The following is a 115,956-nucleotide window of genomic DNA, read 5'->3' as shown; positions in this document are numbered from 1 at the left end:
GGTGTTTCTGGTGTGGGTGGCCTGGAGCAGGGAGGGGAAGGGGGATGTGGGGTGGGTGTGCGGGAGCCTTAGCCCTGCCAGATTCTCTGGGTCCTTCCTCTGTGAAATGGGAATCGCTCACCCACGCTGGGCAAGTCCCACCTCGGCGCTGTGGGTGAGCTCTCTGGCTCTTCCAAGGGGACACCCAAGTATGAAAAATTGCATGTGAACCGGTGTGGGTTGAAAATGGCCAAGGAGCTGTTATTTGTCTAGTCTTTTTTTTTTTACTGGGTGATGATGGTTAGGTTTTCAACTAAATCTAAACAGTGCTTTTTTTAAAAAAATCATCAGTACAGAGTGTTTTTTCTGCTTGTTGCTTTGTTTGAAACAGAATGCTTCAATCTTTCTGTTTATTTTCCAACAAATTGGGATTGGAAAGGCTGTTTTGGAAAGCACAGAAAACCTGCTATAATCACTTCAAGAAAAGACATTCTGAACTGCTCTAATGGTCCAGACAAATTGGCTTTGGTGTGACTAAGTCTTGGGGAGTAAGATCCTAGGCTTGAATTAAGCCTTAGATAAATACACCCCAAAGTGAAGCATTAACTGGTATTTATTTGTTATTTGCTGGCTAGAGGGATGAATGTGTAATGAAGTCTGCTAGGACTTATCTTGTGTCCCCTGTCATGGGAGCAGCATGGGCTGCTACTTCTTGTGTTGTGAAAACCTGATTTCTATCCTTATGCTGCTAAAAAGTGTTTGGGAGGCCCGGGAGAAGGGGTGCTGTCAGCTGGCGAGTCTCAGGTGGCCCAGCTCTGTGGCCAGGACACAGCTTACCCCAGGGAAAAGCTGCCTTTACGCAGGTGAGGTGCAGGCTTGCAGGGGATGGAGAGAAGGTTAGCTGGGCTGCAGCAGAGAGTTCAGCTTTATGGAGTGTGACCAGCACAACCTGGCTGTCATTAACCCTCGTGGGCACAGGTGGCTGCAGCTGTGGGTGTTTGCCCAGGTGGGAGCCTGTCCGCATTCAGCTTGGGAGTCCTCAGCACGAGAAGGATGTGGACCTGTTGGAGTGGGGCCAGAGGAGGGCTGGAGCCCCTCTATTGTGAGGACAGGCTGGGAGAGCTGGGGGGATTCAGCCTGGAGAAGAGAAGGCTCCAGGGAGACCTTGGAGCCCCTTCCAGTCCCTAAAAGGGCTCCAGGAAAGCTGGGGAGGGACTCTGGAGCAGGGAGGGGAGCCATGGGACGAGGGGGAGCAGGTTTAAGCTGGAAGAGGGGAGATTTACGTTAGATATTAGGAAGAAACTCTCTCCTGTGAGGGTGGTGAGCCCCTGGCCCAGGTTGCCCAGAGCGGCTGTGGCTGCCCCATCCCTGGAGGGGTTCAAGCCAGGTTGGACGGGGCTTGGAGCAAGCTGGGCTGGTGGGAGGTGTCCCTGCCCAGGGCAGGGGAGTGGAACGAGGTGGTCTTTAAGGTCCCTTCCCACCCAAACCGTTCCGTGATTCGATGACCTCGGCGCGGTGGTCGGTGCCCCGCGGGCTGGGGGGAGAGGGTGTTGCCGAGCATCCCCCCTGCTCGCACCGGGGCTGGCTGCCGCCCTCCCGGGGAGGAGGTGGAGGGGAGCCGGGCGCTGCCCCTCGGCAGGGCGGCCCTGCTCGGCGGGGGCTGCCGACCCCCCCACCCCTCGGCGGGCCCGGCGGGGAGCGGGGCGCGGGGCGGGGAGTGTGCGGGAGCCCGGCCCACTCGCCGGGAGAGGGGAGGAGGAGGAGGAGCGGCGGCGAGCTGGGCTCTGGGCACCTCAGCCGGGCTGGCAGCGCGGCGGCAGGGACGCGGCACGCCGGGGCACCGCACCGCCCGCAATTGCGCCGCAGCCCGGGGCCATAGCTGCTCTTTATGGCATGTGGCTGGTAACTTTTTTCCTGCTGTACTCTTTGCGGAAAGGTACGTCGCCCCTGGGGCGGAACGGGGGGGTGTGGGGCCGGCGGGCACCGGCCGGGTGGGATCGGGCTCTCCCCGGGAGCGGTGTCGCTCCGGGGCTCTCGGTGCGCTCCTCCCGGGGAGCCGGCTCCGGGGCTCCCGGACTCTCGGTTTGCCCCTCCGGGGGAGCCGGGTCTCGGTGTCCCCCTCGTGGGGAGCCGGCCCCGGGGCTCTCGGTTTGCCCCTCCGGGGGGAGCCGGGGCTCTCGGTGCGCCCTCCCGGGCCGTCGGTGCGCCTGCCCCGGGTTGCCCGCAGCTGGCCGGGGCTCCGGGAGCGCTCGCCGCGGACGGAGCTCGGGATTCGGTGCGTGGAGCGGGGCCGGGCCGGTGGCGGAGCGGTCCCGGAGCCGCTCCTCGGCGGGGGTTGCGCGGGGCCGGAGACCCGCACCGACGGGCGCAGCATCCCCGCGGCGGCGCCGGGCTGGCGGCGGCGCTTCGGGAGCCGCGCTCCGCGTCCCCACTTTCCGCGGGCACCCAGAGTAATAGCCTAATCCCGTGAAACGGGCTCAATCCAGCCATGCTCTAAAAAAAATCGCACCTTTCCCTCTAGGAATGCTGTGTTACGTGTAACCCAGCGGCTTGATATAAATCATATTTGGAGGGGTGGGGGTAAATCATAGAACAAGTGTGTCAAGGAGACGCACGCTTAAAGATTAGAGATTAATTTAAAGTTGGAGATTAAGTGAATGCTACCCAAATCTATAGAGGTAATACTCTGAACCGAGCCTCTGCTATAGATGCAATTAAAAAAAAAAGCTGAGGAGCTGCATGTAATGTGGGATGTTAAATCACAGCGCGTTTGTTATGACAATCAATCGATGTTACATAAAGGAATTGCCCATTTCCGAATCTGCGGGAATTTTTAATTATGTTTCTGTAAAAAATTGCCTCTTTGCACATGACCCAAGCTGCAGATGCGGTGATGGAAGCGCCCACCTTTCGGGAAATTGTCTGCTTGGAGGATGTAAAATGACATTTGCCCTAATTATCTTTTTTGACATTTGAGAACAGCAAGGGGGAAATTTTAGGAAATGAGGAAAGTGAAAGAAAGAGGACGGAGCTGCCTCCCTGTGTGAGACCTTTCTTGCTGCCTATTACATTACCCGTTTATCTGAACGTTGATCCAATGAAAAATGTTTACCAAGGTTTAATAGGGCATCCTGTCCGGTTGTGTGGTGATGATCAATTTTTCCATCAATTATTAATTATGGAATAGCTGCTTTATTTGAGCTGGGGTAAAGCTGCTTTTGGGAGCTTTACCCAAAATCGCTATTGTGTTTCGGATCCTCTGAGCTGAACGTGCCAGCGTCTGCTTTGCTTACATTTGCATTTTTTACTCTGCTAAAAGGAAAAAACAAAACCAACAACAAATAACTGTCAAGGATGCTACCGTTTCTTCCCCCCAACAGTCGAAATAATAGGGAGTTGCAGTGGGTTTATCGCTTTTGCGTGTTTTGAGCCCCAGCTTCTTGGAAAAGAGATCTCTTCCCACAGAGCTATCTCTTCTGAGAAGAGCAAATTAAAAGCCTCCATTAGCACAACTCCTCGTGGCCTCATTTTCTCTTTTTTTAAGAAATAAAACGTATCTTCAGTGTTGAACAGTCCTGGTGATGGAAAGCGTTAAAGTGAAACGGTTCCAAAGAGAGGACAGCAATACAATGGAAGTTTCATTATTATAATAGGATAAAAAAATGAATTGCTTAATGCATGATGAACCTTTCAGATACTTAATATTTCTGGGCATCGAGGCACATCCTTTTAACGTGTTCCTGCTGTAGAACAAGAGCTCAAGTAGAAACTGAAACCAAATAAACATTTGATCCGGGGGACCACTGAAGTTTAGAAATTCCTTGATGGGCTGTAGCTGCTTATTTCTCCCCCCTTATAAAATAAACAAAAACCGGTGTTTGGCGAGCAAGCGAACAGGGAGTTGAGCAGAAAGATGGTCTGGCAGTGTGAGCGAGAGCAGCCAGGCAGAGGAGGAGGGGAGGTGAGTGGCGAGTGGTGTGATGAAGAGCGTACTGGTCAAAATTGAGAGGCTTGGAGCTGGGAAAGCATCTCCCTGCGTGTTCTTGCTGGATTCCTCTGCCGCCTGATTTATATTGGCATTATATTTACATTATGTTCCTGTATTGGGTGCAGTGAACTATGCAGCTTGCGTTTTTTAATCTCTCCCCATCTCGGCCCCCCAGTGTGGCACAGCGCTCGTTTGTCTCTGAAATGAAACATGGAAACCTCATTAAATGCACGGAGGAGAAGCCCGCAGTGCTGAACTCCTCGCCGTGCCCAGTGTTTGTTTATCCTGCGGATTGCCATCGTTTCCTGGCGCAAGGAGCCACGATGGTGACTTGCCCAGAGCCCCTACCTGCACCTGGCGTGGGCTTAGGGCTGCTCCTGCCTCTGGATGAGAAAAGCGATCTGGGCAACCCCCATCTTTCCTGGTGCATTTGTTCTCTGGAGGAAGAGGCTGTGCCTCGCGCAGGTGCCAGGGATGAGCTGTGGGCAGCCGTGGCATGGGGCACCCTTCTGCTACAGTGCTCTGCTCTCTGCCCAGATGGTCCCGAGGTGGAGGGAGGGAGGGATGGATGGATGGATGGGGAGCGCTCTGTCCTTCTTCGAGGCAGCTGACGAGCCGAGTGTGAGAATAAAACCGGGAGCCTTTCTTTGTGGCAGGAATTCTTCTGACATGGCAGTGCGCGCGTTCTGGGCTGTGCCTTTGGGTAATATGAAGTCATCTCACACCCAAATAAGCAGACTGTTAATAAGTGTGACTTCCTAGGAGGGCATGGAGGAAGGTGTTTGGTTGTTGCAGTCGTTATGGTGTGTGCTTTACTGGGAGGCTTTTGCAGTGGTGGGTTTGGGTGCAGAGTGTTTCTTGTCTTTGAAATCTAGACTATAGCCAGCTATGTGTCTTTACATAACCATGATTTTGAGTGTTACCCTTTCCCTGCTCATAGATCCTTAAGGAAGAATCCCCACCACATACAATCTGCATATTGCCGCCATCATCTGCCAGCAGAGCTGTACCAAATATTTAGGAAATCCATTTCCCGACTCTTGCTAACGCTTGCTGCCTGCCCCAGCTGCTGCCTCTTGGAAAGGGCTGTGTCGATGAGGGAAGGGAGCAGGCATGACTTAGAGGGCAGGAGGAGAAGGTGAGCCAGGCTTCAGAGCCTGCCCTATTTGTCTCTGCCCCTCATTCTTCATACCTGTCGGCCGCAGGGTGGAAATCCTCCTCTCTGCCTCATAGAGCCGGCGCGCAGGCTGCGGTGTGCCGGATGGCACAGACTGGTGGCTCTGGAGAAAGCCACACTCCAGTGGCTCTGGCAGCAGGAGTGCGTGGCCTCTGGCATGTCCCTCGTACCTGCTTGGCTCGACTCCAGCCTCTCCAGGGGGGACCTCTCTGTCACCCTGGCTCGGTAATGTCACCAGATGTCCCTTTGGGACTTGGCTGCAGCTCCTCAGACTTGGTGTGGAAGGGGAGGGAGAGGCTGTTGCTGGTGGTCCCTGGGCTCGTTCCTCATCCCCGGGGCAAATTTGGGCAGGTTGGGGAGGGGCTCGGGAGGTGGTGCAGAGCTGGAAGATGTCCAGCTCTGGGTCAGCCCCTGTGCGCATGGGGTGGTGAGGTTGGTACCTCCCGCAAGCTGATGTGGGAGGTTCAGGGGCCAGGCAAATCAGTGGGGAGAGCTTTTTTTTTTCCAGGCAAGGGTTACAGCCTCAGCCCGGGTGCTGTCGTAATTGCTGGAGGTGGTTCAGGCCTTAATTTCCATGCAGATGCATTAAGGAGCAGGCAGCTCGCTTTTGAGCGGTGCCCTCACCAGGGAGGACCAGAGGCAGTGTTCTCCTTCGCTCCCTCTTCAGTTTGCGGTGACGGCGGCTGTGTGTTGGGAATGATGATGGTGCTCAGGCCACGGGGGCTCTGGTGCAAGGGTGGGACGCTGTTGGTGTCCAAAACTGCAGCACCGGGGCAGGGAAGGTGCTGTGGCAGGTACTTGCCACTGCTGCAGCACTGGGCACCAGCTGAATGCCCCAGGCCATGCTTGGCATTTCATGGCACTGATCCGAGGGGCGCAGGGTGGGGGAGAGCGGAGTCACGGCTTTAACCCTTTGGGCTGGAAAGCCATTGCAGTGGGGTGGCATCCTGTTCCTGGCAGGGTGCGTGCATCTCGTGCTCCTCTTGAAAGGGTACCAGCCTGGTGCTTCTCACCTTGTCTGAGCCACTCCTCTCCCCATCCCTTCCCTGATGCTTGGAGAGGCCACTTCTTGCTTTGTCACCTGCAAGGTCACTCCCTTCATTAGAAGAAATGCTATTAAAAGTGCCCTGAAGATGAGGGCTTGAAGGAAGCTCATTCCAGGGAAGGCCAAGGATGGCTCCAGTATTACAAACGTGCAGGCAGTATGTGATGGAATTACTGTTGTATCTTAAGGCAGTAGAGAGAAAAGATTAGGACTTGCCACCTACCTGTAATTCCCACCCTGCAATGCGTGCCAAGCTTTGGTTCACTTTCTCCTTGAACAGGGCAGGTGTCAAATACCCTTAATGAGGATAATAAATGAGCAGCGAGGTGGTGATTAGCCTGCTGTTCTTCACAGCATCCCTGCAGCCTGTTACAGCTGGTGGCTGGAGAAGCCCTGGTGGCTCCTATGGTCCCTTTGCTGGCTTGTGGGTGGGCTTTCTGCTGTGGCGCTGCCTCGGCAGCATCTCGCCTGGCCCTGAGGAAGGATGGGGTGGGTGCCTGGGTGGTTAGACCACTGAGCCCAAGAGGTGGGTGCTGCCAGTGGGGTAATGTGAACCCGGGTCTAGCTCCTGTCCTTTCTGAGGTGCTGCAAAATCTCCTTTTGGATGCCAGCAACACCCTTAATCATGGCAAGCGGTCAAGCCTCCAGTGGCCACTCTATTGTAAGAAGTTCTTGGGCAGTACCTTTTCCACCCCTCGAGGAAGGGTATCAGCCCAGGCTGGGTTGCCCATGCCCAGAGGATTGCATGAACACCCTTGAAACACAGCTTATTTAGCCTTTTCCCCTCTCTGTCGTGTTGCCACCTGGTTACTGATGTGCAGAAGACCTTGCTCAGCCTTGCGAGACTCGCTGGGTTTGGGTGGGCACGGGACTGGAGGTGGGGTCCTGAGTGAGCTCGCTGACACAGGTGATGCATGTGCATTGTGGGCAGAAAAAGCCTCTTAGCTCAGGAGAAACAGCTCTCTAATCGTGCGGGCGTGAAGCTGGTCATTGTCTGAGACCAGTCCTAAATCCGCTTCGTAGAAAAGGACGGGCTCTTCCCCGGAGGGGAGGAGGGGTTTGCGTTGCTGGGCACTGGCCTGGGAGGTGATGGCATTTCTGTGCTTACGCAGGCTGAGGTTTCGCTGCTGCTCCTCATGCAGGACTCACACCTACATCTCAGCTGCCTCTGCCAGAAATATGTGGCTCGGTGATGGATCCCGGGGTCAGCTTATGGCTGCTCTGCCTTGGCTGCTCGTTAGAGCAAACGAGCGCTCTCTGTGTGGCACAGGGCTCTGCAGTGCCCAGGTCGGCTGTGCTGCTGAAGCCATGGGAGTTTGGAAAGTCCAGCCATCAAGACTAGTAAATATTCCAAAGGGATGACGGCAAAATGACTTGCTTCTCCGGGCTCAGATAGAGATATTAATATTTCAATACCTCTAGGTTGTAATTTACTACAATTTAAGAAGATTGCAGTCTGATAACTTAAAGTACCTGCCTTTCGGAGCAGGCTAGATGGTGTCCGGCTGTGCGCTGGGCTTTATGCAGCTTCCAGCTCCCGGCGGGCTGCTCTCCGGGCTTGGTGCTGCGCGCCTGCCTCGCTGCAGCTTCCCCGGCAGAAACTGTTCCGTTTTGGCTCCTCTAGCCTCCTCTTTTCAGGTTCATGCGATTTGATGCCCTCCGTATTTAGGTTAGGGTCAGCACAGCTGACCAGATGTGAGCAGTGATTTCTGGTTTAAAAATATTGCAGAGCTATTTCTAAATTTTTAATCTCTCTTGGTGATTTGGAGACAGTTTTATGAAACATGGAATTAGGATGGTGCTCAATGCTAAATGGTAAAGGAGATTATACGGATTTAACTCTATGCGTCTGTCACATAACTATTGCCAATCCCATAACTTCCATTTTCTATTAAAAATCCATCTCCCCCTTTGACCTGAAAAAGCTTTACGGGTAATCTGAATTTCTCTGTTTATGAGGTATTTTTCCACTCTTCACCCCGGCCCCTCACCCGTCCGTCTCTAAACCTTGCTGGGTGCTGCCTGGGAAGAAGCTGTTTCCCCGTCGGGCTGCGGATGCTCTTGGAGCTTTGTTGTGGCAGGAGCCTCCTCAAGCCGCAGTCTGGGATCTGGGGGGGATGTTGGACGGAGCCCGGGGCAGAGCCAGCTGGTTGACGGGGCGCTGAGCCCAGCGGGATGCTCCTGCTCCAAAGCTGGGCAAATAGTGGCTTTTGCAGTGTGCCTTGCATGCCGCCTGCCCCGGCTCCAGCCATCTTCTGCTTTGCTCGGGCGACAGGCGTTGCCACAAATAGCACACTGCTGCTCGCGCGTGCTTTGTTTTCCTTCCTCCGCCTGCAAATGTGCATTTTTTTTTTTTCACCCCCCTCTTTCTTCTATTTGGGAGAAGCACCGCGCTGTTCTGATGAAGGGAAATGCTGATTCATGACAACAAACCAGGCTGGAGATGTCACAAAATGACATCTGCGGGCCGTGCGGTGGCCCCGTAGCTCTGCAAAGCCTGGCTGCTGCGCGGGAGGCTGGGCTGGAGCGCTTCACTCCTCTGGTCCATCCTTATTCTGGCGCTTGTCAGTGAGGGAGGGAAAAATAAATGGTGTTGTCTACTTCTACCTGTGCACGGACACAGGGAACTGGTGTGTGGCAACATACGGAGATGCTTTCTTGACCTATAAATCTGTTGTCTCATGTGGTGGTGGCGGCGCTGGACCTTACTAGTCAGCTAATCCCTTACACGGATGGCTTTGCTGGGTGGCTCTGGCTGTGCCATGGCTCTGATGTGGAACAGTGGGGCTCTGAGTAGGCGAAGGAGGAAACTTTGTTGGTTTTAGGTGATGATTCAGTGCAGAGTACACAGAGCAAGAACCAGATGCTCTCACCTCTGATTTCATGGGTGCCGAAAGAGGCATGAGGTTGTGCCTCCAGCTGGGAGAAGGAGGGAGAGGACTCTGCTCTGGGGCGGGTGAGGTGCTTTGGGGTTTCCCATTGTGACCTGGTTGAGGACAGCGCAGAGCGGGCTGGTGGCACGGCACCGTGCCAGGAGAGGCATGTGCTCACGGCCGGAGGAAGCTTGGTGAGGAGATGCGAGTGGCTGTGGCCATTGACACCCAACCAGCCTTTCCCTGTGCGAGCAGCCACAGCACAAGGCGGTCCGTACAGATGAGGCTTTCCTTCTCCCCCCTCCTCCTCCCCAAGTTAAGAAATCGAGGTCACAGAGGGTCCCCTGTGAGTCGTTTTGAACCGGCGGCACGGTAGTGATCTGCTTATTGGCTTCGCGGCACCATGAGCGGTGTTCTCAGCCAGAGCTATTAATACACCCGCCGAGGGCCGCTTTCTATATCCCTGTCCTTCCGCCCACTTGGAAAGAGTGCGACTAAAAAAAGAAAGCGGATCTCAGTGACTGGGGGCCTCCTCAGCCTTATTTATAGCCAATCTTGCTTGCTTTGGTTGAGAAGGGGGAGCTCGTGGTCCTGGAGAGTGGGAAGGAGAGACTGGAGGAGTTGGGTGAAGAGGTCTCTTCCCTCATTTTGAGGAAGGCAAGTGCCTTTCTGCAACATTGGAGGGTGGCTCTGGGTACCTGGGGGGCTGCAAGCCCTTCCCCGGACTGTGCCCTTGAGCCCTGTGTGTCTCAGCTGTCGCTCGGGTGCTGCAGGGATGCCTGGGGCCAGGCTCAGGCTTAAGGCAGGGTGGGACTGGGCTTCCCCTCCCTCTGGGAGAGGGGAGCAGCACTGAACCCCGTTTTCCTGCCCCTCTCCCGGGGGCAGCTGTTGCCGCAGCAGTGCTAGCGTGGCAGGGAAGGCCTCTGCCCTGCTCAGGGGAGGCGTGCACCGGAGGTGTCGGCATCGCCCATGGGCACCTGTGGGCTCGATGGGGCTGTGCTGAGGCACGGGGGTGCTGGCTGTCTGCGGCTCCGGGCTGGGCGGTGTTGGGGTGTGCAGGAGAAATGGTGTTGGGTGGTGGTTGTTACACATGGGTGACCTCAGGCCTGGGGCTGTTGAGGCACAGTTGGACCACACACTCAAAGCCATCAGGGTGCGTATGTTCAGCCGGGGAGGATGCCCTGGGTACCCTTCCTTGCTTGCACAGCCCCTGGTTGTCCTGGTTAGGCGCCTGTGATCCCTGATATGTGCTGCCAGCGAGAGCGCTGGCCTGTGGAGGTGGCCTTTATGCTTCCACCCATGCGCTGATGCTCCTCTGCTCCCTTGCTCTGCTGCATGAGGGGGCCGGGGGCTGGGCTGGGGATGCTCTCTGTGCCGGTGGGGATTGGCGATTTCCACAGTAACCCCCCGCCGCTGTGGCCTCTGCTTTCTCCACAGCACACGCAGAAGATGTTGGAACCAGCCTCTACTTTGTGAACGACTCTATCCAGCAGGTCACCTTCTCCAGCACAGTGGGGGTGGTGATCCCCTGCCCGGCAGCAGGGTCACCCAGTGCCGTCCTTCGGTGGTACCTGGCCACAGGCGACGACATCTACGATGTGCCCCACATCCGGCATGTCCATGCCAATGGGACTTTGCAGCTCTACCCCTTCTCGCCATCAGCCTTCAATAGCTTTATCCACGACAACGACTACTTCTGCACCGCGGAGAACTCAGCTGGCAAAATCAGGAGCCCAAATATCCGTGTTAAAGCAGGTAGGAGCTCTCCGTGGGCGCTGGGCTTTGGATGAGGTGCTGGTTTTTCTCTGGTCTTCTCCATGGCCTGCTGGTTGGCGCATCGAGCATGCCCCTGGCATGGGCAGTACCATGTGTCATGATGGTGGGATCTGAGGAGCTGGGCTGTTCTGAGTGGGGATGGAAGCAGGCGGCCCTGCTGCCAAGAGGTGTCATCACTGTCCTGTGCAGAGCAGTGGGACTGAGCCCCTCTGCTGGGAGGACAGGCTGAGAGAGCTGGGGGGGCTCAGCCTGGAGAAGAGAAGACTCTGGGGAGACCTTCCAGTCCCTAAAGGGGCTCCAGGAAAGCTGGGGAGGGACTTTTTACAAGGGCACGTAGTGGTAGGATGGCAGGTAATGGCTCCAAACTGGAAGAGGGGTGATCTAGATGAGATCTCAGGAAGAAACTTTTCATTATGAGGGTGCTGAGCCCCTGGCCCAGGTTGCCCAGAGAAGCTGTGGCTGCCCCATCCCTGGAGGGGTTCAAGGCCAGGTTGGATGGGGCTTGGAGCAACCTGGTCTGGTGGGAGGTGTCCCTGCCCAGGGCAAGGGGGTGGAACGAGATGAGCTTTAAGGTCCTTTCCAACCCAAACCTGTCTGTGGCCCTACCTGCGCTGGCGTGCTGCGAGGGGATTGACCGATGCTGCTTGGACGGAGAGCAGGGCAGAGTGCTGGGTAGGCAGCCCTGCCAATACGCGTTTGCAAAACGGCATCCTGCCCTGGCCAAGGGCCAGCTCTGTACCTCAGGCCCACTGCTGGCTGGGAGAGGGCTGGGCTGACCAGCAGGGCAGGGGGCGCACAGCTTGGGGGTCTCCAGCGAGTGCCTGGAGGCCATGGTGTGGCTGCAGCCTCGTGGCAGGAAAGGTCCTCTCCCTTTTGAACTGGTATTATCACATCCAGCCACTCATGGGGGCTTTTCACAGCTGTGTGAGGAGCTGGACCATGTCTGTCCGTGGTGGGCAGACCCTCGCTGTGTCCCGCTGCCCTCCTCAGGCCTCTCTGTTGCCACTGTAGCACCCAGCCCCAGCATGCCAAGGCTTATTAAGCAAAGAAAAAAGGAGGAATATGGTAAAGAGCTGATTCCAAAAGCCATTATAGTAAATTATTGACCAGGCTGAGGAGGGCTAATAGCCCAGGAATGGCTTCATTATGTAACCTATTAAAAGTGGGGCTAGCAGAGGGAACGCGACAGAAGTGACTACAGGGTTTTTTATTTTAATACCTTGTACTGCAGAGTAAATTGGTATTAACCCCCTTCCGCAGAGTGAATTATTTACCAGCACTATCAGGTTACCTATAAACCACAGCTCGGTGGAGGAGGGACGGCAACAGATGGGGTGTAGTGAATGCGGGTGTGCGGCACGGAGCTGCTGCCCTCCTGGTGCCGGGGACCACAGTCCCTGGGGACAGCGGAGAGAGCAGTGGCCAGCTGGGGTCTGCCACCAGGCCAGGGTGCAGCGGTGGCCCCGTGGCCTGTGGTGATGTGGCTGTGTCCTGTGTGGCCACAAGGGCTGTGGCACCCCAGCTGGCTCAGTGCTGTGCTGCAAACCATTGTCTCATGGGGATGGCTTGTGCTTCTGAGGGGACAATCACCGTGCTGGGTGACCCTGGCTCGATGTGGCTTGAAGCTGGAGTTCTGCAGCCTTCCCGGGCAGGGGATGCGGATGCCCCAGGCTCGAGCAGCGAGGATGGCAGCTCTGGACGTGCTGCCAGGGAGAAAGCTTGTCTTGGTCCTTGTCTTCCTGCTGGGCTGGCAGCCTTTGCTTCGCTCTCCTCCCACGTGCGGAGGAGTTCCTTGGGATGGCAGCAAGTCAGTAGCAGCGCTGAGCCCTGGCTTTCATCCCGCTCTCCCGATACCGGGTTGAAGGCACCCCTCCTGTCAGTGCGATTTCGGCCGGGAGCCAGCCTCCCCTGGCCCCTGAGCAGGTGCAGTTAGCAGGAGGCGTGAATACGTAGTGAGGCCACACGCAGGGCTGCGAGGGCCACCAGGATGGCTCCAGCTGTGGCAGCGTGAAGTGCTTCGCCTTTATGGCATTTGGAAACGCTTGTGAAACATTCCGCCGCTTCTGCTTCCTCCCGGTCATCTTGCATCCCAGTCACTCTCCGGTGCTTTGTAATGGCAATCCACCAAGTAAAGGCAATTAAAGCTGTACAAAGAAAGCAGATAAATAAAACACAGTTGGAAATACAAGGAACTGGAAAAACTTCTGGAAGCTTTGGGAAAGCTGTTAGTGAGCACATGGAGTGAATCTCTCTAGCCAACAGAAAGATTGAAGTGCGCTGGTTGTGGCTGTATGTTACCCTTGTGGGAATTATTCCCGGGACAGTGAAAAGCCAGAAGCCCTGGCTGCGGAGGCTGGCGTGGGTGATGGCTGCTGGGGTAGCCACGGGGACCAGCATAGGTGCCTGGGCACGAGGTCTGCTCCGGGCTGGGGCATGGCAGTGGCGGTGAGCGTGCGGGAGCCTGGGCTGGATGCTCCTCCTGGTCCCTGCTGGCCTTTAAAGCCCGCAAATAAACCTCCTGCTCCATGTGATTAAGGAGGCTTTTGCTGGCTAATCTGCTTTGGCTCCGGAGTCCCTTTCCGTGGTAGGCTTCTCCCCGTGTCCTCGCGGTGCCAGCCCTTGTCCTCCCCACCGGGGCAGTGGGTAAATAGCAGAAGTGAGCTGGAGGCCACTCCAAACCCTCTTCCCTGCTTTCCCTGGGGCCGGGGGGGCTCTGCCCGCCAGGAGGGCAGCTGAGCTGCAGGCAGGAGAAGGTGGGCCAGCGCTCTGTCTTCGCAATAGCAATGCCCAGGTGCCCGCATCCTATAGGGCACAATTATTGTCACAACAAGGAGGCACCTGCCCTCACTGCGTTTCATACTGGAACTGTAGGAGTTCATGGCGTCTGCATGTGGTACTGGGCACGGTGACATCTTTGTGTCTTTCTGAAGAGGCTGGGGCAGATCCGGCTTACCTAGCCAGCGCTGCTGGAGGCTTGTGGCACTGGGAAGCTCCTTGTCACTGGTCCAGGGAGCAGCGTGGAGCTGTCAAAGGGATGTGCATCTCCCTGAGGAACAAGGCACGTGGTGGGGACAGCTCATGGCTCCCACTGTGGCATGGCTTGGAAAATTATCATCTGCTTCCCTAAATGTTCTTCTTTAGGAGGCTGCCAGGCCCTGTCACAGGCTGTCTCCCCTGGGTGCCTCACGGATGCAGTTTCAGCAGGCATCCAGGAGAGAAGTGAGTGCTCCAAGGTGGGAGGTTGAACCTTACAGCTACGAAACGCCCTTGGTCCCTGTACTGAAATGCAGGGGCTGCAAACCTCTGCTTTAGCAGCTTTAGCGACTACTGAGCCAGCAGCTCGCCTTGGTGGCAAGCCTGGGTGATGCTGGGGACCGGTGCAGGGTCTCAGCGGCTGGAGCCTGGCTGGGCATCCCCTCTGCGTGCCAGGGTGCCGTCTCCGAAGGAGAGCTGCTTCCTCCCCCCGGGAAGGCAGGCCAAGTGTTTTGGATGGAAGCAGTTTGCTGGGTGGGTTGGTTTGTTTGGGAAACGTGGGATTAAAGCAAAAGAAAGTGTGTTTTCCTCCAGCACTGTCATGCTACCAACCATCTGCTTTCCTCTACAGTTTTCAGGGAACCGTACACCGTTCGGGTGGAGGACCAAAGGTCGATGCGTGGAAACGTGGCTGTTTTCAAGTGCCTCATCCCCTCTTCAGTGCAGGAATACGTTAGTGTTGTGTCCTGGGAGAAAGACACCGTTTCTATCGTCCCAGGTAAGAGAGGAGCTGCTGTTCTCTTGGAAAATCTGACCTGCTTTGCCAGGTGTGAAACTCAGTCGTGGAGGATCTTTTTTTGGCTTATTGTCCATGCCAATGCTGGCCGAAGAAAGGCTTTTATTGGGCATTTTGCAGCTTCGTGCTGGAAAACGCTGGTGGTGGGAGCAGACGTGCTGTGTTCAGGGTCTCCTTGGTGCGATGGCTGGTACTTTGTGTATCTCGGGGCTTGCGGATGTTTGGCGTAAGCGTGGCAGCACGCGTACCCTGGCCAGGCTTCTCAGCTGGCTTTGGTACCCAGCAGGTGGGCTTGGACAGGAGAAGAGTCTGCCCGCACTGTCCGTGCCCCGACTCCTGCAGTCAGAGCTGGTTGGCATGTTGTCAGGATGATGCGCAAGTAAATATTCCGGATTCTCTTGGAAGTTTTCACAACTGTTTCAGCCACGGGGGAAGGAATTTGGCAAAAATGGCATCGTGTGCCTCTTCCCTGGAAGCCGCTTGGCCTCCCTGTGCCCTGTGTGCCTGCCCTGTAGCCCAGATGTGTCCCGCTCAGCACCGACCGTGCTGGACTTGGATCGGTGGGGAAGGGGCCAGCGGGAGGGACAGCCAGGACTCTGCAGCTCTGGGTGCGTTTCCCCTGGGTAGTTCCCTGTGATTTTTTGGCAGGCGTAAGCACAGCCTGGCTTCCTGTGGGAGCAGACAGCCTGGAGACCAGGGTCTTCCCCCAGCCAGTCCCCTGGGGTGCGGGAGGAGCGGTGGCCGGCGCCCTGATGGGACCTGCCAGGCACCTCTGTGTGGCTCAGTGGGACGGAAGAGGAACGGGGCAAACTGCTCGCTGAGCCATGCCGGCACTGCCGGCTGTCTCCTGGGCTCCTGCCTGGCTCGTCGCAGGCTTTGAAGCGGCTGCGGGGACTGTGGGCAGGTGCTGGGCGCAGCGTGGGGCCAGCCCCATGTCCTTGTGTACCGGGGTGACCTTTTGGCTCCCTCCTCAGAGCTGGTATTGATGGCAGCGCTGGCTGCCCCGCACAGCATGTGTAAGCTAGTAGTAAAGCAATCAATACTGCTTTCCCCAGGGGGATCCAGAGAGAATTAAAGGATTTTGCCAAAAGCGAATGCTCCGTGCTTGATATTTGCTCACAGGTCAGTAAGTCCCGATGCTCCTCCAGGGCTCAGCGTTGCCGCGCTGGCAGCGCTGTGGGGAGCAGATGCAGGAGGGCAGATGCCACCGGGAGCGGGGCACGAGCCCCGTGTCTGCTGGGGCAGCCGCTGACCAAGCATGAGAGGTGATTTGCTCTAATCCCTCTTGCAGGGACGGTTCTCACTTAAGGAGCTTAAACAGCAAAGTGCCTTCACCTGGAGGGGGGTGACAGGTTCCCCTGAGGGCGGTGGTGGCTCTCGGTGGTGGTGGATGGCTCCTGAGGGCAGCGGCTCTGCTGACTCAGCACTGCCCGGGCACTCGCAGGTGGGCAAAGGCGAGCGATGCTCCGGGGCTCGTGTCAGCCTGCGATGCATCAGCAGCTCGTGGCACCCATCTCCCGGGGCAGTGAGGTGCTCGGGTGGGGATGTTCGGTCCTACCCCAGGATTGTGCCATTTGAGCAGGGCACGGTGGTGTCCATCATCACGAGAGCCTGTGGTGTTCATTCCTGGGCGGCTGGCAGTGCTGTGACACCTCTGGCAGCGTTTCCTGGGATTCCGTAGGATTCTTCAGGATGGAGCAGTGCAGTGCCTGTGCTCCTCTTCTGCAGAGAGTGGCTGGTTTCCTCGGCAGCAAGTTTGTTAACCGAGCATCCGTGCACTTGCGTGATCTTAACCAGACTTGTTCTCAAGTTTGCTGTGGCAGTGGATTTTTTAATATGATGATTTAATTAGAGTGGAAAGATTTTAACATTCTAAAGCAATAATTACCCTAAAGACAGAACATATAAATTGTGTTACAGTGCGGAGTCAACACAAGCAAACATGTTTTGCCGTTGGATTACAAATATAGTATCTGCCTGAAGCTTACTTTTTTTTATTGCTTTTGTGTTAGAGCTAAAACTGGCTTTGCTGTTACCAAAACCATGCTCTCTTCTTGACCTCTGGTGAACCTCTGCTTCTGCCCTAATTGCTAGCAAGGAAGATGAGGAGAGGAGGGGGGTCCCCACAGCTCAGAGTGAGCGGTGTGAAGGCTGAGGAAAGCTGAAATATGGTGCTGAGGCCTCATAGAATCATAGAATGGTTTAGGTTGGAAGGTACCCTAAGGGTCATCTAGTTCCACCCCCCTTCTGAATTGCGAGCTCCAGCCGTCGCGCAGAGCCGGCACTGCACAGCTCTCCTCCGGACAGCCTGCAAACAGAAACGGTGTGTGGCAGTAATTACAGCTCTTCCAGAAGCACATCCAAGCCCTGTTTACAGCAGGCTGTGTAACGTGGCCTGCTTCCCTCACTTCAGTCTGCCAAAGCCGCTGCTTTTCCTGAAGCTTCCCTCCAGCGCTTCCCGTGGGGGACCGTGCGTCTCCCCAGCGAGCCTTGGTACAGGGCGGGTGAAGGGTCCCAATGCGCAGGAGCAGGAGCGATCTCCATCCAGACCTCTCTGTGGCAGAAAACACTTTTAAAGGGACTATTTGCACAGTAAATGTCTGCTTTCCTTGGCGTCCCTGGTCTTCCCCCCACCAAACCAAAATAGTTTGTAGCCCAGAAGGAGGGGGAGCGAGCCATTCCCTGGGCTGCTGCGGCACGGGGAGCAGCGGGGACGTGGGACCTGTTGGTGGGGCTGCTGATGCTCTTACCGGCCCAGGACGCTCTTACCTCCCCTGGCAGAGCCTGGCTTTTTCCCCACTGAATTCCTGGCTATTATGTCTTCCTGGGAGCACCGAGTGGGTCTGCGTCGGAAGAGATCTCAAAGCAGTTGCAGGGGAGCGCTCCGTGCCTGCGCTGCCTGGCTGCGGTAGGGGGTTTTGGTGGGGAGTTGCATTATTTGGTTAACTTGGCAACGCTGTAACTTACCCTGAAATCAAAGATAAATTCTTTATGGAAGGTTGTCCCGCGCATAAATCATCATTAGTGCAGCTCATTTTTGTTTAATGCCTACCTAACTGTGCTGTAGTCTAAAAATGTGTGTTTAGTGAAGTCAAGGGTTGCGGAGAAATTATAGGGTTTTCAAAAACCCATTTGCTTTGCTGGTGCTCACATCAAAATCAATCTTGCCTTTCGTTCTCAGCCTTGTCGCAAACATGCAGCACCGCTCGCAGGACTCTGGCGTTTAATGTAGGCTGGTGCTTACCGGGAGCAGAGCAGCGGCGCTCGCCGCATCGGGGGCTGGCTATGAGATTGCACTTCACACCCAGGCTGTGATTTCAAACTCTGCTGCTATTGATGAATCCTGATATGTATTTGGGGGGGAGTAATGGGAGGAGGATGAGAGGACTGGAGCTGAGCAGAATGGGTTACAGACCCCTCTTCCTTTTCTGTAAGGAAAGAGGGAGAAACTTCTGCTACAAACCGGTATGAGAAGGGTAAACAGCTTTTTTAAAAATTGTATTTATTTTTAAAGCACTATCACCAGGCTGGGTAACGTGAAGAGCCTTGCAGGCACATGCATGGCTTTGATTTGTCTTGGAGGAACTATATTGTATGTGCGGCTGGAGCAGCTCTAGTCACCGTGGTCTGGCTGTTGTGGCACAGAAATGGGAACTGGTGGCACCGACCTGTCTCTCTTCAGGCATCGCATGGCTGGAGCCTGACGGCTGTAGTCTCGGGCCCTGCAGAACGGGGTGTGCAGCAGTCCTGACTGCGTGGGCACTCCCGGAGTGTGTCCAGCTGCTGTTTGTAAAAGTGGTGGTGTGGGGAGCTAATCGAGACACTAGGAAGAGTGGATTTTTTGAGCAATCGTCAGCCCCCCCCTGTTGTCGCAATGCGTTCATGTGAGCACTGCTTGGCTTTTGTCACCCTGTGGGCATGTGGGTGCCTGGACCTTTGCACCCAAGCTGTTCCTTGGCTGGCTAAGTGATGGAAATGCACCCAGATTTGTCTTTCCTGGCACAAAAATGTCACCTGCCCAGGCTGTGCCCGCTGTGCCGGGTGGGAAGGACGGCTCTGAGGAGCGTCGCCTTCTGTCAGTGGGCTCTGGTCCCTTTGGCCACCAGAGCATGTCTGCGCTGGCGCACCCCGAGATCATGGTGGGATTTGCCTTGGGAGGTGGCGTGCTCGGCAGGGACGTGGCCGTCGCTTGAGTGCGCAGGCATAACCGTGGTGTCCTTGGGGAACGAAAGCGATATCCTCACGGGTGGTGTGATGGCATCGGGTCAGCTGCAAGGGAAAGCTGATGGCATTTGTCGTCCTGTCTCGCCTACCCCCTCGATAGCCTGTGACTCGCGAGGGCAGCACAGAAGAGCGACCACTTGGAGTCAGGAAGCATTACGGGACTGGCAAGCCCCGAGCTGAGCTGCTATTTGATGCTTTGGTGTCATGTACTTGATGAATTGTGTTGGGGAAAAAAATCTAAATCCAGCACTTCTCAAGGTACAGACGCTTCTAAGGGTGCTGCTTTTCTCAGCAACCCTGACGTGTCTCCTTTGAGGGCTGCAGGTAATTGGATGTACTTACTTAGTCGTTGGATATCCACAAAGTCCTTTCTCTGGAAAGTAAAGCGTAAAGCTTGCCAGAAGGGTGGAACTGAAAAAAAAATGGAGTTCTGTGAAGTTTTAGATACGTTTTTGTATGTTCTTGATTGAACAGTAGCCTTTTAGGAGTTTGAAAAATATCTAAGCTAATCTCTTTGTGGTGGTTCAGATACACCTTAGTTTGACCTGAGTAGCCCTTTCTGTCCCATCCCCTGCAGCGCCCAAGGCTGTTTATGGGATTCTTAAACTCATCTCAGCAACTGCTTAGTGATGTGGGAAATAAAACTGCAGCAGCGTTCTCGTGGTTAAATGCGGCCCTTCCCCTGAAGATGTATGCTCTCCTCTGCTCTACCTCGCAACGTCTGCCACGTGCTATGTTTTTCTCTAAAATACTAGAAGCGTAAGCATGCACAAATTCCCCTGCAATCCATCTCAAGATGTGGTGGGTCTGGGGACGCAGCGGGAGGCTGCCGGCAATGAAACACCCGGTGAGGATTTATGGGTGCAGCGCTCCCTCCCGCCGGGGTGCTGCGTGCCGGGGGGCACGGAGGGATGATCCAGGGGGGCAGGAGAGCCAGGACCTGGATAATTCAGCATTGTCCTCGTATCAATAGGCTTGTTCTGGGGGGACATCAGTCTCCTGTTACTGGAGAAAAGCTGGAAGCTGGGACAGAATAAACACGGCGAGGTGAAAGGCGGCCCTTGTTTATGTGTTTGTCTTCACTGAGATGATTTGGGGACAGGAGATAAGTTACTGAGGATCATTACGGGCTGTTAGCATTTTTATTTGCTTTTGCCCGAATGCGGAATAACCCCGGCTGGTTTGAAGCGAGGTGCCTGCGAGCAAGCCGCCCGCGGGCCTGCACGTGTTGGGCACGAGGTCCCTGGTGTCACCCGCAGCGCAGCGGTGATGTCCCCCGGGTGAGGAGGGAGCCCAGGCTGCTCAGTCTCCTGCCCTGCTCCCTCCCGGTGTGCGCACGGAGCAATCTGCGCCGACAGCTCCGATGGGAACGCCGTGACCATTGGGCAAAAGGCTGGTGAAGAATTGGCCTTTTCAACTAAATTTCGTAGCTTCTGCCCGGGATGGGTTGACTCGCAGCCTGGAGCAGCCTGTTGTGATTTAAAGGAGCCTTGTCCTGCCCATCCCTATCCGGGGGGGCTGCAGAACCTTTTCCCCTGTCGAGCCTGAGATCTCTAAAGGTGTCCTGCCTTCTCCCCCACCCCTCGCCACCCTCTCTGCCTGCGACATGTGCCCAGACCTGTTACAGAGGGAAGTAGCTCCAGGCGTTATTCTCACCAAGTGGGGTGAGATTCTGTCTGAAATCATTTCATCCTTCCCCAGAGACTTGGCGTGAATTTTATCTAATCGCCATGGCAACAGATAAAAAAAGGTGTGAGCACATCTCCTTTTGCTGTGATAATTCAGATTTATATATTCAGATCAGATTGGAGTTAGAGATTTTAAAAGGAGCAGATGCAGCAGAAGGTGTGACTGCAAATAATGTGGTGAGAACGTTTGATGATCCTGCCCTTTAAGAGGGGAGAGCGCTTTCCCGCAGGTTTTTTTGGAATATAATTATTCCATCAAATCCACTTTAACAAGGACTCATTATAGCCCTGATAATGCAGAGTCACGTTGGAGACAATCTCGCACACGCATGCACACACACACCCCCCCGAAAAAAGGGACTACAACAAGTAAATAAAAGGGCTGTGAACAGCGAGGTGCGAGCGCCCTGTCGCTGCCGCTGGGAAGCGGCACGGGCCAGGCTGGGCTCTGGCTGCCCCGGTCCATGCTGCCAGGCGCTTCCTGGCTGCCATGGGCTACTGGTTGCCCGGCTACACCGTGGTGGCCCTTGTGCAGCTGGGGAGATGCTTGCAGAGAGCCCTTTGGGTGGATGAGTCCCTTGGATCCGAGCGCTTGCGATGGAAGGGCAGGGAGCTGTGGGTTTCCAGAGGCCCCTTTCCCGGGTGCAGCTTTGGCCACTCTCCCCAAGTGCGAGAAGCCTGATTTCGCGGGCTCCCAACCTTGTCGCCCACGCGGCACATCTCAAAGGAAGAATTGCCTGAAACTGAGCTTGGGCCGCCCTGAACCGAAGCTGTTTGCTGTGCAGTCGCAGCTTCTGCGGGATTGGAATGCGTTGTCTGCCATGAGAGCAAGGAAAGCCTTTGACTGTGTTCTCTGCAGGGTGGAGAAGGGATGTGGAGGGCTCTGGAGAAGGAAAGGTGCTGTTGGTCTAGCGCTTGGCATCCCACTCCCATGTGGTGTCCTGGCCCCCGCTCCAAGCCCTGCAGGATGATAGAGCATGAGCCAAACACAGCACAACAAGCTCCAAGGCACGAAGTACAGAGGAGCAGCCGTTCTTGGAGCTGCCATCTCTGCGTACCTGCTTGTGTCAGTCTTTGGCCACCCCGAGGTGTTACACCAGAGCGCAGAGATCAGGAGGAGGAAGAGATGCATGGAGGAGCGCTCTGCGAGTGGCAGCCGGCAGCATGTGTGTTGTGTGGACTCCCCCGAGTCCCAGGGTGACTCTGTGCTGGGTTGGATTTTGCTCTAGTTTTGCTCTGATTTGCAAATTGCAATTTTGCAGGAAATGGCAAGGAAGTTGGGAAGAAGAGGAAAGTTCTCTGGGAGCACCCCACTGGGGGCATGCAGGGAAGGGAGCGAGCTGGGCAGGAGGGGTTCGGAGGTGCCAACTAACCTCCCGAGGCGACACGTGTTTTCTGCCTGACCAGTCGTTGGGGCTTGCCTGGAGGAGCCTCAGGTGCTGCATATCCTTGTGATAGGCTTCTCTGCAGAAAATCAGCCCTCTGAAAAGGTTACAGGCCCCAGCTAGCAGCCAAACTGAGCTGTATAATGAAATCTGGTGCTACGCCTGCCTTCTGCACCTCGCTGAGCCTGCTGCCGCTCCTTCCTGCCCACGGAACTGAGCTCGGAGGGTACAGGTCCTTGCTGAATTATGAAGGCGATGGTCTCGTCTCCCTGGTCAGAAGGCATTTGCTAAATTGTAGTGCTCTTGTGCATTTTAAAGACCTTCCTCCTGAAGGAGAGCTGAAATCCTCTGGGGTATGAGCTTCTGTCAGGTAGTGGAGCAGCTCAAGCTAGCACCGTGATCGCTGCTCGCTGTGGCACATGTGCCAGTGGGCAGGCCGGGCATGGGGGCTGCAGCCCATGCTCAGCCTTGGGCCACCTTGCCTAAGGGGTCCTCATGAGCCACCCCTCTGCAAGGCTGCTACCAGCTTGATGGGCTTGGAAAGCACCAAAAGCCCTTTGAAAATGTCCAAGCCAGCTCTGAGAAGTGTTGTTTGGAGCGAGAGGGTTCGCTGGAGTTGTTCAAGGTCAGGCTGGATAGGGCTTTGAGCAGCCTGCTCTAGTGGGAGGTGTCCCTGCCCAGGGCAGGGGGTGGGACTGGGTGGCCTTTAAGGTCCCTTCCAACCCAAACTGTTCTGTGATTCACCAGCTGTTTGCTGGCATGTTCAGGTTCTCCACCATGCCTGAATCTTTTTGCTTTTACACCTTCCTTTTAATTGTTGTGTAATGGAGTAAAGATGGTGCTGGCTCCGGCCCTGCTACCCCAAGGTCTCTGCAGGGAGCTACACCTACCCAGGCAGCACGGCAGTAACTCCTACAGCAAAGCCAAGTGCTGTGAAAACTGTACAGGTCAGAACTTCTCCTCAAACCACACGTTTTTATGGGCTGGAGCTGCCTGTCCTGGGGGCCTTGTGCTGGGCTGCGGAGGGAGAGGAACCAGCGCTGCGTGTAGCAGAGCTGAAGCCATGGCCACTTCGTGCCGTTGTTGCCCATGTGTCCCCCGGGAAGGCTCGCACATGTGTGGCCAGGGGCCGGGCTGGGGCGCTTGCCCATGGGGAGGGTGATGGTGGCGGTGCGGGTGTGCGTCTTTCTCCTCCCTCCTCCCAGCGCATACACAGATGCGGAAACAATCACGGTCATTATTCCTACCATGGTGACAGTGACAGTGGCAGAGATGCCAGCTTCCTCACACAGGCGGCTTTATTTCATCTCCTCTGTTTTTCAAAGCCTCTTTCATTTTGTATGAGGAGACAGATGTGAAGGGCTGCAGGCTGATAAATTCTGCTGTCTTATGAAAAGAGAGGGTGGGTTTTTGTTGTGGTTGCTGCTTCTCTTCCTCCCTCCCCAGCCCCCTCCTGCCAGCGCAGCGGCAGCCTTTTTCTGTCGAGGATGGTCCTGGTCTGGGTCACTGTCCCATGGTCACCTCCCTGGGGCAGGGAGGGCTCTGGCTGAACTGCCCGGGGACAGGCAGGGCTGGGGTTTGGGTGCAGGCCGTGGGCTGTGGTGGCGGGCAGCTGGTTAGGAGAAAACGAGCCGGGTGGTGCAGATACCTCCCTGAAACGCATCCGCAGTGCCTGGCCCTGGCACGCTCGGGGATGCGACAGAGACGGCACGTTTGCCGGGGAGGAGCCGATCTCAGCTGGCGGAGCAAAGGCTGAGCCTTCGCCTGGGCTTACAACCAAAACCCTCTTCCTTCTTGCAACTCCGCTGAGGCATCGGGCTCACTGCGGTTGTCGTCTGTGCCAGGGAGGAGCATCCACTGGGATGGGGCACGGCTAACAACGCAGCCTGTGTCCCATGGAGGGGGCTCATGGAAGCTCTGCGCCCGCAGCGTGCCGAGCAGCCTGCCCTGGTGTGGAGAACCTGGCCCCGTGGACCTGCTCGGCGTGGCCCCCGCACAGCTCCCCTTCCTCCACTTCTGCTCTGCTGACGATAGTTCTGGTTTAAAAATAAATTGCTCCATCTTTAATTGCGGTTTAAATAACTGCTTCATTTTTATTTAAATGTGGCTCTGCGAGGCTTGGAGAACAATTAGGAGAAAATACAGGGCATTGCTCTGGTGCATGTGTTCAAGCATATAATTAATTTTTTTATTATACTGATGTTTGCCGAATCTGGAAAAAGATCTTATTGTTCCTCTTTATTTAGTCACGCACAAGATCTACAAATACACCCGCCATTTCAGGACTCCATTTCCCAAGCCGTGGTGCTGACAGGCTGAAGGAGGGCTCCCCGCAGCGCTCGCCTTCGCCCCTTGGGCCGGGACACAGACACGCGTTAAGCCATGGCCTGTGCACGCAGCAGGTCGCAGCCCCAAAGAGGGGTGGGCTGCTTTCTCCTGCCGCGGGACCCGCTGCAGGGGCTCTGCACCTCCTGAGCACCAGGCTGGGGGTGCTGGATGTGTCCTCAGCCCCTTCCCAAGGCTTGTGGTAGCCCCTGGTGCCAGGGGTGGCTACTGCGGACCTGAGAGCCTGCGCTCGGTGCTCGGCTGGGGGCTCACTGGGGCAAGAGTTGGCGCTTTTTGTTGATGAACGGTATTAAAAGGCTAATAAATGACTCGGGGACGTGGGGTGAAATCTCTGAAAGGCTCTAAATGACCCAGGGAGCTCTTTCACAAGTGAGCTAGCCATTCAGGAGCATAAATCTCATTCAGAGTCGATAGGGATTAGGTTCCTAAGTGCCCGACATAGCTAAAGTGCTTCTGAAAACGTTGCTTGTTAGAGGGTTGCGGAGGAAGCTGCATGTGGTCTGGCGGGCTATAAGCTTATCAGTCAAAGGTGCTTTACGTGGTGACAGAAGCCACTTGTGGTAAACAAGCTGCTGGCCCTTTGGACTCCTGACAATCTTTTAACCATTTATTAAAGCGGCTACGAACTCTTCTTGGAAATGAAATCTTAATAGCAAGCGTGGCAGAGATTTTTCACAGATGGCAGCACTGCCAAAAGCAGGCATTCAAGAAAACATTCATCAAAAACATTCATTTCTTTCAAAAAGAAATTGACGTTTATAGCGTAGACAAATTTGGGACTCATTTGCTTTGCCTTTCAGTTTCTGAATTTTTAGAGGTCACATTTTTCTGCACCTTCGAGGGCTAGAAACTGGTGTTATTTTTAACTGGAAACTGAGATTCCCGTATAACCGCACAAGAAATGGGACGCGCGAAAAGGCTGGGTACAGCAGGACCCCGTGCACGGCTCGCAGCGGGGAGAGAGCTCCCGGGGGCTCCAGCTTTGCCCAGGCTCCTGTCCTCCTGCTTTACACCCTTCTGACCCGCTCGGGCTCTATCACGCTGCCCTCGGCACTGAGCGTGGTCTGCCTAAAAATGGCTCTGCCAAAAGCCATTTCTGCCCCGGGGACTGCAGTGGTGGCGTGGGGACCAGCCCCGGGGTGGGGATGGGTGCCGAGCTGGGCTTTCCTGGTGGGGTACAGGGTGTTGTGGGTCACTGCGGCTCTCCTGGTGATGGCAGGGTCCGTGAGGATGCTGTAGCCCGTGGCTGCTCCAGAGAGCAGCCCTGGACCACATCCCACCCTCCCCGGCTGTTCGGTGAGGCCAGGAAGGACAAGTGTGCCCTCCCGCCTTAAAAAAGGCAGAAATTCCCTTCAGAGGGAGCAATTCATTCGCAGCTCATCTCCATTTCATCTGAAGGCTGCACCACGCTGGGTTTCAGCCTTGTTATGTTTTCTCTTGAGCAATACCTTTTATTTCTGCAGTGTTTAATATTCCTTTCCAGAGCCTCCCTTGCCTGTTCTGGGTCTTTCCACCAAAAGCAGCTTGAAACTATAAATTGTCGTGGCCGAGCTCTACCTGTTGTTTGTGTGCCCCTGCCTGCTTGGGTGCTGTCTCCACTCCCCATCCCCTCCCTGCCTGGCATCCCCGGGGTACCCATCACAGGCAGAACTCAGCTCGGCGGGCAGCTTGGGCTGGCAGAGAAGGTGTTTCTCTTGCCCAAAGCACCCCCAGATGGCCACAGGCTCCCCAAGCACACAGTTGTGGCTCTGCAGGCTCGCGGCTGCCTGGAAGAATGGTCAAATCCTCTCATTTCTGCTTGAAGTCAGGGACTGGCATCAACCCCCCACCACCCCTTGGGTCCCAGGGAAGGTGGCAAATTGAACTGGCCCGACCTGGGCTGGCAGCACTGAGACCTTTTGTTGTGTTGTTCGAGGGAAAACTGGGGTCTTTGTTTCCCCATCGCTGGGGAATTTTGATTGCAGCCGAAATGAGAAGCTTCGTGCTAGTTATGGCTCTGCCTTCGCTCGAGCCCGCTTCAGCCCCTGACTGATTGCTGGTAGCTGCGTCTCGCTGCAAACCCCATCTCATTTGCATCTCGGAGGAGCACTGTGTTGCAGGCAACGAGCCGGTGCCACGGCTGGCAATTGCTTGTTGTGTGTCATTTAACATCCATTTGACTCGTACCTCTTGCCTTCCGTTTGCAGTGCTGTACTATGAACTTAATGGTGTTGTGTGCTCGATGGCCGCTCGCGATAGTAGCCCGTGGTTTAATGCTGCAGTTTCATAGGTGCTTCCCGAGCACGCAGAAGCGTTAACATTTCTACACCTCGTTTTCCACACTTGTACGTACCCCAGTACAAAAGCTGTGCGAAGATGTTCACCAGGAGCTGGGCCGGTGGCTGGGGGGGCTGGAAGGGGGCAGCTGTCACCCCCGAGGCAGGTGGGCATGGTCCCTGCTCGCCGTCCCCGCGCCCTGGAGCGAGGGCCAGTGATAGCCCAGGAGGTGGTGGCCCAGCCTGGCGCTCCCCCTGCCGCCGGTCGGGGTGCGAGACGCGCGGCTCCTTCCGGGGAGATTATCGCCGGCTGCTCCAGGTGAAGTCTCTCTGCCTCTTGGCCTGCTTCCACCTACTTAGCGCTGCTCCCCGAGCGCGGCTGTTGTATAATCTATCAGACATCCTGGCACGTCCCGTTGTTTAAACAAGAGCTATGGCTATTGCATACAATATATGTACAACACGCGCCTGACGGTGTCAAGAATTAACTTCATAATCATCTCCGTGATCTTTCTTGGCAGAGCTCTGGCATAACCTGTCGTGTCTTATCTAGCGGTTGCGTATGAGTTATAGTTACCTCTGTCCTGACGCTCCGGATAAGATCGATGGCTGGCAGGGTTTTACAGTGCCGGCATCAGGATTCCTCCCTGCCACCCGGCAAAGCCTGGAGCAGCCGCTCGGCTCCTCTGGATGCCGAGGGCACCGGCTCCGGTTTCCGGCTGCAATAACCTCCGCCTGAAATTCGGTGGGGGATCTCCTGCCTGAAGGCTGGGGAAGGGAAGGAGCCAAAGCGTGTGGCCCAGAGGTGGGTTTGCCTCTCTGTGTTGGCTCTCCGGCCACCCCGGGGCAGGATGAAGTCAGATCTCCATGTGCAAAGGGGGATGCTCACACGGCACAGGCCTGGGAGCCTTCAGCAGCTCCTCTGGGTGTCGTTCCTGCGTGGCAGCGAGGGGTTGGGGGTCCCTCTGGAATGGCTCCTCCGTCCTGCTTCGGGTGTTTCAGCACGGGCTTGGGCAGCCCTTTCGGTGTCCATGTGCTCTCTCGTTGAGCATCGCTTCCGTACGGCGGGCACTGCGGATCTGATAGTCTCATTTCCAGAAGCTGTTAGAAAGGCACGTGCGTTTCTCTTTCCTGCAGGGAAGAGTCCTTTGGAGATTATATTTTTCTTCTAGTTGAGACCAGATTTAGCCAAAAGCCCGTCTCCGCTGTGTTGGCAAGAGCATCTTGCAATGCCAGCGCCCGGTGAAATGTGAATGGCTGAATTTCTTCTTTATTTATACATATGTACACAATGCGTGAAACAAAGAAGCTAAAAATGATGAATTGCAGCTAATGCTGCTGCGTGATGGAGATAAGACCGTAATTATTTGTTTGGGCAGCTTAAATCAACACCGAAAGCCTGATGGAAGACAAAGCGATAATTTAAATCTCTTTGTGCGGGTCTCCTGGGCTGTGTGACCAAGCGTGAACTTCTATCGTAGGCTTGTATGACTTTTGCGTTCGTGCATGGTTAAAGCAGGTCGTTTGGTGTCCCGCTTCACGTTCTGCCCCCGGAGCAGGCCTGGGCTTGGGGAGAGCCGCGCTTTTTAACTTGTTTCGGGCAGGGTTTGGCACCTCTGCACTGCCTCAATCAACCTTGGCAATTTGCTATGACTGTTATTCGTGTTTTTGCTGCAGCCCCTGCACGTCCTGCCTGCCCCGCTGGGCTGCATCTCCCCCCCAAGCCCGTCCTGCCCTGGCTTGTTAGGAGAGGAGTGTGTTGAGCTGGAGCTGCCTCAGCTCCGGAGGCACCTGAACCCGTGGCCGAGGCTGTAAATTTACGTTTGTTTCACTTCAGTTTAATTAACTGATCAATGGAAGCCTATTGAGCTCTGGCCTCTCTTGCAGCCGGCATAAATCAGCTGCCGCCGCCGGTGGAGCGGGGCTTGGGCACGGTCCTGGCTCTCGGGGCTGGAAGGGCCCGGGGCGAGCGGCAGAGCCCCCGAAGGGGCGGCACGGTCCCGGCCCTGGGGTGGATTTCCCTCTGTCTCTTGTACTTGCTCTCTGCATCGCTGCCTGCGAGCGTTTAAAGCCTCTTTGCCTGTGCTGTGGGGTAGGAGAGGCTTCCATGTTTGGCAGGGAATCCTTTGGTCCCACCTTCTCACCTCTCCCTGTTCTTGACCTCTGCCCTGGGGGTCTCTGCCCCTTCTGCCCCTCGGCAATTGCGTCTGGAAGCTGTTGTTTTCCTGTCGGCCCTGGAAACACATAATTTCCTTCGAAGGGAGATTTGGAACCCCCATCCCGCTTCCCAAATTTTGTATCTCTAGATTCCCCACGCTTGTATCGAGCCTGTTCTTCCCCCCCCCCCTCTTCTTTTCTTTTTCAAAACATCCCCCAGATAGCATCTCTGCTCAGCTCGGCTCAGCGATCGGCACTCTGAAGGTTATCTCTCTTGGTTGCCAGTTGAAAAGCGAGAGGCGTGTGGACCAGCAGACCCGTCCTCTGCAATTAGACCTCCTGAACTGGGATGGAGGGATGCATCCATACAGATACCGGCGCCCTCCTGGGTCGCTCCGCTGCTGGGTGCCGGGGTGCAATGCTGCCGTCTCTTCCTGGAAACCTGCTGTGCCTCCAGCGAGGTCTTCTGGAGAGCGTGCTGTGAACAGGCTACCAGGTCGTGCGAGCCGTTGTATCAGCCGCTCTACTTGCGGGCGTTGAGATGCCCTGGGGGATGCTGAGCTCGCCCCCGAGGAGCAGCAGGGAGGGGGCTCGTGCCCTGCGCTCCTGCCGCCAGCGTGCTTGGGGTTGACTGTCCCCGCTGTCCCCAGGAGCCGTGCAAGGGGGGACGAGGGCGGACGGGCATGGGGGGGGTGTGTGTGCTGTGTTGGGGCTCCCCGTGGGAACAGACTTTTGCTGTCTGGTTCCTCTGGCTTCAGACAGGGCCGCCAGAAAGCCAGCGTGTCACACGTGGAGAGCGGGATGCGTCCCCAAGGTGGTAGCTAGAGCTCCGAGTTGCGTTTAATTATACTGAACGTTTCAGTTCTGTAATCTGTGTTTAAAATCGAGCAAAACCTCTCTGGTTCCAGCGCTGATCCCTCCTGTCTGGAGCACTGACACTCCAAGCGCTTCCCTGGCGGGGCACCCGTGGCACCCTGGGCTGCATCGCCACCCTCCCTGGCAGCCGCAGCACCTCGTGGCGCCCGCGGCCGGGAGCTGAGCCCCTTCTCACCACCCTCCCTCTGCCAGAGCCATTTCGCCATTAGCCATCTCTCTCCTTTTTCAGGCAAAACCTATTTTGCCAAAACCTGGAAAAAACTGAAGCATGCCTTATTTGGGAGGTGTTCTTTTTAATCCCGGCTTGCGTTGCGATACTTTTTCCCAAAGAAGAGTGTCTTAGGGAAGGGAGAAGCTGCCGAGGAGAGAGACTGGTGAATCGAAGGGTCAAATCGGAGGATCCCTGGTGGATGTAGTGGAGGAAAAGCTTTTGCGTCCTGCGTTACCACCATGTATTTATATTTCAGTGTAAAGGGGAAAAATGCACATATTATCAAATGATGCACTTTTTTATCTTCTTTACGGCTTCTAATGCTATAGCTGGTTTTTTAAAACCACTAAAAGCATAAGCATTAAAGCAATTTTCCAGAGTAATATAGCAAGAGGTCTACAAAAGCGCTGCAACATTTGATAATAGTTGCCATCTTCAGCTGAAGATAATGATGTTAACAAATGTAATGGGAGTAATGAGTGGAGATTCAAAAAGCAGCTTTTGTTTAATTTTTTTGTAATGCAAATGAGTTTGGGAATAAAGAAGGAGAGCAGAAAATAATGAAAACTTCATCTGAAATGAGTCTTAATCCTTGCAGCCAACCGCCCGGGGGGGTAAGAGGGAAGGCGGAAGGGTGGGAGGCTGGGCTGAGTGTCTGAGCGGAGCGAGGCAGGGCTGTGGTGACATTGGGCAGGGCTGTGGTGACATTGGGCAGGGCTGTGACATTGGGCAGGGCCGGCGCAGGTGGGCAGGAGGAGAGGCACTGGCACACGAGGCCCCTCTCCCTTCTCACCTCTGGCTGCGGATGGGCTGGAAAAGGCTGGGACGCAGGAGGCAGCAGTGCGAGGCTGTAGTCGCCTCTGGTCCTCCGCGCCGAAGGAGAAATCCCCGTGCAGAGTTTCTGGGATCTCTCCCGTCCCTGAAGAGCAGGGACTCGGCAGCCCGGCTCCTCACAGCCATGGGGCTGGGGCCGGCTGCTGTCTCCGGGCTCCGTTGGCTTTGAAGCAATGCAAAATGCCCTTCCTCTTGCTCCTGGGAGGCTGGGAATACTTTACGCTTTGTGTTTCCGCAGCACCTTCCGCTTTAAAACGATGCCAGCTGAGTTCAACCTTATGACAGCCCAGCGACTCCCTCTCCCCATCAGAAGGAGTGAGTTTGCTTTATTTAGATTGACTCCCGGCCAAAGTGATAGGTACGAGGCTGGCAAATAAGCATCCTTGTGATGAGGACTGGCACTTATGCATGTGCAGAAGATTCAGGTCTGTCAGCTTGTGTCAGCTCGCCTTCTATGGAGTGTTTAATCTCCTAACCCTTGGCCAAGAAATGCATTAAGAGATCTGCGGCAAGTAGGAGCTCAAGAACTGAGGGATGCTGCTGCCTGCCCCTCTCCTCTTCGTCTGCCCGTGAAGTGATGGGAAGAGGGCAACGGGAGGGAGTGCGAGTCAAACCGGGTATTGTGCCTGGAGGAGAGCTGTAGGCAGTGGAGCTGGGAACTGGGAGGAGCGGGAGGAACCGAATAATGCCTCTTCTTCCTCAACAGCGTCTTCTGAAGGGGCGTAAGCGGAGTGCCCGGCAGATCTCCTTCGGGCTGGGCCTGTGGAAGCGCGGGGAGCGGTGGGCGCCCCTCGTGCCTGCGTTAACTCAAAGCCGTGCAGTTGCACCAGAGCCCGAGCTGGCTCGCGCTCTGCCAGCAAGCAGATGGTGGTCACGGCTGCCTGAATGTCCTTGGGCACAAAAAGCAGTGTCCCCAGCTTTGGGGGGATCACGTCTGTCCCCTTTCAGTGCCCGGACTGCCACAGCTGCACGGGTGGGATATGATCCCGCCGGCATCGCCCCGGCTCCCGAAGAAGGCAGAGCTTTGTCGGACAGATTTGGGTGGCTGCAGGGCTCCTCTCCTCCCCGGGGACAGGGCCACCTTTGCCAAGGTGGCCTCCACAGCATTGTCTCTCCCTGTGTGTTGGACGTGGAGCTGGAGGGCAGGAGCGAGAGCAGGCAGGCGTGCTCTGGGCGGCAGCATCCTCCTGGGGCAGCAAAGCAGCGGTGCGGGGAAAGGAGAGCAACGCTCCTCGCTTTTTGGCTCTCAGAGGCAGCGATGCTCCGCTCGTGAGCGCTGGCTGGGTTGCAGCAAGGATGGAGCGATGTGGCTCCAGGCCGAATGCGACATCTTGAGGGGACAGGCCATGCTATAAAATGAAAGGACTTCGTGTTCTCCTCGTCTTCCTTTTTTTTTTGGAAGGTCGAAGATGTGAGTTATCGCATCTGGCTTTGTAATTTACAGCTTTTAATTAATCTGAAGTTTCAACATAGATTTTTATGATAAGCAGAGGCATCTCTGCAAGCTGGGGAGGAACCTTAACGATGATCCAAGATGAATGTGCAGGATGAAATATCAGTGCAATAAACAAGGCTGTATAAAACAGCAATGCAAAATAAAAAAATGCCCAAGATATCAAAGCAATGATCTACAAATGAGACGCCTTTTGGAGCCCTTCCCTGTTGCAACACGAGCGGTCCCTACTTGTGGGCACGTGTCAGCTGCCCATCAGTGCGATATCTGGGCTAACACAATAGCCGTCTTTCTAACAATTTGTTGGGTTTGCCGCGGTCGCAGCAGCACTGTTCTTTGTTCCAGCTTCTAGCGATGAAGGAAAGGGAGTCAGTGGCACCTTAGCCGTTCACGTGTGATGGATACTCGATGCATCACCAGAGGACAGCTAGGCCAAGGGAAGGTGAGCTCTGTTGGGTAAGGACTGCTGGTCTGGGATCCAGGTTTGGACGCGGTGCGCTGGGTGAGCTCTCCTTCCCCCCTATCTCCGTTGCTGGCCGCAGGCAGGGGCAAGTGGGGCTGGGGGGTGCGAGGTGAGCCCCAGCCCAGCGATGCAGGTGTGAGAGCATCCCTTGCCTTTCAGGCCAGTCGTCTCTCCGTTGGGGTGTATGTGGCTGCGGTACTTTGCTGTTCGCTCTTGGCATGCAGGGTCAGAATTGCGCTCTTTCTCTGGATTCCGACACGATAATTTGTCTTTACTGTATAACAGGGCTGGTTTAGTCCCTCCAGAGGGTTGTTTGTGGTTAGTGCATAAACCGGCACTACCGAGCTCCTCATTATCTGGTCTACCCTTCCTCGCTGACCTCTGTCTCGGTGCCGTGCGGATGCGCCGGTGGGAGCGGGGAGCTGGGCACCGCTCTGCCTGCTGCTGGGGTCTCGTCCTGGGTGCCCCAGCCCCCGGGGACGGCTGCGTCTGCCTTGTGGGGCTCCCCGTGCTGCTGAGAAGGTTGACCGAGCTGGAAATGGCTTAATTTGCCCAGTGGCGGTTGTGAGCACATTAGAAATGTGCTGACGTCTACCTTGTTTGTTTATGAGCGCAGACCTTAATTACCGGGCTCGGTGGCCCGGGCGCCGTGCAGCTCTCGTGCTGGTGGGCATGTCCTGCTGGTGGCACCTGGCTGTCCCCCGGGGATGGTGCCTGTGGCTGGGGATCGTGTCTCTGCCCTCCCACCAGCCCTCTCAAGGGCGGTCGTAGCACAAGGAGCCACCCCACTGCGGGTGCCCTTCTCTGTGGGTCCGTCGAGCCGTGGGCGCCCGCCGGGGTGCTGAGAGGTGGAAACGAAGTGGTGAGGTTATGGAAGTGCTTTGGCCAGAAGGCTGGAAGTCGGGCTTGTGTCTCTCCCTGTTTTTCTTTCTGCAGCTTTCAGAGTGGTGCATTATCCTCTGTTTTCTTCCTTCAGCCACCTAAACTCTGGGAAACTGCAATAATGCAGGGTAATGATACAGTGTGGGGAGCAGGCTTCCATTTCAAGTCTTTTAAAGTTGTATAAACAGAAGCAGGAAACATTTATTTACAAATATTTTCTTGTATAAAAGAGGGCGGGGGGAGCAAGCTCCTTTTATCTCCGTTAGACACATCCCTTCATTCCGTGAGCTTTCCTCCCTGCCGCCCCTGGGCCGGCGGGCGCGTGCCGGGCTGAATCCCTTGGGAGCTGGAAGGCAGCAGGGTGGGCAGGGGAAGGGTTGCCCCCAGCCCCGGCTGCCCTACGGGGTACGGGGTGGTTCTCCTGCTGGCCCTGAACTGCACAGCCCGGCCCCGGTGTCAGCGGACCCACCGGCGGCAGTGCAGGTCCGTCCTCGCCCCCGAGGGCTCTGCGGGAACGTGGGTCCTTGTGGCGTGAAAATCTCATTTGAAATGCCGGCGAGGGGCAAGCTGGGAATTTGCTTTTAACATCAATATTCAGAAATAGCGCGTGTGAATAATTGATGGTCCCGTGAGCTGGAGCTTGGCTGTCTGTCACAGCAAAGCAGAGGTGACAGAGTGACAGGTTGGGGTGGGGGGAGACTCCCGTCCCTGCCGGGGGCACCACCGGAGAGTGGCGTGTACAGGGTGGGCTCTTGCCCGAGTCTCAGCAGAGGCTGCTGGGCTGCCTTCGGCTGCTGCTGGCGTCCCGGGAGCCCGGCGGCGGGCAGAGCTTCTGGCTCTAGTTTTGGGCAGGGCTGCCCTTTTCTCCAGCGTGGACCGTGGGGCTGCCAGCAGCTCCTCCAGCTGCTTTCCGGGTCCTGCTGGGCTGCAGTGGCCGAGCCACCGATCGGGATGTTTTAGGTGAAAAATAATCTGTCAGCAGGATTTGCCTGACCTTAAATTAGCTCTCACAAGAAGAGCTTAACCCTCATTGCTCCCTCCCGGGGTCAGTCTCTCCTCCCTCCCCAAGGCAGCCCGGCCATGTGCTTAGTTCCCCTCTCTTTTTTAACGTCTATTTTATTTCTTCTTTTGGGCATCCTTTGTCTTTACAGTGATTCCATAGGGTCAGTTCTGTTCCGAGCAGGCAAAAGCTGCCATGTTTTCTGCGAAACACTGGCAATTAGAGCAGAATAGCTGCCTCTCTAATGATAATGCAAGGCGCAGTATCGCGGCAGTGCTTACCACGGCAGAAGTTGGGGTGTTGCAGGACTTGGGCTGGGGGGGGCTGGACCCCTGCGGGAGTTTTATTCCTCCCGCCCCTCGATGGCCCCAGGGCAGGCGGTGCGGCCCGGGACAGCCTGGCTCTGCCTTGCCCTTTGCGGCAGCTCTGGGGCCGCTGCGTGGCCGCAGGGGATCGGTTCTGCCTCGCTCGGGGGGGTTTGGATGTGGAGCGCGGTTCGGTTCCAGTCCTGTTTCTGGCCGAAGGTGCTCGGCGGTGCCTGCAGCCGCGCCGCCGGCAGGAGTCTCTGCCACTTGCAGAGGGTGAGCGGTCACGCTGGGACACACGGTGCCATCGTCCGTGGAGACGGTGGCAGCTGGGATGGACCGGCTCTCCCGCAGCTGGCATCGCTGGAGCCGATCCAGCCCGTGCCGTGCTGCGCCACTGGTGAGGGTGGTTTCCCCCACCAAGGCTGCTGTCACCCGCCGGTGGGACAGGCAGGTCGCTCCGTGGGGCTCAGCCGCCTGCCAGCCTTGGGGCGCAGCAAAGCCTCGCACTTACCCCTTCAAAGCCTCTGGCGCTTACTGCACGAAGCAGGGGGAGGAAAAAGAAAAGGCCTCCCCCAGCAAAAACTGCAAAGGAGAAGCGAGAGCTGGAGCCTTTATTGCAGGAAGCCTGAATGGGAGGGAGGAGCAGGGTTTGAGCTCCCTGCCGCTCGCTCTGAGCTGCTCTACAAAGCAGCCTCCCAGCTTGCGAGTGAGATACAGCGAGAGGTTTTAAAGTTGTGACCTTAGCAAATGTATTAGACGGGAGAAAAGAGCTTTTTTTCCTTTCCCCCGTTACGGTGTCAGCGTAGCCGTGGCTTTTAAACCACATTACACAGGCTTGTCATCCAAGATAAAATGTTATTAAGATAAAATGCTACACAGGGAACAGTAGGGGACTTCCCACCACTGTATTTCAGCACAGCCGTAGGATTGCGAGGCTGTGCTTTGCCGCTGGAGCCGTTGCCCGAAGCTGGGGCAGCCGGAGCCCGTGCTGCCGTGGGTCCCTGCGTGCTGCAGTGGGGCAGGAGCGGGGATGCTGTGTCCAGCAGGGCGATGGGCACGGGGAGGTGCTCTCCTGTGCGTGCCAGCACGCCCGAGCGTCGCCTTCCCCTGTCGCCCGTGGGCAGGCTGGCGAGGCGCGGGGGGAGGCGAAGGCATCAGGGCACGGGGCTGCGTGGAGCTGACAGCGAGCATGTGGGCGGCCGAGGGGGCTTCCTGCGGCCCCTCCTTCACGGGTCAGGGCACTCGACGGCTGCCTCCCTCTCCTCCGGTCTTTATTTGCCCCGCAGCCCCAGCTCCCAAGGCTGCCATCTTCCCTGCTCCCCTCCTGCCCGGCAGCCCGTGGTCCCACGCTGCGGTAGCCGGTGCCTTGTGTCCCCATGCTGCTGTCCTGCTGCGGCTCGGGGTGCCGGCCACCACCCTGCAAAGGTGACCGCAGACGGGCATGGTGTGCGCGCGGATGCTGAGCCAGCCCAGCATCGTGCCACGTGGCTTCAACCCGCCTGGAGCCCCGTCTCAGGGGTGGTGGAGCTTCTTTAGCTTAACTGACAGCCTGTCGATAATATTAATGCACTCCAGCCTCTGTTAATGTCGGTGCTAAGTCTCCTCCTGCCCTTTGCCGTCACTTTTCTGGTGCTGGATGTTTGTGCGGTGCCACTGTGACATTAATCTGCTGAGCTTTGCTCACAGCCTTCGGCACGAGAGGCCCCTCAAGCACAGGTGCAGGTGGGCAGTGTTTGAATTTGGGAGAGCTTTCCAGACCCCTTTGCCAACGACAGACTTTTAGGTGAATCCTTTAAAATGACTTGAAAAAAGTAGCGTTGCGTTGCCCCGCTCCTCAGCAGCAACAGAAGGAGAGGGCAGGAGGTGTCTTGCCTCAGCTGCGGTGAGTCTGGAGCGAAGGAGGGACCCCGAGGTATGCGTGTGATCTGCAAGCAAAGCGCAAATCACAACATGGAGAGGGAAGAGCGGCTTTGACCTGACACCAAGAAAGAACAGAAAAAGGGAAGAAAGGGGAAAAAAGGCGAGCTGTAGGTACAAGGCAGGGTAATCCCTCAGTTGAGCCCGGCGAGGGCTGTAGCTGGAACATTAACTTGTCCTGGGCATGTTCAGCTTGTACAGGGATGACTGTAAAAGCAACGCTGTTAGCTGCCTTATTAAAGGCTTGGGTCTAAGTCAATATGCACATGTCCCAGGTGGCTCAGTGCTGTAATTCGCAAAGCCTCACAGTTCTCTGCCAGCACTCTTTGCTTGGAGGTTCCTCCGTGTCATTTAAACCCTCCCACCCCTTGGCTGTCCTGGCATTTTGTCTCATGCGTGGGGAGGAGACCGAGCCGGGGCAGAGGCTGAGAAGGTGCCAGCACACCTGGCCCCTGCCATGGGTATCGCCCCAAACCCGCGTGCCAATGCTGCCTGGTCGCCGGGTCTTGGGCGGTGCTGGAGGTGGCAGTGCTGGTGTCACCGCTGGCGACAGCTTCCTTATGGTGCCAGCGTCGTTTCCAGCATCCCTCCCTCCTGCTCCACCCGGGTGTGGGAAACGGGGCCGGGACGTGTGGTCCTGACCCCTGGCGTGCGGTGCCTGTTGGTTTGCAGAGCCCGCCTGATGGAGCCATAACCAGATCCTACAACCTTTGGTCGCCGCACGATTTATGAAGCCGCCAGAGCGCGTGTGCTTGCATGTGTAAGGCTGAATGTCTGATTCGCATCTGCTGTCTCCGCTCTGGTGAGCAAATATTTGCAGGCAGGAGCAGATAATCCCTGCTGATACAGGTATTTACCCACCCTGTTCAGCTTCTTTCTGCCTCCCTGCCTGCCGGGCTGAGCGAGGCCCCGCGCATTACCTGTCCTCCCTGCCTGTCACGGAGGTCCCCTCTGCCGGCAGAGCAGGCTCAGCCCCAGCCTGGGAATCTCCACACAGCCTCACACCGGCTTTCACCCTCTGGGTGATTTCTGCGCTTTTCTTCCGCTCTCCTATCTTCTTCCATCCGCGGTGCCCTGCGATGCTGCTGCATGCTGCTGGAAACGGTCCCCTGGCAGGAGCCGTGCTTCATTCAGTGCTGTGGTCCAGTGTCTCCTCCCCGCTGGGTGGGAGGGCTGTGGAGTCACTGTCCCCTCGGAGGAAGGGCCCCCGACACGGTCCCATCCCGGCGATGGGTGCCGGGGCAATGCTAGCACCCGCGGGTGGTTTGGGGGCATTTTGCGTAGCACGGGATGTGATGCTGTGTTTGTTTCAGCGAGAGCAAAAGGCTTCATGGGGATTCAGAAAAAGCCCGTTGCCCGTTATCGCGGAGTGGCGAGGGTTTCCCTGGGCTTTGGCTTTTCTGAACACGTAGCCAGCCCGCCCGGGGCTGCCCAGAGGCGCGGGATGCCTCCTCCATCCCTCGCAGGCCCTGGGACCAAACGCTGGGGTCTGAAGGGGACAAATGAGGGTTGCGGTGGGAAAAGCTGCCCCATTAATACCGCTGGGCCCTAACGATGCAGTCAGCGCTAGGCATGCCCTTCTCCTGCGTAATGGGATTTGGGTTTAACCCAGAGACGTCCCTTAAAGCTAATGAAAACGTGCATTGGTGTAGACTGATTCCTTACTTGTGCGATCTGTCTGTTTGCCCCGGAGCTGATGTCCAAGCGGGTGTCAAAGCCCAGCGAGCGGAGAGCCCCGCGCCCCTGATGCCGGGGCGGCGGAAGAGCTTTGGGAAGGGAGGGCTGGTGGCGGGGCAGCTGGGGCGGATGCAGCCTAATGGCTATTAGGGGCTGATTGCACACACGCACAGCTGGTGCCAGGGAGCTGAACAATAAAGTAGCCACTCCGGACTGATTGGGCTAATCCGTGCTGCAGACCAGGGCCTGTTTTCATTAGTTTTCCCCGATCAAATTAGATTGCCAGACGACAGATCCTATTAAAGGAGGGGAGACCTCCAGTGCGGCGTGTCCTGCTGGTCCTGGGACGCCAGCCATCGCCGGCTCCTGGAAGGAGGAGGAGGAGGAGGATGGTGCTGGTGGTGCGGCTCATGGGCGTGAGGATGCCTTTGCCCTTGTCCCGGGAGAAGAGCAGGGACTGTCCCTCGGGGCAGATGGCTCTGACCCTGCCTGGCACCAGAGCAGAGCCCTGTGTCCTTGAGGGAGGGAGCTGCAGCCTCTTGCAGGTGCATCCTTCCACACGTCCCTCGCACCACATCCTCCCTGAGCCCGCACCAAGCTGGCTCCTGGCCTGTATTAATTTAATTTCATTTTTAACTCTCCCTCCTCACACGCAGGGCGGCCCCAGCTGCGAGCTTTGGCACGAGGCTTGCGTGTTGTGTGCTCCGAATAGCAGATTACGCTGTCCTTAATCCGGCTGCGTGTTCGGGGACCCAGCGCTGGGTCTTGACTAAAGATACGCGTAATGGGATTTGGGCCTCCTCGAAATATATTTACTAGCGGAGATGATTGATCGGTCTATTGATGAACTGCTATTGATTAGCCTTATGCGGCTTTGAGACGGTCGGGCTTCAGCCCGCCCGTAATCCATCAGTAATTACTGGGTCCTGCCGTGGGACGGGATGCTGTGGCGAGATGGTTGTGGGGCTGGGGGTGCAGCCAGCTCTCTCTGCAGACCCGACCGTGGCAGTGCAGCGGGACTTCGCCGAGGAGCCACCGGCTGCTCAGAATTTGTTTGTACACCTGGAAAAGTAGCTGGGAGAAGGGCTGGGGTAAAGCGGTGCCCCTTCGGCTGCAGCCCTTGGGCAGAGGGGTGCCCGCGCTGCAGGTGGAGGCGTAGCGTGGGGTTTGTGCCCGGCAGAGCAGAGCCGGGGTTTGCCCTCTGGTGGGGCTGTGGTCTTGCTTGTGGTCTGTGGTTGAACTGTCCAGGGGGAAAGGTCTTGGGTGCGAGGGACCCTCCTGTCCCTGAGAACTGAGTGCAAGTCGCGGCCGTACAAGTGTGGAGGGTCTGGGATCAGCTGGTTTTGGACATGAATTTCTGGAATCTGGTCCCTTCTGCTTTGAAACTGTCACTTCTTCCCAGTGCCAGGGATGAAACTTGTTTTATGCAGCTGACGTTTCTTCTGTTGATGGAAGAAAGAGGCAGTGCTGGGGCAGGACAGAGTTCCCGGCAAGCGTAATTAATAGTAATTTCACTGCCCTGCTTATTGATTCATGGCGGAGATACCTCATCCAGGCGGATTTCCACTGTTGCATTCACAGTGTTACTTTGTCATCTCTGTGCAACAAAGCCAGGTCTGGTTTGGCTGCGGGAATATTCCCGTCCGAGCCCCATAGGGCTCTGAGCTGATGCCGCGGGACAAGGTAAGGTGTGGTGGCCTGCGCCGGTGGCCCCCGGAGTTGGGCTTTGCCTGTGGGCTGGGTCGGTCCCACCTCGGGGCTGCCCACGGGGACACGCGTCCAGCCCGAGTGTCCGGGCTCCGGTCGTTGCAGGGGGTTGGCAGCAGCGCTCGCTCCGGCTCACCGGTGCTCTGGGTAGGTCCGTGTAGGAATAAATGTTTCAGTTGCGCTATAAATAATGGAGCGAGAAAAGATGTTGTGTAAGTGGTGCTCTGGGTTTTGCCAGAAGGTATATAGTTTGTTGTGGGGTTTTTTTGTTTTGTTGTGGGTTTTTTTTGTGCTTGTGTTTTACCTTCTCCCCCCCCCCCCTTTTTTTTTCCTGGAGTCCAACACAGAAAGCTTCACGCGGGGGATTTGAGGGAAGGCAGCGCTGCTGCAAGGGAAGAAGGTGATTAAACTGTTGAAACTAAGTCAATCAATTCTTGTCGGTGTACTTTGCAGTGCTGCGAAACCGGCAGCGATGCTTCCCCCTGAGCAGTAGTGGCCTTCCAGAGGCACGGGGGCCGTTTGGTTTGGCTTCTGCCAAGTGGTTTTTTGTATCGCCTGCATCCAGAGAGCAGAAAAGCCCAGTCGGGCCCTGGCCAGGGAAGCCCAGGTGCCAAGGTCAGCCATCACCTGCACTTCCTGGGCTCTCATCTCCTCCCGATGGGATGCACCTGGGGGAGGGAGCAGCAAAGGAGTCGAAAGCCGGGCTGCTGCCCCGCAGCCTGCCCTGCTATTCTGGAGCCTGCCCTGCTCCCTGCAGCTTGCTCTGCTCTCCTCTCCTGCTCCATTCCCTGCTCTCCTGCTCCCTGCCCTGCTTTCCGGCCCAGCGTTGGCAGCATCCCGGGGCAGTGAGTGCTGCGCTTGTGTCCATGCGTGCATGGGGAGAAGGGCTGGTGGAGCTGGTGTGAGGTGCCTCTGCCGATGGCCCTCGGCAGCACCGTGAACTGCTGCGCTTTGTGCCTTTGCAGGGAGAGCCGTGTTTGAGCGATGTGGGCTTTTGTGTTTTAGCTGATACCCCTCTCTCCATGCCCTGGGATTTGTGTGCTCTGCCTTGATGCTGCTGCATCCTCATTTTTGCTGGCCGTCGAGCCAAGGTCAGCCTTTACTAATGCTGCTAAACCCGGAGAGGCTGTAGGCGGTCTGAATCTGTGCTCCTTTGGAAAGGAGAGCTTTGTGGAGCTCCCCGGGAGGTGCCATCCAGCCTGTTTTGGCTGCACCCAGGGAGCGTGTGGGTGCCCTGAGCCCCTTTCTTGTGAGAGGTCCCCTCCTGCTCTGCAGAGCCTCCCGGTGCCTGTGGTGTCGGTGGCCATGGAGTGGTTTGGAGCACTGGAGAGGCTGCCGGGGTGGCGTGGGGGAGCACCCCAGCAGGGCTGGAGTGGCTGGGCTCAGGGAATGGCCAGGGACTGCAGGGGCTATCGCCTTTATTCTCTGGAAGTGTTAAAACCATGAAGCTGCTTTTTAATCGTGGGGTTTAAGGAAGCAGGGGAGGGAGCAGCGCCGGAGCTTGTGAGTCCAGGGGTTGTGTTGAAGTCGGGGCTTGGAGGCTGCCTCCGCAAGCTGGCATGTGTGAGACCCTGGCTATCGCAGTGCCCATGCGTGGGGCCGGCTGTGGACACTGCTGCTCCTGGCTGGCATGGGCAGGAGGCCATGCCTGACGCCATTTAAGTCCGGGGCTTTTTGTTCTGCTTTAACACAACCCAGAAGTGTTAACGAGGGAGAGGATCGGAGAGGACGGCCCGCAGGACAACTACCCTGTTGTCCATTTGGGGATGTGAAAGCGAAAGGCATGTGGGTGCCGTGAGCCTGGTGCTCTTCCATGGCAACGCTGGTGCGAAAGGCAGGTGGCAGAGCTGGCGCTTGCACACCTGCAGCTACAGCTCCCCAACCCCACTGAAAAGCGTGTGTACGTGAGGGTGTATGTTGTACCCCTGTGGGTCTGCTGACCGGTAGCTCCTGGTCTCACTCTCTGCCTGGGGCGGGAGGAACTCGGGGCAAGGCTGCGGCTGCACGCGGTGTTTCCATCCTGCCTGCACGGTTGGCTCTCCATCCCGCGATGGGCCTCTGAGCGTGAGTGGAATGTACGCACTTAAAAGTAATTACCCCCAAGAAGAAGATCCTGTGTAATTGTGACTGGTAATACTCTGCTGCTGGCGCCAGAAGCCCCAGCTGTGGGTACGCAGGGGCTGGCGTGTGCTGTGAATGCAGGATGACTGGGAGCGCGTGTGCGAGGGGGGGGCTGCTGGTAAGCGGGGCAGCCCACTGGCGGCCTGCAGACCTCCAAGGAAGCCTGGGAAGGGGAACTTTATTTGCTGTGCCTGAAGAGAGCTGACAAGTTCCACCTGGGGTTTTTATTTCTCGTCACCTGCCAGCGGTGACGAAGGGTCCCGGGTAGCGCAGGGCAGCCCCTGCCCCAAGCTTGCTGTGCCGCCTCGGCTTCCAGGGCTGAGCGGGGCTGGTTTTCCTGCCCCGTGACATCTGGGGCTGCCCAGGTTGGCACTTTGCGGTGTGCTGAGCAGCGTCCGGCCAGAGACAGCAGAGGTGCTGCCGAGCGGGAGGTGGCTGGACTCGGTTGCAAGGGGAAGGATGCTCGGAGCAGCTGGGAGGAACTGCGGGTTTCCAGGGTGCCTGGCTGGACAGGCACTCCCGCTCTCCTCCTCCTTTTCTCGGGAGCAGGCTGTCCTCCCCTCTCCGGGGGGCGAGTGGCTTTGCGGACTGCCCAGCAGCCCCATGTTCGGTGGGGGAGTGGATTAGGAAGGGGCTTTACTTCTTTCCTAGATGAGCGCTTTTAAGTGCTCGAGTGTTGTTGTGCGTCCTGCTGAGAATAAGCCAAATGTCCGGACAGCTGGCCAGACCCTGGCTTGGGTGGGATTTATCTGTAGGTGTTGCAAACAAGATCTTAATTGATTTATCTGGACACATGACTTTTAATTTTATGGTGGAGTTAAGAGCATTGCCCCAAATCAGGGGGAAAGAAATAGAAATGAGGTGGTGTGGTGTCTCCATATCCATAGATGCAGGGGATCTGGGATCTGATGGGGCTGTGTATGACAGGGACTGTTTGTCCGGCTCCATGAACCCGGGGTGGCTGCTGAGCCTCCCTGGTTCCTCCGTTGGTGGATGCTCGGGTCTGCGCACCAAGACGTGTGTGCCTGGCTGCTCGGTGGGGTGCGAAGGGCATGGAGATGGCAGCGTTCCCTCTCCAAATTCCGCTCCAAAGCGGTGGGAAGAGGAGGGGAAGCACCGAGGAGACCTTTTCCTGTGAGTGGCAGAAAGCATGGATATTTCACAGCTCTCCGCGGGCCTGGTGGGAGCAGATGGACGCGGTTGTAATTTTGCTCGACAGGTCCCACGCTCCTGGGGCCTCCCGCTGCCCCTTCCCAAAACGCAGACTCCCTCCGAGCCCCCGGGGAGGGATGAGCTGGGCATCCCCCAGTGCCGTGCCGGGCTTTTCCCGCTGGTGATGCTCGGGCTGTTTGAGGGCTCCTGTGTGGCGGTGGAAAGGAGTTCGGCTGTGCAGGATGGTCCTTCCTGGGACCCTGGGGAGCTCTGCGGGGCCTCCCCGGGCACTTTGCCCCCGGTCCCCGGGCGGGCGCAGGGCACGGGCCCCGTGGTGGGGTCGGATGCTCGGCGTGGCAGCGGGCGCGAGGCAGGCCGGGGGGCTCGTCAGCCGGAGACGGCCGCGGCCCCGGCTTCGCTCTGGCCTCCATCACTTCCTGTAGGAAATCACTTCACTTACCCAGATGCGAGTGTACAGACGCGCTGCCTGCGGGCTGCCCTCCTCTCCCCCACGAAGCCCGAGTCTCTTACGCAAATCGCTTTTCACGCTTCCTTAACTGAAACTGTCAGATGGGCTTTACCTTTTTTTTTTTTTTTTTTTTTTTTTTTTTTTTTGCGGCGATACAGACATATTAATTCCACTATGGATATCCCGGCAGCTAGGAGAGATCAATAAAATGAGGTTCCATCTGTGACATATATATTACAGGAGCGGCACCAGCAATATTTCATCGGGAAAGCCGAGCCAAATACACGCGTGCAGAGCCCCGTGGAGCACATTTGGCCACGTAAAAGACAGAGTTATTGACTGGCTTTAGTGGCACTGGTTTGTGTGTGCTGTAGTAGCTCAGGAAGGGGGTGAGGAGCAGCTCCCCCCGGCCCCTCTTTGCTCGTGTCCTCTGCATGTCCCCTCATGTCCTTCATCCACGAGACCCCAGTCTGGGGTCCGGCACGGGTTATTTTTTCGTGTGCTTGGTGTTCGTGGTGGTCTGGGCTTGACTGTGCTGGGCGTGTGGTGTGGCCAGTGCCGGTGGGCTGGGTGCTGGGGCCATGGTAGCCCAGGGCTGGGTGCCCCGGCTCCTGCCGCTTCCCGCCCCCCGCTCGCCTCCCTCCAGAAATCCCCGCAGTGGGGATTTGCGCTTTGATTATTTTCAAATACCGGTTTGTGTAAAATTTGATTTGAGGAAACATTTTTCTCCCACATGCTGTAGGATTGAGGGCGTGTAATCCCTCCTAAATCGCCTGGACGAGGTTTGTATTGCAATGCCAGTATCAGAGCTAACAAAAGGGGATTAGACGGGAAAATTCTGCGTGAAAACCTGCCGCTCTTTGAGGGCTTTTAGTACAAAGAAGATAAGATAGGTAGAGCAGAGCCATTTTTAACCCAGTTTTTAATGCACTCAGTGCCTCTCCTTTCCAAGGCAAAGGAGAGGGGAGATGGCGTTCCTTTTAACCCTTTCCCTTCCTTGGAGGTGCAGGCTGATGCTTTCCTGCAGGAGCAGCGGTGTGGGGCGAAGTGCTGGGCAGAAGACGGGGGGCTGCTGGGGGGATGCCCGTGACCGGTTTTTATTCCCTGGGGCCATTGCCAGCTGCAAGGCATGGCAGGCTCTGCAGCTGCGCTTTCCAAGGGGCTGGCAGGGAAGGGGGGAGCCCCGCGGGACCCCCCACTCCCTGGGCTGCGTCAGCAGCTGGGTGTTGAACTGCAGATGCTGACGCTGCGGCTCACAGCCCCTTTGTGCTGCCCAGCCCGGGGGCAAATCGCCTGCCCAAAGCCGGGCACTGTGGCTGCACGTCCTGGGGATGGATGGCGGTCCCGCTGGGGATGGATGGCTTTCCCGTCGTCACGCCGCCTGTCAGGTCGCCGTCAGTCGGGAGGCGGCATCGCAGCGGAGACAGCTGTCAACCTTTGCGGGCGGATCGCCGCCTGCAAATATATTACAGGAGCTCAGCAAGTGCCAAGGCGCATCAGGCCAGGGGAAAGAGATGCTCCAGGGGGAGATGAAAGGATCCCTTCAGTGGAATTCATGTGGAATAAGCTTTCCACAGGAGATATTTCCTCCTAATCCTCCTTAGCGCTCAGCTTATGCCTTGAAGCATCGGGGGTTTATGTGCCTTTTAAAAATTCATTCTCTCTGCTATAATGGCAGGTGCGTGAGTTATCAGCTGCTGTGCCCAGGCCTCTGATGCACGGCTGCACTCTGGGAGCCGGTGAGGGTCCTGTCGCAGTGAGTTCCATGGATCCCCTGTGCGCCAGGCAAAAGCAGCCTCCCTCTTCTGCCGGCTTTAAATGCGCTTCCCTGGTAGGGTGGTGACGTGAGGTGAGCTGGGTCACTACTCTGTTGGTTTTCAACGAGAGTCTATCAGGGGCAAGTGGAAAGATGGTTGTGGCCACCCAGCACCAAGTGCCGGCTGGTGGGCTGGGAGAACACCTTCAGTGCTGCCTTAGCCCCCATCCATCTGCCCCTGCTAATTGCAGCTGGACTTAAAGCATAATATTCCACTTATCTGGTCAAGGGATACATGTCCGTTATTACAATTGATTATCACTAAAACCCGTCTGATACCCAGATTTACAGCGTGGCTGGAGAGCCAGGCGGTCTCCAGCCCCGAGCAGCCAGGGTCTGGCACTCTCTTCCAGCCAGAGCCATCCCTCCAAAAACGTTTGGCCAAGGAGAAAAGGTAAACACCTTGCCCTGCAAGAAAGGCAAGAAGTGGCTCGGGAGCTGCCTGCTGCCTCTCAGCTGCGCCTTGGCCCTGCTGGTGCTGCAGTTTGGTGTTTCCGAGCTGCCTTGCCAAGCCACCGGTGCTGCTCTTCCCTTTGCATCTCTCACCCGTGTGCTGCTGGAGTGTCCGGCTGAGACGCAGGGCATGGCTCCCAGGGCGAGCAAAGCGAGCGCCGTTCTGTAGTTCTCGCCCTGCGCAGTGTTTTACTGCAGTGGTTTACGGTCCTGGGCAGGGCGAGGACAATGAAGGGACAATGAAGTTCGAGAGCTGCCGGGTGCCAGGTTGTCTGTATTCCACCATCTGCGCGTGAGAGGTGGGAGATGCCGGTGGGCTCAGCCCCGTGGCGGGATGAGATCCTGCAGATGTTGCTGCTCGCGGGCCGGCTTTGGTAACGAGCGTTGAGAGAACCGTTATCAATCTGCTGCATATTAATAGTCACCAGCAGGTCGGACTCTTGGAGGGGATGTTTTCTGAGTGAGCTTTCCTCCTGTTGATGGGGCCGTGCCCTTGTTGGCCGCAGGAAAATCCCACAGGGCTCTGAGAGACGTGTCGTAGCCCCAGAGGGTGCTCCCCGTGCTGTGGGTGCCCAGGAGGTCGTGATCCTGCTCGGCACATCTCTCTCCCACCCAGCAAGTGGCTGGAGCTGTAAGGAAGGCGTGCAGTCCTGCTAGAAACCAAGAGTGTCCGGAAGAGCCTGTGTGAGGCGGAGAGGTGGCTTCTGCAGCACGAGGCTCTCGTGGTCTGCGTAAATGGGGTGGGAGGAAGAGAGGAGCCCCTGCGCCTCCTCGTCTTCGCAACAGCTCGATGGCTGCATGATAAACAACTTGACAAAGTGTTAAAATCCTGAAGGCGGGGCTGGCAGGAGAAGGAGAAGGGAGGTCATAATTGCATGGGAAAATAATGAACTGCGCTCTTCTTGGAATATGCAGCGGTCTAACAAGAATCAGAAAATTAATTATCTTCTGTAATTAGTGTAATGACCTACACTATTAGAGGTTATTTACAGCAGGAATAAAACTTCCCCCTATAAATGTCAGGCTGCGCTGTTGGAATACAAAGGCTGGAGCAAACCCGGTGCCGGGTGCAGCGAGGGTCCGGAGGCAGGGCTGGGTGCTGGCCACCAGGCAGGGCAGGGCGCTAGCCACCTCCGCTCAGCCGGTGCCTGTCCCTCGCGGGTCCTGACTGTACCTGGCACAGGTCCCACCGTCAGTGCTCCTCCATCCCTGGCGCTGGGGAAGGCTGGCTTTGTTATTCCTCATTGCTTTTTGTCACCCGGGCTTGGTCGCTGGCTCTCTGGCTTCCTGGGGACTCGCCCCCTTTGGCTGTATCGGAGCCTGTCTCGGGCGGGCTTTCCCGTCCTGGGGCTGGTGGCTCCTGAGCCGCTCGTGCCCCTCCGGGGTCCTGGGGCTGCTCGGATCTTGCCATTACTCTGAACGAGCGCGGCCTGCTTTCCCCGCAGCTCCCCGGCTCCGGAGAGGCCCTTTCCCTGCCGGAGGCGCATGGCTCAAAATGGAGACATTAGCCTGCTATTGTTCCTCAGCCTGAAGCCTCCGTGGCTCTAAAACTGTCCTTTTTTCTGGCCGGGGCGTACAAAATGGGTCTGTAAGCAGTCTTTCCAGCGTGCTGCACGGGGAGCGAAGCGCAGTGCACAGCAGCACCCCTGCGGGCACCGGGGGCTTGCGGGAGGGTCTCTCTCTGCCGTGGAGACGTGCATCTGCAGCCTGGCTCGCGCGCTGCTGGCTCTTCAGCCGCACGTCTGTCCTGCGTGGCCTGGAGGGTGCTCGGGGCTGGGAGCAGGGCAGAGCGGTGGGTGCGCATCTGCGGGCATGGCAGCTCCTTGCGGCAGGGTGCGGGGGTGCAATGCTGGGTGACGTGCATCCCGTGCTCCTCGGCAGGTATTTGCCTTCTGAAATGGGGGTTCTGTGGTGAAAATGCCCAACTCAGGGGGCATGACGCTGTAAGTGTCACACAGACTTTCAGTGGCGATGGAAACACCCGCTTGTGTTTCCCCACGTGGCAGCAGAGAACAGCAGCTCACCACCTGAAGGAAATAATTTGGGCGCTCTGGTCCCATCGAGGATGCTCTGGCACGGCTGAAGCCTGAGACACACAGCGCACCAGCGTGGATGCACACGAGGGGGGCGTTTGCGTAAGCTCTCAGAGGTACCGGCAAGCTCTGGTTATCCCTTCTTTTCCCTCTGATCGTGCTGCTCTGTCACTTGCTGGCCAGGCTCCTGGCCTGGGTGCCACGTGGGGGCTGGAGGGGTCCCACGGGGATGGCAGCAGGACCGTGCTCTGGGGTGCTGCCCCATGGTGCTGCCTCCGCCATCGCCGTGGAGTAGATGGGCGCTGGTGGTGAGCCCTCGGCGCCAACCAGGAAGGGCAGGACGGGGAAAAAGTTCTCCGCCTGGCGAGGGTAACCTGAGAATTACTTGACATTTTAGCGTGAAGGATCATGACTCTTGCATTATTAACGATGCAGTGATAAAATGCCTTACCTGTCACTGAGAACCTACATCAATAATTTAGTTTGGCACCTGGTGATTAAAATGAAATAAGCACTAGCCCAACTCCCTTCCTGGGAATGGCACTGGTGCTTGGTGGCTGCATCCAGTCAAACCCGATGCGATGCCTTCCTGGGTTCCAAGGGAAGCCAAGCCCAGCATGGGATGCCCGAGCGCTGAACGGGGATGGAGCTGCTGCAACATCTTAACACCTGATGTAACCTCATTGTATAAACAGAACAGAGTGGGGCTCTTGAAACCGAGAGCATATTCCTTCCAACAGACCCTTAATGTAATTTGAATGTACAATCGAGGGTTTTTATAGCTTAATATTCCAGTGTTTGTGGTGCATCCTGGAATTTAAGTGTCTTAAACGTAATTATTGTTAATTGCTCACACGATTCTATAAACTCATCCAATTAAAAAAAAGTTATTAACTTTATAAAGTATCACAGGCATCCCACAGTGCAATATATTTGCAGGAAATAACAGCTCGAGCAGGCAGAGCTGAAACGCAACAAGGTAAATGGGTGACACCTTGTATGCCTCCCCCTCTTCTCCCCTCTCCTTACAGCGCTTTGGAAACGTGTTGTCTCTTTATCTCAGGAGTTGGTTCATGCCCAGGGCTCGGCTTTCCCGTGGGGGTGTGTGTGTAAGGCTGTGGCCAGCGGGACGCTGAGACGTGCTCTTCTCAGGTTTGGGAAGTGGCCTCCGGCGTTTCGCTATGGACGCAAGCAGGAACCTCGCCCCCTGTTTGTGCTGAAAGTGCCCCAGGGAGCACCCGATGGTGTTGGGGAGTTCCTGAAGTGCGGCACAAAATGAACGGAAATCTCCTGGGGAAATAAGTGGGACTGGGAGAACATCGGTGGAGGGAGAGGGCCTGAGCAGAGGTTCCTCCCTCCTGGCCTTGCCCCGCCACCTCCCGCTCCCTGGGCAGTTGCAGCCAGCCAGGATGATGATTATAATCTTACAGTCTAGTGCCAGAATTTATAACCAGGGATTTATTGTCCCCTGATTGCTCCGCGCTGCCATTTAACTCATGCCCTGGAAGAGTTATTTAATGCACAGCGAGCAGGGTTGTGCTAATGCTGCCTCATGCGCATACATCGTCTCCAACCTCCTCCTCTTGTTTTCCTTATGGGGTCAAAATCCTGGGTGCCAGTTAGTGTGGATGCAAAGTCAGTCGGGCGCAGGAGGATTTCGGTTGGAGCTGCCTGGTTGCGGAAGGATCGGCTGTTTTCCTTCCCAGGTGCCCGCTGCCTCTTGCGTTGGCTCTGCCTGAAATATTGCTCGGGCGAGAGCTAATTGAGCGCTCTCGGGGAAGAGGGGGAGGTGCAGGGGTGCCCTGGGCAGGATCTGCCCGCTCCCCGTGCCGTCTGGCCCGGATTAGAAGGCACCTCTTCCCCTTTCCATCTACGGCTTTTCTAGTAGAGAAACAAATGATCTGTAGGAAGGAGAAGAGATGGGCAGAAAGGAAACTTTCTCTCAAATGAAGACAAAATTGAATTCAGTTCGTGACTGAAATGAGAAATTTCCACAAAAGCTTCATTTTGGGGAAGAAGTATTTCCTATGGGATTGCTTCTATACGGAAGCCTTGGTAAGAAGCTATTACAGCTGGTCAAATGCTTTCTCTGAAAGCTATTTGTGATATTTGCCTTCTCTGTCTCTATTTGCATCCCTCACCGGAATCACTCTCCCCACGCAGCGGTCCCAGCCAGCCAGGGCAGGAGCGGTGGCTACCGGCCGGGTGGCTTGTGCAGCCAATACGAGAGTTGGTGGCAATTAATCCATCCTTTAAACAGCAGGATTTTGCAGGTAGATTTTTTTCCATCTGAAGTAGCTGGTGATATAGTGGCTTCTGGGACAGTGACGGGCTGACAGAGAGCACGCATGAAGCGGCATTTGTCAAATTAATGAGGCATTATAAATTATATCCACAATTTTCTCTTCCATTTCCCGCCGCCCCCTCCTGTCGCTGGCAGGGAGAGGGGACGGTGCGGGGCCGGGGCGCTCCAGCCGAGCACCCGCCAGGGTCCCGGACACAGGCACCGTCGGGTGGATCAGGAGGATAAAGATGCAGGCGGCTCCCCGTTTTCACTGGGAAACTTGATGTAACTAGTATTGATCTCTCTATTACCTCTGTGAAGGGCAGCTTCATTTTTCAAGCAAAACAACCTTTGTATCTGAAATATAGAAATTGATTTTGAAGCGGGGGCTGCTGGCGTTGGCGGGAAGGGAGCGGATAGTGACGGGCAGGATGAGGTTGAGCCGCAGAATGAGAAGAGAGTCCTTCCAAAGTCAGGAGAAACGTCGGGCTTGTCTGATCACATTACCTGCGATCCAGCGTGGAAATAATGGTGTTTGAAAGTCGGCAAATAAACTTTACTGAAGGTCTTTTCCTTTTCCCCGCTGCAGGCGGAGGAGGGAGGCGAGAGGCTGGTGGGGAGGAGAAGAGGTTTGGGAAGAGCCTGGTCCCTGGTGGGGAGGTGTCAACAGCTCATGTGCGGGGAGCTCCTTGCTCTGGTCGTGGCACTGGGAGCCACGGAAGCTGGGATGGCTGGGGAGAGGGTCTGTGAGCAGCCAAGGCTTGGGCACCGTGGGGAACGCACCCCTGCCAACGGCTCAGAGCCGAACTAGGCACGCAGCTTCGTTTTAGGGTTGTTACAGTCCTGCTTAATTGGCTCTCAGGCTCCCTGTGCAAGGCGTCCAGTGCATCTTAATGAGGGATTCTCAAAGACTGTCTTTTTTTTCCCTGGGACTAGAACAAGGTGGTGTTTAATATTCATGTGTAGCTCCGCTCATTTGAAAGGTAACAAGGGAGTTAGATTCCCTGCTGGCAATGAATTGTAATGGGATCTGGGCTCCTAAATCACCTGTGCGTCATGGTGCTGCCTCTTGACGAAGCGAGCTGGGCCGGAGGTGGCCGGCCTGCAGACACGGTGGTGGTGAGGTCTGTGCTGCCGCATCCGGGCTCTTGCCACCTTCGGGGAGCCAGCATGGCACTCGGCACAGAGCGAAGGCTTTCCAGGTCAGCACTGGCACGGGGAAGTGCTTTTCTACGCCAGCCGTGGTCAGGATCTGGCGTTATCTTGCCAGAAGCGGTCACGGAGGTCGAGTTAATAGCCAAAAGCATTTGGATGTTGACAAGCCAGGAGACGCTGCAGAGTGAGGGTAGTTACTGACATACGTTCTGACAGAGCTGTTAAAGCCCTTGCTGCAGGCAGGGCTCGGGCTGATCTTTGACCGCTCGGGTTAGTCCACGTCTGCCCACGCTGACACTTCTAGTGCTTTCGTGCCTAGCGCTGGGTGCTGGACGCGGGGTGAAGCAAGAGCTGGGTCCTGGCACTGTTTGAAGTGCAGACGGCCACTGATATCACCAGCATACCTGGGGGTGCCTGGGCACTGGGGGTGTTTGCTAAGAGAGGGGTTGTGAGCTGGAGCTGCTGGGCAGTGTCCCCCGCTGTCCCCTGGATGCTCTCAGGGTGTCAGCCATAAGCCCGGCTGTGCTCCCTGGCAGCCCTCCCCTCGGCAAAGGAGGGCACCACTGCCTCCCCCACACTGTGCCAGCCTGGCCTGGGCGAGGAGGCGTTTGTGATCCCTGCTCACTGGGAGGGGGCAGAAAATAGCCATGGGGAGTAGCGCTTTCATGGGGCTTTTGCTTTCTATCTGCTCCCCGACTTTACTGCCATCCCCGTCTTGCTGTGCTCGGGGGAGACGGGAGGCAGGAGGTGCTGAGTGTGTGCCCGTGGCGGGGAGGACCTCTGGGCATCGCCTGCTTGGCTGGACTGCGTGTGTACAGCAAAATGGTGGCTCCTGCAGCCCTTTCCAGGGAATAATTCTGTTGAGCGAATTCCAGCTGTGCAGAGGGGACCAGTCCAATGTCATCGGCACACACTGCCCATCTGCGCTGCAAAACCCGCTTGCTTTCAGCCTGTCCCCCATCATCCCTGTACCAACCTTTGTAGCACCGAGCAGAATACTTGCGCCTGGCTCGTCGGCGCAATCTAACTGTTGTTTATGGAGAAGATGCTTTCCCCACTTCCCTCTTCCTCCCTCCCTCCCTCCTGCTTTCTCTCATTGTCATTTTAACCTAGATTAAAGAAAATAGGGTGCAGCGCTATGCGCATGTTCCGAGCGGTGTCTTTTCACAGTGCTGTACTGATGCCAAGCAGTAATGACAGGTTCAAGCTTTTCTGCATCACAAATGAACTGCATGCAAATGGCTAGTCCTGAACGGAGAATAATTGTCAGCGTGGAGAGTCCTGCCTCCACCGATCCAGCTCCACCTTGCTTCAGAGGGGAGAGGGCTTCAAACAGTTAACGGGAATGGAGACGTGGAGATAGCGGGGAGCTGCCGTTTCCACTCTGCTAGAGCCTAACCTGTTAGTGCAGAGCTGTGTGAAGAATGTCAGGGATTTGTTCCAAGCGTTATCGAGATGTGGCTTTACATCTGTAAATCCTTTTACGCATCGCAGCTCAGCCGTGAGGCTTCCCCACGTGACGGGCAGCGCTCACTGCCTGGCCCGTGCCAGACCAGCAGCGGCGCCTGGGCAGGGGCAGCCGCCGACATGGGATGTGACGGCGCTTTCGGGGCCAACCACTTTGGGGTGAAGTGCCGACAAAATGCTGCGGCTTTTTACGTAACTCTGGCTGTGGATCAGCCACGACCTGCTTGTTCTCATGTACTGAACCATCTCTCTCTCTCAAAGCTACTTCAGTGCTTTTAATATTGCCCATTAGCATCATACCAAAGGCGCAGTCTCCCCGTCTTGCACGCGTTGATTATTTTTAGTCAGGATCATGTCTGTGAGAAGCCAAGGGTGAGAGGCACACAGCTGGTTTTAGCTGACCCTTGGGGAGCTTTTCCAGCTTATGTCAGCCGAGGATTTGACTTAGTGCTACTTGGGTTTTTTTAACTAAAATGTGACTAGCAGAACTGGATTTAGCAAATGATTGTGACAATCTCCAGCACCATCAGAAAAACATGCTCTATCATTCACTGTGATGTGTGCTGATGAGGGGAAAAAAAAGGCTTGTTCATCCATCAGAAATTCAGTGATGCTGTCTCTAGGTGAGCAATTTGCCGGCGTTACCTAGTGTCACTCATTAGACACAAGATGTAACAGTCTCATTTACTCTTCGGGCTTCCTGCCACTTAGTTACTTTTGCATTTGACTTTGCATGCAAAACTTAAGCTCATTTTTAGCCTCTGTCGAACTCTGCTTTCAAATTCTTGCTCGTTAAGCCCAGTCACAATGTGTGGGCTACAGGAGAGGGGTTTGGAAGCCAAAAAACTACCCTGGTTCCCGTTGCCATTAGGCTTTGCAGAGCAGCATGAGTGTGTTTCAAAGACTGAAAAGGAAGCAATTTCTTCCCTCCCATCACTAGGTCTTAACTTTCCAAAATGCCTTGGCTTTGGCTGTATTTTAGCTGTATTTTTTACAATATGTGGGCTTATAACTTTTTAATACATCTACTTTTCTATGTTGAATTTGATTGATGGGCTTAGTCCCTTTAGGGTTTTTTTTTTTTACTCGGGCATAAGAGAAGGGGGGAAGAAAGTGGAAGGACTAAGTTTCCTCTGAAGAAGCAGAACCACGGGCTTGAGCGGGCGCTTTGTGGCTGGAGCTTTGCTGGTGTCAGGGGAGCAGAGACACCAGAAGATGCAGGTGGGGGCATGTTTCAGTACTGAACCCGGGTATTTCCCTTCACTGCTTCTCTCAGCCTCTGTGTTTATATGGTTTTAATGGCTCCTCTGGCTGGACACAAGGTGTGGGAGCGAGGAGGGGGAAAGTGAAGCTGTGGGTGCTTCTGGCTCCTGTAGCTCCCCTGCAGGCAAGGATGGGGCAGCTGCTGCCATTACCTGAGCTTCCAAATTTTCCTGTGGACGTCCTGGCTGTCAGGGCTTGCGGCTAACTGGGGTCTGTCAAGCAGCTGTGGGGTGTGCTCGAGCGGCCGTCACGGTAGAGCTCGTTGACATCCATCTCTTTCCATGCTGTTTCTGTGGACAGGAATGGTCGTCTTTGTTTTTAAGAGAGTCCCTCCTATTCGTCTGTCCTTTACTGCGTCATCTAAACTGCGTCCTATCCTTGCTGATTTAGATGCACTGGCTTAGGATGAATTTCAGGCTTGCTACAAGCAAAGGACCAAGTAATTCGAATAATATTAAACTGAACTGTAGGACGTGTAAGTGAAGACTCGGGAATGTTTCTGCAAGATGCAGACTAGGTAACTGGCATTCAAGAGTGCTTTGTTTTGTGCTGAGGCAAAAAAGCCCGTTACAAACAGCCTTCATATCTTTACACCAGTGCTTTAGTTGTCACTGCAGCTGAGATCTTCAGGAGGGAGAGGGTGAGGACCAGTTGTCTACGACCTGATGGGGGAGAAGGTAGTAATCCCTAGGATGCCTCTGCACACGGCCCTGGAAAATCAGTGTCTGTCTCGGGCACCGTAGAAGGGCCTGATTTCTTTACCCTGAGCAACACGAAAGCCCCTGGTGTTTAATGTGGTATAGAGCTTGTACTAATCACAGTGGAGGGACTGGTGTTGAGATATGCATTACAGTGATAATTCTGCAAATTCCAGAGCCTTAGTGTTATTAAAATGTCAGGCTGCTATCTTCCTCAGCATTAAAACTCTTAATGCACTTTATCCTTTCAAATTCATGGTGCTCCAAGTTAAAGCATGAGAAAAAAGTGGTTACAGAGCAGAGGATTAACAAGAAAGAAAAGGGGGATGCCCTGTTGCAAGGCTGATGTGCAAATAGCTTCTTTTAGCACTTGTGCCTTTCACTCAGGTTAAACTCCAGCAAGACACGTTCACTTTTATGACAACGGTCTGAAACTTGCTCACATTGCCCAAAGGGAGCATGAGCAGCAGCACTGAGCTTTTAACGTTTTTGGAAAAGAGCTGCTATGGTTGGATTTGTCCAATAATCACAGGTGCATGCATAAACTCATCCTGCCCTGCAGCCAAGTGGCAGGAGGAAAGCTCTTCTGTACCTGCAGGTACAAAGCTGGCCGGGGCTTGTGGCCATTGGTGGACTTTTGTGTATATCCAGGCGATATCTCAGTGGAGAAACTGTTCAGGAAAAAGGAAACTGTATCAATCGTATCTGCTTGCATCCGTGGTGCATGTGCTGGGTGGTTGTGCCACTTCTTCAGACTATCTTGGATGGCACTTCCTACTCCTCGGAGCTTCCCAGGGAAGTCACTACATCTGTAGGTGGAAATACATGCTGGCAGCTGAAAGGTTTTCGCAGGGAAGGAGCGATGAGAAGCTGAATTCTTCCTCTGCTGCATTGGCACGCGCAGAGCCCTCACCTCTGAGAAAGCCTCTCTAATATCTGGGGCATAAAATACCCATTCCTTTCCCACATATGCGTCAATAAGTAAACAAGCTGGAACCGCATCTTCAGAGGGGTGTGGAGCGGATGGGGTCCCCGCGGGCTGTACTGCGGCGCTGTCCGCGGTGCTGGGGGCGCTGTCCGCGGTGCTGACCGGCGGCGGGGCCGCGGGGGGTCGTAGCTGGGTAGCGGCCCTTCGGGGACCGGGTTATGCTGTTGTTTGTGACCCGACAGAGTGTGATTGCGCTGCGTCTCCAGCCCTTACTGCAGAATGGGCAGCTCCCCACCATGACCCTGTGCCTCCTGCCTTTCCCTCCGATGGCTGGGGGGTGCCAGCTGGGCTGCTGAGCGAGCCAGGGCAATGCCAGGTGACATGGTTTCCAGTTTCTGCCCTTTCTCATCTTTATTGTCTTTAAAGCCATTCACCTGGAAACCTAGAGTTTGCTACGTGTCCTAAGCATGGGACTGGGCTTTCTCATGCCCTCGGTACGTGCATTTTGCACTAGCTTACTATTTTTCCACAATGCAATGGGCTCTTCTTAAATATAACTCGTTTCCTGCACAGTGCTGCTTTCAGTGCCTCTCCTCATACGGCAGCAGAGAGGAATCCAGTCCCCAGGCAGTGAATTAGGAGGTGGTAGCTGCTCATTTTTCATCTCTGTGATAAAAAATCTAATGCAATCATCAAAAAATAAAGCTGCGTTTTTCATGTCTTAGCCATTAGGAATGTCTCTTGCTACTGCTCTCTTTTCCCTCCTACCCCCAAATTATTGAGGTCTCAGCAGTGTTTAAAATCTCATGGAAATTTACTTTTGGATGCTAGCAAAGGGGTGGGAGTTTGAGTAATCTCTAGGGCCATAACATTCCAGAAGCGTTGTGTTCCCTTAATAAAAACATTTTTTATTTGGAAACATAAATGTTATTTTTCCAAAGGCATCATGCTGAATGGGGCTATTCTTTCTTGTCCTTTAGCTTAAGATATTACAACTCTTGGGAGACGTTCTCCTGGTTTAGCAGCCATAACCTTACATTTATTGCATGTGCGGCCACAGCAGCCCCCTCAGATAATTTTGTTTAGGACTGTGAAATTTGCCTTCAAAAATGAAATTGAATCCATTCTCTGCTTTCAGCAGCGTGATGGGTTTCTGCATGTCTCTCTTTCCCAAGGATGTTTGCAGTTATTGATGCTGAGTGCGGCTATTTATCACAGACAATACAGAACAAAGAAGAATTTATTAATAAGTCTCCTGTTCCCATATGCTTTCCCGAGGTACCTGAAGCATACTATTTCCTCCTTGCCCCATTTATATCTACATGATTTTGCTCCTGTCCAGTCAGATTAAATGCTTGCTGAGGAAAAGGGGTTGCTCCATAGCGTATGGATGGGTTCGATAAAGTGCATCAGGAAGGCCATGTGGGTTATTGGCTAGTGAGAAATAGGGGAGATAATGCAGAGTCCCACAAGACTGACACTGAGATGTGATGTGGGCCAGCATGCTGTCTTGGGAGGCCCAAGCAGCATCAGGGCTCTCTGGGGATTGTTCTGCTTGGCTTCTGGCACGGGTTAGTTTGCATCAAATGAGGAGGATATCCACAGGCAAGAGTTCTGCTCTGTGTCCTGCTGGGTGTCAGGAGTGACCTGGGGGGCAAGCAGCATGTACTGAATGCCTCTGACCCTTCTCTTGCCTCGCTTACAATAAGATCCTGCAAGCACCCGGTGGTGGGAGCCTGGGAACTGTGTTTGCCCATCCCTTGGCCTCCTCTTGGCCTCCCTGGGAGGCAGATTCAGTGGCAGCACAGGCAGAGAGGGAGAGGGTGTTTTGTGGGAGCTCCTGCCTGGAAAATTAGTCACTCACTGACGTGGGGTCACTGATTCCTGCTGCTCTTGTGAAAGGGAAGGTGCCTAGGGAAGTTATGGTGGGTTTTTTTCCCACCTTGTGCCTACTTATGCACTAATTAAAGGTCAGACGCCATTTGCATTCAATGTGTTTCTCTCCTTCCCTGGGCGGTTGCCTTGGCAGAGGGTTGTTTTCCATTTGGCCAAGCCATGGCTGCAGCGGTCGCCCCAGGGTGAGAGTACCCACTTCCACCATTGGAAATCCAGGAGAGGTCGTCATGTCTCAGCCCGTATCATTGCCGGCATCTGCGGGAGAGAGGAAGAGAGCCCCTCTTCTGCTGCTCCTGCTCTCCAGCCCTACGAGATGAGTGTTAGGCATTTATAGGTTTTTCTCCATGGATACATATGCGGGCATGTTGGTAAAAATATACACGCGCACAAGTATATTTATCTGTAGTGCAGTGAAACCAGTGCAGGCTGCGAGCTGATTCCCTCGGGTGAAACACCATCCTTCCCTCCGAGCACTTTCAAAGGGGAACTGTGCTGGTAATTAGTGCAAATATTTTGAATACAGAACTCATCATGGGCCTTTGTCGCGGTGACAGGCAGTGACCTGAGATGCATTTCTCCTTTCTTAATGTACCCGGAGTATGTAATTAAGAGGTGACTAAAAGATTCTTTATCATTCTTTGTTTTCTAATGCAGCAGGCTGTTATGAAATGCTGCCCCCTCCTCCCGTGCCTTTCAGTTCTCCATGACAAATGCAGGGATTGATACTTGCTCTGCTTTTCAAATCACTCTGCGATGGTTCCTCTGCTTCCAAGGCACCGTACCTGCCTTCCGTTTGGCCCTTGTTTTCACAAGTCAGAACTGCTGAGGAAAAGGCAGTTGGTTAGCAGGCAACTTGCACAAGCTGTGGGTGCAGGGTGCGCTGCTGGAAGGGCACAGGGGTGCCATCACCCCACGTGCTTGGCGGTTGGGTCACTGGGTGCAGTGGCACCGCTGGCACTGAGGGAGGGGTGGGGAAAGAAAGCTGAAGGCAGTTTGTGGAAATAAGCCTGAAATGCAGGACAGTCCCAGCAGAGGGGCACAAATACCTGCAGCAATGTCTCTCTAACTCCTGACACCCTGAGCCGTATGATATTACGGAGCTGGGCTGGCCCCACGTTAGCATACGCAGTCAGGCTCTGATACGCTGCGGTAAATGCAGCGTGACAGCACCTGAGCGAGTCTACGTGCAGAACAGATGTCTTCTAGCTGGGGCTGGGGCTGTAGCACATCGTCATTTCATCAATTATATATCGCTTCCCTTGCCATAAGCAGGCACTCGGAAACGGGACTGTTAAAGGAGACATAAAAAGATTTGAGAGCAAAAGAGAAACTTGTGAGGAGAGAGTTTAATATTTGGGCTTGTTTCTCATCTGGGAGATGGTGGCGGAAGGTTGACAGTCCCTTTCCTTGCTCCTCGGCCAGCCATGCTTTGCTCTTCACCACTGTGCACTCAGGCTTCACGTCCCCTTTCTGGGGCAGGACCCTCGGCCCTCACACCGCAGCGATGGGAAGGGGCACGGGCTCCTCCTTCCCCTCCTGCTCCTCACCGGGAAACTCGAGCCTGTGGGCCGGGTCCTGCTCTGCGATCCTGGGATCGCTGCGGGAGCCTGAGGGCCTCCCAACGCCACCAAGCCCCTCAGCTTTTACTTACCTATTTACTTAGTTGTTTAACGGTTCCAGCTAGCTGCCTTTACCTGGCAATCCCACTTCATTAAAGGGAACGCAGGGCTTTTATTATGACTGTAGAGTGTCGTCTAGTGTTTTCACTGAACGTATAATTTGCCATGTATGAAAACCATTTCCAGAATTAATTTACCTACTGCAAACAGTTTGTATTAATGAAAATGCATTTTTCATGTGGGTTTGCCGGAGAAGCTGGCTGGAGCTCAAGAGCTCACTTTATCCATCCGGCATGAGTAGGAGATGGAATTTATTTAAAAATTAAATAAATAACACACCCACCCCCCATTTTTAATACAATATGGCCCAGCAATAATCTCCGAGGCAGACTGCAAAGGCTGCAGAAAGCTCCATCTGTGGCATTTTAATATGCAGCATTGTCTCCCTTTTTAATATCCCCCCTTTCCCGGCTCATGTTTGTGTAAGTGAGCCGCGAGATGCTGTCATCTTCCCGGGTCACATTTTGATGCTTGCAATGAACAGAAGTGGAGATGGATGCAGCCGTGGAGCCCTTCCCATATTAACACGCATATTTTAGAATAATTGATGCTGAATTCATTTTGCAGCCTCGTTTCTCCTCAGCCTTCCCCCACCCCCTCTTTCATATCTGCATGGAAAAAATCCTGTTATCCGTCCAGATGGCAGCTGGGTGCTCTCAGCTGAGCTGGGCCCTACTCTGTGTTTTGGAGGCTCCTCCCGGCTGGGGAGGGAAGAGGGGCTGGACAAGGGATGTCAACCATCACGGGCAGCGTCTGCACCTCGTGTCGTGGCGCTGGAGGGAAGGAAGAGGCTCCTGCCCAGATCCCACCCCGCTCGTGCTTGGCCGGGTGTTCTCTGGCCTGAGCTGCTAACACCGAGCTTCGTAGGTGGCCAGGCCTGGCTTCTCGGTGGAGGTGGCGTCGGGTAATATCACCTGGGATGGCCTCGGCGGAGCTGCCTAACTTTCTGTGCAGAAACGTGTTCCTCAAAATGCCGCCTGCCAACTTTAAAACAGCGTGGGGAAGGGCAGAATGAGGCTTCTACAGGTACTTTAAAATAAGAATGTTTGAAAAATATTGCAAGACCAGACTACTTTGAAAATTTGCTCCTGTTTTGGGATTGTCTTCTATTATTGCATGCTATCCAAAAACCCAAACAAGCCTTGTTTGTGTAAATAACTGAGAGTTAACATCTTAAAAAAGGGCTATTGAAATTTCTTTCCAGAGAATCAAGGAAAGCATTTGAAAAAATGCTGGTGTGTTCAAGTATAAGATGGTTTGCACTGACCACGGTGTTCTCGGCCTTTCTAAGGAGGTTTTGACCAGCTCGGTTTCAAACCTCAGTGACGGTCCCCGTGCTGAGCCAGCTGGATGGGGCCCACCCTGCCGTTTTGGGTACACCCCCTGTTTGCTGGGTTTGTCCCTGGGGTGCGAGGCTGTCCCTGCCCGGTGCCTGCAGAGCACCCGGCGCTGGCAGCTGAGCCCGCAAATAATCCTTTGGAGATCAGTGGACATTTCATGTGCTTAAAGTTAAGCCTGTGCTTAAGCGCGAGCAGGACGTGGGCTGGCTCGGCACCGCGGCGGACCTCTGTATGCCACCCTCTGCGCCCTCCATGGGTGATCGTGGGGGACAGGGACCCGGGAAGGGGGGGACACCCTGGGCAGGTGCACTTGCAGTGAGGCCGGTAGGAGCAGAGGGCACCTCGCAGGGGCAGCAGGGCCCTTTCGGGATGCGCGCCGGTGCCCGGCTCCATCCGGTGTGCGGCTTGTAAGGGATCTAATGGCACTCTTCCCCATAGCTCGCCTTTGGAGATTGCGGCGCCCTAATTGAGGAGCATTACCGAGCACACGTCTCACCTGCCACTCTGCTGTTGTATTATTACAGCCGAACCTCACGCGTTATGTTTATCTCATTCCAGGACTACTGTCAGCAACGCCACTCTAGGCATAAACTTAATTATATCTCCTCAGGTAGCAGCGGGGAAGTGATTTATTGCTGCCTTTTGTTTCCACCCTCCCCTCACCTCTCGGTGATTATGCTCCGGAAGACATGCGCTCCCATTTGCCGCTACGGAGACGCTAATGTTTGGCTGCAACTTTGCTGGAGTTGCAGAGCCCGTGGCTGAAAGTCGGTGGTGGCCGGAGACCTGCACGGTGGCCCTGGGGGCTCTCTCTTGGTGGCCGTGTCCTTACACCCACCTCCTCCCCCATGGACCAACAGGGTGACACAGCATGTCAGGATGCTGGAGTGCACGAGGCTTCCAGTGCTAATGGTCTATGATGCTTTTTTGCGCTATTTTAGTGGATGATTTTCTTTTAAAATAATTAGCGTGCAAAGGCAATAATCCCCTGGCTGAAGCGGCTCCTCAGGAGCAGACGTGCTGGCTCTTCAGTGCCTCTTCAACCAAAAGCCCTGAGATTTCCCACCCAGCCCTGCCGTGCCGTGCCAGCTGGTTTTCTCTTGCTCTTTCTTTGTCCCTTTGGGTGTGTGCTGACAAAAGCATCCCCCGAGGGGGATCCTTGCTGCTCTGGGGTGGCCTGCTCTGCCCTGCTCCCAGGGCCAGCTCCTAAGGAAAGTGGAGAAGTTCGGGAAATGGTTTCCCTTCCATGCGCCATCCGCTAAGGCTCCTGCTCTCGCTCTCGGGGGGGAGGGAAGGTGCTTTAATTATTCCTGCCTTCTGGAAACGCCATGGTAATTAGCAGCGCTGCAGAGAGCAAGGCCTGGCTGGGCTTCTGAGCGCTCCAAGGAGGCAGAAGCTCCACGCTGATTTTTACAGACGTGTCTCCTCCGAGGTGTAGCCATCCAGGCCCCTCTGGCTGCATGGGATGGGGCTTGGGATGTTGTGTGCGGCTCCCAGCATGGGTCCGAGCACCAAGCGAGGGCTGGTGGCCGGCGTTAGGGAGCTACGGCGGTGGCAGCTTGTCCAGCTGTGCTGCTCATGTCGGTGCTTCAGAGCAAGTACAGCAGAAACAGAAACCCCAAAGGGAGCGGAGGAAAGTGGGGCACTCGCCCAGCGCGTCTTGCTCAAAAGTGGGTCTTTGGCGCAGTTCTGTCGCCTCGTGCCACCTCTCATCCTGATCCCCACACAAGGAGGAAGTCAGTAAAGGCCAGGCACGTGAATTATATCTGAAAGGGAGGCAAGTTGCCTTTTCCTGTGGGATCCGCTGGCGGGGTTTTAATGTCTGGTGTCCTGTACAGGGCTTTCCTCTGCTGCAGCTGTCATGCTGAAAGCAGCTGGAAGAGGGGAGGTTAGTGCTTTCTTGTCTCTCACCCCTTGCTTGCTGCGAGCACCAAGGGGGCTGTGCTGGGGCTGTGGCAGCCATCCCGCTGCAGCGGGCACCCGCATCCTCTCAGAGCCAAGCTGTGGGTTGTGGTCCGAGCTCCGTAGAAAACAGGGATGCTGCCCTGTCTGGCAGCTTTGCTGAACGTCGGCAGGAGCTGCAGCCCCTGCTCCTGGTGTCCGAGCATCATGGCCCGCCCTGGCCCGAGCAGCTTGAGCCCAGTTGCTCTGAGCCCGAAGCTCTGAGCCCGAAGCATCTCCGGAGCAGGGGCTGGAGGCTGCCACTCCTCCCGCAGGCAGCTGTGTCTCAGCGGGGCCCGAACCGGCTGGCAGGGGGGTGTGTGTGGTGAAAACACTGCCGGATGGTGGGCACCGCTTACATATGGGCTGCTCTTTTGTGTGCGCCGTGGGTTTTCATACGTGCAGCAGCACGGCTGCGCAGGACATGCCGGCTCCGAGCTTCAGTATGCAGAGCGGAGCGCCGCAATAACGCATGCAGTGAATTTCTCCATGTGGTTTTGAACAAATTGCTGATTATTTTTCCCCTCATTATTCACCTGACAGAGGAGCAGGTTGAGTAATTAGTGAATGTGAGTGAACTTTGCAGTGTTTTTATGAATAAAATGCTCGTGAATTGGCTGGGCATCGGCCCTGCTGCTTTAGCTTGTGCAGTTGCTAATGCGTGTCAGCGAGGAGCATCCCTAGCTCGTCCTGTGCTCCCTCCCCGCCACCTTCCCTGGGAGAGCCCAGCTTTTTGCAGGGAAAGCATGCCCATCCTGCCCGACAGCGGCACGGTGGCCTGCTCCGCTTGTTGTGCGAACCGTGCTCACGTTGCCTTCCTTGTTGCTTGTGGATGAGGAGCCCCCTTGTGTGGCTGTGTCCGACACTGTGCATGCCCCTCTTTGCTCCCAAAATCTCCCCTCTGCCCTTTGCCTGCCCTCCCAGCGCAGCGTCGGGGTGTGTGTGCGAGGCAGCAGCTGCTGAGAATGGTGGCCAGCAAGGCTTGAATAGAGGCTGAAAGGGATGAATAATTTGTATCCCGTCAGTTTTGAAAGGCTTTTTGGAGGCGGGATCTGGCTGCAGTGCCACAGGGGCAGAGGGACCTGAGCAGGGAAGGGAGAAGTGTCAGCGTTCCCAGGCTGGGGAGGGACGGAGATCTGGGTCCCTGCCCTAAACAGAAGGGCTGTGGCTGGGGGGGTGTGCAGGGGAAATCTGTCGCCAAGGCCTTTAGTAGGGAGTGCCCCACGGTCTGTCGCCTTTGGAGCCAGATATGTGAGGCTGGGTGCTCTGTGCCATCCAGGGAGGGACCCTGCAGCCTGTGCCATGGGCTGTCCCTTTGCACCCCCGTGTCCGTGTCTCCCTTTTTCACCTGCCCTCCCGGGGTGACCCGGCCGTGGTGGCTTCCCAGCATGGGCTGCTGCCTCTCCGTGGCAGCAGGCCGGCCGTGACTGCTGAAGCTGGCGCTGAGGCCCCGGGCGGTCCTGGCACAGCAAATGCTATAAAGGCACCACTGAACCGTGCAGAGCAGGAGGGAGCCTTGGGCAGAAGGCCAGTGGCCGAGGAGGTGTCCCCCCAGGCCGGTGACGACAGCGTCCACACTGTCCTCGTGTCCCTTGCCCCGAGCGATGCTCCGACCTGGCAGGGGTGGGGGTGGGCACCTCTGAACAGCCTTTCACGTTTGCCCGAGATGAAGGGGTTCATCCGGAATGTCACAAACTGGAGGCAGGAGAGGGACAGGATGAGCTCAGGTCTGAGATAAAACTCTGCGTGTGTGCGTGCGTATGTGCTGCGTCGGCGGGAGATGCAGTAGGTCACAGCATCCAAGCCACTGGTGAATTCTGGGGTCCCAGCTCCCGGGAACCGAACCCCCCAAACCCAGCCGAGCACAGCCTGGTTGTGGGGGGTCGTCGTGTGTCTCTGCCCTTGCGACAGCAAACAGCCATTCCTTGCAGAGGGACTGTGCTTTCCGAAAACAATAGGCAACCTGGTGGCGATGCCCGGGGGTGCCAGGCCCTCATGTGCCGCTCCCTGCTTCCCCCGGGCTAAACCCCAAGGGACTGCTACGAGCTGTGCTGGGGGCCAGGGTGTTCCCCAGCCCCCTCCAGTCCCTGGATGCTGGGAAGGCAGGTTTAATAAGGCCAAGTGCCGGGTCCTGCATTTCGGTCACAACCACCCCAAGCAACGCTACAGGCTTGGGGCAGAGTGGCTGGAAAGCTGCCCAGCAGAAAAGGACCTGGGGGTGCCAGTGGACGACCAGCTTAACATGAGCCAGCAGTGTGCCCAGGTGGCCAAGAAGGCCAACAGCATTCTGGCTTGTATCAGGAATAGCGTGGCCAGCAGGAGCAGGGAAGGGATGGTGCCTCTGTACTGGGCACTGGTGAGGCCTCACCTCGAGCGCTGTGTTCAGCTCTGGGCCCCTCTGTACAAGAGGGACATGGAGGTGCTGGAGCGTGTCCAGAGGAGAGCGACCAGGCTGGGGAGGGGTCTGGAGACCAGGGCATGTGAGGAGAGGCTGAGGGAGCTGGGCATGTTTAGCTTGGAGAAGAGGAGGCTGAGGGGAGACCTCATTGCCCTCTACAACTCCCTGAAAGGAGGGTGCAGAGAGGTGGGGGTTGGCCTCTTCTCCCAGGTGAATAACGACAGGACCAGAGGAAATGGTCTGAAGCTGCGGCAGGGGAGGTTTAGGTTAGATATTAGGAAGAATTACTTTACTGAAAGAGTGGTCAGGCACTGGAACAGCCTGCCCAGGGAGGGGGTTGAGCCACCATCCCTAGAGGTGTTTAAGATACGTCTAGATTTGGCACTTCAGGGCCTGCTCTAGTGGCAGAGATTGTAGGTTGTCTGGTTGGACTCCATGATCTTAAGGGTCCTTTCCAACCCTGAAGATTCTGTGAAAGTGTGTCATAACAAAATCTCATCACATTTAAAGACTTTGAGCCACGTGGAGCCCACTCGCTCTCCTGGTAAGTTGCCCCAGCATCTCATTACTTGTTGCTAGGAAATTGCATCTTATTTCAAGGTTGAATTTGCCTAAGTTGAGCTCCCAGGCTGGCGATACTGTTGTGCTGCTGTCAGGAGGACACGGGATCTCTCTTCTCTGTGTCTGCGGTGACCAGGGCACCGCTCGCAGATGGGTGCTGGGGGTCGTGCTGCATCCCACAGCATCTGGCTAATTCTTCCAGCCCTGAATCGTTTTTGTGATCCTGTTTTGAACTATCTGGAGTATTTCCCCGCCGTCTTTGAAGCACAAACTGTTAGTCACAAAATCCCCCAGCGCTCACACGGTGGGGCTCCCCGATGCCAGGAGGGGATCGCTTTGACAGAAAGCACCCGTGCTGGCAGCGGGTTGTCAGCTTTGCAGCCGCAGAAGCCTGTGGACACAGATCCTATCGCCGGGGTTGGGAGGGATTGATTAGAGACTTCCATGGACAGCAGATCCATAAGCAGTTACTAAAAAGACTAGGCAGGGATGTCCCCGCTCACATCCCTGATGCGAGGGAGGTTGCTGGGCAGGTGAGGGGAAGGCAGACTGCAGAAATGCCCGTGCTTGTGTGCCCTCCCGGAGCAGCGACTGCTCTTGCTGCTGCCAGGCAGAGCCCTGGGCGGGCAGAGCATCGCTCTGGCGCGCTGTGGCGTTTCTTATACTCCTGGATGGTTTGGTACAGCACTCACATCAGGGCTGCGTATGGCTGCGGCGCCACTTCCCCCCTCCTCACTGATGCTGTGTTTGCCAGAGCATCGCCTCAGCACCCTGGCCCCAGGGAGCTGCCTGCTGGGGCCGTTCCCTCCCCATTGCTGGTTTTTGGGTTGAGGTCCCTGATTCTGGAGGTACTGCTTTCCTTCCGATGGCCTGCTGGCACCCTGGTGAGCCCCCTGAATCAGATGCCTCGCAGTGGAGTGTGACGGTGCCGGCAAGCTGCTGGGATCCCGGCAGCGCTGCCCTGCCCTGGTCATTGCTCCCCATGGGCTCTGTGCTACCTGGCAAAATTGATCCTGTGCAACCTGCTCTAAGATGACCCTGCTCTGGCAGGGGGTTTGGACTAGGTGATCTCCAGGGGTCCCTTCCAACCCTATGATTCTACGACCAGCAAGGATTTTAGGAGGTGTCTAGAAGGCTGATAAAGAGCCAACAGCACTGGGCTGAGATTTGGCAGGCACGTTGCCATTCCCAAGCAGATTAGGCTGAGTCCTGGAGAGCGGTGGCAGGAGGAAGATGACCGAAGCCGGGGGGTCTGCAGTGAGCGTGGCCCCAAGCCTGGGCACCCCAGCTCCTCCTGCCCCGGTTGCCACATCCCTTCCGTCCTGCTCTTCCAAAGGGAAGCATGGTCCTGGTGCACGCCCGGCTCCTGCGCTCCCTCGTCAGCATCCTGGTCACCAGCCCCACTTGACATCGTGGCAGAAGAGCTGGTGGCCCTTCTTCTCAGAGCAGAGGGTCCCCACTCCCAGGTGGAGGGAGCGCGCAGTCCTCCAGCACAGCCGTGCTTATAGCCCTGCTGAAGGAGGCAGGGCAGCGCTCAAGTACATTTCTTTATGAAAGCTGCAGCCTTGTGAGAACAGCTAAATATGCTGACGAGAGTAATGACAAGGTGGCCTGGGCAGCACGCTCTCGTCCTCCTTTGTGGTGGAGGAGAACCCTTCAGTGGGATTACAGCTGGGATGCCACTCGCTCGTGCTGTACTGGTTTGCAGAGCCGGCACCTCTGCTCCTGCTCCCGGTGCTGTTGAGCAAGCGCTCTGGGTCAGCCTGCTCCGCTGGGCGGAGCGCTCGTTTGCGGTCCAGGTGCCAAATCCATACATAAATTCTGCTAGATGAGCAGGTACCAGAGCTTTTCCCGGCTGCCCTGGCAACGTGCTCATCCGCTGAGGTGCAGGCTCCTCTCCTGGAGTCTGCGGCAGGACCGGGGCTGGGCGCGGGCGCTGTGAGAACCCCGGCACATTTCGTGTGCTGCTGTCTGCTCCGACCCGCGGTGCTTTGGGTGTTGCTGGTCCTTGCAGGGTGCAGGTGGCAACCAGCCAGGCCTGTCTTTGTCAGAACCGCCGGGTTATTAAATAAAGCCGCTGTGGCAGGTTTTGTTCTTGGACCCCTAACTAGGTCAACGTACATATGCCTTGTCTTAATAATTATTGATAAGATGCGGTGGATCGTGTGCCGTGCAGGAAGGGGCTGCTCCTCCTCCCAGCCGCGCTGCCGTCGCTGCAGCCCCCGCGTGTGGCAAAGATGCGCCGTCCCTCTGTCAGGGAGAGCAACGCTAGCGCAAGGCGAGGGTGGTTTCCCCCTGTGAAAGCCTGCAGCTCCCCAGGGGGCTCTCTGAACCTTTTCGGCAGTGGAACGTGGGTGAATGGAGAAGGGCTCATGGCAACCCACCGGTGGCTTTTGTGGCTGTGGAAATGTTTCTCCCTTCTCTCCCCCTTCCAAAGCGATGGCATCATTCACCTGCGTTTCAGTCCGTGGGCTTGCTGCTGTGCCCCGGGAAGGACTCGTGTGCAGGGATCTGCCCATCCCAGGGCGGCTTCTGCAGACCCAGCACATCGGCCGCTGGTTTTGGGGGTGCCTTCATTGGCAGGGGCTGCTATCTGCGCCTTCCTAAGAAAAACGTGCAGACCAACTCTTTGAGCAAGGTGAACTGCGAAGAATAAACCCAACCACCCTCTCCTTGAGCCATTCAGACTTCAGAGCTGAAGAGAGGAGGTTATGTCCTAGGGATTTTTTTTTCTGTTGCTTTTCCAGCGCTAATGAGCGGGGAGGAAGTTCTGCTCTTTGTTCGAGTCGCATTCGCTGATTTTTTTTTTTTTCCCCCGGTGAGTAGTTGGGAGGGGAGGAGGAGACGCACTGCGCGTGTCTGTGCGGACACGTGGGACAGTGGCAGTGAGCGGCAGCGTGGGATCATTCCACTTCACTCCTGAATTTTAGGCAACAGGAGTTCATTTTGTGAGGCTTTTGGCTTTTCCTAGCAGATCAAAACAAGGTCTTGGCTTTAGCAGGATTCATTTAAGCCTGGCGCAGGGCAGCGATGTGCAGCTCTCTTCCAGTTTTCCCTGTCGCAGGGGGAGCTGTCTGGCCTCGTGTCTTCCCCCCGCAGGCTCTAGGAAGCTTCTCGCTCCGTTTGCTGGAGAGCCAGAGCATCCCCAGCATCGACAGTTCGACCTTTGCGAGTGGGTCTCTTCGTGCTCTTCTTGCCCTGCCAAGAGTATTCCTGGCTGTAGGAATGCTGTCTGTAAGAGGATCCAGGCCGTGTGCTTGTGCTCCGAGCTCCCTTCCCACTAATTCAAGGGGTTTTTAAAGACCAGATTCAGAGTGCCATGTGGGTGCAAAGGTGGGTTCTTGATGGATGCCCTCATTCAGGTGGTGTGTGGCTGCTGTCCTGGAAGACTTCACCCAGCTCATCTCTTCCTCCTTCCCCTCGGCACAGACGGGCTGCGGTTCGCTCCCCTTTACCGATGCCTTCTCGTCGGGCACCGAGAGCCGTGGGTGCTGCCGCCTGCCCTCGCCCGTCCCAGCGCCAACTGCCCCTCCGCCCGGGGCTCGGCACGGCGTTATCGTAATGCAGCATGAATTGCATTAGCTCGTTTTGTCTCTGGCTTTCCGAGCCTGGAGATAATTTAATCCAGAAGTGGCTTACAAGGAGGAGCGCGGTTTAGTCTGCAAAGCTTAATAACCCCCTCTGGCTGCCGTTGGAAAAGCCGAGCTTTCGGGGTAGGGCCGTTGGCTGCGCTCGGCGGAGAGGCCGATGCGGGCTCCGCACCCTTCTCATCTCGTTAGGCAGATTTCCTGGCGTGAAATAACGAGGGGAGCTGCAGCCCGAGGTTTGCTGGGGCGAGGACGGCGGGCCAGGGGGAGAGGGTTCCCTCCCGCAGGCGGCGTCTTTTCCCTCCACCTAATCAAGGGGAGGTTTGCTTCGCAAGCTGCAAAAAATCATTACATATGCTGCTAGTGGCCTGGTTAATTAAGATCTACAGTTCTCTGGGTAGGAAAAGACGACCTATATTTACTGTATGTAGGAAGACATCTGTCAGCTAGAAGCGCTAGATATCCCAGTGCAGGTTTGTCCTGCTTTCTGCAGGCTCTGAATTGCAACTGTTTTTAAGCTCTGATGCAGACCAAGTTAATTTTAAGATGACTGTTACTATTCTAAACATAAGGAAGGGCATATTTAGCCTCTCAGTACTCAAGAAGGCAAAACCCCCTGCATGTTTCTAGTAATTTTTCCCTCACAGTTTGCACAAAACAACAACAACAAATCCTATTTGGTTTCTGCAAAAGAATATGTTCGAGGGTGATCGTAAAATAGATTATTTTTAAATCTGCAGATGGTTTCCACATATTCCTCCTCAGCTCACTGCAGCTTTCCACCTCAGTAAACCGGTTTGTAATTTAGCCGAGGGCTGTGGAGCAAGCGTTCTGTCGTCTTGTTTTTCTTGTTCGCCTCCTTTACCCCCCCCCCAACCCCCCTTCCCTTCTCTGTCCCCTTTCCCTTTGATTTCCCCTCGCTTTCCCCCGTGGATGGGCGGCGGGTGTTGGACTGGCTGCGAAGGCAGGGACGGCTTTGCGGCCGGTGATCCCTCCGTCCCACGGCCAAGCCCGGCCGGGGAGGGCCCCGCAGAGCTGGGGGGCTGCGCGGGGGGGTGACGGGCGATGCTGTGCCTCCCTCTCCTCCCAAACCACCCATTTCTTGGAGGGGAAGCCCCACGGCCGCGGGCACAGAGGTGCCTGCTCCATCCGACGCGCTCTGGAGCTCGGCGGGGGCTCGGAGGAAGGCAGTGGAGGGTTTCTCGCCGCTCGGGTGAGAGATGCGCGGCCCTGAGAAAGATAATTAGAGAAAGGACGCACTTTCAGTCCTGCCATCAGTCTCCCCCCTCCCCCCCCGCAACTCCCTGGAAGAAAACACCGCTTTTTTTTTTTTGCCTTTTTTTTTTTTTATTTCTTTGTTCTTTTGTGGTTCAGCATTATAATTATTGAGATTTCACTGCAGGGCAAGATGATCATTTGACAATGTAAGTGGGGAAAATAATTCTCGTGTTATCCAGCAGCCTTACTCTTATTATAATTATGGCGAAACTCCTGCAGACTGAAGTGGGGGCAAAGAATTTCCTCCTATGCGGGTATTTGTCTTTTCAAGATTTCTCAAGATTTGATTGCAGATGTGAGGATTTTTTTTCCCTCCCGTATTTTTAATAACCCGAGGTTGGTGATGGATGGCAAAGGACTGAAGTACCTGTTGTTTTCCCTTTTGTTTTCATTAGGCATTTTCCATTTCTGTCATTCCCGGCGTTGGTGATGGATTTTTATGAGCAAATATCTTGGTTAGAGCTATTTGGAATTGTTTGTACAGTAATGTCTACAGCGGCAACAAAACCCAATTAAAAAATCAGGGGGAAATTGATGGAGCACTGCAAATCAGCCCCTCTCAAAATGGGGGACAACGATCGCTTGTTCCCTGCCGCCGGTTTCTGCTCGGCAGCCGGTGCCAGGGCAGGCGATGGGGACCGGCACCGGGTTTGTGGCCAGGCAGAGCCGTGTGTTTGCCATGACCTTGGTCTGGGCAGGCTGGGCCACCTCGTAGGGCCATTCTGGGGGAGAGCGCGGTGACGGGGAGGTGATCACTGAGACACCACCAGGGTGCTGCGATATTTTCTCCCTTCGGGCGGGCAGCGTGCCAGGGGCAGACCGCGTTGGTGGTGCCGTTGGAGAAGGCTCTCCAGATGCACGTCCTTCCTCGCAAACCCTCCGTGGTCCCGTGCGGGGCCAGCGCTCCCCGTGCCGTACTTCATGCCTCGCGCCGGGGCTATGCGTCTCAGTGCTGCGGGAGGGTGGGGAAGGGGATCTGTTGTCCCCCAACACCCTGGGGCTGATGGAAATGAGCTGACAGAACAGAGGCAGCATTAGCCTAATTATGGCCATACACGATGCTACCTCGGCGGTGGATTTTCCTTTCTCAGTGACTTCCTGTTTTCCTCTTTGAGATGCAAATTTTTGCACAGTCCTCGATCCAGATTCCCTTCTCATTAGCATGAAATCTGACTAGTTCAGTGGTTTTTTTAAATAGCAAATTAAAAAAAAAATAAATAAAAAATTAACCACTGCACACGAAGTAGCGTAGTGCAGCAGTGGCTGGGGGGCAGGAGGTGGAGGGGCTGGTGGGGAACGTGCTGAGATTTTTCGGGAACGGCTGAGCCTGTCCGGCAGCCGCGGTTTGCCGTGCCAGCCTGCTCTGCTCCTGCAGGGGGGACAGGCGTCAGCTGGCGGTGGGCAGGGAGCGCTGGGCAGAGTCCTCGCCACACTGCCTCCCCGGGTCCCCAGCCTGCGCCGAAGCCGCTGCCGGAGCGGAGGCAGACACGCGTTCAACCTGCGGACTCAAGCCTTTCATTTTGCTTCCTGCTGGAAAATGAGGCTCGTCGTAATAGGAGGTTAAAAAAAAAAAATTACACTAGAAAAATCATTTTTCGAAACGAGTGTTATCTCGATGGATTTTTAAATATATATATATATATTTATTTTTTTTTTATGCCTGCCATAATCTCTACCCGTTGCAGCTGAGCAATGGGAGAGGACTGGTATTACATCTGAAGCAGACGGCACTATTTTGTGGTAAATGTCACTCTAGTAATATTTAGCTCTCCTTGGAAATAGAAATACAAGTCTCGCTAAAGCGGTGCGTGCGATATGGAGGTGCAGCGTCGTGGGCTGGGCTCGGGGAGACGCGGCTCTCTCCTGCCGGGTCCGGGTTCCCCCCGGGATGCCTTTGCCTGGCGTCGTCTTTCCTCCCCACCTTCCCCGGTCCCCCCCTCCCCAGGCCCTCCCTCCCCTCCGCTTTCTGCCACATAATGAGTTTGATAAGAAATTGTCTCGTTAACAGGATTAGCCATGGAAATCTCTAGTCCCCTCCTATTCATTTTGTAATGCTCTTCATCCTGTTCTGTAATTTTCTGCTGGTATTAGACGGCTCCGAACCACCTCGGGAGATTAATTCCTCCTCCTCCTTTGACAGTGCCAGCGCAGGGGGGGGTTGCTCCGCGGGCGACCCCCAGCCCTGGCCCTGGCCCCGCTCTGCAGAGCTGCTCTTTCCCAAAGGGAATTTCCTCCTGGCTTTGTTTCAGTGAAAGTGTCTCCTTTTCACTGCGATGTACACAAACAAAGCAAAGTGTCCCCAAACACTCCTGGCCCTCGCCACCTGCGCCTGGCTCTTGTTTGAGCAGGCGTGTGCCCACAAACGCTCAAACAGCTGCGGTGTCTCGGAGGCGGATTAAAGCCCGGAGAGGCCAACTCCGCTCTCGCTGAGGCCCCTGTGAATCCGGTTCCCGTGGGCAGCCAAAGTCGGGATGTACTCCCGTGAAAATGAGTTGCGAGACTGGCCCCTTGGTAAATAATTACTCTTGATTTAATCACTCCTACCAGCCCTGCTGGATACCTTGCTTCCGAGGGAGCTGATAGACAGAGATCTTTCTTAACATCTGTTTTCCCAAGTTTGCCGAGTTGCGAGCCCGTATCTGGGAATTGGCGTCCAGGTAGCGGGAACCGCAGGCTGCGAGCAAGGCAAGTGGGGACGGAGAATGGAGCCACCGCCTGTGTGAAATAGTACAGCAATAGCAACACCTTCCATTTTCTCAGGTGCAACGGCATTAGCATTTGTGATTTCCTCAAGCACCTACCTGGATTGCGTTCGCAGATCTGAAACGCAGCCTTTTGCCTTCCCTTCCAAAAAGCTTCCCCTGCACAAAATCGGAACCTCTCTTACGCCTTCGGTGCCCAGAGAGAGAGAAATGCAGACGGTGAAGCCATCCGGGAGTGAAGTGCCAGAGATGCTAGTTGTTATGTGGCCTGTAAGATTTCGGGAGAGGATGCGCGCTTCAGGACAGGGAGAGCGGGGCACTGCGCGGGGGGAGCTTTAACACGGTGATTCCCACCCGGCAGGCCCCTTGCGAAGGCAGTCATTTATTCTCCGCCTCTCGCTCCCTGCAACTGGAGTGTCTGTGAACAGATTAACTTCCTCTGCTTCGTTGGAAACTATTTGTCATGCTGCCGGTGATTAATTTTTGTGGTGGGGGTTGCACCCGAGCAGCTGGCGAGAGCCCGGGAGGTCTGGAGAGGCTGGGTCTGGCCCCCGTGCTCCCACGAGCCACGTGCTGGCCGCTCACTCCCCGGCTGTGGGGAGCAGGATTGCCAGTGCACAGAGCTGATTTTACCAGTTTTTTTTTGGTGTGCATTTCCTAAGCTTTGCCAAGAAAATCCCTGGCTCTGGAGGCTGTTTCTGCCGGTAAACCTCACCGTTGGTGCCCTGCGGCGGCAGCGGCGACGTAGGTGGGGGAGACCCCAGTGCCCTGGGCACCCCATCTCTGCAGGGCAGGGGGAGGCGCTCGGCGCTTTGTGCCCCTGGTTGCCATCCTCTTGGGTGCTGTCTGTGCCGTGGGTGGGAGGAGAGGGCCCGGGAGCCGCGCACCTTGGTCCATTGCAGCTGCGGAGCCGCATCTCAGGCAGGAGCTGGAATCTGGCAGCTGCCGGCCGGAGGCTGTGGTTAACATCTCTCTCCAGCCGTTCGTGGAGGGTGTTTGTACACCCCGTGCCACCGGCTCTCTCCAGGCCATAAATCTGGTGGTCAGCGACAAACTTGACACTCAGGGAAAAAACCCACAGTGTTTCCTGTTGTATTTGTTGACTTGTCGCCAGCAGGCTGGGGTTCTGCCGGTAATTCTCTAACGTGTCGGGAGCTAATTCACCGGAAAAGCATCCGCTGCCGAGCTGCGGCTCTGCCGTGTGTGGGATGGGCTCTGCCAGGGGGAGCCAGGGGAGGGAAAGCCCCGTGCCTGGCTGATCCGAAGGGACGGAGGGCTCCTCCCGGCCCCGGGTCCCTGGGGTGCCCAGGAGAGGGGACCTGGCACCGCGGCTGCTGGGCAGTGCTGTGACAGGGAGGTGACAATGACATCCTCCTTTTAAACCTTTCCTGCTTTTTGCTTCTCTCTCTCTCTCTTTTTTGTTTCATCTCTCCCTCTCAGAAAAGCCATTTAAATGCAATTCCATTCTTAAAACCTCTCCCTCATGCATGCCTAATGAACGTCAGGCAGCGGCGCAGGCAAGGGGCCCGAGCAGGATCCAATCTCGCCTGGTGTCGACAAGTCATTTGGAAGAAGCCCTGGGAGCGCGCCCGGTTTTATTACAGCGTAATTAGAAATAAAATCTTGTTGCAAGAGGAGAATGAGAGATGGGTGTTAATCCTGTAACGGGAGGAGATGGAGCCGTGCTTATAAAGGAGATTAAGGCGGGGAGGCGGAAAGCCCGTCACGACTCCCCGACTTCCACCCCTCCTCTGCTGTTTCCCCCTCTCCGGCTCGGCAGCCTCCGGCAGCAGCAGGCGTGTGGCTGGCGTGCCTGCCCGCCGCTGGGAAAGGGCTCCTGTTGGGGCTGCCTTCCTTTCCGCATCTCTGGGTCTGCAGGGGGATGCTCCCGGCAAAGCCCCGGCACGCGGCACAGCCCGGGCTGCTGCGGACGCAGCTACCGCGGCTTCTGGGGGAGGAGGTTTTTTCTGGGGGCACGGTGCTCCCTTCAGGCGAAGGAGGAGGAGAGAGGGGGTCCCCGTGGTGCAAAGCCTGAGCCACGCGCTCGGCTGGCGTGGGCTGTCCTACAGCTGCCCACGGAGGCCGGAGGTGGGAAGGTTTGGCCGGGTGCGTGGTGGCTCGGCCACGCGGGAGGGATGCGCTGCCTTCCAAAGGCGACCGCCTTACGCCTCCCCCGGGACTCCCACTGCAGGCAAACATGTAAATAAATCTGTCAGATATCGTGTGACTCTTATTAAATTTGCATTGAGCTCCAGTGGCGGTTCCTCCTTTAACATCTCGGGGATGGGTGGATGGATCTTTTACCTGGCGCCCGGTCCAGGCCCCCTCTGCTTTGGGTATTAGCTGTGGCACCGGGCTGGGCTCAGCCTGCTGAGATGAAAGGCAGCTCTGGTGCGTGGCCACCGCTTGCCAGCCCCCTCCTCTGCCCTGTGTCCCCCATCCCAGCTGGGCACCGTGTCCCGGCACTTGGGCTGTCCTGGGGAGGGAGGTGCCTGCGATCCATCGGGCAGAGAGACGGGGTGAGCGGTGCCATGCGGTGCCATGCCCCAGGGTCGGGCAAGTGTTTTCCTGCTGTCTGGGTTTGCTGGCCCACCCCAGCTCGCTCCTCGTCCCCGGGGCGAGCCCCACACAGGGCTAAAGGCATCCTGGAGCAGCAGCAGCAGCAAAAAAGTGCCGTTACGGCAGCAGCGGAAAATCACAGGCTTCATTCTTTGGGGCTTCCCTCTCCGTGCTTTCCCCCCCCGGGAGGCGTTAGTCACTTTAAACGTGGCCAGAAATAGCACCAAACAGTTATTGGATTTGTCCGGGATGCCTTGGGATGCATATGCTCAAGTATGGCTAATTCATAAACGCTGGCACCTATTGATTCTCTAGCAGTTAAAATAGACTGCGTAAGGAAATATTGGCCTCAGAGTACCAAGGGAAAGTTATCTCATTAGTCTTATGAACTATAAAATGTGCTCCCTCCTGAAGCCCTGACCCCATTGTTTTTATAAATCTATATTGGATGGAGCGGTAGCTGGTAACCTGTATCGACTGCAATTTTTCTCTTGAAATGGGAAGGCCCCTGGGACTGCTGCTGGAGTTCCGTGGCCACCACAGGCAGAGGATTTCGGTGGCAGCGAGCGTGCGCTTGTCTGCGTGCGTGTATGCGGTGAGAGACCCTCCTAACGTTTGCCGGGCAGGAGAAGTCCCCCTCTCGCCCTTGTGCTTTTCCCTGGGCGAGGGACAAGCCGGTGGGGCTCCTGGCCGCCCTGCTCCTCTCTCGCAGGGGTGGGCGAGAGGGACGCCGGGGGCTTTGGGGCATTTCCAAAGGCTCAGGTCTAGCTGGAAGAGTTATTAGAGGCACATCACTCCAGCCTGGCCACGGATGTACTTAATTCTTTGCTTCCCATAAAGCTTTTCCACCTCCTGGCAGGCAGAAAGATCTGATTTTATTCGGCGACCTTCGACGTTAATCTCGCTGGCAAACTCGGCAGTAAGTCACGTCGGTGAGGTCTCTGTTGGAGCTGTTTACATCAGTTGCTGCCCTGCATGTCTCCCTTGGACCAGTGTAACGCTCCTCGATGGAGTTATTTTTTCTGGGTGGGAAAAAAGAAAAAGAATACGGGTGCTGTGCTGTCAGGTTGTAGACATTATATTTAATGGAACGGTATCTTTAAAGCCATGGCTTGCAAGGGGGCAGATGGATTGCGGGGTAGAGAGGTGGATACTAAAACCTGCGGATTTTCTGCCTGTGCCTGTCTCTGGGGCTGCTGCTCTGGCTCGAGCCCCGGCTCGGGGGCTTCATCTTGGGTGCGTGGGCTGTGACGTCTGGGGAGCTCCAGCGCGCTGTGGGGGCCGCGGGCAGCCCCGGGCAGGGCTGGGTTTGCCCTCCCGCTCAGCGATGCTCCCACGTGTCACTGTCCCTGTCACCTCCTGCCATCCGGGAGGTCCGCTGGCTCCTTGCGCATCGCTCCAGCTCTCGCAGGGCTTTGTTTCCAGAGGAGGAGCACGGTGGGTCCGCAAACGGGGCTGCGGTTCGCCATGCACGGACGCGTGCCTGTGTGCCAGCATGTGTGTGTGTGGGGGGGGCAGTTGGGGCTGCCAGCACTTTGTGAAATACAGCCCCCCCGTTACCATGGAAACCAGCTCCCCCCGTCTCAAATTCCAGTGCAGCCAATGTTGTTCGCTTACTGGTTTGATGGGAGATGAAAAATTAATGGTTGATTTGCATGTTATTTCAGTGCGCTTGCGGGGCTGCTCCCTCCCCCCACCCGCCCCCCTTCCCTTTTACGGAGGTTTGTACGAATCTCTCGACGCCTCCGATCGGCGGCGCGGAGCGGCTGCTCCCAGTCGCGTACTGGTGCCGCTGCACTGGGGGTGCCGCTGCACTGGGGGTGCCGCGCTGTGCCGTCGAGGCACGACCGCCCCGGAGGTTTTGGCTGGGGAGCCCCTGACCCCTCTGAGCAGGGACGGGGGCGTGGGATGCTGTGGCGGGGTGGAAGCTCACGGGGGATGTGGGGACGGCCACCCCGGTGCCCGTGGCACACCGCAGCGCTCGTGCTCCCGCTGCGTCCAGGGAGAATCTGCCCGGGGCTGCCAGCCCGGCGGCTGCCTGTGCCTCCTGTTAACCGCAGCCAGGTTCGCATTTTATTAAGGTTGCTATTTCTTTGCCGTTTAGAGTCCCTAATACTCTCATATCAAGCAATTAGAGTCAAATGTGCACATGTAGCTAAGCCGCAGCTGGAAGGGGGGAGTGCCAGCAGAGCTCCGGGCTGGCATCGCCCTGGCTCCTGCCGGGGATGCGCTCCGGGGGAGTGCATCTCCTTCCCCGGGAGAAGAGCGCTGGTTTCTGCCAGCCTGTGGCCTCAAGCGCTTGCAGGGAGAGGGTTCTGTGCTCCTGCCCCGGCTGGGCAGAGCCAGGCCGCTCTCTTCTGCCTTTAGGTCCCAGATTCTCCCCGTGTTTCTCCTGCTCTTACGGGTTCAACCATGGCGCTTTCCTCCACCTAAACTGAGCATATCCAGGTGCTTGCAAAAGGTGCTGGAAGAAAAAACAGTCGATTCTCCCCAGCGACTTGGTCCTGGTTTGCCAAGCATGGTGCAGGACTTGAAGGGGTCGTTTGCAGACGTTGCTGATTTGAAGACTAGGTTTAAAGGTTTCAAGTCTGACCCTTGAGCTCTATTAATTACCTTCTGCTTCTCTGCGCTTGCCGTGTTTGGCAGGGGGTGGTTTGGCTGGCAAACGTGGTGCAGCCGAGCAGATGGACCGCCCCGTCCCAGCTGAGGCTCGGTGGTGGCTGGTGCTGGAATAAACCCCAAGGGACCCCCAGAACCCGGGGTCAGAGGCTTGCTGTCTCTGTCAGCGCTGGCACTGGGCAGGAGATCTCTCCGGTGCCACCGCTTACCCTGCTCTCCACGTAGCCGCTAAATTGGGCCACAGCGCAGGTCTTTCGAAGTTAATTACTCTTAATATTCATGATGAATTATAGGGGAAGGCTTCATGAGCGAGTTGAAAACTTCTTTCCCGGCATGCTCTGGTGTGCGCCAGGCTCCAAAACCTGCTGGCTGGAGGGGGCTGCTCCGGCAGCGCTGCCGGGGCTGTGCTGCCCTGCCTGCTCGCCTGCCATCCTCCCCCAGCGCTCCAATGGCAGCTCCGGCCCTTATTTGTTTTCGCATGCTTCTCAGTAAGTTAAGCTAATTATTAACTCAGCGGGACGGATTCACTTTTTTAATTGCCGTGTTGCTATGCAGCGCGTGGCGATGCGGTGGAGCATTGTGCTGGCGGAGCGTTGTGCCATGTGCTCTCCTCACCCACCGTGGCCACCGTGTCACTGCCACTCGGTGGCCAGCCCAGAGCCCGTACCGTGGGGCAGGGAGAGGAGAGGGCTGCGGGAGGCTGCCTCGGCTGAATCCCCCAAATCTGACCCCAGGGAGCGCAGGTGCCTGTAGGGACACCCCGAGCCCATCTTTGTGCCTGGGCAGGTGTGTTTGCCGCAGGGTGAGTGCTGCCGCCGAGGGAGGTGGGCTGCTCTTGCACACAGGAGGCTGCTAAGGCAAGTGCTGCTGCTTGCGCGTTTTGGCTGGACTTCACCAGTCTGCCTGAAACTTCGTCCCCTAAAGGTGAAGCCAGAGGCTGCACCCCAGTGCTGTCGGGGTGCCCAAGGCTCCAGTTCCCTGCCTTGAGTGCAGGGGCTTTGCCTGACCCAGGTGCTCAGAGCCTGGGAGATGACGCGCTGGGTCGGGGCTGGCTCTCTCACCCTTCTCCTCCCTTTGTGTCTCCAGAAAATAGGTTTTTTATTACTTCTTATGGAGGTTTGTACATATCGGACGTGCAGAAGGAAGATGCCTTGTCCACCTACAGGTGTATCACCAAGCACAAGTACAGCGGGGAGACGCGGCAGAGCAACGGAGCCAGGCTCTCGGTCTCAGGTGAGTGCGCGACCCCTGGTGATGCTGGCGGGGGGGACCCCTGTCCTGAAGGGCCTGGGGGGCTCCTCTATCCAGCCCTGCCTGCATGCCCGCTGCTCTGCCTGCCCTTGGTGGTGCAGCAGGGAGCAATGGCATCGCTACCTCCGGTCCCCGCAGCGAGAGGACATCCCGATGCGGGGGTGGGAGGTCCCGTTGGGGCTGCACAGGGGGTTCGTGCTGCCTGGCGTGTGCCCCCGGGCCCGCAGCCCCCCCCGGTGCTGGCTGCGGCAGGCGGCAGTGCTGCGCAGCACCCCGAGCGAGGGGCGATGGGGCGCGAGGCGATGCGATGCGACAGCCCGCGATGTGAGCAGCCTGACGCGATGTGACGAACATGCAAGCGATACTGCAGCGGAGGCAGCGCAGTCCGTAGTGCCGGGTGTCTCGGGGCGCTGCCGACTCCGCTGACTGCCCAAATTACTCTGCTCAGGAGGGAGTTCGTCCGACTCCCAGCCACGTCGCCGTGCCCGCTTTCTGCCATATGCTTTTTCTGTCCTTGGGTGCGTAGGCTGGGGCTCCCGCGCTGGCTCTTCGAATTAACCCCACAGAGGGTAGGGAAGGGGTTTGGGACGGCCAGGCTGGCACTTGCCTGACCTTGCCCCAGCCTCTTAGAGACCTGCGGGTCCCTTGTCCCACCCGTGGCTGTCCCGCTGCATGGCCCCTGAGGAGCACCGGCAGCCACCGCGTGTATCATCCCCTCTCCGTGGGCATTTGGTCTGGCTTGGTCCCCTCCTGGTCACTGTCATTATTTACACGTCACGGCGTTTTACTTCTGCTTGGGAGTAATGAAAGAGGTTTCTTTCCCCTGGAATTTAATTTCACGCCTGAGATTTGGTGATTAATTTTCTCCTTTCCTAGCTGCCTGATGGGCCCCTTTGCTTGTAAATTTTGAAATGTGCCACAGAATTTGTGTATTTTGCACCAATTAGGTGTCACCTTGAGTAATTCCTCCGGTGCTGAGTTTATTCATCCCGTCAGCTAGTGAGATGCCTTTTTCCCTCCCCACGAGCCTGCTGCCCTGGCCCCATGCCCAGCGGAGGATAGGGCTGGTGTCCTGCGCTCCTGCCCAGCAGAGCCACTGGCTCACAGGGAGACGCGCTCTCCCGGCCGATGTCGAGGGGACACGGTGGGGAGAAGCCTTGCCACCTCCTCTTCACCCTGTGAGCCCATTTCCTTTCCGAACCCAGACCCAGCGGAGTCCATCCCCACGATGCTAGACAGCTTCCAGTCCAGGGAGGTGAAGGCTGGCCGGCTGGTGGAGCTGCCCTGCATCGCCTCGGGCTACCCCAACCCGGCCGTCCGGTGGATCAAGGACGGGCGCCCGCTCCCCGCCGACAGCCGCTGGAGCAAGCGCATCACGGGCCTGACCATCAGCGACCTGCGCGTGGAGGACAGCGGGACCTACATCTGCGAGGTGACCAACACCTTCGGGTCTGCAGAGGTCACGGGGACCCTCACGGTCATAGGTGAGAGCCGGCGGGGATGCTTCAGTCCTGCCGCCTTCTTAAAGATAAAGCCTTAAAGGTTTTATACAGCCGTATAAATTACAAGCCCTGTATTTCGGCGTGGCATGTGGCATGCTGGAAGCCGCTGTCTTGCGTCGCAGCGTGTCTGATGTGGTGCTCCGAACGCTTGCGGAAGGTTTATCGTGCTGCAGTGGCGCACCCGCAGACATCCTCTGATTTACCGCTTCAGTCGGGCAGGGAGAGGGGCCTCGGGAAAACTCAGAGTGATGCCGGGGGATGTAAATTGCTGGATGGCGACATCGGTTTTATGTTAGGTGCCGCTGCACTTTGTTTGGTTGATTTTTATAAAATAAGCTCCAACCAAACAGTAAATGCTATCCAGGCAGGCCATGTATTTATTATGTGCTTTGTTCCTGGGGGTTCCTCCTGCCACCGGCATCCCGGCGGTGCCAGCGCTGGCACATGCCATGGCTACCTTACCTGGAGCAGCACCATGGGGAGTACAGCACTGCCCGGGCACTGGCAGCCTGCTGGGAGCCGCCCTCCATGTCCCAAGTGCTGTCCCTCAGCACACCGGCCACGTCACCCGCTGCGATGGCTTCTCCCAGCCGTCCTGCTGCCTCCCCAACAGTGCCGGCACCCCTGCTGGAGGCTCAGGGCTGATGTCAAAAGCAGGGGATGTCAGCAGGGAGGGTGGCAGGGGGCCACCGCCTTATTGTGCAGTGACATTTTATGTGTAGTCGCACTGGTGATAGCAGAGCAGGAAAGGCAGAGAGAGGATGGTGGTGCCGAGATGGCGCCGCCAACGCCTCGCCCACTCTCGCCCTTTCTCGCACAGACCCTCTGCGTGTGACCCTCACACCAAAGAAGCTCAAGACGGGCATCGGCAGCACCGTCATCCTCTCTTGTGCCCTCAGCGGGTCCCCCGAGTACATCATCCGCTGGTACCGCAACACGGACCTGGTGGTGGTGGATGACTACATCTCCATCCGGGGCATCAGCAACGAGACCCTCCTCATCACGGCCGCGCAGAAGAGCCACTCCGGGGCCTACCAGTGCTTTGCCACCCGCAAGTCCCAGACGGCACAGGACTTCTCCATCATCACGCTGGAGGGTGAGCTGGCTTCTTGGGGCGGGGGCTTTTCTCTGCCCCTCACCGAGCTGCCGCATCCCTGGGCCACGCCGGGATGCTTCGTGCATGGCTGGAGAGCAGTGAGACCCGGAGGGGTGGGGGTTCCTGGGGCCACGCTGCTCACACCCTGCTGCCTGGCTCTGTGGGTCATCCACAAACGGCTCAGGGACGCAGCATGGCCAGGACAGGGGGAAGGACCAAAGTAAGGGGTGACTTGCCCATCCCCAGCCTCTGGACCGAGACGCTGCCTCTCGCCAGGCGTCCCCTCCCCAGTCCTCGTGAGCTGGTGTAGACGCAGGTTGCTGGATGTTTGGGCCAGGGATGGGCACCCTGAGCCTGGTGTTCCCTTGAGCCAGCGCCTGTATGGACCCACAAGCCCCCTCGCCCCCTCTCAGCATCCCCTCGCTGCAGGGATGCAGGAACGGCTGGGTGCCTGTTGCCGATGGGGGTTCCCACCCCAGGCGGGGGCTCACAGCCGTCCCACCAGCGGGTGGGTGACTGCCGCTGCCTGTGGCTGCCGCTCCCTGACCCCCCTCCCCCTGGGTGCCCCCCAGATGGGACCCCCCGCATCGTCTCCTCCTTCAGCGAGAAGGTGGTCAACCCCGGGGAGCAGTTCTCCCTGATGTGTGCCGCCAAGGGGGCCCCCCCGCCAACCGTCACCTGGGCGCTGGACGACGAGCCCATCCCGCGGGACAGCGGGCACCGCACCAACCAGTACACCATGTCGGACGGCACCACCATCAGCCACATGAACGTGACGAGCCCGCAGATCAAGGACGGCGGCGTGTACCGGTGCACCGCGCGGAACTCGGTGGGCAGCGCCGAATACCAAGCGCGAATAAACGTAAGAGGTGCCTGTCTACTTTTAAATATCAGAATAGGACTTTAACTGGGCTTTTGGTTGTGTTCTGTTCCCCGGCCGAGCGCTCCTCCTCGCCTCCCCCTCTCCTCTCCCTGGCCGTGCGGGTCTCCCTGGCTGCCCCGACCCCATTCCCCGAGCTCCCCGCTCGCTCCCACCCGCAGGGCTGAGCCTCCCCGCCGTTTAGAGTGGCGAGCTGAAGGAAGCGCGAAGCAATCCTGCAGCCTCGGAGAGCTGGCGCTCGGCTTTGCAGGGGTCTCTCCCTGTCGGGGTGGCTCTCGCCCCACCGAGCCCCCGCCTCAGGGTCGGCAAACACCTCCCCGAGGGACCCCACGCAGGGAAGGTGGTGGCGGGCACCGGAGCATCCCGGGTCTCCCGTGCCCCCCAAGCACTCCCCGGTCCCGGCTCCCCGGCAGCGAATGCGCCCGCCGGCACAGGGATCTACATGACAAACGATGATGAGGCAGCACGTGAAATCGTGGAAAATGAGCTTTGATTTGTCATGTCTGTGTTTTCTTTGTCTGCTAAAAGCCATGGCCGCGTTAATCACCGTGTTATTACGGCTGGAGCGTGTTGCACGGTGCGTTCCAGGGAGCGCTCTCAGGCACAGGGTACGGTATTAGACCCTGCCCATTAATAATCACCAATTAAAGCTTCCAGGCTTACAGGTGGGAGCAAGGCAGAGACAAGGTAGCATTTATTTGTCTGCTGAGAAAGAGGGTTGAAGGGCTGCGTTTGTCTGTGTCTCAGGTTTGAAATGGATCTAGTGGCTTTTTGGCTGCGATCCCGGGAGAGTCTGAATTTTGCTGCCGTTTACTATTGAATTTGGAGCAAGTTCATCCCTCAGCCATGAGAAGCCAGAGCAGCGTTTTCAACGAGGACGTTCCCTTGTCTCCCTTTCCCCCCTCTCTCAGCTCTTGACGGGCTGTCACTAGATAAGATTCAGGCTTTTTTTTCCCCTGGAATGGAGGGAGTCCCTCAGACAGGCCCAAGAGACGGTTACACAGCGAGATGTTAATTTCTTTTTTCCTGCTCCTTTTCTAAATGTGTCCCAGCACGAGAAAGACCATCCATCAGCTTATCCTGAGCGTCTGTTAGGCTGTTATCCTGCTACGTCCTTAGGACGAGGAGTCAAGATAGAGTTAATCTTTAGATTAGTTTGCTATTTTATGCAGCGGCTGGCTGGGAGAACAATCGAATTATTGATGCATGAAATCTCTTGTTGAAATACTCACCTGCGGCGTTCTCCCAGTCCTTAAGCCAGCGCGAACTGGTGACTCTCGGGCTTTTTGGCCATACTTGGGTTGCCAGCGGGAGGCTCAGAAAGGCGTGCTTTAGCAGAGGTGAAATATGTTTGCCGATGGAAGCCAGGTTCTTGTAGCATCTCTCATTGAGGATATTCGGCGCAGTTCAGCTTCCTGCTGAGAGCGCGGCTGTGGGGGACGCTCCCCGTCTCTCCTGCGGCCCCTGTGGCCAGAGGCGCTGCTGGAGGAGCCGTGGTGGGGCTGCGCCGGGCGGCCGCGGCTCCATTGCAGAGTCACACTGTGCTCCCAGCCCCTGTCCCCCCTCCTCCGAGGAGCAGCAGCAGCGACGTCTGCGGCCTCGGCTCCCCCAGCGCTGAAGCTGCCCCTGCAAAACAGGGGTGGGATTTGCCCCTGCTCGTAGCTGCGCTCTTGTAGGCGTGTGCGAGTGGCTCTGGCTGGAGGTTGCAGCCCATGAGCGGCTTTCTCCATCTGCGCCCAGAGAGGAGCCCTCTCCTCCTTTGCTCCTCACCCAGAACCAGGCTGGGTCCCAACCGTTCTGGTTACCTCCTTTGCCTGTGAAGCTCGCTCTGAAACAGCAGCAGATCTGCATGCAACCAAGCTGCCCTTCGGAATTAACCTAGCCTGCCTCTTCCTTCCTCCCGCTATGTAGGTCCCCCGAGCATCCGAGCGATGAAGAACATAACAGCCGTAGCGGGTAGGGACACTTTCATCAACTGCAGGGTGATCGGGTACCCATATTACTCCATCAAGTGGTACAAGGACTCTTTGCTGCTGCCCGATAACCACCGCCAAGTGGTCTTTGAGAACGGGACTCTTAAGCTGATGGACGTCCAGAAAGGCATGGATGAAGGAGAATATCTGTGCAGCGTGCTGATCCAGCCCCAGCTCTCCATCAGCCAGAGCGTCCACGTCACGGTGAAAGGTAAGCGGGTGGAGAGGCTTTCCCTGGATCAGACGGAGAGGCCGCCCAGGTCGTGCTGGGGACATCTCTGTGCGGGACGGAGGCAGGGAAGCGTCGCACAGGGGACTCGCAGCCGGGCACTGGCCGTGCTCCCCAGACGCTGCACCCATGGGAGCTCGGCTCCCACCACAGCAGCCCTCGGGAGCTGGCTCGGCTCCTGCCGGCGTGGCTACCTGGTCCTGCCTGCGCGCCGGCAGCTGCCCCGAGCCATGCGTATCCATTTCCCCTTACAAGCGGTGGAGCAAGGATTTACGGTGTAAACATAGCGTATTAAAACATCTAACCTTTGCTCGGATCACCTTCACCGATGTTTTTCTGTGTGTGTTAGCTTTTAAAAAAATAATACTCTCGGTCTTCCGAGCGCACGGAACATCTTAAAAGCTTCTCCAGGCCATCAATTATTCAGCCCCATTGAGGGAGCTATCAGTCCTAATGAATTGAGCCGGATGCATTCCCTCCCAGTGACTCGCTGAGATTGCGCCGTGCCTGTGCGGTGCTCCCGTATCTCCCCTCCTCAGAGTTGTCGGGTCGGCGCCGCCCGTCGCCAGCGCAGTGTTTGCAGTAAATCATGTAGACACACACAGCCGCGCTGGGGAAGCAGCCGGCCAATTGCCTTTCTCTGTCTCACCCAGCAGGGTATTTATGGACTGGATTTTACTCTGATCCCCCTCCCTCCCCTCCCATCCACCACTTTCTTATTAGGAATCAGGTTAGCAAGAGAGTGCACCGAGCTGATTATAGATGCCACCACTTGATTAGCTAATGCTCTTCTCCAAGGCTTTGCAAAGGGAAGAGCAGGCTGCGGATAACCTGTCGAAGGGCGGTGCGGGGAGGACTTCTCTCCCCTGGGGTCTGCAGCGCAGGGCACGGCCAGCCCTGCTCTCCTCGCCTTATCCAAAATCCCCATCTATGTGGGAGCCCCAGGGCTCGGATAGAGGCCAGAGTTGAGTAAATGCTGGTCTTCTCCTGGGATGAATGGGACAGGCAGGGCTGGTGCGGAGAGAGCACCCGTAGGAATGTACGCGAGTCCAGTTAAATAATGACATTCACTTTTTGTCAGTCACTGGGAGGTGCCGTCGGAGGATGCAGGATGCTGAGGTTCAGCCGAGGATCCATATATTCTGGGAAGCAACCGCTAGCGAACCCTTCTGAGCCGGGATTTACTGCTGTGATTAGTGGCCGGTGACAGGCTGGGGAAGGCGAGCGGGTGGAAGCGCCGTGCGGGCCGGCGGCACGGGCTCTGCCGCGGCCAGACGTCTTCATTCTGCCAGCAGTGTGGCTGCTGGAGATTTACACCCAGCCCCGCTTGCTGGCTTCCTTATTTGCTCCAGCCATCAGATAAAAGGGCCAGGTAAAAGAATTGCGAAGGCCCTAGAAGAGAGCGGGAGGTAGCTCCGTGGAGCAGAGTGCATAAATATAAGAGAGGGGAGCACGGGACGGCGTGGAGCACCGTAAAGCTTTTATTGCCACAAGTGCCTGGCGACCACGTTAAGTGCCACGAGTGAGTTATGCAAGTCTTTCCGAGCGTGTGGCAATAAAAGCTTTACAGCTCCCCTCCGGCGCCGCTCCCCCGGGAGCGGGGATGTGCGGGCTGCCCGCAGCCCTGCCGGCGAGGCATCGCCCCCGCCATGCTCCCCATCTCGCGTTGAGGGGAGCTCCCGCCTGGGTTTAGTTGCTGCTGCTGCTTATCCTGGGGACCTCAGGTCCCCCAGGTCCCAGCTTCAAACCGCCCTGCTCCTTAGGGCTGCTGCGGCTGCCCGGCGATGCTGCTGGGGCATCTTCTCCGCACTCCCCCGGCAGCACGATCCGAGGTGCCCTGGCAGCTCGTTATTCCTGCAAACGCCTTTGAACGTTTCGATTAATCGGGTGTGGGTTTCATGCCATCCTGGGGCTCTGGCACAGCTCTGCTCGGGTGACAGCGGCGATTCGGGGAGCGCAAAGGCGCTGCAAGCCCCGGAGAGAGGAGGGTGGCAGCAGGCCGTGAGCTGGGCAGAGAGCGGCTGCAGTCGTGGGGAGCGGGAGCGGGGAGAGCTCTTCTGCCGGAGGAGCTGGTCCTTCTCCTGCCAGCTGCGGAGCGGCCGGGGGGGCGTGTTTGGAGAGGCAGGGACGGATCCACAAGCCCGTCCCCGCTCTGCAATAGACTGCAGTGCATTCCCAATTAATTATTCATTAATTATGGAAAACAGGCAGCGCTTGGCTCCATGGCTCCAGCCGTTTGAGCCACATCACTGTAGCCAGCGAAGGGGCAGGCCAGGTGTGCCTGCGCCCCTCTGCCTGCCGGCAGCCCGGGGGGGCGGCAAGCAGCCCCCTGCTTGCCCCCGGAGCTGCCCGACGGAGGGACAAGGACCTGGCACAGAGACCTTGGCGATGGAGATGGGGGGGAGATGGGAGCCCAGGGACCCGCGTGGTGCTGCGGGGAGCCGCTCCCGCGCCCATACCAGAGGGCAGCTTATTTCTGCCGAGGGGACAATTGGCAGCCTGCTAATTTAATTATGGAGACTGCGGAAAGAGGATCTCATCTACCAGGTGCTGAGCCTTGTTAAGCTAATTGTCTCCCTCCCTCCGCTTTCTTCCCCCTCCCACATTGCCAGAGATGCTGCGGTTGCCTAATTAAGTTATCAGAAAGATAATGGCTGGTTCTGAATCCGGTGCCTTTAAGAAAAGCATCCATCTAATAATTGCTTTTCTGTGAGCAGATAAATGCTGAGGTGGAATTTCGGCTGGTGTGAAGAGGGGGTCGGCCAGGGCTTTCCCCAGAGCAGGGCCCGCTCTGCTGGGGAGGTCGGCGTTTCTCTGTCCCACTCTTAGCGCAATGGCCCTGCCAGCTGGGGGACATCTTCCCACTGTCCTCCGCTCGGCAGCACCTTCCCCTCTCCCCGGCTGTGTTCCTGGTGGAAACAAAAGCCTGCCTGGGTTCCTGGGCAGCTAATCGGGGCTGCTTCTCCTCCTGGGACATCTCCCCCGAGTCCCGCTGTGGCCCGTCCCTCCTGGAGGAAGGCTGTTCCCGGACGGGCTCTCCAGCAAGCTCTGCCTCTCCCCTCCACAGTCCCTCCGCTGATCCAGCCCTTCGAGTTCCCGCCAGCCTCCATCGGGCAGCTCCTCTACATCCCCTGCGTGGTCTCCTCCGGGGACATGCCCATCCACATCACCTGGAGGAAGGACGGGCACGTCATCCTCTCCGGCTCTGGGGTCACCATTGAGAGCAAGGAGTTCATGAGCTCCCTGCAGATCTCCAGCGTCTCCCTCAAGCACAACGGCAACTACACCTGCATCGCCAGCAACGACGCTGCCACGGTCAGCCGGGAGCGGCAGCTCATCGTGCGGGGTGAGTGCCATGCGCGCAGCCCGGCCCGCTCCCCCATGCTGGCACCGCGCTGGGCTCGGGAGGGTGGATGGTGACGGAGGGAAGCACGGCAGGGAGCAGAGACGAGTTACGAGGCTGGAGGGAGATACCGTTGTCCTCTGGTCGAAGGAGCGGCGCCGAAGCAGGCGGGGAGGGTGAGGAGCGGGGCTGAGCAGAGCAGCCACGTGCCCGCAGGCAGGGAGGAGGTGCAAGGAGCCGATGGGGGTTTTTTACTCCAGTGTCCGTCTTTTCTCTCAAATTCCTCAGTGCCTCCTCGTTTTGTGGTCCAACCCAACAACCAAGATGGCATTTATGGTAAAGCCGGGGTGCTGAACTGCTCCGTTGATGGGTACCCGCCTCCGAAAGTCATGTGGAAACACGCCAAAGGTAGGGGTGAGAGACAGCAGGGCTTGGGACAGGGGAGAGTCCCCTTTCGGCACGGCCACCCCAGCCCCGAGCCTCAGGAGCGTTGGCTGAGCCCCGTGTCCCCTCCTAGGAAGCGGCAACCCCCAGCAGTACCACCCCATACCCCTCACGGGCCGCATCCAGATCCTGCCCAACAGCTCCCTCCTCATCCGCCACGTGCTGGAGGAGGACATCGGCTACTACCTCTGCCAGGCCAGCAACGGGGTGGGCACCGACATCAGCAAGTCCATGTTTCTCACCGTGAAGAGTAAGTAGCCGGGGCCGCGCCGCGGTGGCGAGGGGTGGGTGGGTACTTGTCAGCAGAGCCTGGTCCGGCATGGTCCCCTGCTCCGTGCCGAGGGTCCCCACCGCACCAGCCTGGCTCTACCTTCGGCACCGCGCATCCCCCCATCCATGGGCAGGGCATGGGGGAGGGCATTGATTCCCCCCCTCCAGGGAACAGCTTCCCTTCTGCGATTAAACACGCTTTGTCCTGAGCCAAACCGAGCAATCAATCTACGTCGTACAGGAGGAAAGGAAATAGCTGGGCTAATTTGCCAGGGATGGGCCGGGAAGTGTTGTTAGACACCGTGTTTGACCTGCGCTTATTATTGGATTCCTCTCCCGTTGCTATCAGCAGAATACATAATCTCCAGCTCCTCTGTATTTATTTTGATTGTTGCTGCCGTGAGCGCTCAAACCTCAAAAAGGAGGTGGTGGAGGGGGGACCAGCCCGGCCGGGTTCGCTCCTGCGGCAGCTCCTGCGTGTCTGCGGAGCTGAGCAGGGCTAAACTCTGCCCTGCTGGCGCCATGGCGGGGGTGGGCCGTGGCAGCCACCACCGACCACCCTGGTTGTCCCCCGGGCAGGGTGCTGCCGGGCAGAGGGGATGCGCAGCCCTCCCCGGGCACCCTTGTATGCGGGCGAGGGTCTTGTACGTGGGGAATCGCCCAGGACGAGGCACGGAGAGAGCGGCTCTGGCTCGGGCAGCCCCTCGCTGCCCCCCTCCCCAGCCGAGCACCCGATGCGCCGGCACCCACAGGCGTTTCTCTCGGGGCTTCTCCCCTCCCCAGCCAGCCCCTGCGTCCCTGGGTTTCTGCTCCCCTCCCTGTCAGCGGTTTAATTGATCCCGCCAACTGATGAATCGCAACGAGCGACTTCAAACGACGCACTTCAATAAGGCGCAGGTACAAAGTCGAGGCGATTAATCCTGAGCGAGCGTGCAGAAGTCTCGCAGCCCGAACTGTTGCCTTGTCCCTGCTATCTGCTGTAATTGCATCCCAGGACAGGTTGCTTGCTGACTTGAATAACACATAACCTTATTATGCATGTGCTTTTACATTTCCCGGAGACCTCGCAGCCTTTGAAAAGGTTTGGATGAATAGGTAGACGAAGCGCCACAGCCAATTAAGCGTTATATGGGGCTCTTTGTTTTGTTTCATTTTTGGATTTTTGTTTGTTTAGTGAAATGTCAGGCCAATTAAAGGGAGATCAGCGCCGCCTTTCCTTGAAAGTCAGGCCACTGCGGACGGAGTTAAATGAAAGTTAATCAGCGCCCAAACAGAGCGTGCTGGCGGTCAGCAGGGGAGAGGGGACCCGCCGCGGCAGCCAGCCCTCACCCGCATGTCCCCTTCTCTGATGCCGCGGTGATGGGCTCCAGGGGGAAACCGAGACAGCCAGGTTCCGGAGAGGAACTCGTTAGTGTCCGGTCAGGTTATTGCTGAGTGAAAGGTGGTGAATGCTGCGTGCCGGGAGCGCGCGCCCCGGGGGACGGCTTGCTGGGCTGAGCGCAGGTGAGGAGACCACCAGCGTGTGATAAATGCCATTTAGCACATGGCTGCATGCCCCGCCGGGTGTCGAGAGCAGAGCGTGAGGGATGGAGAGGCTTGTGGCCTTCGGGGGGGTCCCTGCGGGCTGTGCCGGGGCTGCCGGCGTGGTGGGCAGCACTCGCCAGAGAGGGGGCTCCTCTGCTCGGAGCCCCCCGGCACCGCAGGTCCGGCTGGGGGCTGGGAGAGGGGCGGCCACCTGCGCGTCGCGGGCACGGGGACAGACGTGTTTGGGAGTTCGCTGCCGTACGGCAAGAGCATAACTGATTGCTTCCATGCAATTTGAATTAATCTCATGCTTCAGGTGAAACTCAGCTAATCAGTGTAGAAAGGAAGCTGGAATGGGTGCAATCAAATTAACATCACAGAGCCGGCTCCAAACAAGAAAGAGGGGGGCGCGGGAGGCAGGCGCAGCCCTTGTCACCCTTGTCACCGTTCTCATTCAGTTGTCACCAGCGGGCTGTGAAGCAGCTTGTGCCCCGGCCTGGCGCGGGACGGCAGAGCTGCTGACATCTCCCTTTTGTAGCCAGCCTTATCTCTGCCCGGCAAGCGGGACCAGCCTCCTGTCGGGGCTGTGTTAACAAGGCCCGTGGGCGCGGGGGGAGCGCGGCAGGGGCGGCGGAGCGGGCTGGGAGGACGGGTGGGTGCGGAGAGCGTTGGAGGCAAGCTCTCCTCCAGGGAAGCCTGTCTGCGGAGCAGCACTGACCCGGGCCTCTGGTCGATGCTCTGATGGGCAGAAACCAACGTTACTGATGGCCCTGCACCCGAGGAAGGCAGTTTAGCCCAGCTGGGAGCATCCTCAGCAGCCCTTGGAGGGTCCCACGGCCAGTCGTGGGCGATGCCGTCCCTCCACAAGCGGCAGAGCTTTCCCCAGGGCAGGTGTTGGGTACCAGCATGCAAGAGGTGCAGCCTCTGCGCCCTGGTCTGAGCTGTCTGCACAGCTGGTTGGGGTTTTCTTTGGGTTTGTTTTGCTGCTTCCCCCACTCTGGGCTGCTTGCCGCTCTCCTGGGACCCCAGCAATTGAGAGAAGTTGATATGTTTACATCCAAGGAGCTGCTTTTAATCAAACATCAATAAGTGCATTTCAGCGAAGCAGAGCCTGAAACGGAGCTCCTCTCCCGGGGCTGCTGCTCGCTGGGAAGGGGGACGATGGCTGCGTGGCTGCCGCAGCCCTGCGGGGCTGTCCTGCCCCTTTGGCCCCTGCGGCCACGGACACCCTTCTGTGCCTCAGACCTGGGCTGAATGACGGCTGAATGCGGGAAAGCAGCCCCCTTCTGCCAAGTGGCAGGGTGGCCTTCTCATGGCAGGAGCTGGGGACAGCCTGCAGGAGCCCGGTGAGGTCCCACCATAGTGCCGAGACCTGGCCCGGCTGTGCGTGCCCTCGTGCCATGCTCTGCACGCTCGGAGCCAGAGAAGCGGTCGGCCCTGGGCCGGGGTAGTTGCAAGAGCCGCCGGCCGTCCCTGTGCGCTGGGCTGCAGGCAGGCAGGAGCCTCGGCGCCGGGAGAGGATGGGCACATGGCTGGGGAGGGGACGGAGAAGTTGTGCTTGTAGCTCTTGCTTTCCCGTGCCCTGGACCACAGGTCCGGCAGCGATGCACCGCGGGTCTGAGTGCTGCCCTGACACCCCTGCTCCTTGCCGTCCCCGTGCCGGCTTGTGGGTGTCTGCAGACCCCTCGGGGCGGGATTGCCATGGGATTGTCAGTGGGTGCCAGGCTGGGCACCGCTCTGTCCCAGCCACGTGGGCGCCTGCCCTGAACCCCGCAAATACCGGCAGCTCAGGAGGAAAGGTTTCCTTCGCTGTTAATTGAATTACATTGCCACAGAAAGCCGAGAAGTCGTAGCTCATTAGAGCCTCTTGTGTCCCATTATAACAGTGTGTGTTGCCTTTGCGGATTGCCATTATCATATATTACTGCGGGACTCAGCAGCGCTGTTTGTTTATGCATTACATTTTTTTCTGCTTACCCAGGCTGCCCTCGTCCCCCCCAGCCCCTTCCTCCTGCGCGGTGCACGCCGTGGCACTGCTCGGCTCTCGGAGCGGCCGGGCTGCCGGGGAAGGAGCCCGCACGATCCCTCGCAGCGGGGGGAAGCGCCTCGGCGGCGGCTGCTGCAGCGCGCGGGGACGGGCAGGAGGAGGCTGAGCCTGGTTCCCCATGGCGGTGCCGCCCAAGCGCCAGGACGGGAGGCGGCAGCTTCGTGCCAGCGCTGCAGCCGCTCTCCCGCAGCGAGAGGGACTCGATGTGCCATCCCGAGGGCCAGCCCTAACCGTGCCGCAGCTGCTGCTCGGGCGGCCCCGGGATGTGCCCACGCCGGGTGCTGCAGCCCAGGCGGGTGGCGTGGGCGATGCCGGGCCTCCCCACCGTCCTCCTTTGCATATTGGGGTGGCTATGGGGAAAAAAACCCTATATAATCTCTGGTATCTGCAATGCAAAGGCGGCCTTCCTGATGTGAAATCGCACTCTATATTCTGCCCAGGTTTATACGAGTGAATTATGCAAATCTGTGATGGAAAACATTCTTCCTCTCATCCTCGGGAGTGTAAAACCTTAGTCAATAATTCATACCCGCACGTCTCAGACTGGAGGCTTTCTCTTCATTATAGTGTGTGCTTGGTTATTTGTCTTTCACGTTTTATTGTCTACCCTGGTGTAATGCTATGCATTATAAAATTTATCTGCTTCATTATTTTATGATCCTGAGCTGTATAATGCAGCGAGACGATTCTGCTCCGGGCTGCGTGGCCTCTCGGCGAGACCCGCATCCGCCGCCTCCCTGGCGGGGTCTGTGGGCTGTGCCAGGGCCGGGGAGCCGCAGGTGGCACCGAGCCGTCCCCAGGGCGCACAGGTGACCCCCTGTCTCCCCGCAGTCCCGGCCATGATCACCTCCCACCCCAACACCACCATCGCCATCAAGGGGCAGACCAAGGAGCTGAACTGCACCGCTCGGGGCGAGCGGCCCATCATCATCCGCTGGGAGAAGGGCGACACCGTCATCGATCCCGACCGCAACATGCGCTACGCCATCACCACCAAGGACAACGGCGACGAGGTCATCTCCACCCTCAAGGTGAGGGGACGGGGGTCTTGCACCCGGGCTGCTGGGCCTCTTGCTGGGGTGATGGAGGGGGCAGGCGGCACAGGGGGTGCCCGGGGAGGGAGTCCCCAGTGGGTGTCACGGAGGCTGGTGCTCCCAGAGTCGTAAAATCGATTTTCTAATGTTGAGGGACGTTGGAAAACCTGCCGGAGGGATCACGTCTCCATCCGGCAGCACCGTGCACCGGCTGCGTCTGCCCCGGCCCCAGCACACTGCGGAGCGGGCAGGCAAAAAACCTGGCCGGTGCCTGGACTTTTACAACCAGTGTAAGAGTTAGCGCTGCCCTGGGCCCGTGCGAGGAGCCAGGCTTCCAATTTTAATTACACCGATTAAAAACCAGCCGCTGTCCGTGTGCTGTGACAGGCCCCTGGATTTTGCACTGGATCTCAGCTGCCTGTACAACAGCTCGGATTGCACCGGCGTTTGGTAGCACCAGGGACGTCTCAAAGAGCAGATTTTTAGTGCCAGTGGGGGGATTTGGAAGGTGACCGCTGCGGCCGGTGGTGGGAGCAGGCTGCGATACCGGGGAAGGCGGGGGCACGGTGCTCAGGGTAGCTCAGTCTGAGTTGGCTTCTCTTCTCTCCCTAAAACGTTTGCAGCTGAAACCAGCCGACCGCGGGGACTCGGTCTTCTTCTCCTGTCACGCCATCAACTCTTACGGCGAGGACAGAGGCTTGATCCAGCTCACCGTCCAAGGTACTCATTCCCCAGCACAGGAGCCCCGGGCTGCGAAGCCTCGCGGCGAGGATGCCCCTGCTCCCGGGGGGCTTCTCTCCCTGTTGTCCCTAACCCGCCCGTGTGTCCCCAAGAGCCCCCGGACCCGCCGGAGCTGGAGATCCGCGAGGTGAAAGCCCGGAGTATGAATTTGCGATGGACGCAGCGGTTTGACGGCAACAGCATCATCACGGGGTTCGATATCGAGTACAAGAACAAGTCGGGTAGGTGATGGCAAGCGGCGGGGCTGGGGGCTGCGTCCCGGGGCCGGGCAGGTGCGGGGCTGCCCCGCCGGCACCTCCGAGGGAATATTCTGCATCCCGGTTTTCTTTGATGAAGAAAGGAGAGAGCAGCATTAATGAAATATGTTAATTTCTGCTGGATGGGAGCATTTGAAAGGGAATATTAAAAGAGATAATATTTGCAAAAAGCCAAACCCAGACTGTACAGCAGCCAGGAGGGGGGAAGCGGCACCTCTCCACGGGGGCCGGGGACAAAAGCCGGAGGCGCTTGGGGACTTCACCTGCCTGAGCACGGCCCCCTTGGTCCTGCAGGACTGGGGCGTTGACCCTCTTCCCGTCTCACTCCACGCTTTTCCAGATTCCTGGGATTTCAAGCAGTCCACGCGCAACATCTCCCCGACCATCAACCAGGCGAACATCGTGGACCTCCACCCAGCCTCCGTGTACAGCATCCGCATGTACTCCTTCAACAAGATCGGGCGCAGCGAGCCCAGCAAGGAGCTCACCATCAGCACGGAGGAAGCAGGTGCCGCTCCCAGCTCGGGCACCGGGGCCAGCGGGCAGGGATGGCCACCGGCCGCGTGGGGACTGTAGCCTGGAGCGAAGCTGGCTGTGGCAGAGCCCTCTTGAAGCCGAGTGTTCCCCTGTCGAGGAGGTGACGCTTCTCAACGTGCTCTTTTGGGTCTGTTTCTCCGCAGCTCCCGACGGGCCTCCGATGGATGTCACCTTGCAGCCCATGACGTCCCAGAGCATCCAGGTCACCTGGAAGGTGAGCGGGGCCAGGGCGGCGGGTGGGCTTTCCCTGGCCAGGGGGGCTTGGGCAGCACCAAATGCCGTCCTGAACCTCTGCAGTGGCAGCTTGTCCTGAGACCCGGCGTTCTGTCGGCCGTACGAGGGCCGGGAAGAATTTCCCGGGCGATATGAAAAGCTGAAGGCTGCGTCACACGGGGTCCTTATTAATCACATTTTATAACAAGCTCATTATCTCATAGGATGCCTGTGGGGGGCCATGGGGAGAGAGGATAAATACGTAAAAACCAAGATGCTGGCTTGCAAAGTGTTTGAGAGAAGATCAATAAAACTTAGAATCGGATTTATTTTTCTAGAGGTGCCTAATGAAAAATAGAATTGATTATAAAGTTAGGACTTTGGAATGAAGTGGTAAATTGATAAATTTAGGGTTCCAGCTTTTCACCCCTCCCCTTAAAAGCGCTGAAAAACAGATTAATGGAAAATAAGATTCACTTGAAAGATAAGTCACTTTGTTTTAAGAGTATTTCAGTGAGATGGATCGCTCTGGCTTTGTAACATAAATTTGCAATCAACCCTATTGATTTCTTAATGCTTCAGAGAAATATTGTTAAGATCGATCTCAACCTGGCCTTGTGTACTTTTAAGGCTGTCAGGTTTTTCCCTCCTCCTTGAGCTGCTCCGGTTGGGAAGGGCGCTGCCCGGGGACACGTCCCTCTGCCCAGCCACCGCCTTCCTCTCTGGTGGCCTCCGAGGACCTGGTGGCCCTTCTTATCACTATTCTGTCACTCAGTGTGTCCACCCGAGCGCTGCCACGGGGAGAGAAAGTTTAAAAGCATTGAGAAAAGGTGCTGGGGAGAGTCGTGGCAAGGGAGCTCTGTGAGCCTCCCAGCCCCGGGACGCGCTCGCTGGGCAGCAGAGCTCTGCGCGACACCTCTGTTTTACACCCCTGTTCCTCAGGCCCCCAAGAAGGAGTTGCAGAATGGGGTGATCCGTGGCTACCAGATCGGGTACCGGGAGAACAGCCCTGGCAGCAACGGGCAGTACAGCATCGTGGAGATGAAAGCCACGGGAGACAGCGAGGTCTACACGCTGGACAACCTGAAGAAGTTTGCCCAGTACGGGGTGGTGGTGCAGGCGTTCAACCGCGCGGGGACGGGACCGTCGTCCAGCGAGATCAACGCCACCACGCTGGAGGACGGTAAGGCTGTCCCTGTCCCCGTCCCCGGTGGCAAGTCCCACCTGGGGGGCTCGCGGCCCTTCCACCCTTGGCCACTGCCTGCCCTGTCCCGAGCGGGGCTTGGGGTGGCTGCCGCTCTGGGGAGGAGGCGTGAGCACCAGGATGCCAGGACCCCCGTGGCACTGGGTTTCTGGTGCGATTGAAAGGATGTCAAAGTGGATGTAGACATTGCCGAAGTGCCAGGGAGGTTTCCAGCCAGGGGAGACTGCTGGTGGCCTCAGTCATGTTAAAAACAACGAGAAAAAAGTTTTGCAGCGCGTTTGCTCAGCAGTTTTTCATACTTAATTAAGGCTCTCGTTAGCCTGTCAAACCGTGATCATTTCCTGGCTACATTAGCACTCCTCCTGGGGTATTCAAGGGCCCCTGTTTTAGCAATTGTGTCTTTTCCATAATTATATTACCTTCATTTTGTTCAAACGGACTATCTGTATTAGTTTATTATACTCTGTCCCTAATTACATGGTGCTTATATTTTTGCACCTAAGTAATATGAAACAATAATCATTTTCAAAGAGGATCGTTACGGTGATGTATTATCATTTAAATGCTCATAAAAATTGGAGTTACCTCTTATGGGGCAATGGGATCTAATTACCTCACATCCAGCCAGCTCTCCCGCTCTCCCCTTGCTGGGAAGCACAGCGTGTCCCAGCGGCCTCCCTGTCCCCGTGAGCACGGGGGTTGCACCTGCCTTGGTGGTCCGGGAGGAGCGGAACTGCGTGTTGGATGCAGACCGCTGTGTTTCCCGGCCCTGGTGCCCTACGTGCCAGGCAGGGGCGGCTCCAGGGGCTCGAGCAGCTGGGGGAGAGGGGGGGTCCCATGCGGGTGCAGTGGGAGTGACTGACCGGTGGGACATGGCTCCTTGAGCCTGATATCTGCTGGGCACCTACCGCCTCTCTGTCTTCTTGCTGATAGTCCCCTTGTCTGTCCCCTCCTCAGTTCCCAGCCAGCCCCCCGAGAATGTGCGGGCCATCTCCATCACGTCAGACGTGGCCGTGATCTCCTGGTCAGAGCCCCCGCGCAGCACCCTCAATGGGGTGCTCAAGGGCTACCGGGTCATCTTCTGGTCCCTCTACATGGACGGGGGTGAGTGCTGGGGGGGAACGGGCGATGCGGGGGACGCGGGGCCGGGTGGTGGCAGGGGGCTGACGGGCCCCATCTCCCCGCAGAGTGGGGTGAGATGCAGAACATCACGACCACGCGGGAGCGAGTGGAGCTGCGGGGCATGGAGAAGTTCACCAACTACAGCGTGCAGGTGCTGGCGTACACCCAGGCCGGCGACGGCGTCCGCAGCAGCGTGCTCTACATCCAGACCAAGGAGGACAGTAAGTGGCGCTGCCTGGAGGAGGGGGTGCCCTCTCCTCCTATCCTGGCTGATAAACCCTGGCAAGGCGTGTTAATTAGAAGTAAGAAGATTGAGCCTTGCGTAGGAGCCCTTAGCAATGAATAAAGGCGGCTGCGCAGCCTCCGGCGCAGGCAGGGCAGAGCTGCTTCTTCCTTTTCACTTCTTTCCTGCTCGGTTGTCCAAACCTGCGGGCAAGTCCCGTGCCCGGCAGCCCGCCGTGTGCCCAAAGCCGTGCCTGGCCAGGAGGGGGGGAAGGCGGCCAGCACTGCCCTGCTGCCTTTGCGCGCTCCCCGGCTGCTGCTCCGTGGGAGCAGAGCCCGAGCCAGCCCCCCGCTGCAGCCCCAGCCCGCTCGGGTCTTGCTGCCATCAGGCAGGGCTGCAGCGCGCCGTAGCCGGCTGATGCGGGGGACGGGAGCACTTGCTCCTGCCACGGCGTGTTGCGTTGCTGCACTGGCGAGGGAAGGGCTGGGGCGGCTGCGGGGACGCGGAAGAAACCCCCCGTGTACAGCCATGGGCAGGGCATTTCCCGTTCTCTTTTTTTTTTTTTTTTCTTTTCCTTAAGTGCGGATATTTAAATATTTACACCCCTGCCTGCCCTACTTTAATGCCATTAATTCAGTAGCGGAGCGTTTCCTGGGCCCCTGGGCCGGCGTTGCTGCCTGCCCGTCCTGGGAAGTGCCAGATGCCGGGGAGACGCAGCTGGGCAGGGTAAGGCTGAGCCGCTCGGGCAGATTAAGGAGACGGCCATTAAAAGCCAATCACGGTTTCTTAACCAGAGCCTGGGCTGCAATTAATCCGCCTGCCTCCAGGTCAGCAGGGGACCGGAGCCAGCCGTGGGGAGGTGTCCCGTGGGCAGTGGGGTGATGACGGGCTGACCGCTCGCCCACAGACCCATCTCCATTTGTGCCTGCCTGATGCTGGCATGGAGACGCTCTCGCAGCTCCTCCCCAGCGTGTTCTCAGGATGCCAGCCCTGCAGCGAGGTGCTGCCGCCTCGCCGAGCTGGGCAGAGACCTCGGAGACCTCCCGGCGCCGGCTCTGCCACGCTCTCCCTCCTTCAGTTCCAGGTCCCCCCGCTGGCATCAAGGCTGTCCCATCTTCCGCCAGCAGCGTGGTGGTGTCCTGGTTGCCGCCGGCCAAGCCCAACGGCATCATTCGGAAGTACACCATCTTCTGCTCCAGCCCCGGCTCGGGGCAGCCGGTATGGGACGGGGACGGGGATGGGGAACCGCTGGGAATGCTGAGCTGGCCAAGCAGGAACAGGAGGGAGGGCTGATGCCAGGCGGCGGCAGCAGCAAAGGTCCCTCGGGCCAGGTCCATGCACTGCAGCGTTGCAAGGGCACCCGTGGACACTCTGCATCAGGGCATGGTCCCATCCTCTGTCTGTTCCCTTCCTCCGGCATCTCCCCTGCTCAGCGCTCGCTCGAGAATGGGAAATATGCCAACAGCTGACTGAAAATAAAATAGAAATCGAACCTGGCCCCAGCCCTCCTTTGCAAGGGAGAGGTTGATGGGAGGTCTGCAGACTAGTGCTTATCAAAAGCTCCTTCTCAAACTCATTTCACTATCTGAGCCTCTGGTTTCCAGGGCAACATAATCTTTTCATCAAAGCAACTGGTAAAACCGCTGGGATCCGATATTGTTTTCTTGGCATCTTGTCAAAGCTGTCATTTGGGTAAAAAAAATTATGTATACTATACAATATTCATATAGGTGTCTGCTTGTGGGGTACATTTACATCTGTGGGCCCCACAAGGGCGCACGTTTGAAGGCGGCGAATGCGCAGATACTTGTGCGCAGTTGCGTGTTTGCAGACGTGAATCCACATCCATCCATCCCATGCAATAGGGATCGTTGAGCTCCCGTCCACTCGCCGGGGCCAGCACGGGTGCCGTGTAGGGCACGGCATGCCTGGGGCAGGAAAGGTTTGGCCCCGATGCAGTGGAGACCGGCGCTTGCGCACAGCCTTGCTGCGAGCCAGCCCTCTCCGGAGGACAGCCAGCGGGACCGGGGACAGCCGCCGCGTCGGCTGCAGGATTTGAGCCCACACGGGTTTTCAGGGAGCCCCCGGCTGCCGCCTGTGCCCGCAGAGGGGTTCTGGCAGCCCGGCCGGGGCTTGCCTCCGCGCCCGGTCCCCGCTGCAGCTCGGCGGGCGGCTGGGGAAACGTCCTTTCCCAGGAACACATCATGCCGTCGCAGCCATCTGTTCTTCGGGCTCCGGCCCGGGCTCCCTGGAGAAATTACGACACCAGCCGGTTTAGACTGGCATTGAGAAATGCCAAGCAGCGCTGCCTCGCTGCTCGGGAGCGAACCCGCCGCACCTCCGGGAGGTGGCTGCCGGGGCGGCCGTGGGCCCTTGGAGAGCGAAGGGAGCTCCCCGGGGATCGGTCCCGGTGGGGTGACCGGGACCCATGGACCTCCTTTGCCAGCCGGCCGGGGGTGGGAGCGAGGGCATGAGCCTGCTGGCGGCAGGATGGCAGGGATGCCCTGCGCGGGGACACTGGGGGGTGGTGGCGATGCCCAGGTGCAGGCAGCTGGCCCACAGGCAGCTTTGCCTTGCAGAGAGCTCGGGCGCTGCTCTGGCCTCTGTTTTGCCCAGGCCGAGGGCGACGGGGTTGAGTGAGGGTCTCATGGAGGCTGTATCTTCTCCCATTGCCCTCCGCAGGCCCCCAGCGAGTACGAGACCAGCCCCGACCAGCTCTTCTACCGCATCGCCCACCTGAACCGCGGGCAGCAGTACATGCTGTGGGTGGCTGCCGTCACCTCCGCCGGCCGCGGCAACATCAGCGAGAAAGTCACCATCGAGCCTGCTGGGAAAGGTACAGCGGGGGCCACCAGCTCGTGGGGGGACCTGCCTGCTGGCTCTGCTGTCCCCTGCCCCTCGGGTTGCTTTGGCTGCTCCGCATCAGCCAGCAGCAAGGGACAGCTGGGGTGACTCGTGCCCAGGGCAGAGGAGGGATGGCGCTGGGGGGGTCTTGGCTCTCATTACGCGCCGGGGGGTCCGCGCACAGTGCCTTGCCCACCAGGCTGACCTCCTCCTTGCCCCCAAGCCCCTGCCAAGATCATCTCTTTCGGAGGCACCGTCACCACCCCGTGGATGAAGGACGTGAGGCTGCCGTGCAACTCCGTTGGGGAGCCGGTCCCCGCCATCAAGTGGACCAAGGACAGGTAGTGAGGGGGCTGCCAGCCCGGGCTGGGGTCACGGTGCCCGCTGCATCGCCCTTGCTGTGTTGTGCACAGCTGACGCACCCTTTCCTCTCCCGGCAGTGAGGACTCCGCCATCCCCGTCACGGTGGACGGCCATCGCCTGATCCAGGCCAACGGCACGCTGGTGCTGCGCTCGGTGAAGGCAGAGGACTCTGGCTACTACACCTGCACTGCCACCAACACCTGGGGCTTCGACACTATCATCATCAACCTGCTGGTGCAAGGTGAGGGGTGCTGGCGGGAGTGGCCTGCGGTCCCACGTCTGCGTCCATCTGGGAGCAAGTGCCCTGCATGGTCACGCTCCTCGGTAGATGGCACAGCGAGCCTGTGCTCTCGCATACTGGCTGCTCTTGGTGGGCAAAGCACCGCAGGGTCTTTCCTGACCGAGGGGCTCTCGCTGGCCTGGGGCTGAGCGGGAGGTCTCGGTGGCGTTTCCCATTTTGGGGCGCACAGTTTTGGGGCACTTCCAGCCCACGCGTGCGAGGTGCTCACAGGCTTTTCCCTCCTCACTAGTGCCCCCGGACCAGCCCCGCCTGACTGTCTCCAAGACCTCGGCGTCATCCATCACGCTGGCCTGGATTCCCGGGGACAACGGGGGCAGCTCCATCCGGGGTACGGATGCTGCGGGCGACGGGGCTGGCAGCAGCGCCACCACAGCACATCCCCGCTCCAGAGCCGTGCCTGCCTCTGGTCCCGGCGCTGGGAGTCGAGGCTCGTGGTGCAGGTTTCAGGCACACCCCTGCATGCTGTGCACATGCTTTTATCTCTGCGCCTCAATTTCCCCCTCTCCGGAACGCTCTGGATTAAGTTTGATGCTTCCAAGCTTGTAGGAGGGCTGCTGATCCTAATGAGGGTCTTGGAAGGTGTTTTGGACAAGATGCAGCGATTGAAGTAGCTAATGAAGGGCGTTTCATTAATTGCTCGGGTGCTGGAGGCCAGGGCCAGCCTCAGCGGCCGCTCCGTGTGGCTGCTCCGTGCCTCCCGGCATTGGCAGGACTCTGAAGCCGACGGGGCAGGATTTGTCCCCTGTCCCCCGGTGTCTCCCACCCTTGGCAGGCTGGGGGCTCCAGGAGCATCCCAGCTTCCCAGAGCCTCCTTTCTGCTCTGATTCATCTCATGAATTATACGTTGAAACAGCTGCACACGGAGGGGGGAGCGGGGAAGGAGGCCTCGCTTACAATTAATTAAAAGCATGAAAGTAATTACAAGCAAATCTCCCCAGCCAGCAGCCTTTCACTCCAGCGGACTCTGTTGATAAATTTGGTTATAATTGGATTAGAAATATTGAAAACATGCTGCATGTACAAAATAAATAAATAACCGGTGGCAGGCACCAGGGTGCCGGGCGGCGCGGGGGTGCCGAGGCTGGCTTTGACGTGGCTGGGAAAGCTTGTGCCCGCGGGCAGACCCGCGCCGCCCTGGGAATGTGCCGGTACCTCCGTCCTCCAGCCATCGGGAAGCCTTGGCGATGGGCAGGCGCGAGAAACCTCTTTTCCCTTGGCACTGCTCTGCCTGAGCAGAGCTGGGCATTAGCAGAGCTGACGCGAGGCACGTGCCTGCCTTCGCACGGCTCCTTTGGCAGCACCACCCCGGTACCCGGACACCATCGGCAGCCGGGGTGGGCCTGCAAGCACTGCAGTGTAGTGTGCAGCTTGTGATGCACGCGCAAAGGCAGAAAGCCTGCTCTTCTCTGTTATTTTGATTTGAGAACTGGCAAAAGAACCAGCCGAAATAGCTAAATGTATCCATGCACCGCGAAAGTTCGGGATTTTGTACAGCCAACACGGTTGGAACAGTCAGGGCAGGAGGCGTGCTGCCCTGGGGGGCAGTGATGCACTTGGTGGCATATCCGCCTCCCCCAAAGCTCCCTGGGAAAGCCCAGCGAGACGTCTTCAAGCGTCTTGTTGACGGCGGTGTAACAGGTTTGTTCATCTAGGACACGGTGTGCTTCCTAATACTCTTAATCATGGGCGAGGAGGCGGCATTCGATGACAGAAGCAACTTCCTAGCAGCTTCCCAAGGGAGGTAGTTAATTCTGCCTTTCCCTTTATAGCCTCGCAGCGATCAATCACGTTTTGCACTCCCCGTGCGGAACCAAGCGGTGGGGCCATGTGCGGGCAGGGCGGCAGATGAGGGTGGCTCACGGGGGAGCAGCCGGGGGCTCTGGCAGGGCACTCGGGAGGTGGCTAGCTGCTGGGGGTGCTCGTGTGCCTCTTGCCCCAAGACTCCCGCCCGTGTGGTGGGTAGAGCAGGCAGATGAGCTGACCTCCACTGGGGTCACGTGCAGGGTCCAGGAGGGCTGTAGATCACTCTAGCTAATGGTTTGGAGCTAATTGTAACCCACGTCGGTCACGCAGGAGTAGAGGGCTGTGTTTCCATCATTGTTCATGTAGTTAGGCAGGAACCCATTGGTCCCCTGACACTGCAAGGCTGCACCGGACCTGGACATGGGATGTCCCCAGGGCGGGCGCAGGGTACCCCGTGGGCTCTGCGTGCTGGTAGTAACCCCTTCTCTCGCCCTGCCTGGGCACCGCTCGCCTCCCCCCTGGCACCCCATGTGCTTGGAGGTGACCGCCTTGTCCTTGCTCCCGCAGGCTTCGTGCTTCAGTACTCGGTGGACAACAGTGAGGAGTGGAAGGACGTGTTCATCAGCTCCTCCGAGCGCTCCTTCAAGCTGGAGAGCCTCAAGTGCGGCACCTGGTACAAGGTGAAGCTGGCGGCCAAGAACAGCGTGGGGGCTGGCCGCATCAGCGAGATCATTGAAGCCAAGACCCACGGCAGAGGTGAGCCTGCCCCACAGCGTCCTTGTGGCTGGGGGACACTGCGGTCCCCTCCCTGCCGCAACCCTCCTGACGGCTCCTCTCCCGCAGAGCCCTCCTTCAGCAAGGACCAGCACCTCTTCACCCACATCAACTCCACGCACGCCAGGCTGAACCTGCAGGGCTGGAGCAGCGGGGGCTGCCCCATCACTGCCATCGTCCTGGAGTACCGGCCCAAGGGCAACTGGGTCTGGCAGAGCCTCCGCACCAACAGCTCCAGCGAGGTCTTCCTGACGGAGCTGCGCGAGGCTACGTGGTACGAGCTCCGCATGAAGGCCTGCAACAGCGCCGGCTGCGGCAACGAGACCGCGCAGTTCGCCACGCTGGACTACGACGGCAGTGAGTGGGGGGGACGGTGGGGACCGTGGGTTGGGGGGCTGCTGGGAGCGCCCATCGCCCACCCGCCCGCACTCTGCCCTAGGCACCATCCCCCCTATCAAGTCTGCCCAAGGGGAGGGCGACGACGTGAAGAAGCTTTTCACCATCGCCTGCCCCGTGATCTTGGCCACGCTGGGAGTGGCCCTGCTCTTCATCATCCGCAAGAAGAGGAAGGAGAAGCGGCTGAAGAGGCTTCGAGGTGAGATGGGGCTCAGAGGCACAGCGCGCAGGACTGGACCACAGAGCTGTGCTTTCCTGGACCAGCTTGTGATGTCCTAAATGGCTTTTTTTTTTTTTAAAAAAAAAAAAAAAAAAAAAAACCACAAAAACAAAAACACCAAAAAAAACCACAAAAAAAAACCCCACCTTCCTTCTTGTTTTTTTGTGTCCCTTGCACAGATGCAAAGAGTTTGGCTGAGATGCTGATCAGGTGGGTCTCCCAGCTGCAAGCCGTGGGTGGGAATGCTGAGGGTTGGGGGTGGTCCTTGAGGCTTTTAAGCCCGGGGTCAGACCCGAAAGGTTGTGCTCCTGGCTGCCGGAGGGCTGAGGCCGGCAGGTCTGGGGCTCGCCTTGGGGAGACCGGCTCAGCTGGAGATCTGAGCCCCGGGGGGGCTGGCCGGCTGCGAGCCCTGGCCCCTGCGAGGCTTGAGCCGCTGGGGCTCTCTCCGGTAATCGCCGGGTCTGCGTCCCCTCTTACCTCACAGCAAGAATAACCGCAGCTTTGACACGCCGGTGAAGGGCCCCCCGCAAGGCCCCCGACTGCACATCGACATCCCTCGGGTACAGCTCCTGATCGAGGACAAGGAAGGCATCAAGCAGCTGGGTAAGCACCCCTCTCCCTGCGGCGTGGGGGTGTCAGCCCCGGCCACAGGAGCGCCTGCCCGGGGGAGGGATGCAGGCCAGCATCCCTTCTGGCCCTGAGAAGCCCGTGGTGTCCCCAGCCTGTCCCCTGCCCATGAAGGGGCATGCTCCCCTTGCGTGTCTGCTGGCAGCACCCACAGCAGTCTCCTCGGCCAGGGTCACTGTTACACGGCTGCCCTGGCTGGGAACTCATCTTCCATCCCCGTGTGCCCCAGAGCGCCTGTGGGGATCCCATGGTTGTGCCAAGCGTGGGCTGGTGGACGCCTACAGCAACCTCCCGGCTAGAGAAAGAGGTGTGAGCTCCAGCTTCTTCCCGCAGGGGATGACAAAGCCACGATCCCGGTGACGGACACGGAGTTCAGTCAGGCGGTGAACCCCCAGAGCTTCTGCACAGGCGTCTCGCTGCACCACCCCGCTCTGATCCAGAACACGGGGCCCCTCATCGACATGTCGGACATCCGCCCCGGCACCAGTAAGTGGCTGGGGTGGGTGCACTGGGAGCAGCATGGGGTGCCGGCAGACACGGGCACAAGGCGGGTGTGGATGAGCCCTCTGGCAGCGCAGGGACACCGCGGCCGGTCCTGGCACATCCCCTTGCACAGGGGTGCTCCTGCAGCAGGGTGCTGGGGTGCAGGCTCTGGCTGTGCCTAAAAGCAGCTGTTGGTAAGGCGGAAGGAGCGGGGAGCATTCCAGGGAGAAGGGATGAGGTCCTGGCTGTCTCGGAGAGACACCCGCTTGGGAGGCCGTGTTGTGCCAGGACTGAGTGGGGACAGACCCCTAGAGCATCTCCGTAGGGCGTCTGGGGCACGTGGTGTGTACAACCCTCCAGCTCACATCCAAACTCAACGTGTTTCCTAGACATTTAGGATCCCTTGAAGGACTTCTCTTCCATGGTATGGTCCAGTCTGACCTTAAGTTTCTGTAGATGTTTTGCAACTCAGCAGAGGGATTTTAACAGGTCTGCTGCTCTCTGCAGGAGGTTGAACCCCCTCTCTTATGAAGACAGGCTGAGAGTTGGGGCTGTTCAGCCTGGAGAAGAGAAGGCTGCGCGAAGACCTTATTGGAGCCTTCCAGTATCTGAAGGCAGCCTACAGGAAAGCTGGAGAGAGACTTTTTACAAGGGCATGTAGCAATAGGATGAGGGGGAATGGTTTTAAACTGAAAGAGGGGAAATTTAGATTGAATATTGGGAAGAAATTCTTTACTGTGAGGGCGGTGAGCCAGTGGAACAGGTTGTCCACAGAAGCTGTGGCTGCCCCATCCCTGGAGGGGTTCAAGGCCAGGTTGGACGGGGCTTGGAGCAACCTGGGCTGGTGGGAGGTGTCCCTGCCCAGGGCAGGGGGTGGGACTGAATGATGGGCTTTAAAGTCTCTTCCAACTCTAACCATTCTATGAGTCTGTCACCTTTGTGCCCTAGACCCTGTGTCAAGGAAGAGTGTGAAGTCTGCACACAGCACCCGCAACCGCTACTCCAGCCAGTGGACCCTCACCAAGTGCCAGGCGTCCACCCCGGCACGGACCCTCACCTCTGACTGGAGGACGGTGGGCTCCCAGCATGGCATCACGGTCACGGAGAGTGACAGCTACAGCGCCAGCCTCTCCCAGGACACAGGTGTGCTGGGGCTGCTGCTGGCGGGGAGCTGCTGCTTTGGGGTGCACGGGTTCGTTGGCGGTGACCCCAAAGCACGAGCTCGGGGTGACTGCAGAAGGGGAATTGACTGTGAGTCAAAGGATGGTGGAACCGTGACTTCCACTGTAAGAGCCACTTGCTGTTGGCTGAAGGCAGTAGTGTTGAAAACTGTACTCCAATTTCTAATCAAGACTATGAATAGTATCACAAATGGGACAGGTGCAGGTAACGGGCTCTTCTGCCAGGTCTCGCACTCTCAGTGAGCTGCTGGTCATGGTGTCCCCTGCCCTGGGCTCTGCTCAGGGTTGTAGCGCTGCAGGTTAACTGATGTGGCCGCCCTGCTGCGTCAGGGGGGAGACTGCCTGGGTCGGGGGTGTGTGTGTGTGTGTGTGTGCGTGCGCTCTGCCCTGCCTGGCAGTTGTGGGGCTCTGCTGTCACCTCCTGGTCCCCTCCAGAAGCTCTGGGGTGACCCCGGTGCAGCGAGGGCCGTGTCCAGCTCTGGGGACAGACGGCCAGGTGTATCTCAGTGGGGGCAGGCTGGGCATTGCTGCAGCAGCAGTGATGTGTAGAATGACATTCTCAGGCCAGGAAGGATCCCCAGGTAGGTGATGTGTCCTCTTCTCCACAGACAAGGGGCGGAACAGCATGGTGTCAACAGAGAGTGCCTCCTCTACCTATGAGGAGCTGGCACGTGCCTACGAGCACGCGAAGCTGGAGGAGCAGCTGCAACATGCCAAGTTTGAGATCACGGAGTGCTTCATCTCTGACAGCTCCTCAGACCAGATGACCACCGGCACCACCGACAATGCTGACAGCATGACCTCCATGAGCACCCCCTCAGAGCCCGGCATCTGTCGCTTCACAGCTTCCCCCCCCAAACCCCAGGACAGCGAGCGGGGCAAGAGTGTGGCCGTACCCATCCCACACCGTGCCAGCAAGAGTATGTACACGTGTGCATTGTCTTTTGTTGTGTGCTTCCTGTTAAATATTTTGTGTAATGCAGAGAAAAACACAAAAATAAAGGTGCAGAGACAGTTCCTGGGAAGGGTAGGGGAGGAGGTGGGAGAAGCATCTCTTGCTTCCACCATCTACAGTAGTGGGAATACTCCTCTTTCAGTACCATCGGCTTTGCCTGTGAGTGATCACTGCACAGGCGTTGATTTCAGTAGGTTCCACAAACAGCTTTTCTCAATCCTAATACACTCTGGAAAAGATTCCCACGCAAAACAAAACATACTTAAAATCTCAGCAACAATTCCAATCTTCTCTCCTGTCTTGACATTCCTTTGCTCCTCCCCTCCGCTCCACTCCCCTCTGCTCATTTCTTTGCTACTCTCTCCCCTCTTCTTCTCCCCACCTTGCTTTGCTTCTCTCTTCTCCTCACCTGCCTTCGTCTTGCTTTCTTCCACCGTGCTCCTTCGCCAGTCCCATGCAGCTACTTACCACGTACCCTCCCAATCACAAAGATTCACAGAATTGTCAGGGTTGGGCATGGAGCTCACAGAGTCCAGCCCCCATGCTAGAGCAGGGTCACCTGGAGCAAGTGGGACAGGAGCACATCCAGGTGCGTTTGGAATATCTCCAGAGAAGAGAAGGAGACTCCACCACCTCTCTGGGCAGCCTGTGCCAGGGCTCTGGCACCCTCACAGGAAAGAAGATTTTCCCTCATGATGAGATGGAGTTTCCCATGTTCCGGTTTCTGCCCGTTGCCCCTTGTCCTGTTGTGGGGCACCACCAAAAAGAGCCTGGCCCCATCCTCTTGCCACCCACCCTTTAGCTGTTGATGAGCATTGATGAGATCCCCCCTCAGCCTGCTCTTCTCCAGGCTGAACAGTCCCAGGTCCCTCAGCCTTTCCTCAGCAGAGAGGTGCTCCAGTCCCTTGATCACCTTTGTGGCCTCTGCTGGACTCTCTCCAGCAGTTCCCTGTCTGCCTTGAACTGGCCATCCCACAACTGGACCCAGTGCTCCAGCTGTGGCCTCCCCAGGGCAGAGCAGAGGGGGAGGATGACCTCCCTCCACCTCCTGCCACACTCTTTTGAATGCGCCCCAGGAGACCATCGGCCCTCTTGGCCCCGAGGGCACGTTGCTGCCTCGTGGCCAATTTGTTGTCCCCCAAGACCCCCAGGTCTCTCTGCAGAGCTGCTCTCCAGGTCTCATTGTATGGTGGCACAGCCTTCTGGTGTGTCAGTGACCCCTCCCAGTTTTGTATCATCGGCAAACTTGCTGAGGGTGTGCTCTGTGCCCACGTGCAGGTTGTTGTTGACTGTGTAGAACAAAACCACACCAGGTAGCACTGTTAATTACAGGCCTCCAACTGGACTCTGTGCTGGTGTTGGAAGCTCTCTGAGATCTGCTATTCCAGCAGTTCTCCATCACCTCATTGTTCACTTTTCCAACCCACACTTCCTAAGCTTATCTATGGGGACGTTATGGGAGACGGTGTCAAAAGCGTTGCTGAAGGTGAGGTATACAATGTCCACTGCTCACCACTCTTGCAATCACAGAAGGCTGTTAGAGTGATCCAGCGTGATTTGCCCTTGGTGAACCTATGCATACTATGCCTCATGGCATTTTGTTCTACATGCTTAGGGATAACAGCAAGGATGAGCTCTAGGCCCCATTTAGGGAATGGAAGGATCTCTAAGGACTTCAGACCTCATCTGGCCCTGCTGCAAAAGCTCCACATGTTTCTGCTGTTAGGTGTGCCAGAGCTGGAGGCAGCAATGAAGTGTGTGTAGGGGGGATGTCTGTGCAGAGTAGAGCAGAATTGGGACAAGTGTAAGAGACTCTGATTGCATGTTGTTGGGTCATAGTTATACTGTCATATCTACTAGGCCCATATTTCTACTGGGGAAATCAGTTGACCCCCCCAATATAAGAGAAGATGACATAGGTGTCCAGGGCCAGTAGAGGCCCCTTCCTTCGTTCCCCCCCCGCAACCTTCCTTCTTCTTCTTCTTTTATATATAATAGCCCCCGCTCTTTGCGTGGCCCCACCAATATAAGAGAAGACGACATGGGTGTCCAGGGCCAGTAGAGGCCCCTTCCTTCATGCCCCCCCCGACACCTTCCTCCTTCTTCTTCTTCTTTTATATATAATAGCCCCCGCTCTTTGCGTGGCCCCGCCAATATAAGGGAAGATGACATGGGTGTCCACGGCCAGTAGAGGCCCCTTCCGTCATCCCCCACACCTTCCTTCTTCCTCTTCCTCTTCTACTTCTTCTTTTATATATAATACCCCCGCTCTTTGTGTGGCCCCACCAATATAAGACTAGACGACATGGGTGTCCAGGGCCAGTAAAGGCCCCTTTCTTCATCCCCCCCCCTTCCTTCTTCTGCTTCTTCTTTTATATATAATAGCCCGCGCTCTTTGTGTGGCCCCGCCAATATAAGAGAAGACGACATGGGTGTCCAGAGCCACTAGAGGGCCCATCCTTCTTCCCCCCTCACCTTCCTTCTTCTTCTTCTTTTTCTTCTTCTTCTTCTTTTATATATAATAGCCCCCGCTCTTTGCGTGGCCCCGCCAATATAAGAGAAGATGACATGTGTGTCCAGAGCCACTAGAGACCCCGTCCTTCGTCCCCTCCCTGCCTTCCTTCTTCTCCTTCTTCTTCTGCTTCTTCTGCTTCTTCTTCTTCTGCTTCTGCTTCTGCTTTTCTATATAATAGCCCCTGCTCTTTCTGTTGCCCCGCCAATATAAGAGAAGACGACATGGGTGTCCAGGGCCAGTAGAGGCCCCTTCCTTCATCCCCCACACCTTCCTTCTTCTTCTTCCTCTTCTACTTCTTCTTTTATATATAATAGCCCCCAATCTCTTTCCGTTGCCCCGCCAATATAAGAGAAGACAACATGGGTGTCCAGGGCCAGTAAAGGTCCCGTCCTTCATCCCCCCCGCAACCTTCCTCCTTCTTCTTCTTCTTCACTATATAATAGCCCCCGCTCTTTGCGTGGCCCCGCCAATATAAGAGAAGACGACATGGGTGTCCAGGGCCACTAGAGGGCCCTTCCTTCATCCCCCCCACCTTCCTTCTTCTTCTTCTTCTTTTATATATAATAGCCCCTGCTCTTTGTATGACACCCCCAATATAAGAGAAGATGACATGGGTGTCCAGCGCCAGTGGAGACCCATTCCTTCTTCCCCCCCCACCTTCCTTCTTCTTCTTCTTCCTCTTCTTCTTCTTTTCTATATAATAGCCCCCACTCTTTGCGTGGCCCCGCCAACATAAGAGAAGATGACATGGGTGTCCAGGGCCAGTAGACACCCCTGCCTTCACCCACACCCCCCTGCTATCTCTATTATATGGCTCCTCTTCTTTATACTTTTTTTGTTTCCTGTTTTTTTTTTCTTTTCTGTTTTTTTTCCTTTTTTTTTTCTTTCCCCCCCCTCCTCTCCCCTTCCCCCCTCTCCCCTCACCCTTTCCCTCTACCTTTTTTTTGTTGCATTGTATTAACACTGTCCAATACGTGTTTTTATATTCTCTTTATTTGAAGTGTTCTGTACTGTCTTTCTAAATTTAAGTAAATCCCTGCATCATATTTTGGCAAGGTAACTCTGTGGTACAACTCTTTCAGGACTACTGGCACTACAGTATAGGCTTTGAAAACTTAAACCAGACCTATTGTAGCAACCAAGACCTTGCGGTAGCCTTCCAGCCCTCTCCTTCACCGTCAGGAACGCTGCCGTGCCAGCCCTCGCCCTCCACGCCTGTCCTTCTCCTCACAGAGGTTCTTTGCGGTGGCTTCTCAGTGCAGAACACAGTACTAACTGTAATAGAGCACAGCTCTCGCTCATATAACATTTTCAGAGAGGCAAAATTTTTTCTCAAACATTGTCTTTTAACCTGATATGTACATTGGCTGTGCATAAAATAGATAGTGAATCCATGTTAGAAATACAGATGTGATAAGTGGAAAGTAATTTATACACCGTATATTACACAATACTCTCAGTGGAATATATTCTTTCTGCAAAGGCAGTATACTTATTACATACCCTACATAAAATATATCGTAAAACAGAATACATTACCATAGTAATCTCAGCATGTAGTTCAGAAAACACATTTCATACAGTTAACAGCAACAGTGTTATATTGTTCTGTTTGTATTGCATAACCCATGACAAAGTCACAGCACCATACCTTGTGTATACATACACATAAATCCCACAATCAAGATACTACCATTATGCTTTATTTCATCGAACAGAACATAGCCAATATATTGTCTCGCGTAGCACCTATGCTATATACATTAGCCTCGTGTTTGATAGAATATATAACAACGTGTCACCGGGGGAATGATTATCTTCACTCCGAGAGAAGCAGCAATACATTTCCTGGTATAAGACAGGGATTTAACCAAGTTTGACGGTAAACGTGACAGTGTTTTGCAAGATTCCATGGCAAGGCACGGTGGGCTGTTCCCTGCCCAGAGACAGAGTCAGACAGAACTGCCAGGGAGACCCTCCCGTTGAGTCACGAGGTTCAGAAGGGACCCCCTTGCTTTCTAAACTCCTTCTCGGAGAGGAGTCTAGGGGCGGCTGGATCCAATCCTAGTCCCAGACTCGGTCAACGGTTTATGGCTAAAGGATTACATGTGCGCAACCGACCCTCGACAGCGCTCGGCTGGGATTTCAAAGGTAGCGTGCTACTCACCACTCACTGAGGATCTTTTACAACAAGACATCTCCAAGCCTCGAGGAGCAGCCTTGAGCGACGTCCCAGCTGAAGGGGAGATCCTGGCATGTGCAGGAGAGCTCAACGCGCTCTTGGGCTGTCTGCTTACAGACCTTACAGAGTGAGATAATTGACCTGTAGTCCTATTTGCACAGCAACAAAATGTCGAGGTCCCCATTCCAGACAGTGGTTGCCTGTGTTGCCATCCGTCCCCCAAAGTCCAGGCGCGACCCATCGCAATTACTGACATTAGCACAGTAGAGTATTTGACAGAATATATAGAAACGGGTCCTGTATAACAGGGCTTAGGAACGCAGTATGAGTGTTTACGGAGACTACGTTACAAAACAGAATGTGATATATAGCACCATAGATACTGCCGTCCTGTATCACACACAAATTAATCATAGTAGAGTATTTGATAGAATATACAGCAGTGGGTACTGTATAAGAGGGGTTATGGACGTAGTACCAATGTTTACGCAGATCACACTACAAAACAGAATGCGATATATAGCGCCATAGATACTACTGCCCTGTGTCACCCACAAATCACTGACATTAGCATAGGGTAGTACCTGGTAGAATATGTAGCAATGACGGGTACTGTATAATAGGTGTTCCGGATGCAGTACGAGTGTTTACGGAGAATACGTTACAAAACAACACGTGATATGTAGCACCATGGATACTGCTGTCCTGTACCACGCACAAATTACTGACATTCCCATGGTATAGTATCAGATAGAATATATAGCAACGGGTACTGTAGAATAGCTGTTACGGATGCAGTACAAACGTTTACGAAGATTACACTACAAAACAGAATACCATATACACCACCACAGATGCTACTGCCCTGTGTCACGCACAAATTGCTGACATTAGCATGGTAGAGTATTGGATAGAAGATGTAGCAGCGGGTACTGTATAATACGTGGTACAGATGTAGTACAAGTGTTTATGGAGAACACGTCACAAAACGACACGCGATACGTAGCACCGTAGGTACTGCTGCCCTGCATCACACCCAGATTACTGACATTAGTAGAGTATTGGATAGAACGGGTAACAACGATGGGTACTGTATAATAGGGGTCATGGATGTGGTACGAATGTTTGCAGCGAATGTGTTATAAACAGACTGTGATATATACAACTGTAGCTATTACTGCCTTGTGTCGCACACGAATGACTGACACTAGCACAGTGTAGTTATTTGATTGAATATGTAACAACGGGTGCTGTAGACCAGGGGTTAGGAATGTGGTACAGGCGTTTACGCAGAACACATTAGAGAACACGATGTGATGCGTACCACCGCAGCTACTACTTAGCGTCACACGAATTAGTGACGTCGTACAGCCTGTTACGCGTACGTACACCTCTGAACAGCCTAACAGACGCCATGCTGTCTGTACAAGTATGTCACGGTGTTCACACGACAGAATGCTAGATGTACAGGGTAGCGAGGCAGTATTGTACCGCACTGGAGTACTTCCTAGAGCAGGTTCTAGAAGGCGTTGGAGCCCGTGGTTCGGCACGCTCAGCCCACCGGGGCCATGACCCACGGGGCGAGGACAGCACGCGTGTGGTACGATGCGGCTCTGACCCACGTGGCCCCGCTCCGGAGCCTCACCCGCCTCTGCTTGCCCTTGCAGGTGACTACTGCAACCTCCCGCTCTACGTCAAGTCGGACGCCTTCTTCCGCAAGCCCGACGCCCACGAGCCCTGCCCCGTGGTGCCCCCCCGGGAAGCCTCCATCCGCAACCTGGCCCGGGCGTACCACGCGCAAGCCCGGCACATGACGCTGGAGCCCGGCGCCAAGCCCCTGGGGCTGCCTCCCCCAGCCTCCGCCGCAACCACCTTACCTCAAAGGACTCTCCCCATGCCCGGCACCACCAGCACCGCCGCCGCGCCCGCCGCCAGCGCCGTCCCGGCACCCGCTGCTGCCGAGCCCCCCGCCGCCGCCGCCGAGGCGCGGGTGCCCACGCACTCCAAAGTGGGAGGCTCCAGGGACTCACTCCTAGAAATGAGCACATCGGGTGTAAGCAGGTCTCAAAAACAGGGGGCCGGAGCCTACTCCAAGTCCTACACGCTGGTGTAGGGCACCAGCCCCAGACCGGACGCTGCTCGTTTCCCCGCGCCATTTATATTTAATTAACAAAAACTTGTACATAACGAACTCTTTTGTATAAATGAAGCTATTTTCTTCTTCTCCGAACAGAAAAAGAAACCAGGGCACAAAGAATTTGATGTTACAGATTTAAAAAAATATAATATATATGTAAACATATATATATTTCACATCATTTTGAAAGGGGCACAAGGAAAGACTCAGCGACGACTTTTTTTTTTTTTCTTCCCTAATCTTGTCGGTGGTTTTAAAAAGGAACGTCTCAAAGACATTGCATGCTATTTTACTGTCCTGAAAACAGCAGGAGTTGCTTCAATTTGCAAATGCTTATGTGTTAATACCTTTTTCTATGAAAAAAAACCCAGCGCTGTGTGCAATAAAGGTTATGTTTATACTTGGGCGTCTGTTGAGCGAGCAGGGCCATAGCCGGTGCAGAACGTGGCGGCAGGATGGCAAGGGACAGCCCGGGTACACCCAGGAGACCACAGGAGCCCAGGGACAGGCGGTGCCTGCAGAACCCTGGGGAAAGAGGAGGGGAAGGGATGGGAGCAGGGAAGTGAGGCCCCGGGAGCTGCCGGGCTGTGCCACAGCACCCATGGCCCCAGCCGAGCAGCACCCACTCACCGGTAAGCCCGGCCCTGCCCCAGCCCGTGATGAACCGCGGTGCAGGACACTGAACCGGCTCGGCTGGAGGGGCAACCTGCCGTACAGAGCCCTGCGAGCCGCCGCACGGCTCCGGCGCGTCCCGGCATCGCTCCGGCAGCAGAGGGTAAGTGCGGCGCAGCTGTGGGATGGTGCGTGGACGCAGCGGAGCACGGCGAGCCGCTCGCAGCAGGGCTGCCGTTCCCCCGTGCCTCGCATGGGAGCGGGAGGTGAAGCGCAGCACAGCCGTCCCCGGTCGGCGCTGAGCGCGATGAGTTGCGGTGGAGCGGTGAAGCACGGCACGTCGT

General features: G+C 56.8%; 1 protein-coding gene across 2 annotated transcripts; it reads left to right on the top strand.

The window, feature by feature from the left end:
- Positions 1-1,730: 1,730 nt before the first annotated feature.
- Positions 1,731-115,400, top strand: DSCAML1 (DS cell adhesion molecule like 1). 2 transcript variants are annotated; one of them, XM_063355342.1, is made up of 33 exons: positions 1,731-1,915; positions 10,500-10,817; positions 14,443-14,589; positions 79,476-79,622; positions 80,846-81,124; positions 81,963-82,238; positions 82,811-83,107; positions 85,030-85,302; positions 88,388-88,666; positions 88,952-89,071; positions 89,181-89,357; positions 93,780-93,979; positions 94,606-94,702; positions 94,816-94,944; positions 95,321-95,488; positions 95,661-95,731; positions 96,673-96,913; positions 97,892-98,038; positions 98,122-98,277; positions 99,358-99,497; positions 100,962-101,115; positions 101,347-101,464; positions 101,564-101,727; positions 102,017-102,115; positions 104,098-104,286; positions 104,374-104,661; positions 104,744-104,899; positions 105,100-105,130; positions 105,405-105,523; positions 105,881-106,033; positions 106,979-107,173; positions 107,820-108,131; positions 114,531-115,400. In XM_063355342.1, exons 1-33 carry the CDS (start codon positions 1,873-1,875, stop codon positions 114,974-114,976), a joined length of 6,129 nt encoding a protein of 2,042 aa, XP_063211412.1. In that variant the 5' UTR covers positions 1,731-1,872; the 3' UTR covers positions 114,977-115,400. The 2 variants fall into 2 exon arrangements, with proteins under 2 accessions (XP_063211412.1, XP_063211413.1); XM_063355343.1 differs by lacking the exons at positions 88,388-88,666; positions 88,952-89,071; positions 89,181-89,357; ... (20 more) ...; positions 107,820-108,131; positions 114,531-115,400 and having other exon boundaries at positions 1,737-1,915; positions 82,811-83,100; positions 85,030-85,204.
- The last annotated feature ends 556 nt before the right edge of the window (positions 115,401-115,956 follow it).

This window comes from Chroicocephalus ridibundus, chromosome 18, assembly GCF_963924245.1.
Source record: "Chroicocephalus ridibundus chromosome 18, bChrRid1.1, whole genome shotgun sequence".
Taxonomy (NCBI): domain Eukaryota; kingdom Metazoa; phylum Chordata; class Aves; order Charadriiformes; family Laridae; genus Chroicocephalus; species Chroicocephalus ridibundus.
This window is presented reverse-complemented; position numbering and strand designations above follow the sequence as displayed.

Excerpts from the sequence above, each read along its gene's own strand:
- DSCAML1 (XM_063355342.1), top strand. The coding sequence starts at position 1,873 with ATGTGGCTGGTAACTTTTTTCCTGCTGTACTCTTTGCGGAAAG. Across the intron at positions 105,131-105,404 it reads TTGGCTGAGATGCTGATCAG|CAAGAATAACCGCAGCTTTG; the intron begins GTGGGTCTCCCA and ends CTTACCTCACAG. Across the intron at positions 106,034-106,978 it reads GGACATCCGCCCCGGCACCA|ACCCTGTGTCAAGGAAGAGT; the intron begins GTAAGTGGCTGG and ends TTTGTGCCCTAG.